Here is a 102,753-nt window from a genome sequence, read left to right on the forward strand (position 1 = left end):
CTAGTTTCAGATTATTTTTGAAATTTGACAAACTGATCTAATCAGTTTTTCCTCTAATTTGATTTTTAAAGAACACGGAATAGAGCTCTACCGCTAATGCACAGGTTTAACAACTTATTTTTTTTCCAGCTTTTCCCTTGAATGTCAGTAGATATCACATATATTTTGGCCAAAGCAAAGCAGTTCAGTCTCTGTAGCACATTTACAAAAAAAAAAAAGAAAAAAGACCGTTGCTTTTTAATTCTTGGAAGGCTGCTGAACCTCTGACTATTGATTGATGATAGAATTCTATTCAGAGCTGGCAGCCAAACCTCGAAACTGATAGCAGTTCCGTTGGCTTCAATGTCATTGACCGAACCAAAAATAACCTCCAGTCCCTCTCTCTGCACCACTGATAGCAAAGTAAACTTAGTGAGTATGAGAGAAAGGGGAGAAAGGCGGTTTTTGGCCCCTTGACCTTAATTGGCCCTGATGAAATTTGACCACTAGGGGTCACTCCAACTTCAAATTTCTTTGTCATTTAGCTTATTATAAAAGTCAAATACAAATATCAAAAATGCCCAAATGAACCCCTTCAATAAAAATGGAAACATCATGTGTGCATACACACGTTTGAGTTTCATGTGACATCTTTTCCTCAGAGCTCAAAGTTTAGTGCCAGAGGTAAGAGGTGAAAAAGTCAACCCTGATAAAAACCTGAAAAAAATGCACACATAGTTTACAGCGTGCTCTGAGAAGACTGCAAAATACAATATCTACAGAATACCTACAAAAGTAATCGATTGGCTTTTTCTTTTTTTGAAGACACGGACAGGTAAATATGACTGCACAGCAGATTATATTTTTGGAACCTCCACAGTGTGTTCTGAGTCACTGGTAAATTATTCATCTTGTGAATTGCCAAAATACAGCAAACAACAGGGCAGGTGGAAAATAGAACTCGCTGTTCCTGCCAACGAAGTAAGATGGTGACCTTGGCCCATCTGGTTGATGGAGGTGGAGCTGAATTCAACAAGCTGCTTTTGGTCTACCTACATGAATGTAGTAGAAACTATGGGCATGAATAGAAATGACAAACAGTGATGGTGAAGAGGAAGAGTGAGTTTTGTGTCTCTGAATGATACTCACATGGCGCTGGAATGTAGAGTAGTGAACGTCGGGAATGAAAAGAACGGGCTGGGTCTCAAACTCAGTCATCATCTTGAAGATGGTAATATCGTTGCGTTTCTGCAGGATTGGCACTTTGACATCCCCGACTGGGAGGAAAAGACACAGCAGAGATGCAAAATAAAAATAGTATCCACAGGGTCTTTAAAACCTGTATGAATATTGCTTGGCGGTATCAATAGGGAGGGTGCACCTTGTGCGTTTCCATAGTTCTGCAGGCTACACACAACTGAATGAAAATATACTGTAGCCATAAACACCATTGCCAACTGTCTTTTCGCAATTAATAAATTGACAAGCAACAATTAAAAAAAAAAAAAAGATCCTACAATCTGGCACAAAATAGAGTTACTACTAGTTCCATTGCTTTCCACTATGAACTTCTCTGGTTTCTATTAATGAAATCCAACAGTGCATAGATTAATACACCGAAAATGAGGTGCGGCAGACACAGTAAGGGTCAATACTTTCTGCAGCCTTATTATGCATATTAAATATAATACTGGGTGACTCACAGCCAAGGCTAGGGGTGAGCTCTGCGACCTTTCCTTTCCGACGGGACTGCTTCCTCTCCTCATCCCGGATCTTTCTCTCGGCTCCCTTGTCACAAAAGACTTTTATCTGACAGAAGGCACGGTGGATGGGCTTGTTGCTGCGGTTGTTGTAACTGTAGGTGTCGATCTGCAGGTTAAGAGGAAGTCCCTTCACACCCTTCTGAGAGGAGAAGTCTGTGCTGAGACAGTTGACAGAGATGAAGATCTGCAGAAAGAAGAGGAGGCAAACCAGGATGGGTCAAGCTGTGTTTAAAAGCAAAAAAGTTAATGCACAAATTCACCTGTCAAAAGTCAGACGAATTATTCATGCAAAAAAAAGCTTTGTCAATTAAATTCAAAGACAACTTTTTATTCTAAATCATGACAAAAAGATGAATTTGCAACTTTGCATCATTGAGAAACTGCCGGCAACCAGCAGATGATTCGCCCTCTGGTCTTTACTGCCCTCTAAAGGTCGATTTTTGGCATCACGTGCTTTTTTTTTTCTCTCTCTCTTGCAGTGAATGTAGGCGCGCATTGTTTCCACAAAACACTAAGAGGCTTTTTGAAAGTGAAAAGGAAACGATAGAGCAGGTAAAGCGACGGACAAGAATGATCTATTTTTTTTTTAAATTGTGTGAAACTTTATGAATAACAAATTGTATAATTTTAGTGCCATTGAAAACCTCTGAAGTCCGTCTACTCACTGGTCAATATACAGGGCAGCTTTTAATAGTAGCGTCACTTTATATAAAGCATGTGGACAAAGTAGAAAGGACATCTTTGTCATCAAAAAGTCCTCTTTAGGCCCCAGAGGTGGGAGACACACACACGCACACACATGCACGCACACCTGTCATTAAACAGATCAATGAGGTCTATCAATGATGATGTACTCAAACAATGCGGCAGGGCGGTGCATCCAAGAATACACACAAGGATGAACATCCTACACGCAATGGCCCGAAGTCATGAGACAGTTAGACCCACATCCTGGTGTGCGTGTGAGAGAGAGAGAGAGAGAGAGAGAGAGAGAGAGAGAGAGCATGTATTAAGTAAAGTGCAGCCTACACTTCTCCATCTCCGGCTGACAGTACCAGAGAATGACACAAGGGTCAAGAACCAATGAAACAGCCAAGAGTCGCAGGGAGGGCAGGAGCTCCTCCTCCCTGTCGCCTCTCCCAACTGTCGAGCTGCCGAACGGGATTTTATTTGTCAGAAGTCTGATCCTGTCCTCGTCACCCCCTGCTGAGTTTCCTCATTCCTGCGTTCTTTGTCTGATGCGTAGACATAGCTTAGCACGCAGCATCACAATAAAAGGTGGCAGGCAGGTTGGACCGGTCCATAGAACAGCAAGACACACACACACACACACACAACAAAAAAACAACGGCAAAAACAATAAACCTCCAAAAAGGAGTATATTTTTAGCTTCAGTGCTGATGCTAAAAACATACATCAGCGCCAATGCTGAAAGTTATAGGAATAGAAATGAGGCAGAAAGAGGGACAGTGAAGGTTAGACGTTTTGGAGATAAGGTCAGAGAGGCCAGACTCACGGGACAAGCCGAAAGAAGAAGCAGCAAGATTCTCATGCAGAGTTCCTGTGAACAACGGGCTTATTCTAATGCTGACACATGTGTCTGTTGAGCGTTTGCATGCATTTCTATCATGGCCTTACTTTCGCCTCCTCGTTGGTGTCCCAGGTGAAGGAAATGGCGTTGTAGGAAATCTCCTCGATGTTGCTGATGGTGTTGAAGCTCTCCTTGTAGTCGGCTGTGAGAACAAGCTCAAATTAATTACAACTCAAGAACAGATTTTTATTACTGCTAAACTCTGCGTCTGCAGACCCATCTAGACACAGAGGGATTAATCAGCCCAAACCACAACTAAACCAGGATGACTGTGTGTCTGAGGCATTAAACTGGAGTTCGCTCAACGCATTGTTGCACAACTCTCTCTTGTTAATAACCAGTTTATGCTGCAGATTTGGAAGAGATCATATTAGAAACAGAACTCTTACCGATGTCCAGACACCGCTGTTTGGCAGTGTGTTGTCTGGAATGCCAGTACTTCCAGTGCTTCAGCTGGTCATCCCTGCACTTCTCTTCTCCAAACACCACCATCACTACACTCTGGGAACGAACAGACACACACATTAACACCTTCGTGCATAAAAAAAAAAAAAAAAAGAGATTCGACATGTGATTTACTGTCAGTAACTCCCAAACTGTTGCAGGTTTGTTTTCGTATTTCGTCCTCACCCTGACTTTGGTGATGGGTTGCTGCATGCCTTTGTTGTCAACCTCCCTGAGGGTGATTGGGTAAAACTGGCCCTTATTCAGGTATGTCATCGTCCCGTCGCCTGTCTTCTGACGCAGGGACTTGGATGCCTCGAGGGTGTACTCAAAGTTATTCCTAAAATACGTTCAAATGACATTAGATTTAAGTCAAGTAAGATGGAAATAATACAACAAGTCAAAGTATTTGTTTTCTGCTAAACTGGAAACCATGTATGAAACTCCAGCTGAATGTGACACACACTTCTTTTAGCCGCCGGAGATAAATCGTGACCTAAAATCAGTGTGTTGTTGGCCCGTGCGTGCACGCTCTTGTCTTTCACACACACAGGGGGAGTTCGGTGTCCCACCCAGTGTCAAAAGCTGAATAAGGGTGGAAGTCAGACAGTGGGCCAGTGGCGCTTTGACTTACCCCGGCATGGTGTCAAAGTGAGAGTATTCATCAGATGACATAGTGGCCATACGTAGCGGGAGATCCCCTGGGAAGGAAAACACCTGTGGTGCACAAAGAACACAGAAATAGAGCGAAATAAGGCACACCATAGAGAGGATAGCCAAATAGTGCAGCTCAAAAATCATGATTGATGATTCCCCAGAGGAATATTCAGGATATTCTCCTGTTACCGTTCATTTGTATTTAGATTAATTACTTATTTCATGCCCTTTTCTTTGATTGGCTCTTCCCGCGTCTTGTGACCCGCCTCCCGTTTGCGGTTTAGTTAGGTTACTCTTTTCTAAGGTAATCCCCCTCCAGGTAAAAAAAAAAAAAATAGAGGAGACAGAGGAAAAAGCTTTGGCTATTGTAAGAGAAAAGTACAGCACTTTATTGTGTTGGTGAGACAATGGCATAATAACACACTGGCCGCTATTTTGGCATGTTCAAATAAAACCAGCCGAGGCTGAGCCCACCACTGGCTCCATGGGATCAGGTGAATATCCCATTGTCTGATGGGAGAGATCTGAGGGAGGAGACGGGAGGAAAGCGAAGGAGAGGAGGGGCGGGGGGGTATTAGCAAGGTTGAGAAAGGGGGATCGAAACACACACCTCCTGGGAACCATCCTTGAAACTCTCAGAGAAGGTGGAGTCGGGGGGCGTGCGAGACTGGGTGCTGGGGCTGAATTGGACCCCGTTGTGGGTGAGCTGGCGGTCGAAGACACCCACATGGTCGTCGGTTTCGGTGCAGTTGTTCGGGATGGTGACTGAGAAACCATGGATGGGCACCTCCGTCTTGACTGGTGGGTAGTTTGGAACTGTGGCAATGGAAACTGTGACAGTTGTGTCTGAAAAAGAAAATCAACAAACTGACAATCAGGTTTTGTTTTTTTTAAAGCTGCTATACACTCTGCTTATGTTACTGAATATGAACAAACCTGGTGAGGGAAACTGGCTCCGCTTCTCCTGGGCCAACTGAAGAATATTAAAGGGCCCCTTGAGCACCTGGATCCTGCTCTCCATACCGGCCTCCTGAAGCGGGGCTATGGGGTGTACAGTCTGGAGCTGATGTCTGCAACCAGGAGCAGATGCGTTGGATTGAATTTAAATCTGCATGCCGGCAGATTATTTTAGTAAAAACATATTTCATTAGTGTCATGATGATTCCAGATTTTTTTTTTTTTTAATGAGGCTCAGTTGACCATTTGGAGACACAAACTGATTCCCCTCTGCTGTCCTTTCAGTGGTGGTACTATGGGGGGGGGGGGGGTATTAGATGAGGGCTGCTGCTTACCTTTTGTTGGGATCCACATCACAGACGAGTGCTTCTGGCTTGCTCTGGGTTATTGTTCGCTTCTCCCTGGGCACCTGTATGGGCGAGTAAACACAGCCGCTCAGCATCTGACCACATGCATCCAACAACGCAGCTCATCCTACCGTCTCGTATGTGCAACTAGATACGTCACATGTCGTAAGCGCCACTTCACAGGTGTCGTTTTTTAAGTAAGTAGAAACAACATAGAGGTAAAAGCCTGTACGGATTTGGTAACTAATCCTCTGATGTGATATTCAGCACATTTTGATTTATGAGAACAGCTCAGAGCTTCTTTTTTTTTTTCCTTCTGAAGGTTTCCACAGTCCCCCCCCCCCCCCCCCCCCCCCCCCTGATACCTTGTAGTAGTCGTAGAGCAGCCCGAGAGCTGCAGCGCTGTCCTCATCGCCGTTTATGCTCATCATGGCCTTGGTGGCAGCAGTCAGCGGGTTCTCCAGGAATGATTTCCAGGCTTCATCCTCTGTGGTGAAGGAGCGCCGCTGGCCACCATAGCTCGGCTCATTCTGGAGAACCAGGACCGCGCGCTTACTGCAGGAGCACAACGGATTCATGAGTAACTGCGTGCAAACCGTCTAATAAAAAAAAAAAAATTAGTTGACTAAATTTCTTTAATCACATGGAAGACATTACCGACGGGGAAACTACTTCTACACCTTTACAAGGAACAGATTTCAACTGTAGGATAAATAGATTTCTCTACGATGACTTCACAAAGCCAACACACACAATCACGGCGTCATTCAAGACAGGCAAGCTGGTTGTGAGAGGAAAAAAGGTGCACCATGATACCGTTTATCACACAGGACCAGTTGTTCAAGCTTTTCTACGATTGTGCAACAAATCTCGGCCGCGGAAGCACCAATGCCCGTCGAGAAAAAGACGATCTACAGGCTCGTCCAGTGCGACAGCTTTGGTTTGGGGAGCATTCATTGGCTGAGGAGGTGACCTCAAGTGATGCAACTGACCGGACTACATTCCGATGTTTCATCAGCCGCGCGCGCCTGTCGGCGAAAAGCATCATCCATCTTGGAAGAGTCGTTGCTTAAGTTATAGAACTGTGTTAATTCAAAGGCAGGGGAGTGAAAACCAAGAGGAAAGAGAAAGTATTGAACATTTTATTGTTTGAACTTGCCTATTGACAATAAATTATAATGTTTGCTCAACTCCTATTTACTTAGACATGTCAACCACGGCAACAGCGAAGTCATGAGTCAGACCCTTGTTTTCTTTCAAGTTTAGCCTGGATCATCTGTTTCCTTCATCGACCTCTGGAAATGACCCATGTCAGGAACCCACCATCATCACTCAGCCACCAAAACTAGCACCGGCAACAAAGTGATTATGGTAAACGGACTAGATGCGTTCCCGTGTTGTGTAGCTACAACAAACGCTGCTTTTCTTTTCACCTCTCAATGGTCACAGCAAAGTGATAATTAGTAATCCTATATCTAATTGTGCTGTTCATAAAAGGCAACCTGATAAGATCCATTATTTAGGGCAATAAAACTCAAAGGATCCATTACTAAAACATAAAAAATAGTGTTTTTTTTCCCCAGATTGAAATTACATTTTACTTGTAAGTAGCAAAATCAGCATAGCAGCATTTACAAACTGACATTTATTTTTAATACAGGACATACTGAAAAATATATAAAAACTATATCTAAATATACACAAGCACAGTTTAGTTTTTGACACATAACATTTGAATCGTTTGTATTTAAAATATACAACCTCATATAGCCCCCGTGCTTGCTTACATTGTCTGTGTGTAAGTAGTCGGGCCAACGCCTAGCAGGTGTACGATTTCATTCCCCTCAAATGTCTCCCTATCATCGCCCTCATAAAACACAATACAAGATATTTACGCCAAAAAATATTCTCGTTATTTTTTTTTTCAAGTGAGGCTGTTTGTCAAAACTCTTATTTGCCAATAATAAATAAAAAAAAACGAGAAGAATTAAAAAAGAACCGTCAGGCAGTTTTCTTAAGGTGGCTGCTCCATGATGATGTCCTGAGCAAACATCATTAGGACTATTCACATAACTGTTGAAGCTTAAAGCGAAATCAAACACTAGACAGCCCATCGCTATCACGGGACGGTGCGTATTCCGGCAGGCGCGTCTGCTCGCACGACAGGTGGAGATACACCTGTACAGGCTTGAACATGACAGGTGAAATTAGCGGGGGTTACACCATGGGAAACTGTGAGATACTATCACTTTCCCGCTTGTCAGCCAGTCTCACGGCAAACTTACCATTAAAAATACCCCCCCCCCCCCCAAAAAAATAATAATACATAAAATAAAATAAAATAAAATCCTGAAATAAGGACTTTATAGGCTAAACAAATTTCTGAGGGAACTTTAATGTCAGCTGCACGCTGGGACTTTAGCATTTATAAATCCATCTCTTCCAAGAACTCAAAAAGTGCAGAAAAAAAAAGAAATTGAATAAGAATCCACAAAATAATTAGTCAGCAATACGGACTTGTGGAGTGAAAGAGTCCCTCTGCGCAGGCTAAAGGTGAAGAGCCAGGACAACTTACTTGTCATGCTCCTGTGACATCTCGGGTCGGTCGAACTGGACTTTCTAGTTGGTACTGAAAATCCGATCCGTCTTCTTTACCGTGTTGCTCTGCTAACGCGGGATAAAGGAAAACAAGGTATCCCCTACCAAGAGAACGGGTTTTGTCGGCTTTTCTCGATTTTTAGGGGCAAAGCTAAGAAATCGAGGCCGGTTTTACCTGTGACAAGAGCGCGGATTGGATTACAGGTGGACGGGAGGGCGGGGCCTCGCTGTCAATTGCCCGTCGTGAGGTGGTGATTGGCTCAGTTTGGTGGCGTAACAACTCCACCGCTGGAGGGACAGTGGAAAAACAGGGTTTAACAGTCCTACCCGCTTGTTATTGCGCAGCGCAATTAGTGAGAAGAAGTAAGTAAAGAAATGTACAGCTGTGATCAATTATCCTATTCCTGTGACACGTTCTAATTTAAATTAAATCCACCGTCCTCGGTCTGTGCAGCTGAAATGTCTTCTAAAATGTATTCCAAGCTGAAATGAAACTCAGACTTCGACAAATAGCACAAAAGATGGGATAGAAAAACTGTGAACCTTCCCTTTAATTTGCATCTTAATTCATTCATGCGGTGCGCTTTCAACAGTTAGTATCAATGTAATTTTAAAGATGAGACGCGCCCTGGGAAAGATCATAAATGTGTTATACACTATAAATAGTGTGTTTATATCAAACTCATGAAAATGAATTACAAGATAGAGGCCAAAGGAACATCTCCTGCTGAAACTCCCGTGATACTGAGAGCTCCACAAATAGACCCTGTGGTGAAACCGTTTTCTCTGCGACAATTATATTTTAAGATTAATTATCTTTTAATGCCACAAAGCCTCACATCTGTCTGTTTACATTTTATGCACACGAAAACAGTGAGGATTCAGTAGTAATTAATGCAATCTTTATTTTTTTTCAAATAAAAATAGAAGGTAAAAACAGCATATAGATAAATTGAGCTTAATGAGGTTTTGTTTTTATTTAATTAGCATTACGCAGACACTAAGTGACTTAACCCTTAAACCACATTGCATAAATTCCCCTGCAGATAGAAATGCATCAATGCACTTCACATGAGTCGGTTCTCCATCCTTTTTAATGGTAAATGAGTTGTTTTCATGATGAAACCCACTCCCCATCTGGGTCTCTGTTAATGGGTGAAGACACGGAGAGTTGTTTACATCATCCTGAATGACAGATTGTACAGTAATAACCCTGCATTGGTGCAGGTAAGAAGTAGGCAAATTCACAACCAAAACCTTAAACAGAAACATCAAAAGTGTGCAAATAAAATAGGAGATTAGCGTGCAACCAAATCGAGGTAAGGGTTTTTCTGTGAGTTGGTAGTGTGTGTGTGTGTGTGTGGGGAGGGTTCTTGACGGTTAACAATCTGCTATATAGCCTGAAAGAGGATCTTGTCAGAGCCCCTACATAAAATAGGTCTGGCATCAAAGATGAAAACAACTCGTTGACAATTTTAATAAACTTGAACAGTAAATCATGTGTTCGGAGCTGACATGATATATATCTGCATTGCAGCCATTCTTTATTTATTTATTTTATAATACCCTTCAACTAGCTATGAGCTGATTCTGGCAAAAAAATAACTTAAAGGAAAAAGGAATGATAACACTCAAAACACAAGACCAAAAGAAACATTGTGAGTGAAAACAAACAGCTGTCATAGAGATAAGAAAAGATGCTATCAGAAATATTCAAAGTTTCTCCCTTCACACACACACACCGATTCAACCTCCTGCTCCTGGATCCTGTTTATTTATCCCAGAGGAAGGACACCTGCTTCTACTGCAGCTTGTTTGTGTTTGTACTGAAGACATGGGCTAATCCAGCCAAGGAGGGATATAAGGATGTGTGTGTGTGTGTGTGTGTGTGTGTGTGTGTGTGTGTGTAGGTGTGACAGAGAGAGAGAAGAGGCTGGGAATATAGGTTTCTGGGCTGTTGATGGTTTGTGGGTCTGGGTGGATGCTGACTTGACGAAGAGCAGGGAAGTCAGTGGTGGGAGAAACAAACAAATGAGATTATGGATCGAAGAATGGGTCTGAAGCAAGAAAGTTACACTAAAAAAACATGAGAAATGCTAAACTCTAACAACAGACCAATTAGTGCCATAATATAAAAGTATGCAGCTCTCTTAATATTAAACAATGATAAATTATTCATTTTGGATTATATGACTATATGCCAGCAGTATTATTAAAGTTAAGCCCTATATTTGGTTTATTATCAGGCTTTTTGTGTTATCCCATCCAGACTTTGGTAATATTACATACATTTTACAAACATAATTAAGAAGTAGGGTACATATCGGGATAGATCAGAATAGAATAGACTAGAATACAATACAATACAATAGAATACATATTTAATGCACATAATTAGTGCAACGAAATAGCTGGGATGCTTGCATCATCTGCCTGTTTGAGAAAAGTATTCCAGTATCACATCTCCTAAATACTCTCATGAGCTCATGCTGGTTTCTTTTTTCTGTGTTATGGCTCCTAAATGCTGCAACTCTCTTCTATTAACTTTGAGACCCATGCCTGCCAATCATATTGTGTCTCCATTTCATGTCTTTTAGGTGAAATCAAGAGAGGTTTTAACATGCCTCCTTTTCTAAATTATTCTCAAAGAACTGGAGAACAAAAGCAGCCCAAAGGAGAAGCGAGGCCAGGTTTATTGAGTCCTGTCGGAAAGAGCGAAGAACATTTTCATTTGTTTTTAAGCAAAAGAAGAATTCATTAAGTTGCTTTTGCTCTTGCTCTAATTAAAGATCTGCTTTCCAACAGATGGGAAACCACACCCATGCCAAAGCTTTCTGTAGTTACTAGTGTTCAATAGCCCGAGGCAAAAAAGATGATCTCATGACTGTTTAAACGCAAACAACACAGCAAAAACAATGAGTGTGCAATGAGAATACAGGCGAGTGGGCACAAATGTGCCATGTTTACTTTCTAAGGCGGATTACACGATTCCAACAGCTCCCAACGATTTTAACCCTCCAGGACCTGCTATGTCGTCTCAGTAAATTTACTTTGCAGGATACTCCCCGCCGCCCCCCCCCCCCCCCCCCCGCTCTTACATCCCTCTTTTCCACCTCCCTCATCCTGGAAGACAGTTGGTTTTTAACGTCATCCTGCCTCACTCCAGGCATCTAACCGGAATGGAAATGAGATGCAAATGAGTCTGCTCATTTTTTTTAGCATGTACGTACTTGTTTGAGCAGAGCGCTCTTGTAACTGCACCGAGGCCTGTTTGGCTCTCAGCGGACCAGTGTCAGTTTGGGTCGGACGTTTGGTGAAGGTACCTGTTGTTGGGTAAACAACAGTGAACAATGAAAGGGTGTTATCGTTGTCACATTGTTGTCTCCGTGACTGTCGTCAGGCATCAGATTTTGAACTGTGACATTGTTTTCAGCGTGGAATGATCATTATGAAGTCATCGTCACCTGAGTCTGATACACAAATGTTATTTATTGACATTGTGGGATTGCCATTGCTCTCATGCACCGTAATTGATTAATTTTGTTTGCCTTTTCTATTTGGAGCACCATCCTTCAGTGATTCCACTCCTTTGGTTATTGTTTGATGAACCTCTGAGCTTTGTGTTAGTTCTCTTTTTTTTGAGGGGGGGGGGGGGGGGGGGGATCCAAGGAGCTCAATGGCTGTGATGGGTTTTTTTTAGTGTTTTGCTGAGGCTGGGTTTAGATGGTATCACTATGATGACAGTAAAAACAGCCGCTAAGGGCAAGGCAGACCCGCATGCTGCTTTGCGACTCTTAAACCTCTTAATGCACACAGACACATACACACACACACACACGCACACACACAAACACACACACACACACACAGACAAACATATATGCACATGCACAAATGCAGTGACAAGGAAAGAGGTCAGTATTTTTTCCAGGTGTTGGGATTCTGGGATTCTTGAATTGTGTGTGTGTGTGTGTGTGTGTGTGTGTGTGTGTGTTTTGCTTCACAACACCTTGGATGTTTATGCCCTGATCTGTGACTGAACAGCCAGTCTGATGAAAGGAACCGTTACCAGTCACGCACAGAAGCAGATAATCAAAGGACTGAAAAGGAGCAGTAAATCAATCGGTCAGTTGATTGGCGAGTATTAATCATCAAATATTTCAACAACACCCAGGAAAACCAAACTGAATGCATTTGCACGAGTACCATTTAGAAATAATCATCAAAATCAATGGAAATCAAGATATCAAATGATGTGATTGGCTCAACAGAATTCACTGCGTGTCCAACATTGCCATGGTGATAGCAACTTCTCACTCAAATGATGCTCTAGAGAAAACTGTAGACATTACCTCACCATGTGCATGCCGAGAAGTTGCTGAGTTCATTTTGAATTAATCTGGATTTAGATTAAAAATATATAAACTTCATGATGAGTTTAAACAAACTATAACTGTTATCATGCGCCAGTGTGTGTAATATTAGAGCTGATGTCATGGACCACGTGTTCTGAAGTTTGCAGGCGGAATGTATTCAGATTACAGCGAAACATACTCTGTCACATTGATTTAGAAGGAGACTAATCTTCCCAGCTCTACATCCACACTGAGCACCGCTGTGCACTTGATCACTAACCGTTTCGTGTTTACAGTCAGCTACAGGTGTTGGGTTTTCACTGGCAGCCCGGCTGGTTCTGTGTTGACTGTTAGAGGAATGCAGGCGAACAGATCACACAACATTCTTGTGAAATCACCGACACTCCGACGATGTTATTTAAAGACTCAAATCAATGTAAAATGTCTCTGTCATGCACGTAGGTGCACTTCATAAGCAATGCACGCCTGGGTGATCATGACATGTGCAAATAAATGTCCTAAAATTTGCTTTGTCATCCATTTATTTCATCTTCAGTTTCACAGCCAATCAGTTGCAAGATTGCTGCTATTGTTCTGCACTCATTTCAGTATTTAATTAAACGGGTGAGTGGTATTATATATTGATCAGATAAGATCTAATCAGTTGAGCGTTTCCTTATCAGGCCTCCGACAAAGGTGATGCTTCATCAGGATGCGCTTGATTTTTATTATTTTTTTGTCTGCAAATTGAACAGAATTTTCTTTTGTGTTGATACTGATCATAATCTTACTCAGCCTTGCGTTGTAACTCAGCGTTACCTCCACAAACACTTTGGCAACAATGAGCCCATTATTTCTTTGTCACGTGGGCGGAGAGGTGTAGAGGTGGAGTTTGTTGGGACCAGTGAAGTGACTTGTGTCTAAAGGCGGTTATTGTTGTGAAAACGTGGGAGACTGCATGGGGAACAAGATCTGCCGCTTGTCCAGTCCACTTTTCTATATCCTGGTTTATCCTAACGCGCCCGCATGAGTAGCAATCACAGCCTGCTCACTTCACTGCACCAAACATTCTCAAATTTAACCATAATGTATTTATTAATTATTACCGACACACGTCATTAACAGGGTAAATCTGGCTTTAAACAACAATAATATCATTAAAAAAATGTATTACTGTATTACTTAACATGTACCGGTAAGTAACATTTAGACGTAGTGGAATAGATAAACAGAAAATGACACGACAAGGTAAAATAAATTCTGAGTATTATTATACATACATGTGTCTATTGGAAGTCATGATTATAAGACTTATTTGTTGTGTGTGAGTGTGTGGTGTCAAACAAATTCCTTGAATGTGTTCTCTCCCACCCCCCAAAGAATACTGTCATTTCAGTTGAATTCAGCGAATCATGAGAAATCTTTTGTAATCATCGGAGGTCAAGTCCGTCAACATGTTAGTGTCTGCATGTGTTTACTCCACGGAGGGCTATCACATGTAGAAAGTGAAAATCAACCTCCTTTTTTAGTGTTTACAATAATCAAGGATGTAATGTTGAGAAGAGAGCAGTGAAGATCAAGCGACACGGGAGAAGTTTCACTCAGGGATTATCAATTTGATTCATTTCACAGCGCGTCCGCTCTCGGTTTGTCTCTCTCTCTCACACAGACACACACACATACACAGTGAGTTTCAGATATGTGGCCTTACGCTCAGCAGGATCTCAGAGGGCATGCATGAACCTGCAGGAGTTTCTGTTGTCTACAAGCCAACCGTAGCAGCTAGGTGATTTCTGCACTCATATTGTGAGGGAACCTTTGGGCTACAATTTGTCCTCCCCACCTGTTTGACCTCTAACGTACAGAAAACCGCCGATTCTAGTCTTGCTTCACTCTGCACAGGCAACAACGTAAAGTTGGAAATTCTTTATCTCCGGCAAGCGGGCGAGAAATAAATAAATAAATTAGAATATGTGGAAACAGTTTCACTTGAACTAAAGCCAAACCGCTGAGCCTCAGGGCAACAAGGAAAAGGAAAAATAATGATGGCACTCCTCGACATACATTTATTAAAGTGCAGTTGATTGATGGCAATACAATAATGATTGACCTTTCCTCGTCAGCACAACCGATGCTAAATAACGAGGAAATAAAGTATAATCACACAGTGCACAGAGTTCATGTACCATGTTTATTCAGGAAATTATACAGTTTAATCTGTACATTTTAAACCATTTCATTTCATTATATGTAGATGTTTCTGTGAAATCTATCTGTCAGATGAACAAACGAATAGAACATTTTAATAAATTTAAATACTAACAGTCCCTTTTACTGTTGATATATTTTTGGACTGTTAGTAACTTATGCCTGATTATTCATTTATGTATTATTAATCGCACAAAAACTATATTAATATCTGACAATCCAAAGTTGACTTCCTTGTATCTTTCCCTCGCACCTTGGCCTTGTGAAACGGTCCTCAGACCAGTCAAACCAGCAACAGCTCTGTCCCAGGGTGGAGCAGAGAAATCACTGCAGTTGAAAAGCTGGGTTTGGCAAACTGTCACCTTTGTTTTCCTAATGTGGGGTTTCAGTCTCACAGTCATTCATTCTCTGCACATGTAAGTCCACGTTTGACAGATTATTTTTTCTGCTGCATAGGCGAAAATAGACTCTTATTTTTTTTTCTTTTCATTTTTCCATCTTTCAAACGGAATATTTTTTTCAGACATGGCGTTTAGCGCTGATGTCCTGACTTACCTTCAATGCTGCGGCCCTGCAGGGATGTAAATGCACGACCACTGAGGCTTATATTCTTGTGTTGTGGAGTGTGTGAGCAAGTAAACAATATATATTCAATAAAAGTTGTTATTATGAAAGACACTTGTTCAGGCATCTCAATGTACATGGCCTCACATGTTGATCATGTTGTTGATGTTTTCAGGGGCATAATTATGTTATAATCAGTGTACAAATACCTGTAACTAAGAACTGCATTGTTTTAGTCACCTTATATTCAGCCTTTTATATATTTAATTACATATTATATCTACATGGAGATAACCATGTTGCATGAGCATGTTTCACATTACCTCCGCCAAGGTGGTTCTGTTTTTGCTTTTATCTGATACTAGCAAGGAACTGATCATTTTTTTACACGGCCGAGGAGGTTGTTTAGTCGGCTTTGGTCTGCCTGTCTGTCTGTCTGTCTGTTTGTCTGTTAGCAACATAACTCAAAATGCTACAGACAGATCTTGATGAATTTTCAGGATATGTTGGGAAACGTATGATTAGATTTTGTTGAGGATCCAGAAGAGATTCCGAATCGTTTTGAAATTGTCGTTAAAATTGCACTAAATGGAGTTTCAAAATTTGTTCCTCAATATCTCGGTCGGTTATTGACCGATGTTTATGCAATTTGAGACAATCCTTTAGGGTGAGAATGGATCACAAATATTATGAAGATATTTTGAAAAATAGGGGTACAGTTTTACAGTTTTATTTTTTTATTTTTTATTTTATTGTTACAGGGCATCAAATAGCTCTTCTGGATTCAACATTGCCATTTTTTTGGCGCAGCAGTGCAGTGGATGCGAGGAGACAAAAGGGGGCAGCATGTCATAATATATGTGTGATGAACCCAATGTGCTCCTCCTGTTTGTGTGGGTGTTTTGTGTGTGTGTGTGTGTGTGTGTGTGTGTGTTTTAAAACAGGTTGTGCAAGTGGATCTTTTCTAAACATTTGTTCCAACCTACCTCCTGTTCTGTACTGCCCCACGGCAAACCACTGACCTTTACACACATTGCACAGAAGCCTTTTTCAACAGGTCTATTTTCATGCAAATGTACTCTTGAATCTTGTAGCTGGTGTATCGAAGGTTTTGCATATGGATGTTAAATATGCCTCTCATTTGGGGGGCCTCTCAAGGTGGTAATAGCTCTCTCTCTCTCTTGTCTGTTTCTCTTTGTCTGTTTCCTTTCTGTTCTCTGGTCTCGCTCTCATTAATATTTCACCGTTTTCTTTCCTCTGTTGGTTTTGCTGTGGCTGGCTACTCCCATCCTCCTCTCCTCATTATTTTATCATGATGACATTGAGAACAGACTTTGGTATTGAGCAGTTTGTTTCTAAGCGAAAGCAAAGAAAATGTTATATAAAATTATAACACTCAAACAGGAGGAAACGAAGAAAAATTATTTGTCAGTAACACCTCACTTGATTCATTGGCTTCTTCCTGGTGCTCTCTTGTTCCTGTCATTTGAAACCTCAGGTATATATATATATACCTCTGGTATATGAAAACGATGCATTCTGAATCTATCAGCATGTTTTTAGACATGCCCTGATGCGGAATAGTCAACAGGACACACAAGGAGAAAAAAGAGGATGGACAGGTAGGCCTCTCCATACATGAGAGGAAACAGGAAACTGGAAAAAAAAAAAAGAACACAGGAATTGCAGCAAATACATCCTCCACTGTTAGTCTCCTCCTCCCATCCTCCTCCTCCACATAACAAACCCTCAGACAAATGCTCCATTGTCCTTCCTCTGCCTGCCAACCATCTGAGCGTTGGTGTACTGCTTGTAGCCATGGAAATGCATTCAGAATAATCACACAGTTAACAAACAGAACAATTTGTCCCAGTATAAAGGAAACCAAGCGGCTGCACTTATCCTTCGGAGACACAGGAGCCTATCCCAGCTGATATTAGGTGAGAGGCCAGGGAACATAGAAAGGCCTCAGATCAGGACATAAATCAAGTGCAATTATTGAATTGCAGATTTTTTCATTTTTTTTTGGTCTATTAAATTTTGGACGGGATGGACGTGGGTGTTTGATCGCTCTGCTGAGGGCCTGGAGGAATATAACAGAATTGCCCCTGCAGCTGTTTTTAGGCTTAACTTTTCTGGGAGGTGTAGCCTTGGTCTCCGGAGTTTATCGATAGCAGGTGTCTGATCCATGTTGATTAGCCTTTGTTTGCTTTGACCAGGTGTGACTTTACAGCAATGCTATCTGTCAAAGCTTTGGAAATAGGTGGCCTTCAGGGTTCATGCTGGTTTCAGCATGTGAAATTCATGCTCAAAATTCCACTGATATGCAGATATGATAACAAAACTGCAGAATAATACTTTTATTATCAATAGGATTTGTGTTTTAAGAGTGTGACGTTGGTTATTTACTGAAAAAAGGATCGGATAATGTGCTTTCATCACTGCATTGAAGTGGAATTTGGTTCAATTAAGCCATTTTCATCTACTGTAAAATCTACTGTAAATTCAAATACAACAGGGTCACCTTGGGGGGGGGGGGGAGAAGAAAAGAGAGGAGAGGGGAGGGGAGGAGACAATAGAAATGAGAACAGGGTGCTCATCATCATCAGAGCAAAACTTGATCTGAGGCCTAAACAGGGGCGGATGCCTTTCTCTGCCTCTTGTCTGCTGTGTCCTCAGACTTTTTATTTTTAAAACCCATGACCTCAATTAAATAAAGCTGTTTCAACTGTTTCGTGACTTTTACATATTTTTTTTAATCATTGGTCGAATAAGAAAACCATGGAGATCTCCATCTGTGTGAGCCTGTGTGATAGTCTTGCATAATCAGGTCAGAGCAGAAGATAACAGGAAACAAATACGGTGAGTTGATATTCACCACAGTGGTGAACACACAATAACATGACACCAAACAGAGTATTCTTAAATCACTTCCTTTAGAGATGGAGTTGCAGCACGTCCACTGGGGATTTCCTAGCTGTGTTTATGGGCCACAGGATATTCGTGCTAATTCTGGATACGTCCTTATTCCAAATATAGAATGTACCATGGTAAGACATATTGCAGATTCATCAGAGAACAACCTTTGATGATACAGGAAGCAGGAGGTAAGAATACAATCTGCAACATGAGAGGGAAGCAAGAGCAAATCAGCTGAAAGAACTGAAGGCCCTTGGAATCGTGGAGGCCACCGATGCACTCAAGAACAATATCGTAGAAATCCACAATAGTTACTACATCCAGGAAATAGCCTTTAGTTTTTGTACAATATAAAAATTTGTTTGAAATCAAATATGCAGATTATTCGCTCCAGACAAAGAGGACTGTGTTACATTCGGACTTAACAGTTTCCTAAATGCATTGGGGGTTTTTTTGTTTTGTTTTTTTTACAAATAAATGATTTTGAATCATTTTACTTTCTCTTCCTTGCTCCGTTCAGCACATACTCTATTCCCGACCAACTCTTCCTCATTCCTCCCCCCTCTCTTTATTCATGTTGCAGTTTGACCCAGCTAGCTGCTGCTAAGTTTATCTCTGTGCCAATCTGTGCCCCCAGCGGCATGTAATGGCAACCCAGAAAAGAGACAGAGAGCACTGTGAGTTGGAATAACAAGGGAGGAGGTGGCAAATCTCGTGATGGCCTTCTCTGTTTTACACAAGCTACAAGCTGTAGTCTACGAGGGCTCGTGGGAAGGCACGTGTGTGCAAGTGAGGGTTCATTGAGCATGTGGGTGGTGATTTAGTATCAGGGGCCATTTACTTAAAATAGTAGCATCCATATATATATATTTCTTTTCAACTGAGAGCAAAGCGCTTTTAATTGCAGAAAAGCAGCGTCCTGCTTCCTGGTAGCCTTTCTGCTGCTGTTATATAATGCTCACTTCATGCCCGTGTTAATAATGCCGTGGAAACTCCAAGACATGCAATTATCATGATAAAACATCAGGTAGAATAAACATTGTATGTTCAGAGTACCACTTTGGTTAAGAGCAGCACACAATTACTCTCTGATGCTGTCAGGATATTCAAACAAACAACTTGTTCATCGATGCATCGATGCAAAATGAGGCATCGAACTTGTGACCGCTATGTTGTCGTGACATCCTGCCTGTGTGTGTGTGTGTGTGTGTGTGTGTGTGGGGGGGGGGGGGGGGGGGGGCAGTGTCCCGCTGGTTGCCATTTTTGCAGTAATGATGACATCACAACAGATACATGTTCCTGTGGAAAAGCCTTCATTCACTTTGTCCCTTCTCCCTGAGCTGCGTTCCTGAGCAGATCTGTCTGTATCTCACGCAGGCTCACACAGGTCTGCTGACAGCCACGGAGAGGGTGTTGGCTGAGTGCTTTGCAAATGCAGCACACTGTGCAGATGAAAAGGTGTTCTTTCCAATAACAACATTTCATGCATGTTTATAGAGAAATGAGATTAGAAAGAACATTAAAAATAGAGCAATGAAGGGAAACAATGCAATAAAGACTGATGTGAAAATGAAAGACAAATGGGGACGCTTTAGCCCACTTCTATCGCTGTTTAATTTGGCCGACTGTAGCGCTCTATATGTGGGAGTACTGAAAGCCCACTTGTTGTGTAACACCTTTTCCCTCCTCCACATTATCAACAGTGTCTGCCACAGAGAGTTGGAATTGCAACACTTTCATTCAATGGTTTGGGTTATTTAATTTTTATTTCCCCTTTCCCCCCTCTAATTCACCGTAAAACAATGACAACAGAATTCCTACAATCAGAATCAGAATCCGTTTTTATTGGACAATCTTTTTTTTTTAAAGGCTGGCACACCTTCTAAAATGTTTACTGCATGTTTTGTGAAAATGATATCGCAGCCTATGTATGTTTGGTGACTTCACTCTACTCAACTGTGCCTCAGGAGGTAGATGTTGTCCACTTCTCAGTTCTAGTCCCACTCCCTGCAGACTACATGTCTTTGGGGCAAGACACGCTGGCTGTTCGGTTGCTGTCTGCTTCCTTGTTTGAATACCGAGGCTGTCATTTATAGAATGGGCGTGTGTGGACTTGTATTGTAGAGCGCATTGAGGAAGGCCAAGCAAAGACCACAATTGACTTAGTAATAGCGGTGGTTTTTAGGGTACACCGTAGAAATGTAAATGTTTGATTTTGCTTCCTTGCAGCCCAACAGCCACTCTGCAGCGAGATGGGACGATTGGTTGGCAGCTGCAGCTTTGAGGCTAGAAATGCTGCAGCATATTGTAAAGGGGCACTAAGAGAGGGTGAGATAGTGTTTAGATGCTCATTTAGGACGGTGCTTCGGAACTGGAGGTGGAGAATGAATGTAATGCAGAAAACGAGCACAGTTCTGAACAAGCAACGTGACATTCTGCCAGTAATGATCTGGTCCATGTAGGTGTCTGAACATGTTTGCATTTCAGTCAAGGTTGAGACAGCCAGGAGAGAGAGACACAGTTTGAGTGACGGGAGCTGAAAGCTTGCAAGAACTAAATCTGATCTGTTCCACTGTTTCCAAGCCACATGATTGAAAAGAAAAAAAGTAATTTACAAAAAATGCGTGATTTGTTCAGCAATCCACTCAAATATTAGTTGTTGTTCTATAGCCAGAATGTCTTCCTTGCTTCTTATATTTTGATGTCTTTTAACAAATTATCATTGCAAATGTTGCCATCGCTTCTATGGTGATTGCCATGTAAATAGAATATATGAACATACTAGAAAAACACTGAGCTCAGACCGCCGCCGAGCACCTCATTCTCCCCCTAATTTTATTTACACCGTTAACATGGTGATCTGGATCTTCATCAAAATTTTCCAAATTGTTCTTGGAATCTTTATACACCAACAATGAAAAGTAACCGTGAATGGGAGTTGATGCGTATTCTTTAAGTGACTTTTGAATCTGTAAATGGGGTTTCTCCATCATAAGAGAGGATGCTGTGCCAGATGTCTTGCTTGTAGATGCTACCCTGGATGGAGAGAGAGGCAACAAATGTATCTGCTGCACAAACTGACATATTTAAAAAAATGGATTTAAATAGATTTAAAGTTTGGGATAGCCTAAATAATGCTGTGCTGCAGAAACCCTCCAGCAGTGTCAATGTGGTTTCAAGAATCACGCAATCCTGAAGTAACTCTTCAGCCACCTAGCTGTAACAAACTCAGTCAGCTGATTCTCATCAGTTTCTCTAGATACCTTATTTCCTACAAAACACAGAATGACCAAGCCTTGCATCATCGTTGCTCCTCTGCCTTCTAAAGTGTGCGTGAGTCTCGGTGTTTTGCCTATGCAAGCAGCCTTAAATTACAAAACATCACTTTCTCTTCCACTGCTGCATTTTCACTTAATATTTTTGGCCATGTTTCAAACAAACAGCAAATGTGAGCCTGCGTTCTAAAAGCCACCATTCTGCTGGCAAAAAAAAGAAAAGAAAAGAAAATGCACTCAGTTAAAACTAGAGCTGAAGCCATGGGATTTCTCAACCTATTAACTGTTTCTATAAATATCTGACCTGCTGTGGACAAGAATCTCATATGAGAAGGTCTTATTACAGGAATCATGGTTATTTGGATATGAAATGCATTAGACCTCACTACTGTTGGAGGAGAGAGAATTACTTGACATTTCTGAACAATAATCAAAAAGAAAGTCTTCCTTATAATATTAAAGTCTACCATTAGAATCATAGATGATGTTTTACTTTAATAATCTTTTCCTTGGTGCAGGTGCTCTTAAAATATGAAATAAAAATTCATCAATTAGTTGTTGTTGTTTTTTTTAGTGCAGATTCCTCTGAGTCTTAGAGACAAGAAAAAGCTTGTTGTGCAGTTTGGTTTGGTCATACACAGGATGTGAAGCATCATGTTCCTTCCTGTCAAGAGCAATGGTAGTATTGTATCCTGATCCGTATTATTGACTTTAAAAAAAAAAAGACAAAAAAGAGCGTCTATGTATTTCCGATATCATTGTTGATGCAGAGTGTTCATTTATTGAATATACAACCTGATGAGCTCTTTTCAGAAGATATTTTCAATAAGCTTCCCAACAGAAGCTTATTTTCCCTGAACAAATACAATTGGGTAAGAGGACTCATTTGGAGACATTTTGGGGTGCTGGGAAGGAATTTTTGTCATTCCCACTTCAAATTAGTTATCAAATATTTCAAACAGACAAGGATTTAATTCATAATGAAAATTGACACATTTCAGATTTTCTTTAAATCTATTAAATCTGCATCTTTCTTTAACCCACTTGTCTTTGCTGTGATGCTCCATACGTGACTATGTCAAACATCGCTGCACAAACATTGATAAATGCAGCATTCTAAGGGTAATTAAAGCAACAATGCTGATTTGGTATTTTTTGTAATTTATGGCAACATAACCAGTCCTGAGATAACTCGAGCAAAAACAATTAGATATAGGGCATGCCTGTCTGCAGTGTGAAGGCAGCCCGAGTTTAAAGGAATTCTCTCCAATAGTTTTTGTGTAATCCTGGTAAAGACTGACAAACCAACGCTTGGCGAAGGTAAAGGGCTCGGGAATGAGTCACATGCCACACCCGGCTGAGTGTGTGAAAACAGGGAGTGATGGGAAGACCGTCCGTGGCAATGGAATGACGTATTCGTCCCTTGCTCTATTTGGAGGAAACCCCGTGGCCCATTCCTCCGCAGCGTTCCGGTCTGCCGAACTTAGGCGAAGACCCGCCTCTTTCCCCCGCGCTAAACAACTACTGGTTCACACTCACAAATGATCCCGCCCATCAAAAGTGCTAACGATTTACGATTGGAGAATAGACACGTAGCTAAAACGCCCTATATTAGCATGTTCAGATGCGTTTTCAGTCCTGCTGCTGTGCTTTACCTTTCGGATGAACGTCAGGATTCGGGCCAGCTAGACCAGCAAATTTAGACTTTCGGTAGGCCGGAAACTATTACTTGTTGTACTCCAAGTATTGGTTAGACATTGGTTGGTATTCTAGTGAATTATGGTTCATTTGGTGTCTTACGCGACTAGCGCCGAGTTGACATTTGTATTGAAAGGAGTGGCCGGACCCAGCTAACGCCAGCTAGCTTAAGTTGCTAATTTACCGCGTCCCCGACAGCTTCGTGGCGGCTGCGGCGTGAAACGGCCTTGCGAGGATGTCTCTGTGCTTCCGATGTTCGTAGTCGTCGCGAAGTTAGTAAAGTTTTTGTAAAGACGTAGTTTGCTCGTTATTTTATGTTGAGTAACCTGCAGGTTAATCAAGATGACGCTATAGTCGCAGGTTTTTGCCTGTATCATAACGGATGGATGCGTCTGCTCTCATAGGAAAGTTGTGTATTTTTTATGAACACGTCGCTAATGGTTTTAATTTCTTTCGGCAGCTTGAACAACTGCGGGGATTGACGGCGACGGCCATTCTTCACGTTAATCAATCGTCTCGTCACACACACGCACACACAATCGCACACACAATCGACGTTAATCAATCGTCTCGTGACACACACGCACACACACACACACACACACTTGGATTTCTGATTCCAGCCCTCTGACTATGAATGATTGTAAGATCAACAAGGCCAAGCTCGCAGAGCAGGCGGAGCGCTATGAAGACATGGCAGAAGCCATGAAGGGTTTCACGGAGTCGGAGAAGACGCTGACGCCCGAGCAGAGGAACCTGCTGTCCGTCGCCTATAAAAACGTGGTCGGGGCGAGGCGCTCTGCGTGGAGGGTGCTGAGCAGCATCGAAGCCGGCGGCGAAGCCGGTCGCGAACGACCTGGGAGTGAGAAAAAGCAGGAGCTGGTCAAGGAGTATCGGGGACTCGTGGAGAAGGAGCTAAAAGAAATCTGCACCGCGGTTCTGGTAAGGGATCTAGTTTATAATCCTTCTGTTGCAAGGTACATGTCGCCCCTTTTTTATTAAATAAGTACTATTATCTAAAACGGTCAAAGCTAAATTGTTTTTGATGTATTATAATTAAACACGTTTGCATCAAAGGTTGTGTTTTTTTCTTTTCTTGTCTGATAATATTAATTGGAAATGAATAATGACTAGTGGGAAATAACGACTGATGCGTTATCACTGCAACCAACAGGCATAACCTGTGAATGCAGTACGAATGTCACTTTACAGCTGTGCTTGATGACCTACTGACCCTTTGGGATTGGGAATCAGGACCAAGACTGATTACAAACGAGCCCAAAATCCACCCTTTTTTGAGGGGGGTGGGGTGGGGGGGGCTCTTTAGAATAGATGAAGCTTGTTTAAATGCCCAAAACTACATAAGCCTGCAAGCCTCAGCCTGTTTCTCAGGTCTGTCAACCTGCAAATGGAGAGGGTGTTAAGAATGTGTTGGGTGTGGGAGAAACCAGTCGGTCGGTGACTACGCTAGCAAGGTGTGTCTGAAAGGAAATCCGCTTCTGTGCCGCCTGCTCGAGGCTGTATGGTGCTTCACCTTTCTGTCTGATGGGTGCAATAGAGAGGCCATTGTTCCATCTTGCAGCAGCAGCTGTAATAGTAATGGTTCAGTATTGACGTGAGGAAAGGGAAGTAAGGTCTAGAGAACTGTGCGGTCCGACACCTGCTAGATTTAATAACTGCAGCCAGATAAAAAAAACGTGTAATCTGAATGTCATCGAACTCGTTTAATCCCAGGATATCTGTAATGGATGGCATCAACTACAGTGCAAAGGGAGCCGTGTAATATTGCTTCTGCCAGGTTATTTCTCGTTTAAATGTGCTTCTTGTATATGAAACTCTGATTAGATGTCACTGTAATAAGCCACAACTCTTATGTTTGCAGAATGTCAAACCGGGGAAAATCTTCCTAAAATTAATTAATCATGACTGGCTGTGGTTACTGGGAATCACAAATTAAAATCTACACATTAAAATATATTTATATACATATATCTGCGTATGTGTGTGTACATATTTTTGTCTCTTTGGCAGCTGTTGCGTGAATATTAAATGTGTATTAGATTTATATAGAGCAGGAATGTTATCAACGCTTCACCTTTTAGTTACTCCTATTTTTATTTGTCAGAATGGTTATTGCTCCTTCAGCGCCTGTTACTTGGCTTGATTTTCATTCATTGACGATGAGCTGAACCAGCTTTGAGAGTGGGCTAAGAGTTGGGTGTGTCCTGGACAAGTCACTCTTGAATATGAAACGTTTGTACTTTCACCTCTGCAATTTTCGCAGGCCGAGGTTTGACATGTCAGACTATTTTATTGCGGTTCGCCTCAATACCTAAAAAACTTGCTCTGTGCGTGAAGAGCCCAGCGCTGCATGTAGCATCTGAGATACACACACACACACACACACAAACTATTCTATATTAACTGCATGTTGATTCAGTTTTAACCAAATGAGTATATTCAGTTGCAGAGCTGTCCTTTGTCATATATATAGGTTAGGCAGCAGAGAAGGGCGTGTCAATCCTCAAGCCGTAACTTGTCGGCAGTTGCTTGGCAGGTTTTGCTGTGTTTCCGTCGAGATTTGAGGAGACTACAGTGGGTGGATCTTAATCTCACCCCGAGGAGGTTCTGGGATGTTTCCCATTAAAATAATGAAACTAATATTTTTGTGAGATATGAAAAGTCTCTATTTTTATTTTTAATGAGAAAGCTGTACAACTGTTTATAAAGCTAATCAGGAGAGGGAACATTTTTTTAAGGAAAGTAATTGATTTAGAATTCAAAAACAATACTTCAGCTCCTCTGGGCCTCGCACTCCAAATGAATGTTCAGGGGAAACTAATTATTCAGACCCATTTTACTGATACTTGGTTATCTAAATCATCTTAGTCCAAATGGATCGTGGTGGAGTCTTTGATTCAGTTCTTGTCTAAATATCCTTTGAAGTTGTGCCATTAACTATTAGTTATAATTTAGTTGGTGATAAAGTGAATTTAGAATTAATTATGCGCAATAATGGCAGCGCACTGATTTGCCATAATAATAGGTTAAACTACAATGTCGCACTTGCTAAGTAATTGGTAATGAGTCTGATTTATTTTGGTAAGATTGGAGTGCGTCTATCAATAATCATTAAGATGAGTAAGTAAATGTATATTGTGACTGCTGTTTTAATCAAAGGTGAGCAAACAGCCTTCATATTTTGCTCTTGATTTGTCTGAGATTTTGATGTAAATGTTTTAAGGAATCCTCTTGCTAATAACTGGCTCTGATATTCTCTGTCTTCACAGGAGCTGCTGGATTCTTGTCTAATTCCAAACGCGGAACAGGCTGAAAGCAAAGTGTTTTATTATAAGATGAAGGGGGACTACCTTAGATACCTGGCTGAGTGTGCAGCCGGCGATGAAAAAAAGGGTGAGTTGTGGATAATTTGGATGTTATTTCAAATGTTATGTTATGGACAACCCTAATACCTTGACAGACGACTCTAATTTGTTCCAGGACCAGGCTCGTAAGTCAAATCACTCGTATGCCAAATAAAATAACTTGAAACAATCTAATCCGTTCTGGCCGTGTACAAACGCCCAAATGACATTTGAAATGACCATAAAATACTGATTGAATTCTTAATCTGTCACCAGATGATGTTGACAAGGCAGAGGGCGCATACAAGGAGGCGACCAAGTGCGCCGAAGTTTTGGCTGTCACACATCCCATCCGCTTGGGCTTGGCGCTGAACTTCTCAGTCTTCTATTATGAGATCAAGAACTGTTCATCTAATGCCTGTGAATTGGCTAAAACGGTTTGTTGATTACCATTCACCGATCAGACACCCCCCCCCGTTTTGACCTGTTTCAAGTATTAACATTTTCGCTCTTCCTTAAAGGCCTTTGACGATGCCATTTCAAGTCTGGATAGCCTAAATGAGGAATCTTACAAAGACAGCACTCTCATCATGCAGCTCCTCAGGGACAACTTGACAGTAAGTGTTCTATGAAAATGACTTATTTTGTAAATATCTAGCTGTTAAGTGTGCTCAGTTATGCAACACCAATTGGAGATCTATTTTAATTTACTGCATATGCTTTAAAACCCAAAGGATGAAAGGGTCAGAATGTCACTGTAGTCTCCTTATTTTAAACATTTATCTCTCTCGTCAGTTATGGAGGACCGACAATCCTACTGAAGAGGACCAAGATGGAGAAGGACAGACCAACGACAGCTAGAGCTGACAAACACACGGCCTCACAGTTGGGGCAATCTACATAAATAACAGAGAAATTTACACGTCCTTCAGTTCTTTTTGCTCCCCTCAAACATTCTAAAAATGTAACGACTGATGAAAAGAGAAATGTTCCGTTCCTTTTGATTTTTTTTGTCCTGATCTTCCCATTTGTGCTGTTTCAGCTATAGAGAAAGAGGCATGGTATCAGATGCCAAATTCAAGATGGAAGCAGATCAACTCAGTCTCACTTTTGAACAACTGGAAGCTAAAAAAACCCAATAAATTAAGTCATTCATTCACTTTCTTTTAACGGCTTTATCCATAACCTGGTCATGGGTAGTGCTGGAGTATATTTAAAACAATTTTCCTTTTTTTCTTCCCTCCAATTTGTTAGTTTGACTGTTTATGTGGTACGGTTACCGCAGTCGTACTGAAGTCCAGCTTCTAACGGATACAATTTTCATTCTGCAGGGAAATCTAGTGCAATTTACACGCTGGCAACGGATGTTTGCAATGGAGCCAAGGAGTGCCGATTGGTTTAAACCCTTGTTTTCTGACCTGATTTTGATGCCATTCTTTTACTGAAGCATCGCCTGTTTTGGGAGGGGAAGGCGGGGGTGGTTGGGCTTGTCTGACCAAATGGAGGGACCTTTTTCATGGGCGGAGGACGACAATCTGTCATGCATGCCTCTTGATGTACATATATTACACTGGAGTGGAAACAAATGCTGGAACACACAAGTCCTGGTGTCAGGCTGAGTCATTCTTAATGGAGGTTCGTACGCATCCTACAATAGGATGATCTGTGTGTCAAGTGATGTCATCAGAGCGCTGGAGCAACTATTGTTTTTCTATTGATTGGATTGTTGTCCCAAAACGCATCGTGGGGTTCCCGTTTGAATCTGTATGTGTCAAATATGTTAACATGAATAAAATGTTTTATAACTCAAGTCTTGGTTTGTTATTGCCTTATGTTTTGACAGGTTTTTAATTCCCTGTATTAAGGAATATGCGGTGAAATAGTTCCACCATGACAGAAATTCAACCAGTTATGTTAGAGGCTAAGTTTCACTGCTATTTGGTACATTGTTCTGTTAGTGTTTCTTCTTTTTAGTTATTACTGACACAAAAATGAATTTACAGCTCCATAAATTGAACTGCGTTGAAATTGCAAATCAATGGGAGAGCAGTTTCTTGCATTTACTTTAGTTGTCCAAGATAAAATAATAGTGGCAGGGGTGGAAATCCAATCACAATAGAACTTGAGGGCACCAAGTTATGAATGAAATGCTTGTTTTTCGACGCATGGAGGCCAAGATGTGATGCATTACAATAGGTGTGTATTAGGTCGCTGGTGTATCATAGAAAGTACTTGCGGACAGACAAACGCACATTGGTGGTCACACATGCACCGTGGTTTTCGCTTCGGTGTGAAAGTCTTTCCGCAGGTCAGGGAACTGTTCAGAAGCAGATGTTTTCATCTAGACACGTTTACTTCTTAAATTTTGCATGCTACTATGCCGAAGGCACGTTCCACTCCGTTCTGACTCTGATTGGCTAGTACTAAAATGCCTTGGCTGGTTTGATTGGTTAGATTTATCAAATAGGGCGTGGTCGTTGGTGACAGGAAATTCACTTCCTGGTAGCCCATCTTGTTGTTCCGACTAGCCGACTAGCCGAGTCGATGACAGCAGTAGCTTAGCTGACTGCGCTTCCTGAAAATGAGGAGCGTTCCGTTAACTTTTCTTTCGGCTGCTTGCTTGGTAAACTTTGTAATTACGTTGAAACTTACGACTGAGCATCGCAAAAGCAATCCGGAGTTCGGTAAGACACTTTGAAAGCTAACCGAAGCGTTCATTAGCTTTAATGGTAAAGCTACCGGAATATTTAGCGTTTGCTATTGTTATTATTATACCCCGGTAATGTTTTCTTAAAAAAAAAAAAAAATCAGATAAATATACTGGCATGTTGAGAGTTATATAAACACTGGCGGCAAAAGGTCTCGGTTAGTAACTAAATAAAAAACACTTCTTCAGGCTAGCAAGTGGGTTGCCCAGATTACACGACTTGGTTGTACCACAATTTCTATGTAACTGTACAGGACGCTTTAGTATTTTAATCATCCCACATGTTCTAGATTCTCTGAAGTCAGTGCTCTCAGATTTTGAGGTACTGTCACGGTCAGACCTCCGGCTGCACTCCGTGGGTAAGAGGGACGTCCACGCCCAGTCCCACCTGGAGCGTCTGGTCAGCTTCACAGCCCTGCACAGGTACATCAGCACCTTCCTGTCTGACACCAAACGCAGCGTTAAGCTACTCTGGGCCTTTGGCGAATGATAAGAGCAAAACCTTTTCACATTTTAAGTTAAACAAAACAAACATGCCCATTCACATGAAGCCAAAATCACTTTCCAGGATATTTATTGTGAGTTTCCATACTTGCAAAGAAGATGTATCCATGAGGTATTACACAGCGATTTGAGTCATAGCAAGATGTACAGTAATCCATGAAAGGGGTTCAAGCATCCATCTGTATGTCATTTGAGGTTTAATTCATGGATGTCACTCTATGTCTCTTATTTGTCCTTTTAGGAACAGAAATAATAATGGCTGTCTGCGCACCACTGCTTAGTAATTCGTTCGTTTATATTGATCTGAAGGGTGAAATGGCATTGTGTCAGTGATTGAAGGGTCCTGTGAGAGGTCAAGGTTGAAATCCAGACTCTTTGTATAGTACAAAAATTGCATTGTTATTGATTAGATGACAAAATTAACATCATGCTTCGGTGGTGGACTGTCAAAATGAGAATCGTTCAAAATGACAGTATTTTAATTGTAAAGTCAGTAAAGAAAATCATATTATGGTAAATGGTAAACATTATAAACTTGTTCCATGTATATTATTAAAATCTTTACTTCAAATATGAAAATTTATTTCCATTTCAGACATTTCAAACTTTATTTGACTACGAACACGGGCCTTTTCACTGATGACTTCAAGGCTGTGTTTATCGATGCATATGGAACGGAGAAGAACTATGATGTTCAACTTCAGAGCTATTTTATTGGGCATGTTGTTGGTGAGTAAATGACATTTTCCCACCTTTTCCAAGATTCTTAAATTAGTTGGAACATCTAACGCAAGAAGTACTGACAAACAAGTAATTTTATTTTTATTTTAAGATTTATTTGTGAAATTATTATCATTTAATTTCAATTTTTCGTAAAAGATATGCGGTGTACCGGATGTCGGGTTCCTGCTGGTGTGCCTTTTTTGTGATGGTAGTGACTAACAGGATAACATGGCTGTCTGCGCACCACTGCTTAGTAATTCGTTTGGTCAATAATCTTGTTTTGGGTTTGCAGGAGAGGAGAATTCACGTGTGCAGGCACACATAGAAGGTGATGAATTTTCTGCACACATATTAACTGATGAAGCAGAGTACAACATCGAGGTAAGCAGAGACTTTAAACATATTTACTGCTACGCCTTATGTTGTCTCAAGCTATTGATAGTGTAGAGGGCACTCCCTGTGACACATTTACAGGCAAATGAGCTGGTTGCTATTTGTAAACTCCCTTTATTCAAAGATAAATCATTCCTGAGAAGGATAGGTGATTATTATTTTTGGTTTCTCACCTATTTAATCAGATTTCTATTTTCCTTCTTCATATTTTGTTGCATTCTCACCCTCTTCCCTCCTTGTTATCCCCATCAACTGCGTTTTTGTAGTTCTTAATGCCATCTCTCTGTCCTTCTCTCATCCAGCCCCTGTGGAGGTTTACAGACACCCCAATCGATGGCAGGTTGCTGGTGTACCGCTCGGACGACATCAAAAATCTGAGCCGCATTGCCTCACCAAAGGTTTGTGGTTACATCCACGCAGGGGGAAAGGATCTTCTGCCGCAGACTGCCAGGAGGGACTGGGATGAACAGGAGGAACTGGAGCCAGAGAAGGGTAGCTCTTCTGTTTCTGATCTCTTTTAGATGTGCGCATGCCGTATCCATGTGTTGATACATGAAATGTGCGGGAGGAGGATGTAAGTGTTAAGAGATCACACATCTGGAATAGCCCTGATACTTTGTTCATTTGTGCATAGCAAAGAGGAGATAAAGAATAGGTGGAGAGAGTGAAGAAGGAGGCGGCTATGGTAGGGAGACAAAGGAGGTGGCCGTTCTATTCTGTGACAGTGACTTTTAATGAAAGCCTTTATCTGCTAAACCCGTCTATGATGTGCACGTACATCCTGTGGGCTGTAGTGGATGTAATGTAACAACAAAATGTCTTGTTTCTGTGAGCTGCTCTGGAAATGTAAAACATGCAACAACAGTCTTATGGAGGAGACATTAACTTAAACCTCCCGTTATCCTTAAATATTACTTGCACCTTTTATCCCTGGGATCAATCTGACCCCTGGGATATTTGCCTCCAGAAAAAGAGTTACAGAAAATTGTTGACCAGGTTTTTGTGTCAGGCACTTGTGATGTAGGAGTCTCAACATCCTGAATGGACAAGTGTATCAAATACGATAGACAGGGCTTTAAAGGGTTAATAATTTCTAGTCACTGACTTTATAAACAGTCATGGCGTCACTGAACATCAAGTAACGGAACACCCTGATGAACACCAACGAAGCTGGGACTGCCTCGTGACCTACAAAGCCTGCCTCCTGGAGCAGATGTTCCATTTAAGATGTGAAGGTGGAGACGCGCTGGTCTGGAAGAGAGAAAGATACATTGTTCTGATTGAAGCAGGAAGTAAAGGAAACAATGTTGCAGGAGAATCAGGGAGCCCTTTGGACCGTTTGAGCTTCTCTACGGAGGAAACAAAGTAACTAAATGAGCCGAGCTGCTGCAGAACGTTATAGATACATTCACAGGGTGAGAAGTAGGACACACACACACACACACACACACACACACGTACACACACACACACACGGGCTTTACACAGTTAAAGCCAAACATGGAATCCATTATGTCCCCACGTAAGAAACCTTAAATTGAACAATGGCATTTACATGTATAATTATGCATTCAAGACTCTTCTATAGAGGTGAACTTCTGTTCAGTCAGATTCTGATTGGTAAAACGGATGTAAAGCTTGGCTCCCATGTTCCCTGCACGACGACACCTTCATAGTCACGTATCTCTGGCTCTGCTCCTGCTACATCTTCCCCACAGCGCACCACCACAGAGACAAGAGGCAGACTCATGAGCACAAGAAGAACACGTGTCCCCTGCTGCTGGTTGCAGACTACCGCTTCTTTGAGCACATGGGCCGGGGACAAGAGAGTGTCACCCTCAACTACCTGGTCAGTTGTCATGATGCTAAACCCCAAAAGAGTGATCTTTGAAATGTTCAGAGTTCTAATTATTATTTTTTTATTCTCTTTTCTTGCTACAGATTGAGCTGATTGATCGTGTTGATGACATTTATAGGAACACAACTTGGAGCGATGAATTCAAAGGATATGGGGTCCAGATCCATCAGGTGTGTGTGTGTGTGTGATTGGCTTCATACTGCACTTCAGTTTTAACTCCTGCTCCCAGCAGAATGATAAGCATTCCTTTTTATTTTTGTGCTCCATGTAAAAGTTATCAGAATTTTTGTGATGCATCCCCCAAAATGATTTATCTCATGTAATTTTATACATTGTTGTAATTGTAATAATTTATCAAATATAAAATGTGAAATTGTTCACATAAATTAGATGTTGAACTGATCACCCAGCGCATTAAGACTGAAATATTTAAAATGTTTTTTTTTTATTCTTATTACTCTTAAATGTGTACTTGGTCCCCAGATTATCATCAACAAGGAGCCAACAAAGCCGCCTCCTAACCATAGAGGCTGGGTTCACTATAACATGAAGAACAGCCCTCAGATTGGAGTGGAGGTCTGGGATGTGAAGAAACTCCTTGAGGTAAGAAACAAAGATGTCGTGTAAATGTCGTGCAACGTTGAGTCCTTATGAAACGCACTACTTCTCTCTCCCTCAGCAATTCAGCTCAGACATAGCCGACAACGCCTCCGTTGTGTGTCTGGCCCACCTGTTCACCTACCAGGATTTTGATCAGGGCACACTGGGGCTGGCCTACGTGGCCCCCTCCAAACCTCAGGCCCTGGGCGGCCTCTGCCCAAAAGGTAAGGACCCATCACTAATGATCAACAGAACATGATGCAAAGATACTCGTATGTATTTATACAAGTACAGTACGTATGTGTTTATCGTGTGCGTATATACATGACTGTGGTTATTTTCTATATGTAGCGTATGGAACATCAGCGACTTTGTACAGTCATGTATTATATTTAATAAATTATCTAGAATCTTCACCTGTTTATTAAAGCTAAATGATGCAAGTTTACACAGTTTCCATGCAACAGGTCTCAAGTGTGTCGTGTGACTCCCGCTGCACACAGTGGACCGTTAGCATACTGTCTACTTAATTATAATGCTAGGAAGCATCAAATAACATGTATAAACATAGTAAAGCAGTTACAAACACCCGGAAACATTTTGGTGATGATCCAGAAGAGATATATAGATCACTTTGAAGTTAACGTTGCAGTCACAGGAGCTTCAAAATTTGTCCCCCAATATCTCGGTTGATTATTAATAGTGGAATTTGACACAGTCATGCAGAGTGGGAACTTCTAACTTACCACCGAATTTCATCCGGATCGGATCCGGAATGAGGAAAAACATAAAATGCTCACATTGAAATCCCGATTTACAGATTCAAAAATCTGTTACAGATTGGTTCAGGTTTCTAGTTATGAAATGTTTTAGTAAACATTCAGCACTTCAAATATAATCTCTTGCTTTCTGATCCAGTAGTTGTGCTTTCTCGTACACCAAAATGAATACTGACTTCTTCCTTTGATTGTAGCATACTATCCATCTCAGTCTGTGAAGCCCAGTTACCTCAACACAGGCCTGACCAGCACCAAGAACTATGGCAAAACCATCCTCACAAAGGTCTGTTTTAGTTGCTCAACCTTCATCTTTCACAGGACTAGCTACTTGCACGCCTCCCATTTCAGCCGGGAAGTTACGCAACATGTCATCCGGCTAAGTTTGGGTGTTTTAAGAATATCAGACACAACCTTTCTCTGGTGAGGACTTCAAGTCAGACCATTTGGGGCCTGATATAATCGTTTTTCCTTTTGCCTAGTTTTTGTTAAATGCCTCAGTTTGTATTAACAGATTGATCCGGCGTGCTTGTGTCCCGCCAGGAGGCAGATTTGGTGACCACTCATGAGCTGGGTCACAACTTCGGAGCGGAGCATGATCCAGACAATATCCCTCACTGTGCTCCCAGTGACGACCAGGGAGGGAAGTTTGTCATGTACCCCATTGCTGTGAGCGGCGACCATGTCAACAACAAGGTAACTTCCCCAAAAGAAAACAGAGTTGATGATGTAAAGCGTGGTTTAATGCGAGTTCCATCCCTAAAGGAGCTGCTCAGTCTTCCATTAGATGAATGTGATTTAACATGTAATGAGAGCGCGCTGCACCTCCTCCGGTTTGGCCTTAATGGCTCATTTAAATGAGCTCTGCTGCCGTTTGTGTGTTTTGAGAAGATGGCTGCAGTGCTATTTTTAATTTGTTGGCCTTTTGTAGTCTGGACTTGTCAAACAAATTCACTTGCTTTAACGTTCAACAACGTCTTTCATTCCCTCCTGAAGCGCTTCTCCGAATGCAGCAAGACCTCTGTTGGGAAGACGCTGCGTTTCAAGGCTCCCATGTGCTTCAAAGAGAGGAACAGTAAGGTATGTGGGAACTCCCGGGTGGAGAAGGAGGAGGAATGCGACCCTGGGCTGCTCCACCTTAATGACGACCTGTGCTGCACGTCTGACTGCAAATTCAAAGAAGAAGCCGATTGCAGGTATGAGCTCCACAGGACGAAATAAACTGCACTGAACACAAGTGGACGAATCTAAAGAAACACTCGAACACGAGAATAATGAAATGGTCAGAAGATGATTGTAGTGTCCCACGCACCGACATGCCTCTTCCCCCCCACAGTGACAGAAACAGCCCTTGCTGTACGAATTGCAAGTTTCAGCAGGCAGGAACAAGATGCCAAGAAGCCATCAATGCAACCTGTAAAGGCATATCCTCCTGCACAGGTGAGCGCCTCCAGCTGGTGCAACACAAGAACTGCTTCGATCACTGCGAGGCTATTCTCTTTGGCTCGCGTGAGAACTTGTGGATTGCCTTGAAAGATTTGATCGCCTTTTGCTCCCCTGTTAGGCAACAGCAGTGGATGTCCACCTCCAGAATACGCTGATGACAACACGACATGCGTTGACAATGGCCGGTGTCATAACGGGGAGTGCAACCCTTTCTGTGAGGCTGTGCAGAATCTTCAGTCCTGTGCCTGCAATGGTAAGCAGCACGTCTGTCACTAGTTCAGAGGTTCAACAGCCCCGAACTGAGTTTAAGCTGCTGTTGGTTTATGGCAAGAATGTGTTTCTGATCTGCTGTTCCGTTATGAACCATCCAGACCCCGCAGGATGTCTGGAACAGGGGCTGCCTTCTGTCCCCAAAAGCTAAACTAAACAGAAAAGTGCTCTGTTTTCATTTCAGCTTTTATTCACCACATGCCTCAAACAATCTCCCAGAGAATTGCTGTTCAATTTCCTTTAAATATTTATGTTTTTAATCTTCTTTTGTGTTGTCATAATGTCTTTAATGTGAAATCGTGACGTGCAGAGACGGAGGACTCCTGTAAAGTCTGCTGCAGGCGTAAAGATGGCGCCTGCTCTCCCTTCATCCAGGCCAACGGCACGTTTCTTTACCTTCGCAAAGGAAAGCCCTGCACTGTGGGTTTCTGCGACGAGACCGTGAGTCAGCAAATCTTTAGTCTATCCCTTTTAGACATTTGAAATTATGAGATTTTTTTTTTTTTTTCAATCTTGAGCAGAACTGAACGGAAGCTACAAAGAGCACGTTGATTTCTGTTTATTTGAACTCTCGCTTGTCCAAACAGGGTAAGTGCATGAAGCAGGTGCAGGATGTGATCGAGAGGTTGTGGGACTTCATCGACAAGCTGGACATTAATACTTTTGGTGAGTAGGTGGCATCACGCTGCTTTGAAATTCAGTCAACTGTGTGATTTTATATCTTTTATCTTTTATTTACGGGTTCTTGACCATAGTAGCCGATCTCAGATCTGATTGTCTCCTCCTCACAACCTTCACCTTCAGGGAAGTTCCTGGCTGATAACATCGTGGGATCTGTCGTGGTGTTTTCCCTCGTGTTCTGGATTCCTCTCAGCATCCTCGTTCACTGTGTGGTAAGGAACTGCTAGACATCAATTTACGCTGTACTCAGAGTGCGCTTAATGGAACCCTGATGTCTTCTGCACCAAATGAAATATAATTTAAACCGTTTATTTATTTCCGCCCAAAGGACAAACGACTTGACCAGCAGTACGAGGAGAACACAAAGTGCTTCTACTACCCTCCAAGTGTAAGTTTGTCATTTCTTAAATGCCCCCCCCCCCTCCCCCCCAGTGTATGACTGTTCACTATCCTTGTTGCCATGCTAACCAAATGAAAACAATCCCACGCAACTTTTTAAATTGCACTAACAAATAGGGGAGGGAGCCGGAAGCACGAAGGCGTCAGGTTCAGATAATGTCTATTTCTCCGAATCCCTGCATTACATGACCTTTTAAAGGATGTCAACGTAGCAAAAATCCTGAGGAAAATAAATGACCAACAATAAAATAATTTAATTCCTTCATTTTTAAGCAAATGAACCTCTGCTGTTTGACCGTGGCTGTGTTTATCTTGCCTATAAAGTATATTCCAATACGAAATCCTTATCAAATGATATTCCACACCCTTTCAAAAGATAATTTCCTAGACTGTCCTGGAAAAATCTGGTGCAGGATTAACTTAACTTGAAAATTCGCGATTTAAAAATGGGACACAAATGTCTTTAGAAGCCCCAAACTTGAAGCCGTGTGAGCCGGCGGTCATTGATCGACATGATCGATCAAGGCCTCGGCGTCCACTGCTGGCCTCAAGCTCTAAATGACCTGTCCATCACTGTTTGCCTTGGACCTTTCCGTTCTCATCGGAACTGCAGCAGATGGTGGAAGTGTGTAGTAGAGCTCCTGCTATAGGTGAGTGTGTGTGCCATGGTTTGGTGTTGCGGTGCGTTGCCATTGAGTCATGGTGCATGGTCGGTGGCCACGTTTGAGATACTCCTGCAGTCACTTCCACCTTGATGTAATCCCTGATCAGGTCCTACGCTTCCAGCCCTCCAACTCAAATCCTTGACATCCGAGAAGTCAAGTGGGAGAAGCTGTTAATAAAAAAAAAAAAAAACACTAAAGCTAACAGTTCGCCATGACTGGACCGCTGTGAAGTGTGTTCCGCACACACACACGGCCATACAGACCAGTATCTGAGCAGAAATTACTTCCAAGAATGCAAGATGGCATTATGGAGTATTCAAACAGAGAGGAGACGAAACAGGTTGCACTTGGTGTCTTTTGTGGAATCTGAGTCGGTGTGTGTGTCAACATTTTAAGTTTGCATCTGCTGCTGTTCAAAACGCCGACATGACGGTGACATCCTTAAGGTGTCCTTTTTATTATTGTTCAGCCCTGGAGACTGAGGGTTCATTCTTCCGTGGACCTTTCTCATGGCAGACATTTTGACTCCAAGAGAAAAAGAACAGGAATGACTGCAGACAGTCACGGTGGGGGCCGGCATACGCGATACCAGGGGCTGCATTATTAGTGATCTATGAGAACCACCTCTTGTCGAACAACACAAACTGTCCACCATGAGAATTGTTTCTCTACTCATTCCCGATTTAAAGGAGCTAATGGAAAGGACGATAGAGTGGAGATGATGGCTCAATTTCTTTTTTTGCTGATGTCATGATGTAAAGCGATGATGATGAGGAGAAACACCTGCTCGTGGAATTTGAGTGTGATGTAGTCCCGCCTCAGTCAGACGTTTTTTATTTATGTATTTATGTCTCACACTTGGTTTCTCGGCTCTTCAGAGTCAAGAAATGCTGAACAACCTCGAGGCGGCGTCTCTGCGCATCATCAAGTCTCCGCAGCCTCCCTCCTCCTCCGCCGGCCAGACCGAGCCCTCCTCCCAACCCACGCGGCCTCAGCAGCCGAGCAGGACCGGCAGCAGTACCCAGGCCCCCACCCCGAGCTGCGGCCTCACCCCGGACAGCGTAGGGGGGCTGCGGATGGCCACCATCCAGGAGGACAACACCAGCAACGACTCTCACCAGGGAGAAGAGGGCCAGTCGGACGATTTCATCACCGCAGGAGTCTGCTCGTCGGCTACGAAATCCTCCTACGAGGATCTGACAGAGCAGAGGCAGCCGGCCAAAGACCGGCGGCGCCTCAAGAGGCAAGAATGCGTTGACACTAAAGAGACAGAATGCTGAGCGCTAATGACTTTTTGTCTCTGTGTGCTTTCTGGGAACATGCAGATACTTGCCACGGCTTGTATACAACACTCATTGTGTTATAAATTACAGAAAAGGTAAAAGCATCATGTGTTTCTTTTCATGTGATCAACCACTAAGGACATTTCTATCATGTCTCGGTATGGATGGTATTCAGGCGGGTGTTGTTTAAGAGCCTCACGCTCACGTTTAGTCTTAACACTCGTATTTAAGCGATGAATGATGCAAGATGATTATTATTGTTCGAAGTTTGGGGTGCGTCTCTAAAACAGGAAACGCCACCTATCAAGCAGCCACTGCTGAGTTTGAGGTATTTTTCACATCACTGGAGTATTTGTGTTTAGTATATGTGCTCTTGCTGTACTGTATTGTAGCCTTGTTTTGATCACAACATATTTAATACTCTGCAAGGACTGAGTCTTTGGGAGTATTGTACCGACGCTATTGGGGAGTTATTCGTCATGCGTCTCCGTGGCTTGATCCTTGTTCCAAACAGTGAACAGCCTTCTCAGATGTTGTGCCTAACTGCTCTGAGATTACTTAAAAATATATAAATATATATATATATAAATAAAGATTCCCAATCAATGAACTTGAATCCAGGCAATCCTGATGTCGGTTGTAAGAGAAGCCGACTGAGGGGCTCAGATGTTGTTGTTTATTTATATCTTTGCACCAATGAGAATCAAGCGTCTCTTTATTTTAATCCCGTCTCGCACTTCCTGCTGCATTACACGTTCACCTTGTGTAGCTAACACTGACCGGACTCCATAGATTAACCTGAGCCGTTACATGAGTAGATTTCCTCTGTGATTCATCCCGATGTGCGTATTCTTGATGCTTCCACTCATTTGAATGTCCACTCTTATTTCATGACTTCTTCCTCGTATTGCCTCCACGCATCTCAAAATAAAAATCTTCATTTTGCTTTGTAACTTTCAACACGCTGTTTTGACTTTTTTTTTTTTTTTACATACACAGACAGATAAGACCTGCTTCATTGTCCTTGTGTGTGATGTGAAGCAAAGCAACCCACTATCAGGATCTCACAAAGGGGGTATTTATAGCACTTCTCCAGATTGTCCAGCTCCCACGGATCCTACGTCTTCTAGAAACCTTCACTGGTCACGTAGGAGGCTGCTCTCCGGGCTCTTCACATCGACGTCTCTCCAGTAAGGCAGGAGGAAGGGCAGGTCCGCCACCCGACTCTCCAGCATTTCCCACAGGTGCTGAGCCACAAACTGATTTCCCCTCTTGGAGAGATGCAGCCCGTCGGACAGGTAGACCGAGAAATCCTGCAGACGAAACAGGAAGTCCATGGCCACGGAAGATTTAAGAACTGACTCGTGTTGAATGATTTGGCTGCATTTGCAGTTGATTCATAAAATGAAATTAAGCTGAATTAAGCGTCTAAGTGACTGTTCCTGTAGTGCTTTTATGTTAAGGGTCCATAATAGACTGATAATTACTTTGAAAGAATTAAACTGAAATGTCAAAAAGCGCTTGAGGCCTCCTCACCTGTCCATCTTTCTGCATGAGTGTCCAGAGGTCCAGGATATCTGCCCCACACTGGGCAGCAGTCTGCACACAGGCTTGTGAGTACTGCCCCGCTGTGGCGTTGTAGCGATTGAGAGCACATCCTGGGAAATGTATGAACGAGGATTCATGATCTATGGCGGGCCTGGGGCCGATAATGATCTGATATTGAACGAGTTCTACCTTTCGAAACGCACTCCTTCTCCCAGAGCGGTTCACGAATCGGCGGAGGGGCGATGAAGATCACTTTGTCTGCCGATACTCCAACGGAGGCCAGATGCCTGGTGATCGCCTTCAGGTTCTCGGGATACTCCTGCAAAGGGACGTGCTGTTCTGCAGAACAGGAAGAAAAGAACCTATTTATAAACAGGTTGCAAACATATGCACACGTTTAATAAGCCTCTCTCACTGGTCGCTGCAGGCTCTGTGGATGAAACGGTACCGTTTATCGCACTGTCGTTGGCTCCGAAGAAGACGGTAACAGCGACTACGCTGTCTGATGATGTCCGGCTGTTGATCAGGCGAGGAAGGATCATCCTGGCCCATCTGGAGTTGTAGCCAGAAAATCCTCTGTTTACAACATCACACTTCCTGGGGGGGGGGGGGGGGGGACGGACTGTATGTCAAATTCAGATATAGCACAGGCTGACTTTAATAATTACATCCCCTCCTGTTTAGAACTATGGATGTCTGATGCTATTTGTTGAGGTTGAATAGCTGCATAATTAAAATGTGTCTACAACAAATCAACAGACGAATGTATGGAAACTTACCTCGCTAATTTATCGGCGATTTCCGCACCCCAGCCGTTAGCTTGAAAAGAGAACTAGAAAAGGGCCGAACAGATGTAAACAGATGTAAACAGCTCCGAGTCATTCATTCAGTTCTCAAGATAGCATGTAGCACTGGTTGCGACGGAAGTAACGAAGCGGCAGTCAAGTTACAATACAATATAAAGTATCGCTTATTTAATGCATATGTTACCTGTGTAATCGAGTCCCCAAATAAAACCACCTGAGGCCAAATTATTGTTCTGAGATTGGACATCTTGATTCTCTAGCGTAGCATAACTTGCTCGGGTTTCCTGCAGTCTTCTGTTTGACCACTGGGGGCGCTGCTTTCAGACGGCTGTCCTTCATTCTGGCGGAAATCAGTCTTCTTCGTCTGCTCGCCATAAACATGGCGGCGGCCTGCCAATATTCGGAAAGAGGACTGTGCGATTTTGCACAGAAACTATGCAAACGCCGACCTTTGAAGAGTCAGACTATGCGTTTTATGATTGCGGTACAATATTCGTCTTTATCAGGGGGATTATTTCTCGGTGACATTACAGATCTCGGACTTTATGGACCCCACGGAGCTGCGGACAAAGTCACCGGTGGAGCTTCCCAGGACAGTTACATACGGATTACTGATGCCAGGGGAAATCCTGACGAACAGGACAATCATTTTAGACTAGATGGAGAACTGTCGCCCCCTAATAAGTCCCAGGATCACGGTTTAGTAGAGAATCCTCCTCGGCATTGGGGGCCCGACACGTTCCAAAGGGCTTTCTGTGCCTGTGGGTTCTCTCGGCGACTACAGAACCTCGAAAGGAGGCGTGGACAGCCTGTGTTTATCAGAGCCTACACCGGAAACGGAAGCCGATCTGAGCCTCTTTACAGTACCAAATCCGGCTATTACGATATCCTGGAGGTTCCGCCCAAGGCCACGCAAGCCCAGATAAAAACGGCGTACTACAAGCAGTCGTTCGTCTGCCACCCGGACAGGAACGCTGGGAGCGAGGTGGCCACTGCCAGCGTTTTCTCCATAACGCTGCTAAAAAAGAACAAAGTGCAATGTGTGTTATATTTCTATTTACCCACTCTACTACTACTACACACCGGAGTATTTCCGTTCGGCACAAGTGCAATCTTAGAACGTTAGTCCACAAATACGAGGATCAGGCTGTTTATTTATTACCTAAGTGTTGTTGTTGTTCAGCTGCACCACGAAGGCAGCTGATAGTGGAAGGAAAAGCAAACCCGTGTGGGTCGGTCACAATCTCGAGAGGACAACGTGGGAATAGTGGATTTATGAATGAGATAATGTGCCTTGGATGCAATTTATTGTTGAAATGAGTGATTGTGTTGTTCTGATATCTAATAAATGACCTCTGAACAGCGCTTCAAACCTTTCTGACCTTAGGATGATGAATTCAGGGGCTGAAGTTCATTACTAAATGATTCAAAGCACATGTTGTGTAAAAGTGTGTGTGTGTTTTTAGAAACTAATGAACAACACCTAGAATCTCACAGGTGTTACATTAGTATACATTAACATCAAACAAAGGCAGTGCATCAAATACAGACAACACATTTAAAAGTGCTTGCAGAACATAAAACGGCACAAAAAAACCTATCATTGTTCAAGTCATAAACATATCGTTAAAAAATAAGTTAGCGTTTAAAATCTGGGTTCAATTTTCAACGACACCAGACCCGGTTGGATGCCAGATTATCTGACTGAAGTATTTGTTATTCTCGAGAACACATAACACAGCTTTTAAAACCACATAAATTAAAAGCCAAACACCCGAATGCATGCAGCGCCGCCTGCGGCGTCAGACGACCGGGTTGAGCGCGTCATAGAGCCGCTGCACCGCCAGATCCACCATCTCTCTCAGGGAGTCGTCCTCCGTGCATTCGTCCTCACAGCTCACCAACTGTTCAAGAAGCAGAAATTCAGAAAGCGAAATGCAAACCTTTTGTTGCACACGTTGGTTCCGTTTTGCTTCTCACCCTCGTTTCCAAGCAGATCAGAATCGTTTTCCCATCGACTGTCACGGAGATGTTTTTACCATCGCTAAAATCCACGCATTCCTCTCCGAACATGCCCCTGAAGACAGAGAGAAAATAGACATGCGGCTAAAATAAATGATTTCTGTTGCCATTTTACATTCCAATCAATACTCCAAACACATTGATCCATTTTTCTTTTGCAGATTTTACAAGGAAGTATAGATTTAGAGAGCGTTTTGTGTCACTCACTGCAACATGACTCCTAATCTGGCTTGGAAGATGTCCAAGTCCAGAATAGCACTCTGGGTCTCCATGACTGTTGATAAAGTGAAGCACATGAAATAAAAAGAAGACTCCAAATGTGAAAACAAGACAATAAATACACCGTGCTTGGGGGGGGGGGGTAAATAAATGGCTACACATTAAAACAAGTGACTCAAAAACAAACCTTTCTGAGCCTTTGGGTTCGACTGGACTTCCAGCACCACAGTGGTGACAGCATCGGCATACATGTCATTCAGAGGGTTAGCTGTCCACTGAGACGGGAGAGGAAGAGAAACGTAGGGTTAAGGGGGGGGGGGGAATGCAAATTCTCTCATCCAACCAAAGCGCTCACCTCCAGCAGCACCATTCCGACCTCCTGGGTCAGAGTGATGCTGTTAAAAACCTTCAAAGTGTTCTTCCCGGTTCCGTCCAGCTCCTCCACGTTACCTGAGGAAAGAGAAAAGATTGCATTCAGTGCGGTTTTGCGTTTATCAAACAGTGACGGTTTCTCGGGGCGCTTACGCAGAAGAAGAAGGGAAGTCTTACCGGTGAGGTTCCTCAGATGGCAGACGAGCAGGGAATACGGCCCGGTGAAGGGAATGACCTGGGACTGTTTCACGGTGCTCATGGCCAGCTCGGTGTACGCTACAAAACAGACGCATCGGGTCACTCCGGCGTGCCGCGCCCGACGGTCGGAGACTTTCACCTCCAAGTTTCAGCTTTGGGCGAACTAAAACATTCTCACTTGAAAGATCAGAAGGATTGAGGATGTGGTAGTTGAAATTCCTTTTCACCAGGATGCCCGACACCCTCTGGCCTTGAGCGCACCTCTTATCAGCCAGGCAGCCCATCACCTGCGAGAAGGAGTCGCCCTCAGTCATTTCAGTCCTTAAAAAAGGTCGTTGAAATGCACCGGATTTACTGACCTTGGCGAGCTTTTCCCCTCGGAAGTTGAGGGTGACGGCCTCCGTGTTGCGAGGGTTGTGGACTTCGATGTGAACCTGGTCGTTATCCTCATACTCCCTGATCAGTGCAGCCTTCAGACGAGCCATCTCGTTCTGCTCCCCGTGGACCAGGATCTGAAGATCACACGCATTCACAACCCAAGTGAATCCATTCACTTGTGTTTTTGGGGGTTGTTATTTCTTTGTTTTTGCCCCACCTACCACATGTGGCGGTTTGAGAGCCCTGATGAACTCACTGGTCTGCTGATAGTCGGTGTGAGCGGAGAAGGAGATGTAGTCCACCGACATCTTCAGCTGCAGCTTCTGTCCCGACATGGTGGTGATCTCCTCCGGCTCGGACATGATGTGCTGCAGAACACAACGCGCTCCGTCATCCCTGGTACCGGGGCGTAGCTGCTGCAAAGCAACGCTTCATCCTCCATCTCTCTCTGGTTGTATTCCGACCTTGGCTAGCGTTCCTTCGACACAGTATCCAGCGATGATGACGCCGTTCCTCTTATCCGTGCACCAGCTCTCAAAGAGCTCTCTGGAGAGCCCGCTCTGCATCATACCAGGAGACGCCATCACCACGCTGGGACCAATGTCATCAAAGTGATCCATGCTCTGGAAGCGACCGACACCGCGGTTAGCCATTTTTAGCGGCAGCAGGTCGAACGCGTGGATCTGTAAGCGTTCTCTAACCTTGAGGTTGCTGATGTGCTTGAACACAAAGGGGTTGTTTATGTTGATGGCCTTGCGGATTTTGTCGTTCATCGCGTTGACGTAGGTCTGATACACAGCCATGCACTTCTTGGCTAAGGATGAAGCGTAGTATATGGGAATGTCATGCAGCTCCGGGTGGTTCTGCCAGTACTCGTCTACGGAAGAGAAGCACACCGTTACACGTCTCCTCTGATTCGCTGTAGGATCCAGAGGCGACAGCTGCAACGCAACCATCGACACGTCGCATGATAGCCAGGAATGAAAGTGTAGAATGTAAAAAATGTGATTTGTGTTTGGTTGGCATGATGCAAATCTGAGAGTGACACGAGACCCCCCCCCCCCCCTCACCCAGGATGAGCAGCAGCTCTTGGGCCCGTCCCAATGCGAAAACAGGAATTAAACAGCGACCTTCTCGGTTGACGATGTCGTGGACCGTGTTACAGAAGCGAGCTTCCCGCTCCTCCCTCTTCTCGTGAATGTGAGTGCCGTATGTCGACTCCTTCGGGAAGGGATTGACGGCATTTAAACACCCAAATGTTCACTTAAAGCAGTGTTCAATGGAGAAATATTATCTGGCATACTATGATCAAGATGTCAGGTTTGACACTCGGGATCTCGGCTGCCATCAGATGCCTATCCTCTTGTCGGGAGAAATCTCCCGTGTACAGCAGCTGGAAAGGGAAAACCAGATCCGTCAATGGACTTGTCGAAGGAAAACAGATTTATCTGAAGAAAAATTTAGGCATAAAAAAAAAAAAAAAAAAAAAAAGGAGTCGCTACCTTGACTCCTGCGATTTCAATCATGAACATTGCAGCACCGAGCACGTGGCCAGCGTGGTAGCACCAGAACTTAATCCCGGCCACCTCCTTGACCTCATGGAAGTTGATGGTCTCAATTTTGTCCATGCTCTCCTCCAGGTCAGTCTCAGTATACAGCATGTCGTCTGCAGAAATGTTGCTGCAACGGAACAATGACAACGACCCCGCAGGTGAATATATGAATGCAGATGAAGGCGTGTTACACGACAGCGTGCGGCCGCTCCGACCTGACTTTTACGTAGTCCGACAGCAGCCAGCGGTAGATGGCCTTTGTGGCATGGGTCATGAAGGTCCTGCCTTTAAAGCTGGTCTTCTGGAGGAACCACGGCAGAGCGCCACAATGATCCAAGTGGAAACTGTTGAAAGGACACGGCAGCATTATGTGTCAGAATATATCTCATATATATATATCAAAATGGGACAGAAGCAGAAGAGCACGACTTTGGAAGGGCATTAGTTCATAGGAAAGAAGACCAACTGGCTGATGAGCAGCAGATCAATTTCAGCTGGGTCGATCAGGTCGATGTAGGGGAGAGCGTCCATTCCTTCCAGGCCGGGGTGGATCCCACAATCCAGCTGCAAGAAACCCAAATTATATATTTCATTTAGGATGATCAAATACCTTATTAATAATCAATATATAGAGGGTTTTGTGTAAATAAAAGCAGCACAAGACATAATAAATAAATACATCCATATCAGTCAGGACAAACACATACCATAATCTTCCTCCCTTTGAACTCCAGTATGATGCACGACCTCCCGACCTCCTGGCCGGCCCCCCTGCGGTTACACGGGAAAGATAGCAATTGAGATAAGCGTAAATGCATTTTGTGATGTTTATAGTCACATATAGAGAAATTATTTAACATCTGTGCACATATCAGACACAAATCAGAGCTATCAGCTCACAGCGGGCGGATGAGGAGCTGGTCGCTCTCCTCCGCGGGCACAGCCACCTCCACTTTGCGCTTTGAAGCCATGCGCGTTCGATTTTGCAGGGGAACTCGAGGCGAGAGGAAATCCACCTGTCCAAATTGTACTGTCTTCAATGAATGAAAGGGGGCGACCTCTCGAGACGTCACGCTTCCGGTGCGGTGCCAAAATACCGCCGACGAGAATTCAAAGTGTTGACAAGAGTTCCGAGAAAGAAAATAACAATACATTTCAGAATAAAAACGGATATATATATATATATTTAAATATGGACATTTTTGAATAAAGTTTACGCGTTCTTCATGCTTCAACTTGTACATTTTTGAATAGCTTTAGCCTTTGATCGCTTCTCGCGTCCCCTTTAAGAGGTGTTCGGGTGTCGGCTGTGAAAGTCAGACGGGAAGAGTGAAGCTGTCGTTCGGAACTCGAGGTAAACATAAATATTAAATGTTACATTTCGCTGGTTCAGGGTAAAAGCTGCAGGTAAATTGAGCCTGAAGCTAACACCGTTGAGTCCAGCGTTTTGTGCTCGAGAGTCTTTTCAACTGAAAGCGTGGAGCTAAAATGCGCCGCGGCACATTTGATCAGAAGTAATCGATAGTCCTGGATCAATGGAGGAATAAGATACTGTTACAGCAGCAGGTGTTTTGCGCCAACGCCTTCCGGCATTGACTTCGGTTCTATAACGACCACAAAGAAGCGGCACATTTTATTTTTGAAGTTAATTTCCCCTTTGTTGATGCGTAAAGAACCTTTCAGTGTTCTCTACCTTTACCTTTACGCATCAACTAACTTTAATCAGTAGCTCTAAAATATTAATTAAAGTATTTGTGTTTGGTATTGTAATTTATTTTATTTTTAATTTCCATTAAGTTAATTAGGAGGAAGGGGGGGTTGGGAAATATTTAATCTTCAGAAGTTTGACATTGTGACTTTTAATGTGTTTATTTGGGTTTAGACCTAATATTCTTGCTATTAGATTTCAATTGTGCTGAACAATCAATTGAAATCTTATTTTAATGAGTTACATTTTCAAGTGGCTGATAAAATATCACAGAAATGGAAGGTTCTGATGGTGCTGCAGCGATGCCCGTCATGTAAATGGAGGTTCACACTCTCTTTAGCTATTACTAATCCATCCTGAGACTGCCGTCGTCAGCGTTGTCCTCCTAACACTGCGTCTGCGTTGGATCAGGTCGGTCATGCTGGAGGCCTAGATGCGGGTCGTCATGGTGAACGATGTTCCGGAAAGTCAAAAAGCGCCACAGCAGCAGCAGCTCGCAGAGCAGTGAGATCAGCACCAAAAGCAAAGTAGAGCAACACACGAGCGTTACAACAGAGTCGCGTTCTCCTTGTTGAACTTAGCCAACGCCCTCTTTGTGTTCCCCCCTCGGTCTAGTCTGTGGACTCCAGTTTGGGACGGCTCTCCAGATCGAGCACAGTCGCAAGCCTCGACACAGACTCCACCAAGAGCTCAGGTCGGCCTCTCTCTCTCTCTCTCTCTCTCTCTGCCCCTCTTCATCTCCCATCCTTCCTCTCTTCTTTCCGGATCGCGTGACGTTTGCCCTCTGCAGGCAACAGCCCGTCTGAGACATGTGCCGAGTTCAGGGTGAAGTACGTGGGAGCCATTGAGAAGCTGCAGTTTAACATGAGCAAGACCCTCCAGGAGCCGCTGGACCTCATCGATTATATCGATGCTGCTCAGGTAAGAAAGCGGAACCGATGTCGCACCTTTTAACTTTACCGTCTCATTGAGAAGATGCTTTAAAGGATCTGCTGCATTTTCACAGCAAGATGGAAAGCTGCCCTTTGTGCCAGGAGACCGAGAGATGATCCTGGGAGTGTCCAAGTACGGCGTCAAGGTGGCGTCACTGGACCAGTGTGTGAGTAGAGAGCAGATGCACTGTCCTCTCATTGATTAAACCTGTGCCGTTTAGCTGGAGCGTCAATGCAGCCAAACGATCACCAATAATCAACGTGTTAAGCTGCACGTATCAAATGAATAAATGCACTATTTAAAGTCCTTTAAATTCTACCCGTGGGCAGGACGTGCTGCATCGCCATCCTCTGTACCTGATAGTGCGTATGCTGTGTTACGATGACGGCCTGGGCACAGGAAAGAACCTCCTGGCTCTCAAAACGACCGACACAAACCAAGAGGAGTGCAGCATCTGGGTGTACCAGTGCAGCAGCTCGGTGAGTGCGACAGTTTGCTGGATTAAAAAAAAAAAAAGATGCATTCCAAATCTGAAACAAAAAAATCGTCTGTCTCAACAGGAGCAGGCGCAGTCCATCTGCAAGGTGCTGTCGGCTTCTTTTGACTGCGCGTTGACGTCAGACAAGCCCTGAGGGTCAGAGAGAGGCCGCGAGCTTTCTAGAAGAGAGACACGACGACTGCAGGAAAACCGTCAAGCCTGGCATCTGAAACCTTCTTTCACCGGTTAAAGACGGAACAACTGAGAATTTAATATTTGGTGTAAATGACGGTACAGTAAGGTACAAAATGTTGTGAGCTATTTCTGGCTAGCTGTCAGCAAATGCTAGTTTACAGGAGGCATTCATCAGTGCAGAAACGGCACAGTGCACAGATCCCCTTTTAAAGTTTAAATACCCTCATGTTGGTTTTCTGGCATGACATTGGTACGCTTAAAGGTACATTATACAAAATGCTTTAACTTTGGAACACGTGTTTTTTTTTTTCTTAATTTGTAGAATTGATTCATTTCATTGTGCATTTCTTAATGCTGTAAACATCTGGTACCAAAATTGTGTGTTTTATTTTTCTTCCCCTGCATCATTAAAATACTTTAAACCGGTTAAATTTTCTGATACTGTATGAATATCAATGGTATCCGAACATGTTTAAAGTGGTGGTACTACCTCTATTTAAAAAAAAAAAAATCTTAATCTCTTTTCCAACATTGTCCAGTTAAATTTGTCTGTTTGATCGTAAAGAAATGAAGAATAATTAGAGCTTTGAGCTGAGTTTTAGTTTTTTTTGAATAATCAGGGATACTTTCTTTCGGTAAAGACAAATTTACGTTTAAATTTGAAAGCATTGCTTTTGTGTTTGACCATCGCGGTATCTTCTGAAAGGCATGTTGAAGTATCCCCCCATCGGAGGGAGCTCTTGGTGCGTCATCATCTCACCCCTTTTTTTAGCAAGAATTACACTTGCTGTTGAAGCTTTATTTGTTAAAGGCAATGCATTAACCGCTAACTTGGAAAGAACTTTGAGTTTAAAAAGGAAAAGAACAAGCCACCCGTGCCACCAGCTATAATTGTCTTAAAGTGTAATTTGCCCAAATTGAAGATAAACATTTATAATTATTCCATAACAAACAGACCATAGCCTCGTTTCTTTTATTCCAGTTTAATTTTCCCATTTGCTTGCACATTATCGTTCAGAGTCACTGCAGCGATCCACAGTGGATTTAATATCCCCAGTTATTTGTTTCTAGCTCACACACAGGTCCAGCTGAGGTCACATGAAACTACTCACCACAGCACATAAGACATTCACTGCCCAGGTTAGCGCTTTCTTTTACATTTAAATAAACAAACAAAAAGTATTCACATGAATAGTCATAAATGGTCCCGTTTCCAGTGGGTTCATATTAAACAGGAGAACGGATCAGCTTCAGTTCTCCTGCTTCTCGTCTGGTCGTTCACGAATCGGTGGAGGGCTCAGGTTAAATGACGAAACAGCAACATTATGAACAAAGAAAGTTGCTCTGCAACCAAAATAAACTTACTCGACATCTTTCCCAACACTATTGACAAACTGATCCGCCTCCATTATATCATGTCTAGCTGAGAGTGAAAAACAACAAATCAGCCCGTCAGTGTGAGAAATGTAAGACGCACGGATTCTTACATTTCCCTTTTAATCGGCAGTCCGTCGTTAAGATGGAGGCTAGGAAGTGAACCCGGCTTCTAGATTATTCCAGGTTGGATGTAGCACCATGACAGAAGCCCACTATGGGACAGGTAGGCATCTAATGTAGCTCATGCACTGAGGTGGAATGTACACCGACTAGGTTCACATTTACAGTTTGTTAGTAAGCTAAAAACACACCACTGCTGCCGCCGCCTCTGGATTAGCAGAAAACAGATGAAATGATTACTGTACACACGCACACACTCTTCATTATGTCACATGTAATAATGATCAAGACACAAAAGTGCATTCATTGTGAGAGGCCAGCGGCCACAATCATCACGTTTTCTTTCTTTGTCAGAAACAGTAACAACAAGCATTAAATCCACAAACGCCCCTCGCAAGGGGCAACGCGTCTTCCATGACGAGGCGATGATACGCCATGAACGTGGGGACGATGGCGAGACGTTGGGGTGAGGCTTCCTGTGACGCAGGGAGGAGCCGATCAGTCGCCGATGAAGTGCACAAACGTGACCGGAAAGGCTCCCCTCCTCATCGGATCCCCTTCGATGTGGCCCAGCTGGCGAGGAAGGAAAATGGAGCGGTGAAGTCAGCCGTGGCATTTTGGCTGTACGCTAGAAATCAAACAAGTCGCCTAGAGCCTAAACAGCACAATGAAACAACACTAAACACCAGGGCTGGGTTTGATGAAGTATTTTAAGGTTGATTGCTTAAATCTTAAGATTATAGAATCTGCAATCCATATTCATAATTTCAACAATGTATTACGTGTTGATTGTAATAAATCTTAGGGATGCTCGATGTTTCAAATTCATCTTCAACAATCAAATCAACAGAAATCAAATGACATGATCAGTGCCAACATCCAGCACTAGTCAGCGCCCACTAATGGAACACAGAGTGGACTCTAGAGGGGCTAAATCACAACTAACTTCTTGATTATATTTCAAACAAGACTCTCAAGTTGTTTTACCTTGTCCGATAAAGAAGACAGTACTTATTATGTCCGTTTAAGTCATTTTAAACGTCTCCTATACCTGAAAATAAAAAAAAAACTAGGACATGTTTCTGCACATTGAGATCAGAGACGAGAGGCTACTCTAGAAAAAAACAGCAGAATAATGAGCAATTTGTTGATCCTGTCTGGAGTGAAACTGCAGAAGATGTTAAAACACTGCTACCAAATACAAACCATACTCCTTTATTTTTACTTCTCCCATGAAATCACCTTTCATGCTCAGCAGCAGTCATTTGACACATCGTTTATACTTATATGAGACTACAGCCATCAACTAAAGCCCGAAATTAAAGCCCTTCATCCCCTCTTTGTGCCGCCTTGTGCCACTTGCCATTTATTTTAATATTTCAGATGCACAAAGACTGATCATGCTGCTGAATTCAGGACAGAGAGGAAGCATGGAACGGACCTCCGGGGACTTTAGAGGAGAGAGTGACTAAATACGGTCATTTCTGCAGATGTTCAACACAAGAGGCAGCACAGTGGAAGCAGCAGCAGGCGGAAAAACAGGAGGGGGGGGAGTATCAGCCTGAGTGAGGTCATGGATTTCTACTCTGGCTGCCATGGTTACCAAATACATCCCTGGGAACCAGAGTGGGATATGACTTGAACTGGGAATTATTTGTCCTTTAATGTGAGAAAGCAGTGTTTCCTAAAAAGCCAGACCAGAGTGTGAAACCAGCGAGTGCAAGCGATACTGACCCACCACTCCTGGTCCTCCTCGCCGTCCACCACGATCACTTCCCCCTCGGAGAAGGTCAGCTCGTCTGGGTTGTCGGCCACGCAGTTGTAGATCGCTTTCACTCGCTTCGGCCTCTGCTTCTGAGCCATCAAACACACACGAAAAAAGGACTGCTCAGGTTTGTAAAGCAACCTTTAGTGACAACGCTCCCCATCATGAATGTTCATTCGTCCTCTAATATTCAGATGTTTTCCTTTATTATCTGGGACTAAAGGAAGGTCACACTGCCAGCAGATGAAGTCGGCCAGAGTCTCTGTTTTGTGTCCGATTACTAATAAAGCTCTTGGGAATTTTTCTTTTTTTTGTGTGTGTGTGTTCTGTTGTTTAGAATCCTTTTTGGGGTTTTTTCCCAGAGCCGACGGCATACTGGAGAGATTTATATCCCTTGGAGCAACAGGTAATTCTATTTTTGGGCTACAAAGGCTGTGAGTTGAACATTTCGTCTTATGTCAATAAAGTCTGTTCACCAATATAATAAAGGATAATGCACCAAATCACCCAGATAGCATTTACTTTAATTCAAAGGTTCATCTCGACCGTTTTCTTTGCAGACCAAAGTTAATCGTGACTTTGACTTAAAAGTAACACGTTCAAAACTACTGCTTTATCCAGTGGAGCACAAGCTCTCAGACAAATGTAAAATGCCCCCCCCCATGGATTGATCACTGATTTGTAGACACCATTAAACCCTCAAAGGAAGCTTAACAGCTTCAGAGCTAATGCTGATAATAAAGAAGCTATTGGACTGTTGAGAGAAGAGGAAGGAAATATACTGCAAAAGTAGGAAACACTGAGACAAAAGGTCAATCCTGTGGCATCTCAAAGGGAATATGCAACACGTATGACTCGGGAATATATGCAGCTAGTAAAAACGGTACAAACGCATGAATGAATAAGACATTTTACAGCCATCTAATTCCTGAATAATCAAGAAAAGGGAAAAATGACTCACTGGATACGTCTTCCTTGTCATGAGGGCTGGAGGCAGACACTGACCTATGGAGTTTTGGGGGCATCCTGGCACTTCCTTAGCTGAAACAGGAAGAGGAAATGAGATCACAACAACAAGAAAACATTCCACATTTCCACAGTAGAACCGGGACATGAGATCTACCCGCTCTGTACGCTCACCCGGCCTTTCGATAGAATGTGTTCGATTTAGAGGCCCTCTGCCGAAGCTTTTATCATTGCTGGAAAACAAAAACAAACATGTCAAAAAAAGATGGACTCCCGTCACCAAAGACCTTCAATGACCGTGGAGCAGTTCTTAAAGCCCAATCAGCCATGCAGGAGGTAAAGAGCTTCTGCCTGCCCGTCTCAACACAGGAGCTGATCCTGGAAGCTAATGAAGCGGCTACACAGCCGCCACGTCGGCTCATTTGTCAAAACAAACACCAAAACCGAAGAAAAAGAATCACAACGGAGAAATACAGAATCGGTGAAGCCGTAAAACACTCCTGAACACAGGTGCATCACAAATGTGCAGTTGCAGACAGCTTGGAACATTGCTGGTCTTACCCTCCAGGCGATTTAGGTGGAACTGCCCGGGATCCTGCCGGCCCCTGGTTGGACTTGAACTGCACGTTCATGGCCTCCATCTTCGCCACAGCGGCCGGACCCAGACCTGAAAAAACAAGATTTTTAACAAAACATTGGCGCAAGGCTGTCCATGCCTTTACTCAAGTCGAGCTGAAGAAGGAGGAGCAGGGTCAACCTGAGCCCATACCTCCGGCTGAAGTGAGCCTCATGGGGGGGACAGGAGGGTGCATGTTGGGAGGATCAGAGGACGACCTCTGTCGACCAGCCAGGTCTGAAGAACCGGGCTTCCAGCTGCTGGATGCTGACGTCTGACTGGTCCCCGCCAGACCGGATAACTGGACTGAGAAAGAAAAGTGGAGAAACAGGGGTCATAAAGAGCGAAAGAAGAAAGAGAGCATGCGTTTATCCTGAGCTTACCCAGGTTCCTCGGGGGCAGGGGCGGAGCAGAGGTGGTGGGCGGCTGAGACTGGTCGGTGTTGAGGATGGTGCCGTACGTCTCGTTGTTGACCAGGTTGGGCATGAAGGCACGCTGCTTGTCCTTGGCGAGGCTGGCGGCGTCTCGCCCTGCAGAGCCCACGCTGGCGTGGAGGTGGGAGTTGCTGCTCGGGGTGTAACAGCTGACCGGACGCTCGTCTCTGCGATGAGGGCTGGGCTGGGGCGGAAGGGGCAGGGATGGAAACGCATCGGACATTTTCGTTTTTTTTTCCTTCTTCTGTAATAGAACTTTACTATAATTTCAGTATTTTCAGAACGACAGACACAAAAACCGGTTTTGAATTCATTAATTCAGCTTTTTATTTTTGTGACAACGAAACTCTTCACGCATTCAAGATTATTTGTCTATTCAGGCCGAGAGCGACTTTGCAAACTCCAGTTTGTTTCACCTTCTCATCCAGATCTTCGTCGCTCTCATCCAGGTCTTCATGCTGCAGGCACCATTCATATTCCACATGGACGTGGGCGTTGAATTTCCCAGCCAGCGCTTGGTTCAGCTGTACGTGCAAACAAACACAGACACTCAAGTGACCGGCTGTCCAATCATGGCTTCGGGAAGTAGCGCATCTGCAGGCACGGGTCAAGGCCAAACACAGTGAGCTCACCAGCTCTTCACACTGCAGGTGCTTGAGCCTCCGAGCGATATCGAGCGGCGTCTCCCCGGCCTCATTAGCTGCAGGGAAACAAACACATAATCACCGTTGTGTCCACATGAGCACAAACACACAGCCCATTTTCTTTCCTTGATAAATGTGTAATTAGCCCGTTCCCCCCCCCCACATTGAACAACTCTTTGGTTTCTCCCCGTCCTCCTCTCTGTATCTATTATCTGGCTGCTTTGTTGATGTCAGACCAGCCCCCCCCCCAGAAAGATTAGTGTTGCTGAGGTCTGTTGGCCGCTGGGAACCAAACCCGAACGTCTTGGCACACATTGGTGTGTGTTTGTGTGAAAGAGAGAATGAGAAGCAGGACGAGAATTCATTGGTGTGAGACACAATATTATCTCCCATTCCCACCTTAAAAACTGGATGTTTTAATATTGCAGCCTGACAAGGTAAATCCTTTTTGAAACTGAGAAGAAGAAAAAAGGATGGACTTAACACACCCATACTAATGGATAAAATTCATCACTAGCGTGTTTCCTCACCGATCTCTATGGAGGCCTTGCCCCGCAGCAGCAGCTTCAGACACTCGCTGTTGTCGGTCAGGCAGCAGTAGTGCAGCGCCGTGCTGCCTTTCACCGTCTGCTTGTCCAAATTCAAGCTGCCGAGGGACACACGGAGAAGGTCACGAATCGAAACAGAGAAAAAGAAAACGAGGCACAAGCGGATGTTAGCCACAAGCAGCAAAATCTAAACGGATCAGGTGGAGATCAATTCCCAGTCCATTATATTCTGTAGGGGACAGGCGGGTGAAGCGAAGGGCAAACATGGCGTCCTGTTGTCCTCTTGCTGTGTTCACCTGTTCTGTGAGAGGAAGTCAACGATGTGAAGAGAGGTTCTGTCCACCAGTCTGACTGCCAGGTGAAGGGCCGTCTCCCCTTGTTCCTGAGATTAAAAAAAAAAAGATGAAGATGCTGATGGGACAATGTCACCATTAAAGAGCAGACTCCTATGCCAGTTGTTGTTTACTGACATGCCCATTTGCCAGAGGTATGGGCTCCATCAGGTCAACCCCCTCGGCGTAGACCTGGACCAGGGAGATGATGTCCCGGGCCTTCACCGCGTCACACAGCGTGTGGAGCCGCGACGTCGCATCGGAATGCTTCTTCCTGGCAAAACGTTTCTCGGTGTACTTGGCAATGATGAAGTCTTTCCTCGCCTGCCTGATGGGAGACGGGAAGAAGCAGCTCAGCTTCAGCGGCATCGTTTTTTTATTTTTTATTAATGGCTGTGATTGTGTCTGAATATTAGAGAATAATTTCTCAATCAGCACAGGGCTAAAAATGTGTTTTTCTGTTTCAATAAAAATGAATAAATGTCCCATTCAAAAATTGAAGTAGGTACAAAGAAAAAAGCTGTTAAATGTTCCTGAATGGAATCATAAATAATTGTATATACCTCAACTATAATCTGGAGTCAGGTGAGGAAGAACATCAGCCTTGAAGACTAATTGAACATAACAATTGGGATTTAACCCTTATAAACACCAACTAGTATGACCAGTGAGAAGAGAGACAGGGAGAGTCAAGACAGAGGGACATGGGGGAGAGATGGGGAAAGGACTTACATGTCACTGGCTGGATTGGGTTTCACCACATTTTCAGCACTTAAACAAGCCTCCATGATTTCATTAAAGCTTGCATTCCCCACATTCTTGGCCAGCTGTGGAGCATGCACGCACGCACACACACACACACACACACACACACACACACCAATTCATATGAGCCATTTCCAACATCACTTATATTAACTCAAGCCAGCATCATTGTTACTTCAACTTGCACATCCTTAAGGGGGTGGTGCAGATACTATATATACATGTGTGTGTGTGTGTGTGTGTGTGGCACAACAGCCACCTAATTGCAGCAGTCAGGAAAAAACCCGGGAGCATTTTATTTCAACCATGATCCAGGTGGTGCATCTCTCCATCAAACAGTGAGAAGAAAAGCCAAAATGAAGACTTCCAGAAATTAAAAAAAAATAATTGCAAAGGAACAGCTCAAACTGAACCAAAAACGGGATATGTGTGGAGAAAATGGCACTCGGGGTGATTTACCAAGAGCTCCGAGGTGCTGAGCACGTCCAGAGTGAGAGACTGGATCCTGGAGTAGTGGACTCCCAGCTCCCTGTGGATCCCTGAACATTCGATGCAGGTCAGGATGCCCAGGTTAGTGGACAGCCATGTTGGGTCTGAGGAAGGGAAAAGCGAAAGGTCAAGAGGATGGAGAGATTGGGAGGGGAAAACAACATGAGAGAAAAGCAGAAGAATATGGATGACAAAATAGCTGACTCAGGAGCAAAAACAAGAAAGTTCAACAACTTTAGTGTGTCATGGAAATCTGCAAGGAAATTCAATAGCTGCCTCAGGAATATGACCAGGCTGAACTGCAGCCGTCTGGCCTAAATACTCATCCATGTGTGGATATTCTGCACGTCTCTAAATGTCACTGCTGAAGGAGAAAAGCTCGTTTCTAAGCCAGGAATGAAAATTTCCACAACCTGTAAGGACTCACTATAATAAAAAAGTATGTCTGTGCAATCATGTTTCAAATGAATGCAATAAATTTATGGTTTGTCTGATTTATCATTAATATGCAGAAAGATACACGGCACGTCTGTAATCAAAATGTCATTTGAAACAATGATTTTTAACTTCTTGGCTATTTGGGGTGATTAGGACCTGATGAGTGTAAAACTATTACTGGTATCAATATATTATATACATTGTTATTAATATGCTATTATTTAGTCATTATGTAGGTACTGAGAAAAGTGATGGCAACATTAAGAACATTCATTTCGACTTTTGATAGAACAAATAGTCACAACTGAGGAATGATTTGCAAAACTCTTCATTCGGTGGCAGAATTTGGTATTGGGTTCTGGACGACCTCACACCCGATGTCCACATATGTGGACACCGGGTCCCGGGAGGTCAAAGATCTTACAAGTTGCTTAAATTCTGCAGAGACGCAATAGATTTTCCCATCCACTCACTGGGAGCTCTGCAGTCGCAGCACACATCGTTTCCCGTCATCCTCTTGACCTCTCCCAGAATGGCTTTGGTCAGCTCCTGCACGATGTTGTTCTCGCCGACGTGCTGGTCCCCTTTAAAAGCCTGATTCAAGGCCTCCTCCTTGCTGTTCTGCAGCACAGAGATCCAGCTGGGGGGGAGAGGGCAGGACAAAAACGGAGGGAGGATGAGTGGTAGGAAAGCGTGTGGAAAGTGGCCGAGATAATAAACAGGATGCATTAAGGCCAAACACACAGGGAATAAGGGGACAGGAACTCACATCTGACAGTCCTGGTCGTCCTCGGCCTGAAAGTGATACGTCCTGTCGTCTGAAACAAAACAAAACAAAAACGAATGAATGACACCACAAAAGAGAGTAGAATGAAAGAACAGGAAACAAAAAGGTGTTAAGGTTCCCCACTGTGGGTGAGCTGCTCGACAGATAATCCACATAAAAACTCTTGCAGCTTTTATTTCTGCCTTCAGAACGTAACCAGGAAGGCGGCGAACAATCCAAGCAAGAAATTCAAATCGGCATGTGCCCATTGGATTTAGCTCAAAACCAGTTTCTGTATCCAAACTAGAGATTACGTTGAATTTGAATCCCCCTCATCTCTCATGAATAACAAAGATGCTTAAAATGAACAGGCCTCACTGTCAGACACTAAAGACCAACACGCTGTTGATTTCGAATAAACTATTAAACCCGTCAAGTGGAAATGTGTGCGAAGGAAAATAGAAATAAACTAGATCAAATATTTTCCTTAACTGATCTACAGATATCTTTTATTAATAACAGTCCATTTTAAAAACTGCGTGAAACATAAAATGAAATTTGCCTTGCTGCTTAATACTGAAAATATTCAGAGAAGAGGCGAGAACATCTCAGACTCCCGCTTCATAGATGAATAGAGCCAATTACAAAGAAGCATTTCAGCTGCACACACAGATTTTTGGAAAGGATTTAAAGGCTGTAGACCAGTCGGGATTAATAAAAAATAAAAACCAGGAAGGGGACAGCCTGAGAAGTTGAACTCACGGGATATGAGGTCAAAGCTTCTCTTCTCCTCCGGATTGTGTTTCACCTGGCAGGTGAGCAGGTTGAGTTTAGCCGGAGGCCGGTTAGCCTATCAGAGAGGGAGGGAGAGAAAGAAACATCATAAATGAGAGGCGGTGTTTTGTTTACCCAATCAGACACTTACAGTGAAACATCTGCTACGTGTGAGATGAACTAAAGACATCAAACAGCGGTAGAGACACCGGGGACATGGACACCGCTGTGTGTGAAGGTTATAAGACTAAATAAAGCCCCTGCTTTAATGAGAACACACGCACGTCACTTTTATCTGGTGTTTAGTTGAGAGTTAAAACAAAAACAAAAAGGTTTCCTTACTGTGCCGTGAGAGATGGTGAGGTATCCGTTCTTTGCTGTGCACTTTCTCTTCTGCCAAACTTTCCTCAATCTGGGACACAGAAGATGAAGAACAAATCGTGTACATTACAATCACAATAAAATCAATCCTCATTATGATCTTGTGTTACGTTGAACCCACTATGGGTTCAAACTCACCCGTCACTTTTCTTGTGGAGGAAGCCGCTGCGCTCCGTGCCGTGCTCCTTGTTGCCTTGCGGCTGGTGCAGGCTGTAGGTGGTGGTGCTCTGCCGCACCTGGGAATCCTGGGAAAACACACACAGAAATAGACAGTCAGCCAATCAGGCAAATGTAACCTTCAATAGAATAAATTCTATGTGGTTTATTATATATGGTAATAATAAAGATGAAACAAAAAGCCATATTTTTGCATGAGCTTCTGTCTGGAAACAGAGAGGAGGAAGCCAGGCATAGACAAAGCATCAATGGTTTCAGTGGTGTGTGTGTGTGTGTGTTATCAGCAGACACACACCCACAGCCAACAGGATAAAACATGGAAGAGCAGGACTGCAGTTCCAACTCCAGTCTTTCAAATTAAAAGCATAACTTGTCCAATGAATTGAAACATAACTTCATCACATTTATACAAAAAGCCAAAATCTGCTGCAGTAGAAGAACAGAAAGCAAATCATACATGGACTAAAAACAAATGAAGCGACACCACAGTGGAAACAGGATATGACCAAATGGAGAAAATTGTTTTGTTTTGTTTTGTTAAAGAAATGCACTTACTCTCCTAGACTTGTTTCACAAAAGATGTAGGCACAGAGGGAAACAAGAAAACAATATTCCTTGTGAGACATGATATTAATAACTGACAAAGCACAGACCTGTTGTCAGCTAAAAACCATTGAACAGGGCGAAGAAGAAGAAACTGACTGACTTCGCCTTAACCAAACGGGTTTAAAAAGAAATCGTCTCTGATCCATGTTTGCTTGTTACCTCCTTCTGCTCCACCTGTAGCGATGACTTGAGGACGTCCCGTAACTGAGTCAGCTGTTTCCTCTCCTCATCCTGTACCTGCTTTATCTGTTGAAAGAGAAATCAGGGGTGAAAAGAGAGAAAGGAAACACGCATGAAAAGGAAGGATTAAGTCTCGGGAAGGAGAAGACGCATGAGAGCGACGGTTTTTCTCACCGTGTGCAGATCTGTGGCCAGTTTTTCTATGGAAGGCTTCAGGTTGTCTACAGCTTTCAGGCCATCCTGAAAGAAACTTACGTGCGCACATCCGACAAATCAGCGACTCAAACGCTTAAGATCACTTGGCTCAAAACCAAAGCGGTTTAAATTGAAATAGGAATCCGTGCGTCTTACTTGCACTGTGCATGGAAGTACTTGATGAGATTCTGCAGCAGGTCCACCCCCTTCTTGATTTTGATCTCATTGACTTTAAGGAGATACTGTAAAGCGTGTGGAATACAGATCCGGGTGCATCACACACAAATAAAACCAATACAACTTAATGCTGGAGAAATGTAAAACATTTGGTTTCTGCCCCCATCCTCATTTCCTTTTCCTTTCAAATGCTAATAAGTAAGATCTGACTTCCCATCATCATCATCATCATCATCATCATCATCCGACCAACCTCACACATCTGCAGCTGGAAGAAACGTCTCTCCTTCTCCATCTCTTCAGCGATTTCCGCCCCACTGATTTCAGTGCGGATCATTCCATGCTGCCTTGCGTGCTCCTTCTTCTCCTTCTCTATCTTTGTGCTGGTAGATGGAGGGATCATCATCATCAACATACATATTAAATGACAGCAGCATAAAACCTCTACAAGTGGTATTGTGTAAAATCACCCTTAAGTGGTTTTCCTAATTAAATGACTCTGAGTTAAAAGTAATAATTTTTTATGTATAAGGTTGAGTCAGTATTTATGCATCTGTTCATCTGGAAGTGTCCTGAAATGCATCATAGAGAGAATTAGCAAGTAGCATGTGGAGGGTGGAAAATAATGGTGCGGGCTGATACTGATTTCATTATAGCATACTAATGATGCATGCACGACTTCATATTGAGACTGGATTCAGGTGTTTAAGAACATTAGCACGATTGCAGCCAAAAGGTTTTAAGCACAAGGTCAGCATGATGCAAAACATTTTATCTCAGAGACCTTCAATTGTAACGCTGAAGGTCAATAAAGACAAATCTGTAGAGGAAACATAGAAGGGTGTCTTACACTTTTGTTTCATAGTCTTTCCAGGCTTTGTCAAAAGGTTTCTTCAGATCCTGTGAAATCAACACAAATATATTCCTCGAATGAATTGTAAATAAAGAGACCCCTAAACAATTTAGATTTAATTGATGATATGTTTAATTAATTAATACAAACAAAACTTCTGCTTGTTCTTGCATAGTTGCAGATGTTAAGTGAATAAATTTGGGTTTTTGAAGGTGTCCCTGTTATGCTCTGGGAACATTTAAATTTGGAAACCAAACACTAATATGAATATGTTTTCACATTTTCCAAAGAATTAGACCCTCAGGTGTGTTTATAGGAATATAATCTTATAAATAATAAGCATGCAGACTGGAAACAAATACTTTGGCTCTGTTGAAAGGTAAAAATCTCCAACGGCATCAGATCTGAACATATTGTATACGTTAAATCTCAACGTGATCTGCTTCACAGGGGCTGGGGGGGCTGATTTGGGATGAAGCAGCAGATTCTGTCTGTTATAATCTCTGCACTAAAATAAGATAAGATAACTGGCTGCTGAAAATAGTGCTGTATTTTATTACATCTTACACAGTTCCCAAAAATGTCAATCTTCAATCACAAAATAATAGCGGGATTAATAGATGAGATAATTATTACATCATAGAATAAATCAACACGTCAGCCCACAGGAAGATGGCGCGGTTCACGGGGCCGACCCAAAGAACACTCAGCCATTCAACTGAGCAGCTCAAGGGCAGCAACCAGCAGACGAAAGAGCATGAAAGATGCTATAAATACAAAAAGGCGCTAAAGCAAAAGAGGAAGTCGCTGAAAGAACAAACTGTAGGTCGAGAGAGCCAGAAAGAAAAAGAGAGGGTGAGCGGAAGGAAATGTCAGTGCCAGAGAGGGGAGAAAAACGACAACAATGGCTAAAAATACCAGATCCAGCCAATCACTGGGCAGGGAATGACAAAAAGGAATAGGCCAAGGCACGGAATAAACACTCCCCGAGAGAGCAACAAGCTCTTAGCACCCTGGTTCCCCGTGCAACTGAATTCATACGGGGGGAAAAGGAACGTCATGTCCTTGACAAGGGCCCTCATTTCATTTCAGTCTTTCCCCTCCATAATAAAACACAAGGAATACATTTGAGTCGCTCACAGCACTTAAAAATGTAATTTTAAAAATTGAATCAAGAGCCATGTCTGTTAGGTCGGGATCAAACGTCAACATTTCAGGTCAAAAATGGCAAATCCATTTTCACACAATGAGATATTTAAACAGCTTCTTGTTGCAGTGCAAACTAAAAAAAAAATAAACAAAGTTAAATGTATTATTTTCTGATTAACTGACAATATATTTAACATTTTCCAGCTCAACTCTTCAAGCTTCGATCGGTCATCTGGCTCTTGGGCCGGGGCGACTCGGCTGTTCACGACCCACTGAACCACAATGACACGGCGGCGAGGGACTCGCTCCATCGCTCACTCTCAAAGCTATACAGTATCTCCACACACACACACACACACACACTAACTGAATAGCAGTGAGCTGGTGTGACTCATGTCGGGTTAGAAACACAGAATGGTCAATAAGCAGAGGATGAGCCATGACATCATCCCGCCCTCAAAGTCCCCCCGTTAGCAGAAAGGTCTCACGGAATCAGCACTTTCCATTTTCCACAGGCCGGGAGTGTGTGCTTATCTTCAACAATAACACGAGGTCCCGAGTCTTCCTGGGTCTCCCACTGCAGCCTTCTTTTTGTTTCTTGTAGTACTGACAAAGCTGCATCCCCTGTCAAGACTACAAAGCTTTTCACAGAAAGTAGCAATTAAGAGCTGACTTTGACAAGAAATGTGCAAATGGTGGTGTTGAAAGAGCCACGAAGGTACACGAGGGGGGGGGATGGTGAGCTTTTAGCAGAGTAACAGCAGGGACACGTTGCTAGGCGATAGCAGCCCCACCCGCCCGGGGTTAGTCCATCGCACTCCTGGCAAAATATTAACAAGATCTGTGGGAACAGCGCCCACCATTACGGTAAGTGCAGAGATAAATCAAAAGCCCAGTGACCATTATATCAGTCACACAGCTGAAGTAATGTAGAGACTTCAAATGCGCCAAACTGCACTTTTAATGCTTTGGAACAAGAACTAATGTCTTTCTGTTTCTTTTTTGCCCTTTTGTTCCTTATCACGGACCCTACGAGACTTCATCCCAGCTGTGTTCACATATAGAGGCAACCAATTTATAGAGATTTAAATGAACCTTCATATTTCTCTCCTTCTCTCTCTCTCTTTCCTGACAGCGACATCCAGCTCTTCCTTCTCTTCTCGCAGTCTAAAGAGCAAAATATGCAGGTCTGGACTTCCCTCCTGGGTGAAAAGCAGGATGATGACAGAGGAGGTGGACAAGGATGAAGATGACGAGAGTGAAGACGGGGACAAGGGAACTGCCTCAGGCTGTGGAGGTGAACAACAGGTTGGACGGGACGGCTGTGTGTGTAAATGTGTGTCCTAACCTATAAAACAAGCAGCAGCTCATTAGCCCCGTATCACTGGGGTAATGAGAATCACCCAAGAGCTAATGGGAAATAAGTGGGTAGGCATTACAGACGTGGCTGCTTGCCACAGCTAAACTGGGGGGGGGGGGAAGCAAGAGACAAGTCAATGAGGAAAAGAAAAGCAGAGCTCAATAAGCTCAGGAGGCAGAAAAAGAGCAAGAAGGTCAACATCGGGTCAAGCGGCTGCGGGTCATGGGGACCAATCATCGTTACTAAAGCAACCAGACTCATTATAGACCCATCGGTCGGGAACCGGACCGACCCAGAAATACGGAGCTAGGGCTGGTAGCTGGAGATGGGCCAGACCATCTCCAGAGCACTGCCGAGGCGCCCTTGAGCAAGGTAACAAACCCCTGAGCTTGCATACATCATAAGATACGTATGGGGCAACTTCTTCACTGTACTTCTTAAAAAGGTCACTAAACCCTGTAACATGTCGTGGTGCCGTACCCCTTTGACGCCCTTCAGGTCTCCTTTCAACAGGCTGTCCAGAGGAAAGGTGATGATGTTGTTCATGTTTTGGAACTGGTGGAATGGAAGGAGAGAGAGAAAAGGAGGTTAGGAACAGTTTCACAACACCTTCAGTCTCCGCTTGAATATAAAGATCATAAAGAAATGCCGTCAAATATTCACAGGACGTCAAAAATGAAACACGATCCCTGTCAGGCTCTCCTTGTGGTCCTTTCAGTTCCGACTGGGCTCTAAGGGATGCTCTAAATGTCTGGGAAGCTCGCTAAAGCTTTCAGAGATAGCATCTTCACATCTAGGCCAGGCAGCAGCTCATATTACTTTAATATGAGGTGCTGAGACAACGTCAATATCCGGGTCTCGGTGCGAGTTGATGCAGCGCCAGACCTCACAAGACGGTGTCAAATTTTTGAATAAACCTTTGGCTTCGATGCAAAGCCGAGCTTTAGCAGAGAAGGATCCAGTAGCGTTTAGACGGAGCAGATATTTTTGTGCCGCTCCGGCCTCTTGCATAACTTTACTGGACGACGAGAGCGCCGTCGCCTGGCTTTTAGGTTCCAGGTGAGACTCACCAGGTTTTTGAAGAGGGCGGTGAGTTCCTTGGTGAAGACGGAAAACTTGAGGAAAGCCGAACCCAGATCTGGATCGTCTCTGTAAACACAGTTTTCTCCAAATTTCTCCAGGGCCTGGGTGTACTGCTCCTCGTTCTCTACGTGGGCTGGAAATGAACACACACACACGCACACAGGTCACTTTACCTCCCAAAAGTATGAGCCCCAGGAAGGACGGGGGCAGACAAGAACCCTGCTTTGAAAGGTCGTAGGAGTGAAACTTGAGTTTGCCCCAAAATGAAACAACCAGTCAAGGACAAAACCATAAAGATGTCCACACCATAGCTGTCCAGCATCCAGAGGACAGCTTTATAGATGAAGCTGGATAAGCTCACATCTCCACTGCAGACAAATCAATCGCATTACTTAAAGGAAAAAGCCGAAAGCCTTTCAGGCACGTCTGGCTGGCCTCCTCGCTGCAGCCAAATTTGATTTAAACCTTCAATTATCAGGTGAGCAGAGGTGAGATGAGGGTTTTAAGACTGTGCACAAGTGAGTTTGATGCGTGGGAAAAATCTTATAGAGGGCGTCATCTTGTATATTGTCTCTTTCTAGCACATCACAGCGCAGCTCTAATAAACCGTCCTTTGAACCTCTTGCAGAAACGTCATCAGAACCCGTTCATAAATAACCACGCGAGTCATCCGGCCACAGAACGGCCAACAAACCAACACAAAACATCTTTCACCCTGTTAAAATACAGTTTATAGTTTACAGCTGTGTGTCGTCGTCCCCCCCCCCCCCCACACACACACACACACACCCTAAGCCTACTGTTTACGCGTTAGCTCCAGCTGTGGGCTCTGATGAGAGGCTCTCGTTTATGAAGTTCTGTATGACAGCTCACCCCGAGCCCTCCTCCTCTTTATTGCAATGTGGCCTGAACGCATGAACGCACATGCGGCTGTAAACACTCCACAGCACGCCGGGCGAGATTATCAAATATGGCATGGAATGGAAAAAAGTGAGCCGCGAGGGCGCAGGCAGCTTTTTCTACACTGTAAACAAAGCCTCCTCTCATTCACTGCTGCCCTGCAACATGTGGCCTAAACATTACCGGAGAGCGGTGGGCCGGCATTCCGCGGCTCGCGTAGAGATGAAGGGATCCGATCCATCAGATCAAACCGATTACTTATAGGAGGAGGTACAATTCTGCAGCATTGATCAAAAGTCCTGTCTGCCACCTTTTCTACTTGTGACCCGTTATCAGTAGAACGACAACGATCCAGAGCCAAGCCTTGAATCACCAGAGACAGTATGCAAAGCAGAAATGTGCTTTTACACACCCCCCCCTCAAATATGTTTTTAATCCCCGCATAGCGAGCCAAGTAAGATCGACAAGACATCAAAATCCAAGACTATGAGGATTCCTGTCATCTTTTGCAACCCCTTCCATCTGCCTTTCACACAGCGAGGGTTTCATCATTAGACAGCAGGCATGCTCACCAACACATCTATCCATTCTCTCTGCAGACGCTATGGAAACAGCCCTGGACACCGAACGAAGTGAATGAAGTCCACTTTAACATGCAGGAGACCAAGCTACCCGGCCCAGCTTTGCGTACCGGGTGAGCTGGGACACAATGTTTGCTCGTCTGCCTGCAGTTGCCATCGGTTCTATCCCGGCAGCTCCGCTCTGCTCCACTCGCCTCCAGGTGAGTGCGGAGGTTTGAGATGCTGCTGCTGGTTTATTCATCCAAATTCACAAGCTGACAGGTCCCAGCAGCAACACGGGGCTCTCTGTCACTCATCTGTGCAGCGTCCCCCTTTTAGCTCTTTCACTCCAATAACTTCTTGCTCTCCGCCTTTCTGGGTCTCACCAGTGTGGCAGCAAATCTGTCGCTATCCTTATCTCCTCATTATTATCCAAGACGTTGCTGAAAATATCCTTGCAGTGCTTGGATTTTGCAACCATGAATGTTTCACTGGTTAATGATGCGTTCAGTGTCTTTACTCCCTGCGGCGTGTGATTAATTACACTTTATCACAGCATCCTCTCTCACAACCCATAGAATTATGCTCTCTTTTTCTCCAATACTTTCTTTAGTCTCTGTAGCACGACTGCTTTTCACCCCATCGACTTTGCCTATTTTGTCATTTATTGCAATCTGATTAATTTTACCCACATTAATTCATATTTGAGAAGACCTTGAGAAATTTTAAATTTCTATATCTTTTAAAGTGTTCAAGCGTTTATTTCAAAAGGCGAAGTGTATATTCAAGTTTGAATATTCGAAAATAGAACATGCCATTGTTTTCATATTTATGTTCAAATGCATTGCATATGACAGACACATTATTTAGCTTTTCTTTTGTACTGGGATGAGCAGATAATGATTTATGGGTCGACAGTATGTTTTGTAAATGATCTTAAACAAGTGAGAATATCTGGAAAATAAGTATAATCCGTCTAATGACAGACAGATAAAAATAGTTGAGACATGTAACAGGGCTTCATCTTGTTAGTGCTGGAAACAGTCTGGACAGCTCTTCCTGAATTCCAGAGGTCAAGGCGACCTCCAATTAATGAGGGCTTACCTCTGGAGATCTGTACATAACAGCATTCCCACAAACACAGTGTTTCTCTTATCAGCACAGGGAAATCCTGGACATTTGTGACCTTATTTTTACTAGTGCATGAACTAACTTCCAGTCTCAAACGTGTGTCCTGCATTTATTTATCCAGAAGGTGGGAATTCAATGAGTCAACAAAACAGCAAGACGGAACTATACAAGTTACTCTTAAAAAATCTACACCTGCGCAAGATCAGCTTTTCATGTCACGCACAAAGGTGACATCCATTTAAATGCATGCTTAACAGTGCAGTCCAGTGAAAACACCCATGCCTCAGCAACCCACATGCAAACACAGGGAGCCCCCCCCCCCCCAGCTGTTCCTTTGGGGGGCTCTGGACCCGACAGCTGCCCCTTGGGTTTAAACAGAGCTCACACTGTTTTTTGAAAAAGACATGCTCAGCACATTGTTCAGAGGTCACTCCCCTCACTCACTGGCCAAACAAAAGACACTGCAAAGACCCCAAACCGGCAGAGACAGCGTCAATGACTATGGCAAGAAATATATACCATCCCCACCCAGCTCTGTGTCAAAGGCAGCAGAACTAATGCCTTAGGAAGGTAGAGATGCAATTCACTCATTAGGCCTTTCTGAATGAACTAATTCTCCTGTGCAACGAGAAATAGCTCAACATGACTTCTTAGTACTGCCTTGGCTCTCTGGCCAGCAGCTGGGAATCCCCAAATTCTGAAAGAGATTTAATTAAAACAAAACAATTATTTATTTACCGGTATTTTTAATGAAAAACGGCAGCTGGTACAAAAGTTGAATAACGTGAGAGCAGAACGATACAGAAAAGAAAGCATGAAAGGACAACAAGGAGCACCCACCAAGACCCGAGGCGTAGATGGCCTTCACCGACTTCTTCATCTTGTACAGAACACTGCGGTCCACATCCAGAGCCTAGACAGACACACCAAAGGAGACACAGAGGTCGTCATCAAAGCACACATTTAATGCTCTAATTAGTCACTTTTATGTCATTTGTAGAGGAGATATTATGCTTGAGGTTTGCTTTGTTTTGGCTAATATTAATACGAGCTCTTTATAAATAAAGCGTCACCAAAAATATCAACAACACCCGAGGGTATGATGCATTCTGATTTTACTTCATTCTACTCACTCACCAAAAATCAGTCATAAAGGGTGCCGATGTGCACTATCATGCAAAATGTCTTCTGGATCGGATCCAGATCACCATGTGGATGGTGTAAATCCAATTAGGAGGGGATTGAGCTGCTTGGCGGAGGTCTGCGCTCTCAGAGTGCTTTTCTAGTTGAGGGTTATTATTGTTCCACATCCTAGTCAGCAGCGGAGGTCGTAACACTGACAAATTGCTATTTGTAAATGGAGCAAGCCCCGGCTGTGGTGCTGTTACTATTCATAATGTAAGGATTTTACATTATGTTAAGTGGATGAAGTTGGCAGCCAACTCAAGATGAAAATCAACCAAAAACGTCTCAACTTCCTGCTGTTCAATCTGGCACTTCTAGTGTGGAACTTGTATTCATGAGTTCCATGGACAGAACATGCTTCCATGTGGTGTGTGTGTGTGTGTGTGTGCAGTGTGTGTATGCCATTTCCACTCAGGCTGCAAGTAATGAATTATTCAAGGTAAAACTAAGAATAGACCGGAGCTCCCCTGTCAGTTATCATGGCAGTGTGCGTGTGTGTGTGTTCATCATTAATAACTTGTATGACTACAGCAGTGAGTGTCTGAGGTCCCTGAATAACCACTCACACACGTAATTTGCCATCAAGCACATACTAACAAGAAAAAAGAAAAAAATAAGCAGTCCAGTCTGTCCAGCCGAGACAATGCAGCACTGTACCGGCGATGAGTGACGGAGTCTCCCGGGACGAGGGCGGCTCTACAAAATGAGTTTCTATGGGCTTTATTACCGGTAAGTAAGTCAGCCCAACCGTGCCAAAGGCGCCACTACCTTTCTCTGTCCTGCCCCCATCTGGATGAAACATATCAGAACCCCCGAATCCCCAGATCCCCACTCACACAAAAACAAACAATGGCTACCATTCAGCTGCCTGACACACAGACACACACACGATGAGTAAAGGCGTGGAAGAAGTGACTTTAAATGGGGACTGACAGATTTACATTTGCAAGTTGAATGGCATAAAAAGCTGACATAAAACACTCACTACACAATAAAAGATAAAAAAATATATATAGTCATAAAACTCCAGCTTAACATGCTTCAAAGAGACCACGATATATTTGACCAGGGAAACAAGGAAGCCAACTAGAAGCTACTTAAAGTGCACTAATAGTGTTGTGGTTTTACTTTCTTTAAGGTCCCGTTAAATGTCATCATCCCATCAAGAGTCCGTCCCCCAATACTGTAAAACATGCTTTCAAAAACAAAGCAAAGAGCAACGGAGCGCAGAAAATAAATAAATCAGAATAGCTTGGGATCTGTGTCGACACCCAAACCACGCCAAGACTTAAAAAAGGTAACCGGAGACGTGCTCTGCTTGTTTTTGTTTTTTTAGCAGAGCTTGTATTACCTGAGGCTCCGTGAGTTAAACACAACCCCAGAAGAAAAACCTTGAGAGCACTGAAAGCATCTACTGAGCCTCTGAGAGCGAGCAGAAGACTTTATAGAGGTTATTTATAGTAAAAAAAAAAACATACATTTTTCAACATGTTTGAGGACCGCAGGAAACGAAACAAAAACGACGATGACTTGTAAACTCCAATATAAAATATTCCGTATCATGGCAAAAGCATGACATTTTTCACACTGGTAAAATGCTCTGATATTTTAACTACGTGGTACTGACTGAGACTATGAGCCGTTTTAAAAATTAGAAACAAATTTATTTGATGCTGCAAATAAGGAGTCACTTTACTCAGATCTGCTTCATGACAAATTAAGTAATAGAGTATAAATTATTAAAGCCAACACACACACAAACACACACCAGCCTATAGCAGACCCTTTCAAATTAAGAGCGCTGTCTGACTGGGAGACAGACCAGTGGGGGTCAGGCAGGTGTGGTAATAAACCAGTCCTAGCTAAGAACAACAAAAACAGTTCACTAAATCACTCTCTTAAACCATTTTCACACTCTTCTACTCTCGTCTGCTCTCTAAAACAGAGTGACCCAGCGCCGGGCCGCCCCATGAGACCTGTGAGACAAAGGCCGCTCTAAGATTAGACTCTTAAGCTCAGACAAACTACTCAGAGAGCAAGGGGGGGGGGGGGGATTCCACCACCTACATCGGAATGGAGCAGCATCAGACTTCAACCATCACACAATAGAAGAAGCCTCTTACCATTTGTGCAACGTCAGCATTTTCCCCATTCCTGATGGCTACTCTGCTCATATAAACTACCCAGGATGGCTTTCCTTGATACTTCCTGCTAACTGACCAGCCGTTTCAGTCCGAGTGGGAGGAGGAACCCAAACAGGATCAAACTAATCCTCGCCTTAATGCCTGGCATCATCATCATCATCATCACCACCACCACTGTGCTTACAAATGGGCACCATCTGCTGCCAGCCAATCTGAAGGAACAACACTGCAGGGTCATGGGGGGGGTCGTTGCCACAGTGATCCGTCACACATTTTGTGAATGATTGAGTGAAGCGTGTCAATCAGTACCAAAATCTGTGAGCACAGTACGGACATAGAGGGAAGGAAATAAGATGCTGAAAACTAATTAACGTTGGGAACGCTCAGCTCGATTACGGTAGAGGTCTGTGCTCAGAGTCAAGCTCTGCAGCTTGAGTTTGGTTGCACGGAAAGACCTGCATTCAGAGATCAGCCAAAAGTGAAACAAATACAAAAATAAAGATAGAAATGGCATCCTGAGCACTAACCGACCTAACTCACTCCCGCTGCAGTCGCTGCAATCTACTTTGTTCCGAATACAGAAATACATAGCCAGAATCAAAACAGGTGTAGGTTTCTGTGTAAACTGGGCAATTCAGCTCATTTCAGAAGGTCGGCTGGAAGCACGAAGTTTGAATGCAAGGATCCAAAACCAGAACAAATGAATCCAATGTGCTCGGCCCAACATTCTTCAAGGTCTATAAAACCAAACCCAGAAAGGGAAATTGGTTTAAAGCAGGTCACCAAGTCATCTCAAAGGGCAGCTAGACTGACTTTCTGAACGGCTTGTTTTGAAAGTCCCTTTCTATGGATACTAATAATGAAGAAGGCTACGCTAATTCTGGCAAATTTTTATTCCATTAAATTAAACAATAATCTGATGTTCCAGCCGCCATCGGCACTCCAAGAACTGAGACTAAGATTTAAGCTTCTGCAAACAACCCCCCCCCAAAAAACACAAATCTCTAAAGAAACCAGAGGGACGCTAAGGAAGACAAGATGCTGCTGGCTATGAGAGCAAAGCGGATCCACTCAAACCACCATCGCTCCAGCTCTGTCTGAGGAGGAAAGACATTCCTGGATGATTGCATGCTGGAGTGACCAGCAGAAGAGGAGGAGACCCAGCCCCATTGTTCCTGCAGACTAACCGTCTGCTGATGACAGCATGTCTGTATAGCATGGAGGCTCCATCAACCCCCCCCCCCCCCCCACACACACACGCACACACATCCACTTTTAAACAACAAAATCCAAGCGTCATCACCACACCTGTTTATTGGGCTGACACACACAAATCTGGGTTCCTTCTGGTGTCTCTCACGGTAATAACTTGGCTACTAAAGTGGTTTAACCCTTTAAGCACCCCCCCCCCCCCCCCACCCACAGACGGTCTGCCACATGCTGTGAAAATCAGGTAGTAAGAAGGCTGCAGTCTGAGAGCCAATGATCCAATTCATTGTGTGGGTAGCAGAACCTGCGATGGCTGTGCTGGGTTGTAAACCACGCTTCATGAAGGTGGTAGATGTTCCATGAAAAACCCCACATAAACCCCAAACTACTGGCGAAACATCTCTTGTGTCGGCTTTTTTCGGTTGCGGCTATGAGCGTTAATTGTCAGACACTACGTCATAAGAACAAGCTCATTTCAAGTATCCGCCCATCTTAAAAGACGCATCCCTTCTGTGAGACAATGGACACGGTCTCACAACAGCATGGAATGGCAACATTCTGCGCTGTCGAGAGGAACTTCTATCAGATGAGAGCAAATCTATGGAGAATTCCCCCTCCAAAAACTAAACATTCAATCAGTTGTAGGTTCACGATGTTACACAATGAGACAGGCCAGCGTTCCTTGCAGGTGTGTCATTGGAGTGTTCGTCTCTTGCTGTCTTCGCACTCCTTTCCGGCTCTGAAACAGACACTGAGCTGCCGTCTGCAGCTCCCAATGTGGCCTCTACCTGAAAATCCACAGAGGAAAAGCTGTGACTCATTCAAAACGCATGTCAAATATACAGTTTAACCCCGCAGGCGTGAAAGAAAAAGGAGGATCCCGCAGGAAACGGGCTTGAAAACACCCTTTAAAGCGTTTCATTCAGAACTTTTCTCAATACAGAGGGAGGAAAAGTCAATATTTAGATGGCGGTGGATTCCGTGGCGTGAAGCGCACTCAGGGCCATGTTTGCAGGGTTTCGCCGTTGAGATGTGTGTGTGTGTGTGTGTAGTCAGCCAGTCCAGGGAAAGCATGGAAAAGTCCAGCATGCAAATTCAGTAGAAGCGCGGGGATGGGGTATAAAAGGGAGGGTGAGGGTACTTTCATTAGGCAGTCTGACACAGAAATATGCCGTCACTGCACCAGATACACGCTGTAAAGAGTGAAAGCCTACACTGAGAAAGTATCTATCAGAGATGTGCCATAAACCGAACACGCTTTCAAACAAATGTTCATTTCATCTCTCACAGGCCTTTAGTGACATTTTAGCACCAGGACACACCAGGCTCCTCGTGTGAGCCCGACAACGCCACCGCTGGGCTGGAGCCTTGGCCGCGAGCTGCTAGATTTCGCACAGGGATGACTGTGTGAGCTGCAGTAATTGAAGTGCTAGAGAAAACAAACTTTCATGTTAACTACTGAGGCGTTGTTAAGGGCGTTTTCAGTTTTACAAGAAGAAAGACCCGCGTGCCGCCACAGAGGCGTGTTTCCCCCCCCCCCCCCCCCCCCAACTCCCCAGACGGACGTGTTGCCTCGTGGTTTTGTGTTGTGCGTCTCTGATCTCTAACGTGACAACAAGCGCGGTTTCAGACTTACTTTGCTAATTGTCATACCTTGATGGTCATTTCTGAATTTCAGCTTAGTATGGAAATTGCATGAAAATATCCAACAGTAACAGTAACAGTAACAGTGATGAATGGTGAATAAAACCCGCAGAGACTTTATGGTGCCATGTGTAAAACCTGTTAAAACGGGGTCTCCTTTGAGGGAAGTCTGCAATGACGTTCGTAAAGTGGCAGGGAGACAAATAAACAGGGCGGAAGACGAGTTTTAGAAATTAGGAGCCTGGATCTGTGTGCGCTATTGTGGACATGAGATCACACTTTAGTTGCACAAAAAAAAACAACTTTAAATTCAACAAGTCCTTTAGAACTCTGAGAACTTAAAAAGAGTCGTTTGACAGAAACTCAGACTCTCGCAGACACAGAAACAGATTGAAGGGAAAGACTTCAAGAGAATTTCATAGGGATCAACAGAACTTTGATGAGGAGCCGGTTTAATTTCAAACAGCAAAGTATTTTATGTGTTTAAAGCCTAAAGATTATCAGATGGTTACAAAACAAAGGAGGTAGATATAAATCACTGCACCTAAGCTCCTGCCCCACCACCAACACACACGCACAAAAACATCGTATTCAATACGAAAAAAGGGGTCTTTTGCACAAGAGACAAAAAAGGCATCTTGGGAGTGTGAGATTAATAGGAATATTAAATCAATCACATCAGTCAATAGCAAAACAAACACAAATTGAATTGACAAAGAAAAACAGCTGGACCTTCCTGCAGGAACAAAGTGATCCAAACTCATCCAGTTTGGTCCCAAACTGAATCAAAGGAACCACGAGGGGTTCATGTTAGCAGAACCCCAAAAGAAAAGAAGTCCGAGTCTGCTCTCTGAGCGAAAGTGACAGCAGGACACCACAGCGGTGAGGATTCACCCCTCCAGACACCACCCTGGCCCAAAGCACAGCGAGCGGCTAGGACTGCAAATCGGCGGATGAGTTCATTAATGACGAGGCAGGGTCTGTCGGGGAACAATAGCCGCCAGCAGGAGCCACCGCAGACAATCTGGGCCGGGACACTGATGAATGAGATGAACCTAAAGTTCTCATTTACTACTGGAGGCCCCAGTGTCCCCCCCCCCCCCAACCTCGGTTCATCTCCCGTTTCATCTCGATCTCCTTCACTGCGCTAGTGCCGAGTTTAACAATCATTTCTACACCAACAACTCTCCACCAAACTAAACAGGGACTGACAACGTCCAACTATCACTCCCAAACGTTAGCAATAACTGGAGAGGTAGCTGGTGTACAAAAGAGTGTAAACCACAGAACAGTCTAACAGCCCCCACCCCATCAAGGGGACAAGGCAGATCATGACTTTGGATCGATTCGGACAAACCGTGACATTTGGCCCCGGCAGATCCATTGGGGTGTGCTGCTGCATGATAATCAGGGCTGGGACGGTCTGTCTCGGGATGATAACACAGATCCTGCTCGATGTGCCCCAAGACGCCCCTTAGGGCCCCTCTCTAACGCCCCTCTCTGCAATACGCCCCTTATTTAAAGCAAAAAAAAAAAAAAAAAAGGATCTGACCACCTGCAAATAAAACAATAACAAAAAAGTAAAAAGTAAAAAAATAGACAGTTCTTGTTCAGCAGTTGGAGGCAGGGATGTGGATACATCGTCTTTCAATGTGTTCACACTCGTGCGGTGGTGAAGGGAGGGGACACGGTAGTGATCCCGTCAGAAAGCCCGTTGTAATTATGGGAAGCATTAAGCGTCTTAGACGGCATCCTAAAGCCTAACCAGAGTGTTTAGGGTTTGGAGCCGCACTGCACATTGAGGCCGTCTGTGTGTGTGTCTAAAAGCTGTTAGAACATTGATAATCCTCATATCTGAAGCCTTGTTAAAACTTTCCTCCAAGCCACCTGTTGCAAAGGGGCAGCTGTTGTTCCCGACCAGGTCACAGCCCCCCCCCCCAGTCAGAAGGAGAACGCGCATTCCCCCTTAGCTTCAACACAACCTGGCAAACCGACACACGGAGAAGAGTTTACGAGAGCGCAGTTGCCTTTTGGATGTAAAACAAAAAACTAAATCAGCTGAAATTTTTGCACACTTGGAATTGACGTGCTTCGTCACAAAGCAGTCCCGGAGGAGTATTTCACTCGCCAGCAACTGGCAACGCAAAGACAGAGCACCCAGCTACTGAGGCAGCTGGGAAATGAGATGAAACATAATCTCGCGTTAACAGGAGGCATCCATAAAGCATGAAACCCTGAGCAGCCGATGGCCTTACACTAAGCCAAGAGATTTATTTTACACTTACACAAGAATTTCATGAAGAATGTATTAAATTTTTGCAGACCCCGTTACTATGTTGTGACCAGGGAATCTAAAAAAGGACCATAAGCGTGTAAATTCAATGCCAAAAGGGGGCATAGCCCAAATCCCAACATCCTCTTACTGGATAAACAGGTTTTAATGGCTGTGTCTGTACATCACACAGACAAACAGGCACGCACAAACTGTCTGGATGGCCCCTTAATGCCTTCAGTTTACACTACAAGCCTAATTAAGAACGTGTCGGTTGACATTAAGCTTAGAAAGACGTAATCACGGAACATTTGGGCACTCATTTCGGTAAAATCTCCAAGCGCTTGAGTCTCCTCTCCAGCTAATGCTTCGAAATAACATTTCGCTTGCGGGAGCCTCTGTAGGCAGATGTGTTGTTGTTGTTGTTGTTTTTCCCTGCGTGTGTTTGAGATTCCAGGCAGACAATAAGTGGAAGTGTCCCCTCCCAATCTCTGCAGTGGTGAGCTGGTCAAACAGGCCTTGAACGCTATTCCTAAACCAGCGGCGGCAGCAGCAGAGGCCGTGGAAAGATGCCCCCAACACCCAGGAGAAGCACCTGCCAGCCTGAGCAGGTGTGTGTGTGTGTGTGTGTGTGTGTCATACTGCTGCACTGCTAAAGCATGACTTGCCGCGTTCACGGTGAAAAGGCGCGAGGCAGTTAGAGCTTGTCACAATTCATTTAGGTGTCAAGCGGAGACATTTTGAGGGGCTAAATCAGGGGGAGAAATGATCCAGTTCCAGACAACGACACTCTGCGTCTGCCGGCGCAGATTACAGACACACTAACACACATTGTGCACCGAGCCATGTGGGAATTTCTATTTTTACCATCAGGCAGGGCGAGGCTCTGCCATACAGCACACAAAGTAGGGAAACTACAAAAAAGGGAGGGAGGGAGGGGGTGGAGGGCTGTCAGGGAGCGAAGCGGAAGCATCCTTCCTCCTGATGACCTGAAAGTTAAAGGAACAACACGGAGCTCGCTGTGCTTTTAGTGATCTTTACAGGGGGGGGGGGCTCCTCCATCTTTTTGGGAAGTCTTTCTCTTCCAAATAGAGGCTCTAAGAGTAAATAAGTGCAGACATTTAAGTACAATGATTTATATCTGCTTTGACTATACCTGGTCCTGCAGACTAATGATGAAAGGAATGGAATGATTCCAGCCTCTTGAGCTGTATTACTGCAATACTGCATGATGCCATACTGCACATCGACCATGATGAATTACACTTCAGCCAAATGGAATAGGTGACTCCCGGGCCACGAGGAGTGATCGGAGGTTCCCTGGAGGACGGCTAATTTACAGAATGGAAATGAAGCAGCCCAATGTCGTGATTTTACATAATAGTCTATTTAAACTGTGATGGCACATTGTGCAAACGGAACAAAAGGACTATTACTATTGCTTCATAAAGGAGACACACACGCGCGCGCGCACACGCACACACACACACACACACACGCGCGCGCGCGCACACGCACACACACACACACACACACACACACACACACACACACACACACACACACACTAACCTCCTCCAGAGCAGCCACCGTGTTCCTGCAGTGGGACATCCTTGTTGTGAAGTTGGAAGCAGTCGGAGATTTATAATCTTCATTCGTCTCCGCCACAAATTCCGCGACCGTGATTTGGTCCGGCATAATTAATCCCGTTAAACAATAACAAACAATATCAATATCAATATTTATCCTTCCGTTATCCGTCTTCTCGTGTGGACACTTCAAAGGACAGGAAAGTTCACAGAAGCAGCAGTGACTGTGAAGGTCCCAGCGGGCAGTGAACCATCTCTGGTTGTGTTTATGTCATTGTCCCAACTCGATCCGGTGAGCCGGTGTGGCCGCGCTATGACGCACGGTGATGTCCCTCTTCGCTTTCAGCCGACCGCGATCACGGGTCGTCCTTCGGTACCAGCGTTCACAAATCACGCACGACGGAGCGGCCACCCCTCCACGTCTTCCTCTTCTTTATCCCGGGGATAAACCAGGCGGCGCTTTCAACTGGAGTGCGAGAGAATTGACAAAGGTAGAGGAGGGGATTCGGTGCACGCGCAACAGCCAATGGAGGCCGCCAGCTGGTAATTGGGAGCCAATCAGGATTCATGGAAGGCGTGCACCGGACAGAAAGAATGGAAGTCCAGACTCCGGCTCAAACAGCTCCGTCAGAAACGCTCTAATCCCGGAAGCAAGACTACTTTCACAGCGCGCACGCGGGCACACTCGTGCGTAAAAGCGTTGTAGAGTGTCTCTACACGCACACACACACACAACTCGCTTTTACGCGCAGCCCGGTGAGCGTCGGGCTGCGCTCGGTCGCGCGTAAAAGCGTTGTAGAATGTCTCTACACACTCACACACACACACACACTCGCGCGTAAAAGCGTTGTAGAGTGAATCTACACACACACACAACTCGGACATTCACCGGACTGCGCTGAGTGCGCTCGGTCGCGCGTAAAAGCGTTGTAGAATGTCTCTACACACGCACACACTCGCGCGTAAAAGCGTTGTAGAGTGTATTTGGTTTATCGGGGCTGCCCTCTACTGGATGCGGATACTTGTTGCAATCAAAGGCAACATAATTGAACGACTTCAGCGAAAAAGCCCAAAACAAAAAGTATAAAGTTGAATTTGTTTTGTCCTCAATTTCTACTCATTTTTTATCGCATTTTTTTTGACACATTATTACTTTTTATTCAAGAGCCACTTCCTGTTTCCAACACTGGATTCAAGTAATTCAAATATGAGAGCAGTTGGAGCCAAACGCAACGCACTGATCAGTTCGGAGCTCAGAGCCGGATCAGCTGCGGGAGTTCCCTCTCCCGCAGAAGATCAAAGTAGAGACGGTCATCACATCACAGAGGGCGCACCGCCATCACTCCACCCACGTCACCATTTCTATTATCGCCAAAGACACTCTGCTCTCGGGATAGTTCACTGCCCACACCAGCAAATTCGCCGTCTGTTCGGCAAATAGCGTCCAAATATTTAAAGAAATAAAAACGAGAAAGCGGAAACAGGTCAGCGCAGAAGAGAATGACATCAGTTTGTACTTGTTCAATGTGAGGTAAACGCAGCGGAACACGATCAATGCGCAATCCAACCCAGAACACTGCGTCTCTTGCCCCCCCCCCCCCCCAAAGGTACGTCGTCATCGCCGGTAGTTCTCTCGCTTTGACCGCGCACTCTCTGTTGGATATGCTCGGCGGATAACGCCGTCCAGCCGGCCGCAGCACCAGCAGCAGCCGCAGCGCTGCAACCCGCGGGAGAGACGCCAACCGGAGGACGCAGAGACGGAGGGACGGAGGGGTTTAGGAACACACCGACCAAGCATGGCTGCCCAAACGACATCATCGTGCACTGGATCCACTCTGTTGCAGCCAATCAGCGACATTATTAATCTCCCTCTTGACCAGGTAAACGCGCTTTATGGATGTAGATGCGGCTCGGTAAAAAAACAAACGCGTTCAACGGGATAGTTTGCGTGGCATCGGTTGATGATGCGCTGCGCTAATCTGTCTAAAACGTTGTTTTACCATTTTGCGGATTTATTGGAAACGCGTGCGTAAAGTCGCGGAGGCTTCACTCCCATCATCAGATGGGAGTGAAGCCTCCGCCTGCTGCTATTGTCTTTTGTCTCTTCCTCTCGAATGTGAAGGTCCCTAATCCAGTGTTTCCAAAAATCTGATGCTCGGGAAGACCGAGATCCATTTGATTCGATAGCGTCGGATCACCGGCGTAATCTGGATTACCCAGTTAAATTTCTCCGAGCGTTCACTGAAGTTAGCCCCAGAACGGGTGTGCATTTAGGCCGCAATGGCTCAGCAGCTGGAACTGTGCCGTCCTCGCTTTGAGACAGAAAGTGAACCAAGTTTCATTTGAGAAATGAATGTGCTGGAAAAACCGAAACCAGATCATGAGTTCGGGATGAAAGCCGATTCTGGATCTGCCATATGTGATTTGATGATGATATGAGATTTGGGATTAACGCGATGGAGCGTTTTTTATATTTTAGAAGCGGATTGAATTGAGTCGCACCTTGTGGAAGTTTTTACATTTGCAAACCAAAACCATGGTTTGGGGGGGGAGGGGGGTAGATTTGCTGTGCTGCAGATCATTTTACTGCTCATCTTTACTCCTCTGTGCTGAGAGACGGCACCACACCTTTTTAAATGGGATTGGCAATCACTGCCAGGTCTAGACTAGAGACTCTAGAATAATGAGATGACTATTCTTGAAATGTAGCCACTGGCTCAAACATGATGTCTCTTCCTGCTCCTGTTTTTTATAGTGGACTATGTGATTCTGATGCCGATCACACGGCAGAGTTACTTGCCCTCATCTTTCCCCGTATTTCCTCTCAGTAATAGGATGATAGACATTCTCTAATATGACACGCAGACACATATATGAGGTAATAAAACTGGACTCAGACCTGCGTTGTTAGTACACTTTACCATTTTACCCCTGGAGCTTACTCGTAATTTCTCTTTATTTTGAATGCTGGCTGAGTGAGAGAGAGAGCGAGGGGGAGAGAGAATGGCATTAGCCAAATGGAACAAACAATCACGGTCAATGGACAGTTTGTCGGGTTCCTGCCAACTGGGCGCTCTCGTGTGCCAGGACCGCTGTCAGCACCTCCGGAATCGATGCGGCCGCTCGGATACTCTGTGATCTGTGTCTGATAGCCACACTTGTTTAAATGAAGCTGCTGCACTGTGGAGCCTTGTTGCTGCAGATGCTGAACTCCTTCCATCACTTCAGGACTCGGAGGTAGATGTGAAGCATCATGCACAGCTTCACACGTGTATTTTATTGGGCAGCACTTTTCTACCCGAGACGGTAATCCATATCGGTCTCCCGACACCGTTGCCGTCATGCTGACATCATTCGTGGCGTCGCGCCATCTCCAGATAAATTTTTCCTCAATAATGCATCCGACAGACTGTGACATCCAATATTTAGTTTCAGTCTGAAACACACAAAAACCCTGAGGTAGAACATTTAATGCTGTTTGGTGAGGAGATTATCTCTTCGTTCTTTTATATATATATTTATCAGCTTTTTGACAGCAGGAAAACGATCTCCTGCTGCCCTGGACAGTCCTTGAGGGGTTTTTTTCCTCTTCATGCATTGGACTAAGGAGTCTCAAGAACCTGAGAAATTCATTGGACGTCCACTGATCCTGCATGTAAGCTTAATGAAATCTCACAAGAACATGTGGTACAAGATGGCTCAACGGGCCGACGAATGGCAACAGATTGTTGGAGCAATGTGTGTGTGTGTGTGTATAAATATATAAATATATATATATAGTCTTTTTCTTTTAACACTGCTTTGATATTTCCACAGAAAAATAGCATCGCAGCTGGTAAAATAAGCAGCTGTGGGGCGGGGCGGGGGGGTGATGACATCCCCCCCCCCCACACATACAATGAACTGTAAGGCTCGCTGGATTGCATGGCCTTGGCGAAGGTGGATCAGTGGGGGGGGGGGGGGGGGGGGCTTGCATGCAGCTGGTTGACAGCGCTATCAATCTGAGGGTGTCTAGAGAAATGTGCTGCGTGTGTAATGAGGCGCTTGACCTTTGAACCTCGTATTTAGCTTCTCCTTGTTGTTGCTATAGCATAATGCACGTAGTGAATGGTGAGTGCACGGATCAGAGGCTTCTGGGGGATGTAAATGTTTCGCGTGCCGGCAGTGACCTTTTCAAAATGGCGCAGCAAGAGTATCCATATGCACGGAAGTGCATACAGTGTAGCTTATCGATTGATCATCATTGACAAGCGACTCTGGATATGCCGTCTTGTGGTCACTCTTGTTTCTGTCAGGTGATTGGGGGGTGGGGGGGTGGGGGGGGCACCTACGGAGAAAGCATGCAGCCTGCACGATTTAATGTGTCAGCAGTCGATCTAGCACTGCAGTGCTTCAGCTGCCAGCTGGCCGGGTGGATGCAGGGATGTTTGCCGTTCTCTGGTCACAAAAGGCTCGCTGCCCGGCTGTACAATCGCTCTTCTGTTTGCACGACATGTCTGGATTGCGGTTTGTCACAGCGAACATGTCGGGTCATGACAAACGGCCTCCTTTTGCTGCCGCTGCTCGCCTTTTCTGCCTGGTCTTTGTGCCGTGCACCGCCGAGCCTTCAGTGTTGGAGGGGTTTGACTCACTGACTCCTCTTTTATCCACTCACAATTCCCCGCTATCATCGGCACGGGACTGACCGACATCGCCACAGGTCGAGGAGCTATTTGTAACGGCTTCTAAAGGCCGCCTGCTACTGACTGAGTTTTGGACCGCTGCTCTTACTTTTAAGGCCTCAGGCCTCCACAGAGCATCTCCTTCTCCCCTATGTCTTTTAATTGGCGCTCCTCCAGGGAGTCTTATTCCACCAATTGATTTCTTTCCTCATGACTCTCTCTCTCTCTAATGGAGGGCTGCTTGGCTGCTGCTCTTGCTGTTATGGCCCACAATAAACACAAGCATGTGAGATTCCTCCTGAGGGTATATGGACACAACCATGATAACATTTACCCGGTGCCTGATGGCAGGCTGAAACAGGCGGGTCCACATAAAGGGGTCTTAACCTAAGGGCTGGGGAAACTGATTATATCAAACGTCCACCACAATATTCTCCTGTAATGAACCAGGCTCTCATTTATTTTATTTTAATATTTGATCATGAGTCTTGGAGGGATGTTAGATTATGAGGCCCAACAGTTTCCCAAAATAAAACTCTGTCGTTGCCCTCCGGTTCAGCCAGGACTCCGGCGGGATGAAGGAAATCCATCCAATATAAAAGAGAGGACTTGAATATTTATTGGTGTGACTGTCAATGCAATCTCAACAGGTTTTGTCATCTGCGTGTGAATGTCTGCTCCTTCAATGCCTCCGAATGACGCTTGAAAAACGATTGAATGATGGCTGAACGTGTTAAATAGTGAGAAAGCTCAGAAACGCACTGTAATACATTTTATGTATAAGGCGCCTTTCAAGGCACTCGAGGTCGGCGTGCAACAATTTAAAAGACACTCGTATAAAAGACGCATTTAAAATGCAAAAGGAAAAATTGCGGGGTTTGCAGCAGAGCAACGATGGGGAGAGAAGTTGCGTATATGCCTGCCTAAATTGGTGAGCATTGACGTGAGTGTGATGTGCATGATTTGGAACTCGGATTGTGTACAAACGGCACCTTTCGCAGCACTGCCTGTTAACTCCTCCTCCCGACTGCTAATTAACCTGAATTAAATGGGACACGGGCTGCAGATGACGCATCTTCCAGCGGTTGTCAGGGAAGCGGCAGTCGACGGTGACGGGGCCAGAGACTTTACTCAAGCAGCAAATGTCAGTTACTTAACATGCTTATGTAAGCCGAGCATTTCCAGCCTTTTTTTTTTTATTTTTTTGGCGTGACTGAAAAGCTCGTCTCTTATGCTGTGTCCTGTTTTTGATACTGGAGTGTTATTGTTACATTTTCACCACCGGACTTCTGAGTGTCTTTTTTTTTTTTAATGTAATTTTTTTTAATTAAATGATTGTACATTTATAAAGCTTGTAAGCACTCAGAACGGATAATGTGAGTACTTGACTGCAGATTCTTGCCAAAATGCCTGTAGTCACTGGCAGAGATCGTTGTTTAAAGGTTGTCTCTTTGCTCACACCGATGAGGACTTGTGCAAAAAAGGTGCTGTATCATAGCAACTGACCGCTTTCTTTTTGTGTTTCGGTTTTGGCTGCCCATGCTGTGAATATTCTGTGTTTCCTCTCTGAGATGTATGCCCTTTCCCCTTTACATGCAAAATGTTCTCATGAAGGCATGAGTAGGACTACAAAGCCTGCCTCCTGGAGCAGATGTTCCATTTAAGATGTGAAGGTGGAGATGCGCTGGTCTGGAAGAGAGAAAGATACATTGTTCTGATTGAAGCAGGAAGTAAAGGAAACAATGTTGCAGGAGAATCAGGGAGTCCTTTGGACCGTTTGAGCTTCTCTACGGAGGAAACAAAGTAACTAAATGAGCCGAGCTGCTGCAGAACGTTATAGATACATTCACAGGGTGAGAAGTAGGACACACACACACACAGTTAAAAGAGCCTGGGGTTAAATTGACTCCAAAGGAACACCAATGTGGGCAATACACGTTCAGCATAGTGCAAAAATATCACGATAATTGTACCCATCAAATTAGGACTTTATTATTAGTATTAATATACTTTATTATTATCAGGAAAAAAGAAAAGAAAAAGTGAGCTATTATTTTTGAATGATACATTTTGAATGGGTTCAAATTTGATCCAAAGGATAAACCCGATGCCCTTCGTACCTGTGTAAATGTATTGATGTAAGTTGGTGTGATTCCATCAGGATTATGTTCTCCCTGGGCTCCAGGATGAGCCTTCTATTCTTTACAGGGGGTTTCATGCACTTGAAGAAAGGATACACACGTTGCGTGTGTGGTTCTGGCCCAGTGCTGCCGCCTGCTTTGTGAGGAACTGTTGGTCGTTCGACTATAAATAGTCCGCCTAACCGTAGAGCCTGTGTGGTATCTGTGGATCAGCTCCGCGGAGGAGGGCGCCGGACAGCATGATTGTGTGTGTGCTTTAATTTGGCTGCTCCTTTGTGTGCAGCACTTCAATGCAACTGAAATCAAATATAGGCAATATATTGCTTATATTTGATTTCTATCAAAGTGCTTTCTTTGACAGCTTGCCTCTTGCAACCAATTGTGCCACATCTCGTCAACCAGGACTAAAGTAGCCGCCTCGTTGGCTTGTGTTTGTGTGATGGAGGCATTCCTCAGCTGTAGTTTCTCCCTATGTTCATTCAGCACTTGACTTTTCTTACGACATGACTTTATCCATGTGCAACGGCGATGCCTTCGGATGGTAAAATCTGCACTTTCCATCTTATTCTGGACGTTTTCTGGCGCTTTTCTCCGTCCACTCCCTCTATAACGTTTTCTACCAGCCTTATCAACGGCTGTTTTTAATCCTCTGAATTAGACACCTGAGCGCTCGAGTGCCAACGCAGTGTTTTGAATAGATGTAGCCTACTCCCCTCAAATTTGAGCATATAATACAGTCTGTGAGGCTACAAGAGTTTGGCTTCCCTCCGGTCTGGCAGCAGCAGAGACGTGAATCTGCGTGAGTCATGGCGCGCTGCAGCTGACGGGAATGAAATGAGACGATGCAGGACGGGACTGTTGCGTTTACACAGTGAAGAGGGTTGGAGTGAGTGGTGACTCAATGACACGGGAAGGGCGGGGGGGGGGGGGGGGATGCAAACATGCAAGAGAAGACCGTTTATGACGAGTTTGTTCGTCTTTGTGTCACCACCTGAGCAAAGAGCTCTCTCGTGGGAAAGCGTGCCCCGCTCCAGGAGAGAGCAGGTCAAACTCAACAAGCCGTTGTATTGAGATGGTTATCTGCCTTTTGTATCCCATGGGAACCAAACGCACTGCATTTTCATCTTTGCTCACGCGGCAAAATAAAGGCCAGGCAGTGTTTAGAGACAAATAAGTCAGATCAGATAGATTTGTAGTTCCTGCATATCGTTTTTTCACATTCTACTCCCGTTATTAATGGATTGCCCAGTTTATCTTACTTAGATTTCTGCCTGAGTGCTGCTAACCTGATACGTCGTCGTACTGCAACTAAAACTAGGCCAAGTTCCTCTTTCATTTATGGTTGAATGACTGGAAATAGCTTCCAGTCTTAATAAAGGCATTGGTACACAAGCCCTTCCTCTACAATCCGGCACAATGCGTCATTGCTATTTTCTGACCCAACCTGCACTTGTCAATTTCATTGCCGTCTTTTCATTCATCTAATTAGCAATGTCCTCTTGACTTTTCTCACAGCGCAGTCTGAAGTAATACAAGCATGAGATGACGCCCAGGGCCGTGGGTTGGGTCAATATTGGTTGCATGAGAAGGCTTAGTAGTCTGATCTGTGTTTGTGCCGAGTTGGCATTACTACGACAGCGTTTTCTACTTGAAGCATTTGACATGTAAAGCAGGGGGAGCTGGCTTGGGGAGCCATTATGTTTCATGGCATCATGTAGCTGACGTCTGGGATTTGATTGTCGTGCACTCGCAGTCTGTGACCAGTGTGCTGATAGCCACACTTTCCACTGTGGCCCTCGGTGCCAGCCTCGTGACTCTCGTCTCGCTTTTATTTCTCACTATTGATATGCCTTTGCGTCTCTCTGATCTCCAAGCCTTACATGGCTAAAACCCAGTCGTCACTGACTTTGGATTAAATCTCACATAATTTCATTTCTATATGCCCGTCTGCAGGTTAACTTCGTGGCGTGCCAGTTGTTCGCCCTGCTGATGGCTGTGTGGTTCCGGATTTACCTCCACCCCAGCAAGACCAGTCCTTTCATCAGGCATGTGGTGGCCACACTGCTGGGCTTATACTTGGCTCTGTTCTGCTTTGGCTGGTAAGTCACTGCTCTGTTTATCCTGTAGTTTTTATTCTTGTTATTTATACTGTAAGCCCCACCCCCTTGTCTCCATCCCAATCTTTCACATCACTTCCTCATTTGCTGCTTCATCTGTGGCAAGGCAAATTTGTCGACCGATTTCCACTTAAAAGGCTGTTCTGTGTGTAAAAAGTGATGAAGCATTAACCTGGTTCAGGACTCATTGTCCAAATGATCATGTCTGTTTTTTTTGCTGCTTGTGACTAATATAGAGCAAGTCCTTTTTTTAAATACCTCTACATAAACCGATGCATTAAAAAGTTGATATATAGTATTCATCTTATGCCACTCATTTTAATACCATCCTGTGTTATGGTGCAGAAGTTGAAACGAGCCAGTTATTTGCTAAACATCTCCCACAGAGGAAGGACCAGGTTCTAACTGGAATTGTTCATAGACTCTCTATCAGCATGTCCCTCCTCATCTTCCTCATGTGTAATTCATGAATGCATCTCAGTCACACTTTTATCATATGCGACACACTGATATTTTCAGCTTCCATTGTGCGTGGGCGCACACACACACTGATGTTGTTCTGACTTAGAGGGCATCTGGCCCTAGATGATCTGCCTCACAGATGCTGCAGAGTGTTGGTTTATTTCAGGATGTCTTCCTGCTATGTCAGACACATGCTTGCTTCTGAATGCCATCAAGGGATTGTTGAACTGTGTCTGTTAAATCTTTTCCTCTTCCATGCACTTTCGGCATTGGTAGATGCCAATTTAGAGAGTTCCAAATCTATGCACACACATTCTGGATTGGATAGAAGAGGATGACTGCTCTGTCCATTTGCTGCAGATTACACAGGACTGGTAACAAAGGTCTGCTCTCACATGGCCTGACTGTGGTTTCATAATGATGTTACTTCCTTTTCCTAATGACCGTAAAGCATGACTCATCAGGATATGGACCGTAAAAAACGGAGAGCAAACAAAGGTCAATATAATCCAACAAATGGAAAAGGATTGTTTCATGAAACATTTTTCTCTCGTAAAATAACAAACAAAGACAACATGGCAATACTATTTTAAAGATTGAATTAAAGTGCCGCTTCATCCACGTCTCTCTGCAGGTACTCCCTTCACTTCCTGGTGCAGAGTGGTCTATCCTACAGCGTGATAGTCTTCGCTGGCTTGGAGCATATGCATAAGTAAGTCAAGTGTGGTTGGAGAGCAAATGAAATGCAATGTTATGTTTTCTCCTGAAACCGGAACAGAAGACAGAGATGAGCCGAGGATGAGAAGAGAATGCGACTTGCATCGCTTCGGTGTGGCACAATGCTCTCTTGGTGCTAGCTCTGATTTTTAGGCATACCAACCTCGGTCACCATGACTATGATAATTCTGCCCCCCCATCAGCACACACACACACACACACACACACGTCTTTGTTGTTTTTACCATGCGTGAGCGGTAGGCGTTATCCTCAGATAACTACATGATAGCAAACCATTCATCATTCATCACAGCGATGAGCGTCCTCTAAAAGAAAGCGTCAGAAGCCAGGGGCACGCGGGACATCTTTACTCCACATGACATTTAGTCTCGCAGTCACATCGCGTTTCCCCCCACGCTTTTAACTCTCTGCATGAACATTAGTCTGCAGATAATCCACATTACTTCAGCGCTTATGAAAATGAAATCTGTGGCTGTTACCACACCCAAGCCTGCGCACCCTGCATCCCATTCAGAGGTGAAGTTCCCCATTACTAATGGATAGGCTCATGTTTGCGCAGGGCTCTGAACCTGCTACCTGTGATTTCTAACAAATATATCACTGTGGCAGGTTGAGGTTTAACTCGGGAGTCTTCTTAAAGTTTAACCATTGGCCCGGTTACGCAGGGCTACATTTAACCCTTTCATTGTCATATTCACTTTTGCATTTGTTCCTCGAGTCACTTTTCTTCCGGCGTAATCCTGATAGATTCGCCGTCCCTTTCCCGTGATTATCATTTCAGCCATTGTTTCTCTACCACATCCTGAATCTCTCATTTCCATTTCCCAGTCAGCCGTTTATCTCTCTCAGTGCAGTGAGAGCTGTGAGGCTTTGATCACTACAGTGCACCAGACCTCTTGTGTTCTGTGTACAGTGAGCTTTATGGGATCGCTAACATCCCTTTTCCTGGACTGTGAGCACGGCTTTCAGTATGAATCCGGGTGGGGAGGGACTCTAGACTATTTTGGTCAGTGGTGAGGCGTCATGTTTCATGCTATTCACTCTTGTGCATCGCTGGATCTCTCACTCCTCCCCTCGGCTGTTCCCCGCACCCACTCTGGATGACAGTTCACCTGTTAGATGTGGTGAGCAAACAGGGGATGTTCCAAACGCTTACAGACTCTCATCGCACGTTAACGCAGCACTGCCTGCTGGCTGACTGCAAGGAAGGACTGCGAATGAGATAATGCAAATATAAAGCGAGCATGTTAAACTAATTGTTGCACTTGAGCTGATTTTCCTTTATTATTTTTTATGAAAGGACATGATGTGCTTTATTACCGCCGCCAAGGAGGTTGTGTTTTTGACAGCATTTGTCTGATTGTTAGTAGGATTACAGAAAAACTGCTGGATGGATCTTGATGAAAATATATCTGAAAAAGGGTCTTGGTCTAACTTGCATGCCATCACCTTTTGAGAACAATATGCCTGCCTGGATACAAAAAAAAATCAAACAGTTTAAAATATGCATTCAAAATCACAGCCATAAAGGGCTCTGATATGCACCATCATGCACCACTTTATTTAGATCCACTCTAAAATGAGTTGGCTTCTCTCCAGACACCATCCCAAATCCGTCGACGCAGTTTCACGGTAATTCATCAACTTATTTTGTTCTGGATCCACTACAAATCTAATTTATTATTTTTATGCTACATACCGAAGTAAAAAAAAAAAAATCCATCGTGTAGTTTTTGCATTTAGTAGACAGAAACAGTGGTTTAAAAAAAATCAGGAAAGGGTGATGCTGAGTGAGACTTCTTTCTTCACCTATTTATCCAGAATATAACCTTAAATCCCAAAAGAGACAGTTCGAGAGCTCTTAAGCCGAGCAGACGCATAACAGCACTGTGTCACTGAACTTTACCTCTCAAGGATGGTCGACATACTCCTGAAATCATCCTCCTACCCAGCAGGCATCTCCAGCTCCGGTTACAGTCGCTCAGCTAATGCCATTTTATTTTTATCTTATTGTAAGCTTGTTTTAATTTGTCTTTGTTTTGATATGAAAGCATGTCTAAGAACCAGATGGTGGAACAGAGCCTCAGAAAGAGGCCTTTGAGGAGGGATCAGACATTTGTCTTAATATTCTTTCCTAGTTTTATCTCTGCACATATGGTATATTATCTACCTGTGGTTTTGCCCGTTGACCCATCGACCGCTGTCCCACAGTGGGAAGCTGGCCTACTTTAGTCCCGAGTGGAAATGAAACATGCGCCCCACTGAGCTGTGAATTATGCAAACACAAATCGTACGAGGATCAAGACAGGATTCCTGGTGGGCCAACTGCAAATATAGCTCACGCCCTACAGCTGCCAGGAGAAAAAGCTGATCTCGCTGAAGTAAAGTAGTTGCTAAGGGTTGAAAATTGTAATGAGAATAAATACATTATTTTACCATGAGAATCCCATTCGTATCTTTTTTACATAGGAATCCTGGCCAAGACCGGCAGCAATAAACGGGGTTTAATAAGAACCGACCTGCACACAAATAACGGTTCACGTAGAACTGATTTAAAATCATTGTATGTGAAAATAATTCTGTATCTGCACAAAACAATATCTGTATCAGTGAAAACACATTTGTAACTTAAAATCTTTTCAAGACTGAGCAACACACACACACACACACACAGTGATTTGGGTTTGCTTTTTGCACTTTACTGCAGAGACTAAGATTAGCACTTGACTGGATTATTTTGTGCCACAAATGCTGGAGATTCTGGATGCTTGATTACTTGACTGTGTCTTGGACTCCTGACACAGTGGGCTCTCAGAAACATCAGGCTGGCCTGTGCAGCACAATCCTCTTCTTGTTGGCAGTGAGGAACGCCAGCGAGCTTCATCTGGAGCTGACTCTGTACAATAGGCATTAGTGCTGGCCTGTCTTTGCCCTTGTGTTGAAGGGTCGTGTTGGTCCAGTGACGGAGACACATTACTGCCTGATCTTCATCCCCCTCCTCTTCCCACAGCTCTGCTCTGCTACTGAGGCCTTTTTGTGCTGCGTTTTGAACAAAGTCCTTGTTCTGCCGCCGACGTACGAACAAAGCGATGGACTGTTTCCTTCTCAGGAACCAAGAGATTAAAAGCACATGCAGATAATCTGCCTGAATGTTATCATAACACTGTGAAGACGACATTTATAAGATTAGAACATATTCACCAAAAGTCTAGATTTTTGCCTTTTAATTTACTTTAATTTATTTTTAATCCCCCCCCATCTTCTCTCTTACAGGTACTGCTTCATCATAACTCTTGGGTATCTGATAATGTGTCAGATCACACGCGTCTACGTTTTTGACTACGGCATGTATTCTGCAGATTTTACGGGGTAAGTTACCACAGAGCTGCCTTCAGTCGGACTTTGTCGCAAATTATATCGTTTGATAGAGAAGTGTCCAGTAAGAGAAGCAGGAATGCGTTTTGCACGGCCTGGTCAACAGTGACTGCACTTCTTGTGGTTGGCTCACACTCTGTCAGACGGTCTAACAGCCTGCATTCCCAGCAAGGGGCGCGTGGGGGGGGGGGGGGGGGGTGTAGTTTCTAAGCAACCTTATACAAATCCGTAATATCTCAGTGAGTCCAGAGATTTCACGATTTCAGCTACTTTGTCTAATGGCCCTCTATTTCTCTTGCAACCTGCAAAATGGTGTTTTTCCAAGACTTCACAGTGAGCCCGATAACCAAACGTGCTTGATCTAGTCATGATCCAGAACTGCTGATGCGAATGTCTAAAGGGCCGATTTATATAACATCTGAATGCAGGCTGAGGCACAAGAGACTGGATTTTACGCTGGACTTTTGATAGCGAGGACAAGAGGGAGGAAGATGAGTGGAGCCTCACCAGTTTTGAGCCTGAAGAACAAAGGAGGACAGAATGAACAGCAACAGGAAGCTCAAAAAAGACCTGAAATGAGCTTGGGTGGGGGTGGGGGGGGTCTCATTGTAGAGGTATTACTACAGCTGCCACTGCTGTTATTATTAGTGGAGGATTATTGTCCAAGGCCGTTAGTTACCCTTGTAAAATGCAACAATACAAGTTACCAGTCCAACATCCTCTAGAGTGAAAACCAGGACCAGAAAATTCAGAACAAGGATGTAAAAAAAAAAAAAAAAAAAAAATCACTTTTTTCTCCTTTGATGCTTTTTTTTCCAGGCCCATGATGGTAATGACACAGAAGATCACCAGCTTGGCGTTTGAAATACACGATGGTAAGATCATGATGAGCAGATGTTCCTGCTCCCGAGTAAGCGTCGGACAAAACGGAAGTGAAAACGCTTCAGTTATCTTTGAAGGGGAGGGGAGGGGAGGGGGCGGCTCACACGACCTTAACTGACTGGTGAACCAGAAAATGAGCACAAACACAGTCAGGCAACCGCTTCAGAGCAGTCAAATGAGAAACAGACAGTAATCCGCATCCTGCGAGAACCTTCACACCCTGATACCAGCTTGCTGTTACACACACACACACACACACACACAGAAGTTAACCAGAAGCAGGGTTGCACGTTGAGCCGTGCTCCCCACCTTATGTTTGGCCCGTGATTCCAAAGCTGACTGTGAGCGTTCCTCCAAATGAGCTGCATTGCTTCAGGTCATGCTGCAAAGACACGCTGATATTTAGCCCAACTAACAGAACCAGCCCACCAGTGGCATCGTACCTGCTGTCACTGTGGATGGTTGGTTTAACGCATTGCTGTACATGAATGCACCTCGAAGATGTATTTCTCCTTCTATCTATTTGTAGGTTTGACCAAGCGAGATGGCCAGCTGACTCCCAGTCAGCGATACCTAGCTATCAGGTACGTGGCCCAGGTATGTTTTCACTGCTTCAGATGGATGGGGTTGAATGAAACAGCTGGCCCTCTCTCAAGATTAGAAGTGAAACATGTTACGTTGCTTATTTTAGCAGGCTCCGTCGCTCCTCTGGGGAGGAAATTGCTCGCTCTCCCCGGTGCTGTGCCGTTTGTGAGGTTCTCGGTATCCTGGAAAAAAACTACGCATCTCATTCGACCGTTATCGGAGGAGTGCTGCGTTCTCCATTTATCCTGCGTTGCAATAGCAGATTCATTTCTCTTTTGGAGAGAGGAATGCGGTTAAGTTGCAGTAATAATAATGTGAAAAGCAGCATTTGAGAGAAGGGGATGAAGCGATTGGTGTTAGTTCCTATATTTTAGCTTACAGACCTTCGTTTCCTTCGGCGTTATGCCGACCATTACAAATCAAAACTACTTGGAAGGTGAAGTTTAAAGTCCCTCCTTTTTTCTCCACTTGACATTCAGTAGATTAGATCATGTTGGTTTCCCTCTGGTAGCCTTTCTGACATGTATTTCACAGGGCGGCGCATTATGGCATGAAATGATCTCCTAATTCCTTTCCTGATTATGTCTGCATCCATCTGCTCCACGTGGCCTTGCAGGCGGATGCCCAGCCTGCTGGAGTACCTGAGCTACAACTGTAACTTCATGGGCATGCTCGCAGGCCCCACTTGCTCATACAACGACTACATGGCCTTCATCAAAGGGACGAGCTTCCAGCCGCGCCACCAGGAGAACGCCAACGGCATGGGGAACGGCAAGTGCAAGCAGAGTGAGCCTTCACCGAAGGTACGGCCTGATTTCTAGTGCTTGTGCCATGCAGAGTATGAAGAGTTCACTTTGTAAAATGCCTGCATTTAAATCAAATTAAACAAATTAATTAAAGTGCGTGGTTATCATTTTAATCCATTTTAAGAGTGGGAGAATGTTATATTATAATGCGTTTGGTTTCCTTCTGAGAATTTAATGTGCCAAATGCTAATGTCTAAAACTGAAGGTTATTGTTCTTTTTCTTGCTTACGTCTTCATGCATTAATCATTTAATTACACTGCAGAGTTTGTGTTTGGGGAAAGCTGAACGACACTCAGTCAATCCTAAATGTTGATTCATCGCATCATCTAATGTGGTTATAATCTCGTGTAATTTTCTCCCCTTTAATCCCACCCTCCTCTCTGACCTCCAATAAGAATGATGTCATCTCCAAGCTCTGCACTTGTGCCGTCTCGCTGGCCAGCTACGTGTGGCTGTGCAAGCTGCTCCCGGTGGAACGCTCCATCGATAATGACTTTGTCAGCTCCACACCATTCTACCTTCAGGTTATTTACCTTTACCTGGCCATGCTGGCTCTGAGACCAAAGTACTACTTTGTCTGGACACTTGGTGAGTTTGTCATTTTGCCTTTAGGTATAACTCATTATAAAAAAAGTGTTTAGGTAGAGCTTAAGTGGGTTTCGGTACTTATTTTAACAGCATTTCTTGACTTGTACTGCCATCTAATGTTGAATTGAGAACTGCAATGCTTTGTTTCCAACGTTGAATGCATCGGTTTCTATCATTGCATCACAAAAATAATATATTCTGAAGATGTGGAGCTTATCTTTCTGTGGTTGCTCAAATACTCAGAAACATTTGCACCTCTCTCCTGCAGCTGATGCTATCAACAATGCTGCCGGATTCGGTTTCAATGGATATAACAAAGATGGCTCCCCGCGGTGGGACTTGATATCAAATCTCAGAATTCTTGAAATTGAGGTTTGACATTTTTGTGATATATAGATATATATATATATCCAGATAAAGATCCTTCTCAATTGAAAGCCTAACAGTATTTTATTTGCTTTCACTTCAGTTTGCCACCAGTTTCAAGAGTTTCCTTGATAACTGGAACATCCAGACAGCTCTTTGGCTCAAAAGGTAAAAAAAGAGATCATTCATGACTTACATAATCATCCATAATGTCACTACATATTATTTCAAGTGCAGTTTGATTACATTTTCTGTCTCTAAATGATTTTAACCAAAAACTGTATGTGCATCATCTTGGTTTCTCCCTCAGGGTGTGCTATGAGCGCTGTACTATCAACCCCATCGCTGCGACCTTCATGGTGTCGGCCATGTGGCATGGAGTTTACCCCGGCTACTACATGACCTTCCTCACCGGTACTGTCATGACTATGGCTGCACGTGCAGTAAGTACTCACTTTCTGTGTTTACAGCACATCTACCGAACCTGATCCACAGAACGAAAAAAGAAGAAGAAGATTTGATCGACTTAGATGGCTCTTGGTGTTTAGGATGAGTTCTGCAATTGTGATCGACATTTTTCCAGAAAGTTAAATATATCTGTATTTCACTATTTTGGGAAAAGTCAGAGCGCTCCTCAGATTTGCAGCAGACCACAAACTGAAATCTTTTCATAGAGAGTAAGACGTTAATTATAAAGCAGTGTCCCACTTAAACCTCATGTGTAAGAGTGGAGACCATTCACCGCTAATCTTTGGGAATGAAGGAGACAAGAAGGTATTTCTATAGAAACAGTGGTGTGCTGGTACATGTGGAAACTCGCTCAATAATTCCAGATAATCTGCTCAGGTCATGAAGGGTTCATCATCTGAAGGCTGCTCAGTGAACTCCGACAGGCTCTGTGCTTTCTAAAAGAGAACAAGGCAGCCAGTGGCCCAGTTAAAGCTGCTGACCCCTGCTATAGACTTGCGGTCATGATTAGATCTCTCTGAAGAGTAATGAGACTGAAAAAGACAAAAAGAGAGAAGATCAATTGATTGAATTTAATAAACGGAGCGGCGTACGTTGTGAAGTTTACAGATTAATTTGCGTTGAAAACTCAAAGGGCATGCCTGCGTTCTTCTAGGTAAGGCACAACATCAGACCATACTTCCTGATTTCTGACTCCTACAAATGCGTCTATGATGTCATCACGTGGGCGTGCACTCAGATTGCCATCAGCTACACGGTGGTGCCATTCGTCCTGCTTGCTGTAGGACCCTCGCTCAAATTCTACAGGTATGTTTATCCCACTGAATTGTGTTCGAGCTGTTTTGTTGATGTGTTTTTTTTTTTTACTGTCTCATTAAGCTTGTTGATGGATTTACTGGCTACACTTTAGAAAGTAACACTTTTTCATTTGACTGGTTCCCTCATGTCAGGCTATAACAGCTATCTAGACCTCTTAATGGGGGGAGGATTGATGAGGAGGAAATAAAAAGTGCGACCTTAGCTTTGTGTTGCAGCTGCTTTGGAATAAAGGTCCAACAATGGTCCGTGTCGTGCAGATGAGGATTGCCATTAAATCGGCACGTAGCTGCTAAACGGCAGATGTAAATGACTCATTAGAGCAGCAGGGATGTGGGAGAAGAAGGCTGAGTGGAATAACGAACGTATCCATGTGCATCATGTAGGTCAGGAGCATAATGAGCCTCACTGACCCGTCTGCTGCGGTAGGCCGCGCTCAGTATTCAGGCTAGTTTGAAACATCTGCGTTGGCTCATGATCGCGTCAGCAAGAATGCAATTTTTAATTCTAAATTTATCTTCTGATGTATGACTAATCCATGTTTTAGTCTCGTCTCTTGCCCAAAACTTTCTCAGCTTTTTTTTGTTTAAATGTATAATTATTGTTCATAGAAGGAGAAGACGATGTTCTTTGAGGCTGCAGAAAATGTGATGCCAAATAATCCAATGTTTGTATTGATATGGAGCAACTGAGTGACAGAGCAATGCAATGCACAACACGTTTCCTTTTTTTTTGTGTGTGTGCAGACATTTTTCTCTTAAACTACTGATAAAGTATGTGTTGACTTGATTCTCTCTGCAGGTCCTGGTTCTTCTGCGTTCACCTCCTCTGTCTCCTACTGGTGTTGATCCTACCTGTAAAATCAAGGCGGCAGCAGCAGGTCAAAGAGCAGGTGGACGGCCCACAGAAGGACGGCCTGCAGGACCGGACGGACCACGACAGCACAGACAACAACTGCAACCGGAAAGACAAAGCCACATGATGAGGCTCTGGACAGCAGTGCACGCTCCCCTCCAGCAGCAGAAAGACTTGAAAACTAGAAACCACTGAGCGCTGGAGCAGGGCGGGAAGGTTTCCTGACAAAGAACCAAATATCTGACGTGCTGAAAATCCCAACAGGCAGAAAACATGAATGAGTGTTCTGTCACAACTTCCAGTAGCGAGGATAACAGCAATCACACAACAAGAATACAGCACCAAGAGGTAACAATGGTCCAAGTGTAAACTAACGACTAACAGAGGTTGCTGTTTGTTGCATTAGTGGAAATGAAGACTCCCAAGCTGCCTTAAACCCTCGATGTACTTGTCTCGCGAGATAACGAGAAGTTTCACTACTGTGGTGTCAGGTTACACTAACTGAATAAAAGGGCAATATGTTGAGGGTTTCTGTCATTGTCTGGACACAAACCTCTGGAAATGGAAAATGTGTTTGTGTAAAAGAAACATAACCTTAATCATCAGCTGCCAATTTCAAACAGGCCTTAGGATCCTTGAAATGTTTTTTTTTTTTAGATGTCAGTGTCTTTTTTTATGGGAGAAGAATCCATTTCATGTGTTGTGACAATGCTACTTGAAAATCCATTTTCAGTGCTTCTTTTGCTGGGATGATTTGAACTTTGCTCGACGCGGAGGGTCACGAAGTAGAATTCCGATTCCGCCCCCTCCATCAATGGAAAGTCTAAATAAATTTAAAAAATTGCTCAAAAGTTACTAAATGGATTGATATATATATATATATTTTTTAGAATTTTTCATATCTGCTGCTTTGTTGATAAAAACAATTTATTAGATACACGTGTCTTTTGTCGTGAGTTTATTTGTGATTTAGATTTGATTTAGATTTTTTCCCTTAAGAATATCTCATGTAGGTTTCAGGGCTTTGCCCCCCCCCCCCCCCTTCTGTTCATATTTCTCACCCAACAGGTGTCCTCTGTGCGCAAATGTCTTGTCTTTGTAAGCAAGGTTCCAAACTAGATAACATTTTATGACTGGGCTGTTAATATCATTGTTGAACACATATTGATCAAAAAGATTTAACATTTATTTTAAATCCCACAAAGCCAAATCTCTGCGGATTCACTAGAGGCCTGTGTAAGTTATGGATTTTATATCATTAATGTTATAAGCCAATAAAATGTCAAATAAACTTGTATTGATGCGCCGTGCATAAATGCAAGCAAATTATTAGTGTGCAATTTGCATTTGTCTATGAGGAAATCTGAGAGTTTATGTGCTTGACAGTGAAATATGCTTGATTTAAAGGGGTAGATCCCATGTTGTGGTAAATGGTCTAATCTCACACGGTGTGTAATTATGTTAGAATTAGGGATTGTTAAAGGTGCATTTACTGTAGGATGGCAGAGGCTGGTTCTTTAGTTTAATCCATGTGACACTTTAAGACTTTGTTATAATCGAAATTGCAGTCCACTCACGTGATTTTATTCTGTTTCTTTAAACAGTTTATTGGTTTAGTCAGGAAAATGGTATTGAGGAAGCAACCTGAAGATGCCTCGTTGATTCAGAAATGGAAAGACACCAATTTTATACATATAAAAGAAGGGGATATATATTCATTTACACAAAATATTCTTTTTCCAGAAAATGTCATTTTGGTTGAGGTTGTGTTTGTTTCATGTAAAATATGAAGGCAGCAGCAGAGTAGAAGTTAGAAGTATGGACCGCTTAAGATATTTATGGGATGTTCTAACATTTCCATATTCCTGCCATAACTGTGTATCAAATTTCATGTGATCTGTTCATGATCTGGTCTCTATTTGCAGCCTGGGCCCTGTGTGTGACCCAAATAAGGGGAAGGGATGTCATTCTACAAACGGTGATTATTGCACTGACTGCATGGCCATCCAAACCAGCAGAACAATGCAACGGCTCCATATATACAAAGTGCCAAATCACAATTGACACTTTGTGTGTTTCCATCTAGTATGTGTGTGTATGCGCCTGTGTTATATAATGGTTATTTTTGTGTCGGAGGGGAATTTATCTGAATATTTGTATAACAGTACATTAAAATTCTGATTTATGTGGCAAAATAAAGACAAATTATTTTTAAATACTACAGCAGTGTTGGGGAAAAAAATGCTTATTTTTGGTTATTAATTGACGTGATTTTCAAAAACATTGTCCTGTTTTGTAACAGGGAAATCAGATTTTAACATTAGCCATGTTGTTGTAGCTTTCAATCCAGGACAGCATAGGCCATAGGGTAATACAAAATACAATACACAGTGTTCCTTTATTGTTGTGCAGCATTATATTATGTTTTTTTAGTAGCAGACAGACTGACTTGAAGGATGTTTCAGTCCCATTTAATTACCCCAGTAAGCTCACCTAATCACGCTGGTGTTGCTTTTCCTTGTTAAAGATCTGCTTCTTTTATTTTAACATCCAAAATATGTCAGTTTCCTGATCCGATTTCAATTACTTGCTCACACACTCACTAAACACTGAATTTGTGATTATATTGCCACAAGCTACAGACATGATGCAATACAGCACATTTTGAAGAAAAAAACCCCCAATTCAGATTCTTTACAAATGTATTCCAAAGCATCGAAAGTACTTTTTATTGTATTGCTTTGTATTACAAACAGGGGAAGCATTTGTGCAGAATTTAAATGCGGTTGAGCTGCAGTGCATTAGCACAAGTTTATATTTTATTAAGTTGTTTGATATCCAGGAAAACAATGATTCATATTTCATTCTCTGTTTTATTTATGAGTTTTTTTTTATTGTTGTCCCAGCTTTGGCTTTATCTTAACTGAGCTACAATCCTGTCAGGTGACAGAGGACAGGTAACAGAGGACAGGTAACAGAGGACAGGTGACAGAGGACAGGTAACAGAGGACAGGTGACAGAGGACAGAGGACAGGTGACAGAGGACAGGTGACAGAGGACAGGTAACAGAGGACAGGTGACAGAGGACAGAGGACAGGTGACAGAGGACAGGTGACAGAGGACAGGTAACAGAGGACAGGTGACAGAGGACAGAGGACAGTTGACAGAGGACAGGTGACAGAGGACAGGTGACGGAGGACAGGTGACAGGTTTGGGTCCTTGTGCTTACGTCACAGTCAGGGAGGGTTTCTGCACCAACCACAGACAGGGGGCGGAGCTCATTTACTGGAGCATCAAAGCAGCAGGTTGACGTCAAAAAACAGAAGCAAAGAAGTCACAGCATGGCGTGAGATTTCAGTCTATGCCGGTAACTTTCTGGGGACTTGAATAAATATACAAACGGGTGCAGATCACCCGAGCACAGGTAAGTCGACGTCATGGTGTCCACTGTACTTTTGTTTTCATTTTAGAAATGAGCATGCAAAGCAAGGACTAGTTGGGCAGCTAGCTGCACTGGGCTAGCCACCGTTAGCCTGTTAGCCTTTCCGTTTTGTTGTTGTTGTTGTTTTGTCGTCGCTTCCTGGTGTTGTGTGCGGAAAAACACGGGAGTACATTCCGCTTGCTTAGAGCATTTTCAATCTGCGTTCATAAAACTGCAGAAAGTAAATTAACTTCGCTTCACTTTGGTTTTGGTTTGCCATCCAGATGTTGACTCCTGACAGCATCTGGAACGTCATAGCCGCTGCCATGCGATGAACGCTGTTGTTGTAAATGTTGTTTCTAACAGGAAGCACATCTGTCACGGTTTGTTTGTTTATCAGGCTTGGCTTGTTTGTAACTTCAGCTGCAAACATTCAGGTCAGAGAGTTGACCTGTGAAGAGGAGAGCTGCTTAAGAATCCTGGCAACGATTATTCAAATGCTGTTCTGTATTTTCTATTAAAGATTTCCAGACAGCGAGTTGCGTAAAACTGTCCTTCGGAGCCGGTACTGGTTTGTGCATGGAAATTAAATCCTCAGCAAGTTTCATACCCACATGACACTCGAAGAAGAGATGACTGGTTAAATTTAGAGATCCTATCCAGTTCTGCCTCACGAGTGCACGTTTGGGTTCATTCAGAGAACAGCACACAGTAAACATGAGCTTTATTTTATTAATGATATCAGTTAGCTGGGAACGGCAAAAACAATGGACCAAATCTGACCCGATTATAAATGTGAGATTAAAATGTATAAAGATTTGTGCTGTCCTCAAACCTGATCAGATTTGACATTGACATGTTTTTACAATTTATTGTTTTACATACGCCTGTCTTTGTTTTGTTTCTATAATTATAATATATAATCGAGCGATCAGCCTAAACTTCAAACAATCATTTGTCGCTGCCTAATCTGAAATACATTCATCTTTCCAATACAAATTAGCCCTTAAAATGATAATATTGTGATTCTGGACAGGTTTCTTAAAGGAATTGCATATTTTTAACAAAACCTCACAGTTTCAGGTTGATTTTACAATTTTTTATGTAAATAAAAGATGACTAATTCAAACACAGTTGGTGGTGCGGGAGTCATCATCTGCTCAGTGCAGCTCCAAAACTGTAATTGTCCCTTCCCCATTATGTCTATCAGTTGGTGCCCAGCCACTACATCTCTCTTGTGTCTTTTGTGCTGGGAAGAGATGGGCGGAGGCCGGCCCCCCTCATCTAATATTCAGCCTCGACTGAAGGGGGGATGCTGAGCGTTAGCCGGTGCTTGTTGATTCTGTGTGAGGGAGCAAAGGATAAAGATAGTTTTCAATAGCTAAACTAATAAAAACTCCATCCTACTACAAGGTAAGTGTTGTTGTTTGTTCTTCTCTTTAATGTTTTCCAATGTGCCACTATAAGCAGCTACCTTCGTGTGTGTCAATGAATTTTTTATTTGTCTTTTGTTCCTGCTGTTTTTTTTTCCTGTTATGTGTTTGTTAAGATGCTACATGGGAGCTCCCACCGGGTCGTTTCCCTACAGAGAGGGAGCTAAATGTTTACTGATTTGCTCTTGTGTGCTGTTTTTGTCCACCCATTGTGCCTAGAGACCGAAGCTGAAGAGGGTGTGTCAACAGGCTCCTCTTCCCTTCATGTTCAACAATAATATATATATATATATATATATATATATATATATATATATATATATTTTCCTATATGGAACGTGTTAGACTTTAGACAATATGCAGTTCTTAACTAATCAACAGGACTGTTTTTGGGGTCTTTGTACTTTAATCCCAGGTCATGTGACATTTAAGCATGTATTAATCTGAGTGTGAGCTGCTTGTCTTGCTGACCACATTAAAATGTTGAGCAGCACATTTGCTAGTTGAATTAATTCTGTGTTGCTGTGGGCAGGAAGTAGGTCTGACAAAGATGGAAGACCCTAACTTCATGAATCATTAATTAGATTTTCATGGATTGGATGACCCACTACTACTAATAAATGTATGATGGGAGTGGGGGGGGGGGGGGGGGGGGGGTTCTTTGTCTGATGGTGAATCGTACATCTACAGTTAAGAAATCATTGACATTGAACAGTAAATAGGTTTTCTCAGCCAAATAGTTAAGGAAGCATCATTTGAGAGTAAAACTCTTTA

General features: G+C 43.8%; 8 protein-coding genes across 9 annotated transcripts in view; 4 read left to right on the plus strand and 4 right to left on the minus strand.

Moving 5' to 3' along the window:
* The window catches only part of grhl1 (grainyhead-like transcription factor 1), a 12,056-nt gene extending 3,723 nt beyond the window's left edge, over window positions 1-8,333 (minus strand). The window contains exons 1-11 of one of the 2 annotated variants that reach the window (XM_068752476.1): window positions 8,314-8,333; window positions 6,104-6,293; window positions 5,727-5,800; window positions 5,371-5,504; window positions 5,066-5,280; window positions 4,412-4,500; window positions 3,964-4,117; window positions 3,723-3,834; window positions 3,381-3,475; window positions 1,718-1,926; window positions 1,129-1,258 (exon numbers count right to left, since the gene is read on the minus strand). In XM_068752476.1, the coding sequence (XP_068608577.1) occupies window positions 1,129-1,258; window positions 1,718-1,926; window positions 3,381-3,475; window positions 3,723-3,834; window positions 3,964-4,117; window positions 4,412-4,500; window positions 5,066-5,280; window positions 5,371-5,504; window positions 5,727-5,800; window positions 6,104-6,293; window positions 8,314-8,333 (1,422 nt within the window). Of the gene's footprint in view, window positions 1-1,128; window positions 1,259-1,682; window positions 1,927-3,380; window positions 3,476-3,722; window positions 3,835-3,963; window positions 4,118-4,411; window positions 4,501-5,044; window positions 5,281-5,370; window positions 5,505-5,726; window positions 6,028-6,103; window positions 6,294-8,313 lie in introns of those variants that run through there. The other variant, XM_068752477.1, reaches the window with a different exon arrangement.
* A 14,970-nt stretch (window positions 8,334-23,303) lies between these two features.
* On the plus strand, window positions 23,304-28,530 carry LOC137907965 (14-3-3 protein zeta/delta-like). Its single transcript, XM_068752327.1, has 6 exons — window positions 23,304-23,367; window positions 23,816-24,297; window positions 26,646-26,769; window positions 26,997-27,157; window positions 27,242-27,337; window positions 27,516-28,530. Exons 2-6 carry the CDS (start codon window positions 23,989-23,991, stop codon window positions 27,579-27,581), a joined length of 756 nt encoding a protein of 251 aa, XP_068608428.1. The 5' UTR covers window positions 23,304-23,367; window positions 23,816-23,988; the 3' UTR covers window positions 27,582-28,530.
* A 756-nt stretch (window positions 28,531-29,286) lies between these two features.
* adam17a (ADAM metallopeptidase domain 17a) lies at window positions 29,287-39,022 on the plus strand (the record flags this gene model as incomplete). The annotated part of the gene is made up of 19 exons (XM_068752101.1): window positions 29,287-29,404; window positions 29,718-29,850; window positions 30,527-30,660; window positions 30,947-31,035; window positions 31,350-31,539; window positions 32,766-32,896; window positions 32,989-33,075; window positions 33,389-33,508; window positions 33,585-33,729; window positions 34,479-34,567; window positions 34,825-34,977; window positions 35,278-35,477; window positions 35,618-35,721; window positions 35,846-35,980; window positions 36,308-36,438; window positions 36,585-36,663; window positions 36,802-36,890; window positions 37,007-37,066; window positions 38,621-39,022. Coding segments are annotated over 19 exons (2,589 nt in total), but the record flags the coding sequence as incomplete, so codon positions are not given.
* A 1,124-nt stretch (window positions 39,023-40,146) lies between these two features.
* iah1 (isoamyl acetate hydrolyzing esterase 1 (putative)) lies at window positions 40,147-41,626 on the minus strand. The gene is made up of 6 exons (XM_068752328.1): window positions 41,564-41,626; window positions 41,353-41,405; window positions 41,022-41,170; window positions 40,763-40,912; window positions 40,562-40,683; window positions 40,147-40,338 (listed from the first exon to the last, which is right to left on the minus strand). Exons 1-6 carry the CDS (start codon window positions 41,624-41,626, stop codon window positions 40,162-40,164), a joined length of 714 nt encoding a protein of 237 aa, XP_068608429.1. The 3' UTR covers window positions 40,147-40,161.
* Window positions 41,627-43,181: 1,555 nt separating this feature from the next.
* On the minus strand, window positions 43,182-47,092 carry LOC137907450 (cleavage and polyadenylation specificity factor subunit 3). Its single transcript, XM_068751788.1, has 18 exons — window positions 47,022-47,092; window positions 46,829-46,892; window positions 46,588-46,685; window positions 46,337-46,465; window positions 46,071-46,248; window positions 45,872-45,961; window positions 45,639-45,789; window positions 45,270-45,445; window positions 45,033-45,191; window positions 44,790-44,936; window positions 44,550-44,702; window positions 44,369-44,477; window positions 44,170-44,268; window positions 43,976-44,070; window positions 43,808-43,895; window positions 43,609-43,675; window positions 43,360-43,456; window positions 43,182-43,283 (listed from the first exon to the last, which is right to left on the minus strand). Exons 1-18 carry the CDS (start codon window positions 47,090-47,092, stop codon window positions 43,182-43,184), a joined length of 2,073 nt encoding a protein of 690 aa, XP_068607889.1.
* A 323-nt stretch (window positions 47,093-47,415) lies between these two features.
* On the plus strand, window positions 47,416-50,342 carry itgb1bp1 (integrin beta 1 binding protein 1). Its single transcript, XM_068751986.1, has 7 exons — window positions 47,416-47,475; window positions 48,241-48,356; window positions 48,445-48,523; window positions 48,620-48,750; window positions 48,836-48,928; window positions 49,092-49,241; window positions 49,323-50,342. Exons 2-7 carry the CDS (start codon window positions 48,285-48,287, stop codon window positions 49,392-49,394), a joined length of 597 nt encoding a protein of 198 aa, XP_068608087.1. The 5' UTR covers window positions 47,416-47,475; window positions 48,241-48,284; the 3' UTR covers window positions 49,395-50,342.
* Window positions 50,343-50,408: 66 nt separating this feature from the next.
* asap2a (ArfGAP with SH3 domain, ankyrin repeat and PH domain 2a) lies at window positions 50,409-78,373 on the minus strand. The gene is made up of 29 exons (XM_068752234.1): window positions 78,248-78,373; window positions 69,062-69,134; window positions 65,618-65,763; window positions 65,028-65,102; window positions 62,036-62,085; window positions 61,439-61,568; window positions 61,165-61,250; window positions 60,988-61,063; window positions 60,793-60,879; window positions 60,583-60,591; window positions 59,989-60,095; window positions 59,812-59,881; window positions 59,458-59,545; window positions 58,699-58,747; window positions 58,403-58,569; window positions 57,462-57,595; window positions 56,970-57,064; window positions 56,376-56,565; window positions 56,202-56,287; window positions 55,888-56,003; window positions 55,346-55,413; window positions 55,130-55,237; window positions 54,663-54,897; window positions 54,433-54,585; window positions 54,225-54,330; window positions 53,838-53,896; window positions 53,659-53,738; window positions 52,667-52,786; window positions 50,409-51,505 (listed from the first exon to the last, which is right to left on the minus strand). Exons 1-29 carry the CDS (start codon window positions 78,371-78,373, stop codon window positions 51,431-51,433), a joined length of 2,964 nt encoding a protein of 987 aa, XP_068608335.1. The 3' UTR covers window positions 50,409-51,430.
* Window positions 78,374-80,060: 1,687 nt separating this feature from the next.
* Window positions 80,061-97,646, plus strand: mboat2a (membrane bound O-acyltransferase domain containing 2a). The gene is made up of 13 exons (XM_068751922.1): window positions 80,061-80,144; window positions 87,020-87,165; window positions 88,280-88,357; window positions 91,657-91,752; window positions 92,578-92,633; window positions 93,170-93,224; window positions 93,842-94,028; window positions 94,428-94,620; window positions 94,889-94,992; window positions 95,090-95,154; window positions 95,297-95,429; window positions 96,110-96,261; window positions 97,072-97,646. Exons 1-13 carry the CDS (start codon window positions 80,061-80,063, stop codon window positions 97,250-97,252), a joined length of 1,530 nt encoding a protein of 509 aa, XP_068608023.1. The 3' UTR covers window positions 97,253-97,646.
* The last annotated feature ends 5,107 nt before the right edge of the window (window positions 97,647-102,753 follow it).

Source organism: Brachionichthys hirsutus, chromosome 18 (assembly GCF_040956055.1).
Source record: "Brachionichthys hirsutus isolate HB-005 chromosome 18, CSIRO-AGI_Bhir_v1, whole genome shotgun sequence".
In the NCBI taxonomy this organism is placed as follows: domain Eukaryota; kingdom Metazoa; phylum Chordata; class Actinopteri; order Lophiiformes; family Brachionichthyidae; genus Brachionichthys; species Brachionichthys hirsutus.

What these genes read in the sequence shown, in the direction of transcription:
- LOC137907965 (XM_068752327.1), top strand. Translation starts at nt 23,989, where the DNA reads ATGAATGATTGTAAGATCAACAAGGCCAAGCTCGCAGAGCAGGCGGAG. An exon ending in AAATCTGCACCGCGGTTCTG is followed by an intron (nt 24,298 to 26,645) that starts GTAAGGGATCTA and finishes CTGTCTTCACAG; the next exon opens with GAGCTGCTGGATTCTTGTCT. An exon ending in CCTGTGAATTGGCTAAAACG is followed by an intron (nt 27,158 to 27,241) that starts GTTTGTTGATTA and finishes TCTTCCTTAAAG; the next exon opens with GCCTTTGACGATGCCATTTC.
- iah1 (XM_068752328.1), bottom strand. Translation starts at nt 41,626, where the DNA reads ATGTCCAATCTCAGAACAATAATTTGGCCTCAGGTGGTTTTATTTGGG. An exon ending in ATCGCCGATAAATTAGCGAG is followed by an intron (nt 41,171 to 41,352) that starts GTAAGTTTCCAT and finishes CCCCCCCCCCAG; the next exon opens with GAAGTGTGATGTTGTAAACA. An exon ending in GAAGGAGTGCGTTTCGAAAG is followed by an intron (nt 40,684 to 40,762) that starts GTAGAACTCGTT and finishes TACATTTCCCAG; the next exon opens with GATGTGCTCTCAATCGCTAC.
- LOC137907450 (XM_068751788.1), bottom strand. Translation starts at nt 47,092, where the DNA reads ATGGCTTCAAAGCGCAAAGTGGAGGTGGCTGTGCCCGCGGAGGAGAGC. An exon ending in GAGGGGAAAAGCTCGCCAAG is followed by an intron (nt 44,478 to 44,549) that starts GTCAGTAAATCC and finishes TCCTTCTCGCAG; the next exon opens with GTGATGGGCTGCCTGGCTGA. An exon ending in CAATCCTTCTGATCTTTCAA is followed by an intron (nt 44,269 to 44,368) that starts GTGAGAATGTTT and finishes TCTGTTTTGTAG; the next exon opens with CGTACACCGAGCTGGCCATG.
- itgb1bp1 (XM_068751986.1), top strand. Translation starts at nt 48,285, where the DNA reads ATGTTCCGGAAAGTCAAAAAGCGCCACAGCAGCAGCAGCTCGCAGAGC. An exon ending in TGGCGTCACTGGACCAGTGT is followed by an intron (nt 48,929 to 49,091) that starts GTGAGTAGAGAG and finishes ACCCGTGGGCAG; the next exon opens with GACGTGCTGCATCGCCATCC. An exon ending in TGTACCAGTGCAGCAGCTCG is followed by an intron (nt 49,242 to 49,322) that starts GTGAGTGCGACA and finishes CTGTCTCAACAG; the next exon opens with GAGCAGGCGCAGTCCATCTG.
- asap2a (XM_068752234.1), bottom strand. Translation starts at nt 78,373, where the DNA reads ATGCCGGACCAAATCACGGTCGCGGAATTTGTGGCGGAGACGAATGAA. An exon ending in TCCAGCTGCAGATGTGTGAG is followed by an intron (nt 61,251 to 61,438) that starts GTTGGTCGGATG and finishes CACGCTTTACAG; the next exon opens with TATCTCCTTAAAGTCAATGA. An exon ending in CCCAATCCAGCCAGTGACAT is followed by an intron (nt 56,566 to 56,969) that starts GTAAGTCCTTTC and finishes GTCTCCCATCAG; the next exon opens with GCAGGCGAGGAAAGACTTCA.
- mboat2a (XM_068751922.1), top strand. Translation starts at nt 80,061, where the DNA reads ATGGCTGCCCAAACGACATCATCGTGCACTGGATCCACTCTGTTGCAG. An exon ending in TATTCTGCAGATTTTACGGG is followed by an intron (nt 91,753 to 92,577) that starts GTAAGTTACCAC and finishes TTTTTTTTCCAG; the next exon opens with GCCCATGATGGTAATGACAC. An exon ending in CCCTCGCTCAAATTCTACAG is followed by an intron (nt 96,262 to 97,071) that starts GTATGTTTATCC and finishes TTCTCTCTGCAG; the next exon opens with GTCCTGGTTCTTCTGCGTTC.